This window comes from Lissotriton vulgaris, chromosome 6 (genome assembly GCF_964263255.1).
Source record: "Lissotriton vulgaris chromosome 6, aLisVul1.2, whole genome shotgun sequence".
NCBI lineage: Eukaryota > Metazoa > Chordata > Amphibia > Caudata > Salamandridae > Lissotriton > Lissotriton vulgaris.
In genome coordinates this window covers 1,865,714,401-1,865,837,448 of record NC_141694.1, presented here as the reverse complement: position 1 = coordinate 1,865,837,448, position 123,048 = coordinate 1,865,714,401, and the positions used below count along the sequence as shown (strand labels likewise).

At 45.8% G+C, this 123,048-nt stretch overlaps 1 long non-coding RNA gene across 1 annotated transcript; it reads left to right on the top strand.

The window, feature by feature from the left end:
• The first annotated feature begins 19,151 nt into the window (after positions 1-19,151).
• LOC147709690 (uncharacterized) lies at positions 19,152-102,949 on the top strand. Its single transcript, XR_015296721.1, has 3 exons — positions 19,152-19,274; positions 22,866-22,985; positions 102,613-102,949. It is a non-coding gene; the product is annotated as an uncharacterized LOC147709690 (long non-coding RNA).
• Positions 102,950-123,048: the final 20,099 nt, after the last annotated feature.

Here is a 123,048-nt window from a genome sequence, read left to right as displayed (position 1 = left end):
ATTTCGGTAGGGCTTAAAAAATAATTGAATATACACAAACTGGAATGACAACATAAGATTATGGGTGGAGATTTATGTACTTTTATATTTGTTTCCTATTTACAAACATTCTCAGAAGTACAACTGGAAATCTGCCTCTGACACGGGTTTTTTGGTGTACTGCTGGGAATGCCATGTGCTATGTGCCAAATACTCCTGTCCCCACGCTACATAGTGTACAACTCCGCATCAGGAGGTGAAGCCTCCTGTGCAAAATTCACATTTTCCCTAAGAAGAAATGGCTTCCTGTGTACTTCAACTAAATATGGGTGTGATCCATTCCTTTTCCCATTCCAGAAGGGGAGTGCAAATCTGACCCTTTTCCAAGATGGAAAGCGATCGCAGAGGAGTTTTTTAATGCCCACAAATAGTTTGTTGTGAGTGTTTCCAAACTTCTAAGGCAAAACTCGCTACTTCTCACCCCTTGATATGCATTTACTACTGTGGATATCTCCAATCTTGTGGCATAGAAATCCTCTGTAGTTGATGCATTTATGCTCACCAGGAAATCCTTTGTTGATTCCTAGCAACACCATATCTATATCTATACTACTATTATAAAGAGAGAACTTGCACCTTTGAGCCAGGTAAACTCGAAAACTACACCACCAATCTGAACACCCAAGACATCTTAGAAAACCTCAGGGCAAGCAGAAGGACATAGGCTACATAAAAATTAAAAAAAAACGTTGTTTAAAATATTTACAAATAAAAAAAAAAGTAGTCCCTTGCAAGTAGCACTGGCCGGGACGTATGCGTGAGGGGAGTAGCATGAGCGCCGGGAGGAGCGTCTGCGTGAGGGGAGGAGCGGAGTTCACCAGCAACAGGAAGAGGGGAGAACATTAGCGCCGGGAGGATCTGCGGAGCGGTGAGAAGCGGAGGAGCAGTGGCAGCGCGGGGAGGAGCAGCGTATGAGGTAAGTCAAGTCGGGGGGGGGGTTTACAAAGCCGGGGCGGGAGGCTCAAGGCGCGAGGCACACTCACACTCGACTGCGCAGTGCATCTGGAGGGATTACCTGCAGCTTTGTGAAAAGGGCCTCCGCCGGCGCGCTGAAGTGCATGGGATTACACGCGCTGGTGGGAGGGCGTGAGAGGAATTCCTCCATCAAGGCTGGGGTGTGTAAATATGCCGAACGCTGGGCTCGCCCAGCACGACAGACTGAAGCCGGGACGTGCAGCTTCGGAACGGCGTCTGAAGGATTCGCCTATCTGTTTAGTGCCAAGTACCTCACAGGGCACGGCTTTCACCTTCGACGCGCAGGTGCTGCCCGAGGCTGTAGCGCCACTGACGGGCCTCTCACTGTTCGAGGCGCCATTACCAACTAAGAGTGCAGGAGGGTCGCCGCGCACTTGACCTCACTGATGACTAAAAGCTGCCTTTGTCCAGTGAGGGCCTGACAGGGAAATAGGGGCAGAGTGGACACTGCGCATTCTCCAGTGACGCAGCGGACTGGGCAATGTCGCGCGGGGGGGGGTGCGTGCACAGAGGATTAAAATGCTGCCCCCAGCCCCTTTCTGCCCCAGGCAACGCTCCGGCGGGCTGCTAGTTTACTTATAAGTTTCTAATAAAGTGCAATACATATGCCCAGGGACTGTACATTAAATACAACTAGTGGCCTGCAGCAATGATTGTGCCACCCACTTCAGTAGCCCTTTAAACATATCTCAGACCTGCCATTGCAGAGCCTGCAATCTCAGATTTAAACTGCTGTGTTGACCTGGCAAGTTAACCCTCTTACCAGACCCAAACCTTTATTTTTAAATACATACAAGTCACCTATAAGGTAGACCCTGGACATCCCTATGGGTAAGATGCAATGTATTTAAAAGGTTAGGTACTTTTAAGTTTTACATGTTCCGGTAGTGAAAAACTATTACGTTAATCTTTCACTACTGCAAGGCCTAACTCCCCGTAGGTAAACATAGAAATTGACTTATTACATTTTATAAGTGTCATTTCATATAGGGGAAATATAGATATTTCAAGTCTGGACTCACAATTTAAAATCAAAACTTTTCTTAAAGTTGAAATTTAAGTTGCAAGTCTGAAAAAGCCACTTTTAGAAGGTTGACTTTTTCCTACTTTAACTAATCTGTGCTTCTGCCTGTCCCTGAATACACGTCGGAGGTGGGTGACAGTTGGGCTTTGTGCATTCTCTCTAGACCATGGGTACCCACTAACTTTCTCTCAGGGGCGAAATTTACAGTCTGGTTTGTCGCTGAGGGCTGCACCGGTAGGGGTGGGGCCAGTGGGTGAGGGGGGTGGGGTCAGTGGGTGAGGGATAGAGCAACAAAAATACTATGACCATGAGGTTGAACACAGGTCCCTGCAGCGGACACCTTCGTACACTGAGCCACCAGACCCTGCATACACACATCTCTCTCTCTCTCTCTCTCTCTCTCTCTCTCTCTCTCTCTCTCTCTCTCTCTCTCTCTCTCTCTCTCTCTCTCTCTCTCTCTCTCTCTCTCTCTCTCTCTCTCTCTCTCTCTCCCTCTCTCTCCCTCTCTCTCTGTCTCCCTCTGTCACATTCACTCTGACTGTCTCCCTCCCTCTCTTTCTGTCTCCCTCCCTCTCTCTCTGTCTCCCTCCTTCTCTCTCTCTCTGTCTCCCTCCCTCTCTCTCCCTCTGTCTCTCTCCCTCTGTCTCCTCCCTCTGTCGCCCTCCCTCTGTCTCCCTCCCTCTGTCTCTGTCTGTCTCCTCCCTCTCCTTCCCTCTACCTCCCACTGACTCCCTCCCACTGTCTCTCTCTATCTGTCTCTCTCTATCTCCCTCTCTCTCCCTCCCTCTGTCTCCCTCCCTCACCCTCCCCCTCTCTCTTCCTCTCCCTCTCTGCCTTCCTCTCATCCCTTTGTCTCCCTCCTCCCTCTGTCACTCTCCTCCCTCTGTCTGTCTCCCTCTATCTGTCACCCTCTGTTCCATCCCTCTGTCTCCCTCTCTCTGTCTCCCTCTCAGTGTCACCCTCTCCCTATGTCTCCCTCACTCTGTCTCCCTCCCTCTTTCTCCCTCCCTCTATCTGTCTCCCTCTATCTCCCTCTCTGTGTCTCCCTCTCCCCGTCTCCCCCTGACTCACTCTCTCTCTCTGTCTTCCTCCCTTCCTCTGTCACCCTCTGTCTCCTTCCCTCTGTCTCCCTCTCCCTCCCTCCTTCTCCCCCTTTCTCCCTCCCTTTCTCCCTTTCTCCCTTCCTCTGTCTCCCTCTGTCTGTCACCCTCTGTCTCCCTCTGTCTCCGTCCTTCTGTCTCCCCCTCTGTCTCTGTCTTCATCCCTCTGTCTCACTCCCTCTATCTGTCTCCCTCCGTCTCCCTCTGTCTGTCTCCCTCCCTCTGTCTCTCACAGACAAAGGCGTGCATGATGGGCCATTCATATCCTGACGGGCTATTGGCATCCTGATGGGTCATTTTGGGCAGGGTGGGAGGGAGGAACTGACTTGGGCTATACCTGTCCAGCAGAAAGGGACTGATTTAGATCTTGACGGAACAGGTCCCGCTGTCCCTTCTTCAACAGGTTTCCTACCTGTGCACTTGGCAGTCCGCATGACTGATTTAGATGTTGGCGGGACACAGGCAAATGACCACCACAGTCCTGCCGCCTCCTCCAGGAATCTTCTCCCGTGTCAACAGCACCAAAGCCAGAAGAGGCTGGCAGCAGGCCTACAGCCAAGTGTGCTGCTGAGTTGATTACACTCTGGCAACTGTGGTGGGAATCCCTCCAACTTCAAGTCAGCAGAACCAAAGTGAAACTTACCTTTTTTCCCTGTTTTCTGTGCCCGTTCCCAACTTGTATAGCATTTATCGGTATGGTTGGGCTGCAAGACGTGCTGTTCCAGGTTCCTTGGTTTACTTTGTGGCTTCTTTTGTTTCTGTATGGCATCTTGTGACCCAGACTTCTTGTGGAAATTTCCTTGTGTTGTCTCACGCTTCTCTCCAACATGTTGCCAATTTGTAGATGTCATCTTGAGCTGCTTTCACTGTAGAGCATGAGCAAGTCTCCAACTCGTTGCCAAAATAAATGTAGTAACGTAGCACACGCTGATAGATGTAATTTAAGTAGGTTTATTGAAGTAGATAAACATGTAACTTAGATCCATTTAAAGTCTGTTGAGCAGCCCCACCAGGAGCAGCCTGCTAGCTGCTCAGCCCTTCCACCAACTGTCACCACTCATACCCAGACACTCCAGCATTCCACTCCTGGCCCACACACCAACATTCCACACAGAACATTCACACTGGCTGAGCAGCTAGGAACAAGATAACATAGGACATTGAAATACAGCATGAGAATACTACAAGTTTCTCTCAATGATGTTCTATACCGTCACAGGGCCAACTCTGCCTTTCATTCTTCCGGAGTGGAGGGGAAAAAAAGAGTACAGCTAAAACAGTTAATATGAGCACCGGAAGACACTACAGTTGGTGGATGGGTACTGTACACATGGTTATTTTTTTTATTTGGAGTGTTTAGGCTTGGTATTTAACAGAGTAATGGATGATGTTTAACCAGTTTCTGTGGTGCTGTTTAAGTCTCCAGTTCGGTACTACATTCTCCCTGCAGACAGCTGGATTCGATTCCAACACAGCCTCCACCATCTGTAACGTGTAACGTGTTTGTTGCTGGTGGTCTAGCGTGCAGAATGGTTACCCAAGGTTGTTTAGCTCCCCTTCTTTTTCTTAAACTCTTTCTTTCTCCTGCTATATTCAGGGCCTCTCCTCGCGCCCTCTTTTCCCAGCTTGCCGCCCTGCCCCCCAAGAACCAGAGGAATTTTACAACTCTGCACAGTCGACCAAGACTTTGTTTGAATGCCTAGCGCCTGCTGCTTCTCACCGCCAGTCTTTTAAACAGAACTTTAGCTGGAAGATTATATTTGCAAACTGGATCCGACAGCTGGAGTTTGTCCGAGTAAATTACGCCATTGTCTTGCCACTAGGCACAAGTCTGGGCCTGCTTCAGTAAAGTATTTCAGGTCACGGGGTTAATGTGCTTTAAACAAAACTCTATGTATGAGGAGAGGTTACAAGTTTAAATATGTTTAGTCAGTATGTATTATGCTCGTTTACAGAGGACCCTGGCACTATCATAACTGTACCGCCTCGGCATACACAGCAAGCCTGGTGCGTCCATTGGGGCGTGGGGGCGTAGCCCCCCCGCCCGCCCGCAGCCGCCCGCAGCTCCTGGTCCCGGCGTTAAGTAAACTGAATCAGTTCAGTTTACTTAAGTTCGAAGTAAAGAGGAGAGAACTGACATTCCAATCATGTCAGTCAGTATGACATCACATCGCCCACCCCCTTCAGAGTCTGAAGGGGGTGGGCGGGGTGGCGTCATGTTGACTGACATGATGATGTCATGTCACCAGGGCAAGCAACACAAGTGCGCATGAGTGGAGACAAAGGGTGAATTTTTTACCCGTGCCCGCTCATGCGCCCTTGCTTTTGAACTTTTTTGTGCATGCCCATTAGGAGCCTTTTGGGCTCCTAATGGGCATGCGGGCCCAGTCCCCATTGGTAAAATGAGGCGCCAAGGGGTCGAGGAGCAGAGTGGCGCGGACCTGGACCGGCGGGGTCTGAGGTATGTTTTTTACCCACCCTCCCCCCCCAGCCGCGACTGGATTTGTGCACTATCAGGGCGTAGGAGTGAGGAACAGGCAGCTGGGCTGTGTGGAAAGGTGGAGTCTCTCTGGATGTTAGCAAGTCGCTTGGGGCAGAGGATGAAAAAAGCAGCTTTTCCGAAGCCAGAGATCTGAAGCAGCAGCACTTTTAGAAGGAGTTGGCAGACACGAGCAGGACAATGATGAGATAACAAGGCCTAGGCCATACCGGTGGCAGATTGGGCGATCTACAAAGGCCAGCAACAAATCACAGGCTTAGCTAGCAGCAGGGGAGACTGTCAGAATTCCTGATTTTGTTCCCATTGATGCCTGGTGGTGGTGTGCACGTGCTGTGCAATGTTATTGTCCTGACACTACCTGCACGTTTTTGGAAACTTCAGGAATTTGCGCATTCTTGACATTTTTTTTCCCTACGGAACGACATTCTGCATTACTGGCACGCAACTGATTTGTCAACGGGTCACATGCCACGAGGGTCACTTTTAGCCATAGCAACTTCTTGCGGGATGAGAACCATACTTAGTTATAAAGGAAAAAGTGAAAAAGTGAATGATGGCCTTTTTTGGCTTCGGTGAGGTAGTTATTGATTTTTTAATCCGAATTAAAAAGTGCAGTGTACCTACGCTTCCTTGTTCCTCTCATATGAGCACGGGTACAAATGGGACAAACTAGTGGCCATTGGTTGTTCGAGCTTGCTTGCTCGCCGTACTGCAGTATGACAATTGTACGCCCCACCACTTTTAAAAGTCACCAGCCACCACTGATACACAGGGTGTCTGACGGAAGCTTGGGGTGGTATAGGCGTGATAATCCAGGCAAAGGGCAGCTGCAGTCACTGTCTGATTAACCAAGCCAAAGATCAAAGTCTAAATGCAGAAAGGGCGTCCATAAATGAGGCCGCCTTCCTACTCGTCCTGAGCCACTTCGGATCCTCAGCGGTTGCAGTGGTCGCAGTGAGCAGAGCGACCGAAGATAGAGCTTTTTTCGAGGTTTCCTGCACTTTTGCGCCGAGCGAGCAGCACAACCATGCGGGAGTGAGGGGTTGGGAGAGCCAAGTGGGACTTTGTCACTGCTGATACCGCGAGCCGTGGACACACCGGCACACGCACCCGCGAGCGAAAACGCCCCAAGGACCAGAGCAGACTGGGCGGACGGACGGGAGGTGGAGGCGGCAGCAGGAGGTGGTGGCGTGAAGCGAGAGGTGAGGCCTTTGAAGCTGTGCAGCATCGCGGTAAGCTAGAGCGGTTAGAGATTGAGAGGGCGGCACCCCTTTTTAGAGCTCGGAAAAGCGTGCCCTAAGTCCCTTTCTCTCTATCGCCGCTCACTAGTAGCCGCCAATCTCTTGCAGCCGTTAATCTCCAGTTCCTGCTTGCTGCGGCTTGCCGTGCCCCCCCCCCCTCCTCACTTCTCCTCTCTTCAGGTCCTAACTACGGACACGAGCTCGAGCACGAGACACGGACGGAGCAAAACCTGGTTAAATCTGTTCTCCTCACTCTCACTCTCACTCCCAGCTGCAGACTTGGCAGCACCTAAGAAAACCTCGACAGCTCTGCATCAGCTCTGCACCTTCAATAGCCCAGCCTTGCTGCTAAAAGGTAGCTTAGCAGCAGCAGCAGCAGCAGCAGCAGCACGGAAATCTTGGCGCCCCAGCCTGCATCATTGCTCGCATCACATCACCATAAGACCACCACTAATTCACCAATTCACCAGGGGGGAGTCAAGGGGCAGCCGAAGGAAGCCAAGAGTGGTAGAAATACCCACTAATACCCACTAAGCTACCAATTAAGCATCCACCTGCCCGCCTACCCAACTATCCACCATCTATCCACCTAACCCGCCAACCTTGAAAAATCAACTCTAAAAATCTATTGGATTTGAAATAGCGGGTGGGAGGCAAATCGTGAGCGGCAAAACGTGAGCGCAAGCGCGGAGAGAACAGTGCACCTCCAGCTTTCAGTCTCACAGCCATAGGCAGTCAACGATATCAAGGGAGATAAGGGAGCAGTACATAGGACGCAGGCAGCCCATCATGAGGTCTGGAAGGGTAAGAAAACCTCCAGTGACCCAGCCCAACAAAAGAAAACGGAACAATACAAGTACATCAACAAGCCCAGATCCGCCCGCCATGACCAAGCTGACCAAGCAGACTAAGCTGATTAAGAGGACCGAATCGACCCCCCCGGAAAAAAATGCGTCCGAAAACACGAAAGGGCATGAGACCTCACTGGAAAGCACCGAAGAGCATCGACTCGTCTGAGAGGCAGGCCGAAGGGCCAAGTCTAGGAGCAGAGAGCAGCCTTGCCCCAGCATTTGAAACACCTAGGGCCAACAAAATAAACAGTAGTCCATCTACAAAACAAGGGAGTCGCACGGGTCAGAAACGAAAAAACAATCAAGAACTAATTAAATTAACAGGACAACAAAGCGAAATAAAACACAATTTACAGCCCAAAATCTATACAAAATTCAATTTTTTAAAAAACCCGGGAAACGTAATCTACTCCTCTAATAACTCTATAACTGGTCTTCAATCCCCTTTGCAACCAGCCAGCGAGCCCAATGCCTGCCCCACGAATGCAGGCCTCACCAGGGCAGAGATCCATATGACACCAACACCAGAAGAAACAACTACCCCAACCGGATACGGAGCAGAAAATAAGACCAACCCGGCCCATCAACAAACTAGAACACCTCCAAAGGATGGCCATATCACTCAGCCATCCCCACACGAGGGACACATAGAGGAGATGCAACTAACTACTCCGACACAGGCATCAGTTCCAGTGAGCGAGCAACCGAAAAGTCGTGACGGGAACTTAGGGCCACACAGAAGCAATCAGTGCAGTAAGCCCACTACAACAACCCAACCTATTTCCGCTGAAGAAACAGCCCTAGAGGACGAAAAAACCCATGAAAACGTAGACCATCTACACCAAACTTCTCAAGTAAACTCTGAATCAAAGACTGACACCAACATAAGGACCCCCGATCACCTAGAGCTAAAATCAGATCATGCTGTCTTTGCACCAACTTCATCCCCAACCAAAGATATGACCTTCCTGACCTCGGAAGAATGGATTGACCTGGAGACAGCATACATCGGCAGGAAGCCAATTAACAACATCAGTGAAGAAAGCTCGCATTCGCTTCCCGAGAGGACTACGGATTCAGTCAATACTTTTTGGATCACTCTCCTCAACACAATACAACTATCTTCAACGGCACTACAATACCAATCCGATAAGATGGACTTACAACTATCTATTCTGCAAAACCTAGCAGAAGCGACAATGGGAATAGACAGGAAACTAGCCGACCTGAACGGACTTATAAAAAGAGGACAAGATTCCGTAAAACTACCTGAAATAGATAGAACTAGCTGTACGTGTCCCTTAATAATAGACAAGCTATCATCCTTACCTACGATGTTGAGCAATCTTCTGGAAGAAATAAAACTAAATTCCTCAACACTTCCCCAAGCAGAAACTAAGTTAGAGAGGCCCGACCAAAAAACAAATGTAGCAAAGTCACCTCCTACAAAGAGAGGTCCTCGAGAAAATATTTCAGATAAGGAAAAACTTAATTCTCCAGTGAGCCAAATTAACTATGCCATCTTTACAGAGAAAAAGACCATCCAGAACTCCACTACAACTGGACAATCAAATGAACCAGGGGGTATGACGAACGCAAGGGTGCGCCGTAAACAAAAAAGGAAAGGGCGCAACAGAAAGGTCATCGTGGATGACCACGGAGAAAACTGAAACTCTATAGTACAGGACGGCAAGGGGCAATCAGTTACGACCGATAACTTCGATTCTCAAAGGAATGACAACCCCCCTCAACAGAAACCAGAAAACCCATTGTCAACAAATGAGTTAGAATCCGCTATTACCTGTATAGGCTCAACAGATCAATCAAAGAGAAAACTGGTAGAGAGCATAACCAAGATTGCAGGCCAAAATCAAACTGAGTCGGGATTAGGGCCATCGGATGACCATTCAAAGGAAAAGAAAAAAAATCCGGAGGATGAAAGAGATGACCAGGAATGTCAAAACCCCACCAAAAACGAAACAATCCTAAATAACTGTATACCACGGTGTCCCTGTAATAAGGTAAAGACAACACTGACTAAACCAAACTTCCAAATCTCACGTAACGCAAATATCGGCGATACGCTTCCCAGTGATCAATCCCATCAGGGCATCTCACAGCCCACATCAAACGAACAGAACATCAAACACTCAGAGCGGAAAAACGTAACTCAGGAGCAGCCTCTTGAGATAACGCAGCCCATAAGGGAAACAGACTCAGAAACAATCTTTTTCATACCCGAATACAAATCTAAGGGGAGAGTTGACATCTTAAATAGGGGCAACATATTAAAATTAATTAACACAATAGAAGAACTAAAGTCTATAAACACCTCTGACTTGCTATCAATTGAATTCCATCCAGCAACAAATTCACAATGGAACGAGAAAACAAGGGCAACGTGGAAAACCAAAGAGGTAGCAAAATCGATTATGAAGCACGTACCTAGTTTCTCCCAGTGGGGAATTCAGCTTGAACTGGAAATAAAACCAGCCTACCCCACTCCACTACTCGAAGACCGGAAGGAAAAACGACCTCTATTAGCTACATCAGTACTCAAAGGAGCACAAAGCTACTCCCCAGAACGGGAAAAACATCAGAGGAAACCGCAAACTCCAACGTTCCAACGAACAGCCTCCTTCAAAGAAACAATTACTCGGACAATAAACGGAAGGGCCACAAACTGACAAATCGAGCCAGTTTTAGTGGACAAAACTGCAGGTCCCTACAAAAGAAAAGACAAATTTAAAATTTGTAGTTGGAATATAAACGGCTTAGGCGACAAATTGGAGGATCCTGAAACACTGAACTACCTGCAATCTTTCGATCTGATTCTCCTCCAGGAAACATGGGAGCCCAGTGAAATAGCTCTGCAAGGATTTACAGCTTGGACACACCTGGCCCACAAAGAATCACATTATGGCCGCTGCTCCGGCGGTCTGGCAATCTTCACCTCAATACCAGTAATAGAAGAAATTAAATTACTAACCACAAACCTTACTCCGCCGAATGCAATTCAGGCGATATCAATCACAATAGGAAAAAATCAGGAAAGTCAACAGTTACTCGTAGTCAATACCTACATTCATCCTAAGAACAAGCTGTCTGGGTCAAATGAATTAATCCAAGAATTAACAAGACTCATGGAGGACGCAGAAACGGAAAACATACTAGTGGGAGACGACTTCAACCTCCAGTTATTCGGTGAACCGACAACCGATGAGATGACGCAAGGAATGGACACAGTATGGAAAATTTGTCCTCAAAAAATTCCCCACAGTTACAAACACAGCAACACTGCATCCAGGCTATTAAAATCTCTAGAGAAACTGAACCTGCGCGCCCTTAATGGACGATTCAAAGAGGACATTCCTCCAGTACCAACATTTCACTCGTCATTGGCATCATCCTATTTAGACTTTATTCTAGTTACACTCTGGTTGTATGACAATGTACAAGATTTTAAGATAGGCGACAGAGTCCAGAGCGACCACTTGCCGGTAGAAGCCAACCTAGCACTTACTTGCAAGAACAAAGCAATCAAAATCAGAAGTAAGTGCACCGAACACACTACCAACTATAAACGAATACGATGCAAGATTTCGGTCATAGAAACTCTTACAAACAGTGCAAAAACAATAATACAGGAAACACACAATACAACCGACAACCCCATTACCTTATGGGAAAAATTCACAATGGTACTAGGAGAAAAGCATGCCATAAGGAAAAAAGACCAAAAAGGGAACACTGCTAGGCATACGTTTGGCAAAGTAACAACAGCAGAAATAAAAACTATCAATCTTGAAATAAAGAAGATCCTCAAACAGCTCCGGCAAGATCCAAATAACCCGGAAATTCAACTGCAGTTACGCAGGTCAAAGGCACTGCTACAAAAGAAAACTTGGCAAAGGAAGCGGGAACTGAACGAAGATCTATGGGCAAAAATTTTACACAACTCAAAGCAGAAGAACAGTTCTAGCTTTTGGAAGATGATTCACAGGCTCCAACAGCCAGACCACAGTGGTATTACTTCTGAAATACCGGAATCGGTCTGGGCCAACTACTTAACAACTCACTTTACCACAACTGATCCCGCAAAAAAGAAAGCCGAGGGGACAAACTCGGAAGAGGGAGCTTCCCTCCAACCAGGAAAAAATGATACTCAGGCCAAAAAAGAAAACCAAGCATCAAACATGGAAACAACTGGGCCGCGCATTCTAGCAGCGAACGATGCCATCCGTAAGATAGTCGTTTCTAGTAAAACAGAACCCGGACTATCGCCCCAAGAAACAACAGACATGATCCTCAAACAAATTTCAAAGGGAAAACTCGAGGGGGCGCCAGGACAAAACGGGATCCCTCCAATATTATATAAACAGGATCCGGCCTTTTGGTGCTCCACATTGATCCCAATATTCTATGTAGCAAGGGAAATAGGAAAAATACCAGCATCTTGGAGCGGCTCGATAATAAGCCCAATCTACAAAAAAGGCGCAAGGATCGACCCAAGTAGCTACCGGTTGATTGCCCTGTTAGATGTAGAAGCGAAGTACTACGCAAGCCTCATTTTGAAGGATCTAATAACATGGGCAACAAAAGAGAACATCATCCCAGCTACTCAGACGGGCTTTCGGAAGGGGCAGGGAACCCTAACTAACATCATGGCACTAACCCTACTGTCCGACGCAGCAAAAATAGCAAAAAGCTCTCTGTTTGTATGTTTCATTGACTACAGCGCCGCATTCGACCATGTAGACCGACACAAACTATGGCGGAAGCTGAGCTCATGGGGAATCCCCGGCCCCCTTCTACAGCAGCTGGAAATGCTGCACACCGATACATGGGTCCAAATAAAACTGGGATCTGGCACACATCTATCGAGGAAAATAAAGACCAGCAAAGGCCTAAAGCAGGGCTGCGTCCTAGCACCAACACTGTTCAACCTCTTCCTTGCGGATCTTCCTGAAGAGTTAGAAACAGTCACATCACACGTACCCCGGTTAGGAAATATCACGCTCTCAAATCTGCTTTACGCAGACGACCTGGTCCTTATCAGCCGGTCTCCCATCGGTCTTCAAAACCTTCTAGATAAAACAAACACATTTTCCAAAGCAAACTCCTTAACAATAAATCTGGACAAAACCAAAGTCATGCCAATGAACTACAATAAAAAACAGAAGCCCGCATGGTATCTGGACAAACAAAGACTAGAACTGGTAGCCTCATATAAATATCTAGGAGTCATAATAGAGGGCAACGGCTCCTCCAAGCACCAACTAGATGCCATCCGTAGGAAGGGCATGACCTTTCAAATATCAATAAGACCCTTGCAGAAAGTCCTTCCCGACAGGACACTAGCGCCACTTCTACAAGTAATAAAAGCTCGCCTACTGCCAATGCTCTCCTATGGCAGCGAATCAATGCGGGGTAATGATGCAAGCACTCTGGACAAAACTATCAGTCGTGCATACAGGGCAATTTTCCATCTCCCTAAAAACTCCTCGCCTGCCCAAATTCATCTTGAATTCGGACTATTGAAACAATCGGTGGACAGGAAAGGACAATATGTAAAAAGTTGGCGTAAAATCAAAGAATCGGAGCAGGGATCGTTAAATGCGAACCTATGGACTGAGCTTCATGCCAAAGAAATCTCCCCAGCAAGGGCCTACTTAACAAACTCATTGGAGAGCCTAGGATTAAATACGCTCTGGGAAACAAGTACGGACTTTGGGAATTTTAAGAAAACGGTGACAAAGGTCACAAAACTGGTCTCCTCACTCGAGGATAGAGCCACTTTGACCAGGAGAGCACACGGATGGGTAGTGCTCGAAGGGTATGGAGCCATCAAGCGACAAGAATATCTATCAAGGGGCCTTACACAAAAAAATAAAAAGCAAGTTCTTAAACATGCGCTTAGGCAACATACCCATAGCACATCACCTGGAACCTTGGAAAAGGCCCAATCCGTCTAACACATGTCGCCTTTGCCAATCTGCAACAGAGGACCTTATACACATTATATGCATCTGTAAAGCTTTTGAGGATATAAGGCGGTCAATGCTCCGGCCCCTATGGAACCAGAAGGGTGTAAGATCATGTAGGCAAGCAGTAATGCTCTGCGTCAACCCCAACGAGATCCAGTTAAACTGTAGAACAGTTAAATATTTTGAAATAGTGGCCAAAAAATTAAATGAAACAGAACAAGGATGTGAAAAACCAACCGCACTGGGACAAAGGTAGCCTTCTCAAATGACCCTTAATAAAACTATAAAGACTGCTGAGTGGAAATTAATTAAATTAGGGGAACAGAGATCCTGCAATTGCCTTATAACTACAAGAACTACAACTAACAATAGCAGTGATCAACAGGAAGATCCACTTAACTGATCACAGACTCTTCGAGACTTTATTTATGTGCAACATCCTTTTCGCTAGGAAAAGTTTTACATAGTCAAAAGACTTTTAATCTTTATTTTAATGTTTGTGTAAAATTGTGAGTTTTTATTAACTGTGCAATAAACAAATTCAATTCAAAAATACTCGTCCTGAGCCAATCCGTTTTTAATTCTTTTTTTTTTTTACTCCCTGTGATTTTGTATTGCTTGGCTTCCTGTGTAATTGTTGGACTACAAGTCTCATAATGTGATTTGTGTTTGGTGAAAGTCAGGTCTGGTTGGTATTCTTACACATATTATGGGACACTTTTCATCTTTGTATCTCATCAGTTCCACCTGACACGTTTCTTCATCCCCAAACTCTCTTTGTCCTCCTGTCTGTTTTCCTCTACCTTTCTCCCTTCCTCCTGACTCTTTCTCGCTCACTGGATTTTCTCCTATAGCTCTTCAATCTCTTGTGGTACAGCACCCAGGACAATATGCTGCATGGTGAAACACTTACAAGGTCCCATTGGCCCTTGGCTATGCCAATGCTTGTTATTACATATAAGTCGTCCATACGGTAGACCGTGGACAGCCCATGGGAAGGCTGCAGTGTCTAAAATACAAAGAATGCAATTGTTCTTTGAATAATTTTGAATATAATCCACCCAGTACAGGGAGTTATAGTACCGCTAACCAGTTCTTGGTGTGCCTTCTTGTAATATTCTGTTATAGCGCTGTATGGCGTTACATACACTAGGAGCTAGGATCTTGGCTTAAAAGAACGAAAAAATGTGATGAAAAGCTAACATTTGCCAACTAACATGTCTTTTCATGGCCAATAGAGAAATACAATCTTCACTACCAAACAATATTGTACCCTACTTGAAACATACTGGTTAGTTGACAATATTACAATTGGGAAGCTCAGGAGAAACCCAACCAGAAGATACTAAATCCAACTACGTACTTAATATCAAGCTGCAAACGCCTCCCCCCCCCAGAGTAGATCAAGCGGAGAACCTTGTAGCTGCCCCCAAGCTGCGACTGCTATTTGACTACGTGTCAGGCACTAAAAACTACTACAGAGCAAAGTCACTATAGCAGCAAAAGGGCCTAACGTTCTGACCAGGGCACCCTGTGCGACAGTGCAACAAGCACTCCCAGGGAGCTGTTGCCGGACATAACCAACGTTACTTGCTAATGGATTCCAGCAGCGTGGACCCATAAAACGCGCATGCGCTCTTCGTTCCCTCCTTCCTTGAGGCAGGGCCGGTTCTAACATTTGCGGGGCCCTGGGCCAGAAGAGAATGTGTGAGGCCCCTCTCATTGACATATGTGAAAGAGCTCAGGAAGCTGCTTTGTGCAGACGACTCCAGGGCCTCAGCTTTTCCTCCCAGCCACCTACAAGCACCTCTTTTACAACTCGCATCCGGTTGAAGGTGTGAGAAGTGCTTGAGGGCTGAAAGTTGAAACTTGGGGGGGGGCGTTAATTGCTTGAGAATGTGCTTCCTGCAGTGTTTTTTTGTTGTTTTTGCCAACTTCCCTAAATTGCGGGCCCAATTAACTTGAATACTGTTACCAACCATCTCCTCTTCCTCTCCGGCTAGGGTTGGTTACAATCTAGAAGTTGCAATTTCAACATATGGGCATTGGATGGCTGCTGCCGTTCAAGTGGTCTGTATGAGTTAGTATGTTCTATTTACACAGAGAATATCATGCACTTGTTGTTTTACCATCTAACGTATAGACAGATAATTGAAAAGAGTTTATAAATGTTGGAAATGTATTGTAAGCAACATTTGATTCATTAAAATAAAGCTGTTAACTGTGCAAGTTTGGCCTCCTTTGTCTGCATAGTTTGTGCACGATGCTACATTGAGAAGTGTATGAGCAGTGGCCGGGAGCGAGGGCTGGAGAAGCAGCAGGTAACGCAGTGGTAATTTGTAAGCAGAATTAGGGTAAGGAGCAGATGAAATGGCTGGGGCTGCTTTTTATCGTACATTCAATTGTATTTTGGTCATTAAAATCTCAAACTTTCACCATTTTAATGGTAAGTGCTTCGTCCCATAAAGGACATTAAATCTCAACAAAAAAAAGCGAGAGAGAGTAGTGAGGTTTATCATCCCCTCGCCCTGTGAGGTGTACCATGCCTTGGTCTGTAATTTGCTTGGTTGGATGCATTCTTGAGCATTCTAACGTAGGAATTTCCCATTCAGGTGGGAAAGATCTTAATTCCAGGTACGTACTTGATGCACTAACTAAAATCATTCATTCTGTTGTTAAGCGCTCTCACACCTCTGTGTAAAACACGCTCTATTTATAAGCGTATAAATAAATAAATCCACGTGTCTCTGAATGTTTCCCTTGCAATTGGGACAAGAGGAAGTGTCTCTCTCCCTTAGGCCGCCCTACACCATCCCTAAACGGCCTGGCGGAGAAGGCCCCTTCCATGGACCCTAATTGCAAGGAGACACCTTTCTTTCAGTTTGATCAGCAGGGAAACTGGGGCACTCCTAACAGTATCTCCCCTATATTCGATCACACGGGCAAGCGATTGCTTAGTTAAGGGAGACAGAGAGAGTGTGAGTCCCATATGAAAACAAATAGGGAACTTCCAAGCATCAGCAATGAACGGGCCAATCAGAATGAATTGTAGAGGCCGATGTAGGAGATGAGGTGGAAGGCCGTACCCTGGCTCTTCCTGGCACAGACAGTTGCAAGACAGCCTGCCATTGGCTGGGGCACATGCCGCTGGCCTCATACGCTGCAGAAGTGGTAACCGTGCTATATAGCGTTCAGATGCAAAAGATGACAACTGTTCCAAGGGCCTCCTCCTGGGACCCAAAGCAATAAGCACATGTAGTGCCTGTAGAGCTGGTTCACACACAGTCAGGGATTTTTTATGGTTTTTTTAACGATATTCGTGTACAACAATATTTTCTTCAGATATTTTTCTACTTACCTTTAAAAGTATAGGGAAATTATATTTTTGAAATCGATATTTTTGACACTATATTTCTGTATCATGATATTGTTGTAATCTGTCAGTGATCCTTCCTATCCTAACAAACAAAGTCAATTTCAAATGGTTTCTTCAGACTTGCTGACTATAAAGCCCGAGAAATGTGATGAAAATCAAGCATATAATAGAATACTGAAATTCATTAATTGATCAGAGAAACTCGCATAGAATCGATCGATGTGTTGCAGTTGCAATTTTGAGAACAAATGATGAGCTTGCAATATCTATCTGTAAATGCCCTTGTAATTGAGGAAGAGATGTAAAAAAATCCATTGTAGTTTGATATCAAACAATAATTCCAAAATGTTGAATCTGCGGTAACAGAAGACAGATTGTGGAGCCAGCAGCATATCCTCTGGTGCTTCTCGGGGCTTCAGTGGGGGCTGGGCATTTCTACTAATGCTATAGATAGGGTAATAATCTTTATTGCTTGATTACTTAAAATAATTGAAATCACAACTACTTCACATCTCAATCTTAAAAACTAGATTAATCATAAAAAAATTAATTACAAGCAAAACATCTTTCCAACACATAAAATGAGAAAATGTCCTATACATACAATTTAAAACGTATCAATAAAATAAAATCCAATCACATAACATCATTCTTTACAGAATAATATTGCACATTTTATATTTTAAGGTGACGCTGTGCACAGCATACTATTTCTTTATAGGTAATGGAAAAATATTCTAATGAATAACCACTCATTTCAGCTGAAAAACTTTACACATGTTGTAATTCAAAGCATCAATGCTATGAGGCATAATTACCTGAAACAAAAACGTGTCTAATGTACATTTCATGCACAAATTACATTTCAAGGTACTAATGTGCAATTATTGCAGCAACCATCACATCCAAGCAATAATACTGTGCATCAATTTACTGTAAAGTGCTAATGCGCTATTATTTCAGTGCACGTCATTAAAAAAATTAATAAAGTGCATACATTTTCGGTAGTAGTGGCACGTCTGTATTGACATTTCAAGTTGTCATCCTCGCAACATGAATATTAAGTAGTAAAGATTATAAGCTGGATAATACTATTAGTCAACACAGCCATAGAAATACTGGAAATCTACTTTATTGTATCAAACATTTTTCAACTGCCAATAACTTTTTCACCCCTCTCTTCAAGAAATGTGGTCTCAAAACTGTATGTCGAAGCTTAATTAACTTGAGTCACACACACACTATATGGACTAGTGTTTCCTGTGGCCAACCACAAAGTCTACAGTTAGAGTCCGGCCACTGCTTGATCCACAATTGCGTGCCCTCCTTTGTTGGGTTTAATCCCATAGGTAACCTTAAAAACAAAATTTTTAAACTTTGCTGAGAAAAAAACATTATAATATGGCTGAATATGGAGGGATGGTATGATTTAATCACATACCATGAATAATTTTTCTCTGCTAATTCAATGTTATCCAATTTAAGCAATTCAGTGTTGATAAGCTTTTTTAAAATGAACTTGTAATTGGGCATTTTCAGATCTTGCAGTGCAATTTGCAGTCCAATATCTGTTAGGGAAGTTAAAATATAAGATCTCTATTTAGCCGCATAGGCAGACTTGTCTATTTCTTGACAATAAATGTTCCCTAAGGATGCTGGTGCTGATGTTGACAATGCGACAATTCATTTAAAAAAATCTCCTTTTGATACCAGGCTCTGTCTCTGGAGACCAAACTCCAGCATTATTCCTGCTTGACACACTGATTTGGCAATCCCAAAAGTTGCTTTGAAGACCTTGGCAACCAATAGGTCAAGCATCTTCACATCGTTCCCTCTAATAATGCTATAGATATGTGCCACAGGGACAGGTGTGATGCTGCCATTTAGCACATCCCTTCCAACGTTTCTTTTGAGGCTTCCAAGTAGCATTGTCATCACTCCTAACTCTAGGAGCAAAAGGCATTAACATTGAGAAGACTGTGTTTTGATTTGTGTTTATTGTGCAACATCATCTTTATTTCACTTACTAAACCTGTGACTTTTCGGAAATTCTGAAACCAGACTCCTGCCCAGACGCCTCATCTTGCCCGACGTCTGACCAAAATGAGTGCCTCGAGTGCGTCGACAACCAGAAGTGCTGCCTGGTCAAATGTGAGATGAAGTGTGTGGATCTTGATTCAGGTAACGTCTCCAGGGAGCAAAGGGCTCTATTGTTAGCTTTGTTGATGGCGTTGTCAGGTGGAACCTTTGATACTGGCATTACATAAGTTGGGTACTTAATGAGGTGTATGGTGTTAGCACCGGACTCACAATTAGCACCATGGAGATTGCCAAGATCAATGGTGCTGGCTTCAGCTGGAGATCCTGGTTGAGATTTAGGGGGAGCTGGGCCACACGGTAGGACATGCTGGTGCACAATGAGAAAAGAGAGTGTTGCTTTTACTGAAAATAATCAATACAGTTTCTTTGGTTTAGTAGGTAATACTTCCTGCTGACCCGTTAAGGAACTTATAATTTCACCTGCGTTTGGTTGAGATCCAAGGGAAAATAACTAGAATGGAATTAATGGTGGTGCTTTAACTTTTATCTAAATGAAAATTACATTTTCAAATAATACCAATACCCTCTCTCTCTGTCTCCCTCCCTCTCTCTCTGTCTCCCACCTTCTCTCTCTCTGTCTCCCTCTCTTTGTCTCCCTCCTTCTCTCTCCCTCTGTCTCTCTCCCTCTGTCTCCCTCTGTCTGTCTCCTCCCTTTGTCGCCCTCCTCCCTCTGTTGCCCTCCCTCTGTCTCTTTATCCCTCCCTCTGTCTCTGTCTGTCTCCCCCCTCTCCTTCCCTCTACCTCCCCCTGACTCCCTCCCACTGTCTCTCTCTATCTCCCTCTCTCTGTCTCACTCTCTCTCCCTCCCTCTGTCTCCCTCCCTCTCCCCCCTCTCTCTTCCTCTCCCTCTCTGCCTTCCTCTCCCTCCGTCTGTCTCCCTTCTCCCTCTTCCCTCTGTCACTCTCCTCCCTCTGTCTTTCTCCCTGTGTCTCCCTCTCTCTGTCTCCCTCGGTCTCCCTCTCCCATGTCTCCCTCACTCTGTCTCCTTCCCTCTGTCTCCCTCCCTCTATCTGTTTCCCTCTATCTCGCTCTCTCTGTCTCCCTCTCCCTCCCCCTGTCTCCCCCTGTCTCCCCCTGACTCACTCTCTCTCTCTGTCTCCCTCCCTTCCTCTGTCACCCTCTGTCTCCTTCCCTCTGTCTCCCTCTCCCTACCTCCCTCTCCCCCTTTCTCCCTCCCTTTCTCCCTTCCTCTGTCTCCCTCTGTCTGTCACCCTCTGCCTCCCCCTGTCTCTATCCCTCTGTCTCCCCCCTCTGTCTCTGTCTCCATCCCTCTGTCTCCCTCCCTCTATCTGTCTCCCTCCGTCTCCCTCGGTCTGTCTCCCTCCCGCTGTCTCTCACAGACAAAGGCGTGCATGATGGGCCATTCATATCCTGATGGGCCATTGACATCCTGATGGGTCATTTTGGGCAGGGTGGGAGGGAGGAACTGACCTTTCCTTCCCTCTACCTCCCCCTGACTCCCTTCCACTGTCTCCCTCTATCTCCCTCTCTCTGTCTCCCTCTCTCTCCCTGCCTCTGTCTCCCTCCCTTTCCCTCCCCCTCTCTCTTCCTCTCCCTCTCTGCCTTCCTCTCCCTGCCTCTGTCTCCCTCCTCCCTCTGCCACTCCCCTCCCTCTGTCTGTCTCCCTCTATTTTTGACACAATATTTCTGTATCATGATATTGTTGTAATCTGTCAGAGATCCTTCCTATCCTAACAAACAAAGTCAATTTCAAATGGTTTCTTCAGACTTGCTGACTATAAAGCCCGAGAAATTTGATGAAAATCAAGCATATAATAGGATACTGAAATTCATTAATTGATCTGAGAAACTCATATAGAATCGATCGATGTGTTGCAGTTACAATCTTGAGAACAAATGATGAGCTTGCAATATCTATCTGTAAATGCCCTTGTAATTGAGGAAGAGATGTAAAAAGAATCCATTGTAGTTTGATATCAAACAATAATTCCGAAATGTTGAATCTGCGGTAACAGAAGACAGATTGTCGAGCCAGCAGCATATCCTCTGGTGCTTCTCGGGGCTTCAGTGGGGGCTGGGCATTTCTACTAATGCTATAGATAGGGTAATAATCTGTATTGCTTGATTACTTAAAATAATTGAAATCACAACTACTTCACATCTCAATCTTAAAAACTAGATTAATCATAAAAAAATTAATTACAAGCAAAACATCTTCCCAACACATAAAATGAGAAAATGTCCTATATATACAATTTAAAACTTATCAATCAAATAAAATCCAATCACATAACATCAATATTTACAGAATAATATTGCACATTTTATATTTTAAGGTGACGCCTTGCACAGCATACTATTTCCTTACAGGTAATGGAAAAATATTCTAATGAATAACCATTAATTTCAGCTGAAAAACTTTACACATGTTGTAATTCAAAGCATCAATGCTATGAGGCATAATTACCTGAAACAAAAAAGTGTCTAATGTACATTTCATGCACAAATTACATTTCAAGGTGCTAATGTGCAATTATTGCAGCAACCATCACATCCAAGCAATATTACTGTGCATCAATTTACTGTAAAGTGCTAATGTGCTATTATTTCAGCAAACGTCATTTTAAAAAAATTAATAAAGTGCATACATTTTCGGTAGTAGTGGCACGTCTGTATTGACATTTCAAGTTGTCATCCTCGCAACATGATTATTAAGTAGTAAAGATTATAAGCTGGATAATACTATTAGTCAACCCAGCCATAGAAATACTGGAAATCTATTTTATTATATCAAACATTTTTCAACTGCCAATAACTTTTTCACCCCTCTATTCAAGAAATATGGTCTCAAAACTGTATGTCGAAGCTTAATTAACTTGAGTCACACACACACTATATGGGCTAGTGTTTCCTGTGGCCAACCACAAAGTCCACAGTTAGAGTCCGGCCACTGCTTGATCCACAATTGCATGCCCTCCTTTGTTGGGTTTAATCCCATACATAACCTTAAAAACGAATTTCTAAACTTTGCTGAGAAAAAAACATTATAATATGGCTGAATACGGAGGGATGGTATGATTTAATCACATACCATGAATAATTTTTCTCTGCTAATTCAATGTTATCCAATTTAAGCAATTCAGTTTTGATAAGCTTTTTTAAAATTAACTTGTAATTGGGCATTTTCAGATCTTGCAGTGCAATTTGCAGTCCAATATCTCTTAGGGAAGTTAAAATATAAGATCTCCATTTAGACGCATAGACAGACTTGTCTATTTCTTGACAATAAATGTTCCCTAAGGATGCTGGTGCTGATGTTGACAATGTGACAATGCATTTAAAAAAAGCTCCTTTTGATACCAGGCTCTGTCTCTGGAGACCAAACTCCAGCATTATTCCTGCTTGACACACTCATTTGGCAATCCCAAAAGTTGCTTTGAGGACCTTGGCAACCAATAGGTCAAGCATCTTCACATCGTTCCCTCTAATATTGCTATAAATATGTGCCACAGAGACAGGTGTGATGCTGCTATTTAGCACATCCCTTCCAACGTTTCTTTTGAGGCTTCCAAGCAGCATTGTCATCACTCCTAACTCTAGGAGCAAAAGGCATTAAAATTGAGAAGACTGTCTTTTGATTTGTGTTTATTGCGCAACATCATCTTTATTTCACTTACTAAACCTGTGACTTTTCGGAAATTCTGAAACCAGACTCCTGCCCAGACGCCTCATCTTGCCCAACGTCTGACCAAAATGAGTGCCTCGAGTGCGACGGCAACCAGAAGTGCTGCCTCGTCGGATGTGAGACGAAGTGTGTGGATCTTGATTAAGGTAACTTCTTCAGGGAGCAAAGGGCTCTATTGTTAGCTTTGTTGATGGCGTTGTCAGGTGAAACCTTTGATACTGATACGTAAGTTGGGTACTTAATGAGATGTATTGTATTAGCACCGGACTCACAATTAGCACCATTATTTAAGGGGAGCTGGGCCACACGGTAGGACATGCTGGTGCACAATGAGAAAAGAGAGTGTTGCTTTTACTGAAAATACTCAATACAGTTTCTTTGGTTTAGTAGATAATAATTCCTGCTGACCCATTAAGGAACTTATAATTTCACCTGCGTTTGGTTGAGATCACAATGGAAAATAACTAAAATGGAATTAATGGTGGTGCTTTAACTTTTATCAAAATGAGAATTACTTTTTCAAATAATACCAATGCCCTGGTAAAATAATTATAAGTAGACTATTGGAATTTTGGGATCTCTATAGAAGACAATGCAGTGGTTCAGAACTTATAATGGCTCGTGTAAGCCTTCTGCTCCAACATTCAATGTTTGCTTCTTGTTTCTGACTATTTGATTTAAAACATTCTACCCTCAGTAGGTGGGATGGTCTCATAGCCGTTTAACCCTCCTGCCTCACGCTATACTGTATGTGAAAGGCCCTCTGACTCGTTATAGGCCCTCGTGTGGGGCTTATAACTCTGATTCAGGGTTTTTAAGAGCTTGTACAACTCTTAGCAGCAGTCTACAAGGCTACATAAAAAGATTACGAGTTAATATTTATATTGATAATACCATCCTCACAATGTACACTCTTGTTCAACATTTGGATTGCTGCAAAAAACAGGACTCCTGTTGGGATTATGCAGTTTGCAAAGCTTCATGAAAAAAATCTAATTGACTGTAATGCTTTCCATGGAATTAATTTGCCTGGTGCCTGGTCTTCAGAAAATCATTATGGCCATAACGTTAGCTCATTTTCACAATTGGTTGCTACTTAATTCTCACGGCCCTTCTGCTGCTCAGATGCAATATCCTATGCGGTGAACAACCAAAATATAGAATCCAAAATATAGACAGTACAGAATATCGACTCCAAAATATAAATAGGCCAGAATATCGAATTACCAAAATATAGTTAGTCAGAATATCGAAATTGGGGGAGGAAATATCGATTTCAATGATATTGAATTTAAAATATCGATTTCCATAATATCGAATTTTTTGTGTGTTATGTATAGTAGTATATCTGTTAAAATTATGTACTAATTTTGTAATGTATGTTATGTAATTAAATTTTTGCATTTTTTTATTCCGTAGCGGGTCTTGGGTTTATAGTGGAATAGGGTGGGAAGTAGTTTAATTATAGTAAATTAAATATACATTTTCATTTATATGTATTGATAATGAATTGCTTGATAATTAATTATTAATTGGTAATTACTTTTTATTAAATGGTAATTAACTTTTTTTAATTGATTATTTGATAAATATGTTAGTTGTATTATTTATTTTTTGGAGTGGGTTGTGGGTTTATAGGGGAATAGGTTGGGAAGTAATTTAATTGTAATAAAGTAAATATTTATTTTTATTCATATGTATTGATACTTAATAAACAATTAATTTATAATTGGTATTTCATTTTTATTAATTGGGAATTCCTTTTTAATTGGTAATTAATTTGTATTAATTGGTGAATATTTTTAATTAATTGTTTATTGGCATTGATAATTAATGTAATCTTATTTTAATCATTACTTTCCCTACTGTTGCACTCTCTGGAGTGGGAATAGTAATGTTTACCCTCCCACTATCCAACGCTTCCCCTACTGTTACACTCTCTGGAGTGGGAATAGCAATTTTTACCCTCCCGCTATCCAATGCTTTCCCTACTGTTGCACTCACTGGAGTGGGAATAGTCATTTTTACCCTCCTGCTATCAAACCCTTTCCCTACTGTTTCACTCTCTGGAGTGGGAATAGTAAGTTTTACTCCTACGCTATCGAAGGCTTTCCCTACTCTTGCACTCACTACTGATTAAGTAATGCTCCCTTGATGCAAATTGGCACACAGCAGAGTAGAATAATATTTCTGCTGGAAAAAAGGGCTCCTTCCCAGTGCAACATAGCTTTTGCACTAGTAAGTTAAAGCCCCTGCAAGGGGTTATGCAGCTCTGCATCAATATGCTTGCTCTTCACTTCGCAAAGCATTTAAAAACCTGACTCAACGTTTCTGCTAAGTATGTCCAGCTCTCAAATTAGAAAATGTAACTTAATTTTATGAGCAACGTTATTATGGGAGGAATTTTGACTGTCCCACTCACTTTATCAGGGCGGTCTTAGAAGATGGTCCCTAAGTAATTGCCCACTTTAGACATGCCTTAAAATGTCTCTGCCCCTCATACATATACTTTATGTGGCATGTTAGTACCCATTTTGCCATATCTACAGTGCTCTTTGAAAACCAACAGAATTGGGTAGCTTAGCATAGCTATGTTTTATTATGTTGTATACATTTGATAATCCACGGTCTTATTATTGATGACCTCACTACATTCGTAATAAGCCCCAGCATTGTTTTCAATGCCTATTATGGACACTCCTCTCCTGCTCTTTGGCATGCTGAACAAAACTGACTACAACTGCCCTTTTATTGACTTGCCTCCATTACACGTAGACCTGCTACTATGCTTCCATGCATTACCAGCATGCAGTCCATAAATTAACATTTCTGGTCATTTTTCAATCATGAAGTTGTTATGGTTGCTAACACTACAGTGTAATGGATGGTTTGCTTGGTCATCTGGCTTAGAATGCGTAGCGGTGTGCAAAATATGCATGGGCTGAGGTACAGATGAGGACCCATAAAGATAGGTGTCTGTAAAAGAAGAGCGCAATGCAGGAGCAGGGTAAAAAAGAGGTATTGGAGCCTGGAATAATGGCCCAATCCTCCACGAAAAAGGCAAGAAGGCTGGAAAACCAACTTCTGATGAGACACAAGATCAGGTCCCCTCTCCTCAGGGAGATGCCCTGCCGGCACTTGAGGAAAATGAGCCCCAGGAACTTGGGCCTTACACAGCAGAGCTTCTAGGCTCAGGAGGGCCCTCCAGGAAAGTTATTTACCTGGCACAAAGCACCTGTCCCACTCTTGAGAGACTCAGAAAGAAGCTACCGACCAGGAAAAGTGAGATGTCAGTCACGCCCATTAAACCTAATGGGAGGAGGGACTCCCATAAACTGAGGCCAGAGGCCCCACATCTGGAGCCACTAGGACAGTTGTGGTTCCTCAGCAATACAGTGAGTTCTTATTTACCGTAGCACGTGGCATCCCCCTAACTGGACATCTTGGCCAGACAAAGGGCCTAATTTATATTTTGGGGTGTGGGTTACTCTGTCACAACGGTGACGGATATCCCATCCGCCGAAATATTAATTCCATTATATTCTATGGCATTTATATTTCGGTGAAGGGGATATCCGTCATCACTGCGACGGAGTAACTCGTCTGCCGAAATATAAATCAGGCCCTGGAAAAGGTTAGTTACCCACTTCTACTGGCCAGGTATGTCCCAGAAAGGGAAGGAGTGTTACCTGTCAAGGCAGCGGCAAGACAGGTAGTAAACCAAAGTTCCCCTTAATTACACTACCAGTGGTTGGGGTTTTCTGTGAAAGGGTAGGGACTGACATTGTTGGTCCCTTTGACACTTAACAGCATCACGAAGCAGATGTATACTGGTGGTAGTGTATCATGCCACAAGGTATCCTGAAACAATTCTCCTTAAGACTTTCACTGCTACTGCAGTTGCCAGAGCCTTCTTAACCCCTTCCATGCTGATGACGAACCCCAGCCGTCATGCACTACAGTGCTCGTGTGCTGATGACGGCTGGGGTTCGTCATGGCCCGCCCGTGTTCGGCCTGCGGCCGCACACGGGAAAAATCGCGGCCGCATCGAAGGGGTTGAGTACTTATACTAGAGTGTGTTTCCCTAAGGAGGTGGTTTAAGACAGAGGTAATAACTTCCTGGCTGCGTACCTAAAAGCAGTGTGGAATGAATGTGGTGTGACTTATAAGTTCACTACCCCATATCACCCACAAACCAATGTGGTAGTGAGATTGAACAAGACCATGAAAGGAATGATCATCATGTTAACTTTGGAATATCAATGCACATAATGGTATATATATATATATATATATATATATATATATATATATATATATTACCTACTGGCGATAGCCAGTAGGTATATATAGTTAGGATTTTTTCTCTATGGAACTTTTGAAAATTCTATGCCTAATAACTTTGGCGTTTGTGGACGGAATCGGCTGAAATTTTCAGGAAAATGGCACATTTTGTTTCTGAGCAGCCCCTGAAAATTTGGTGGGGTTTCGTCAAGGGGGGGCTGAGAAAAAAGGGGGGTCCCAAAACGCGTTTTTTGCATTGAGTTTTCCATAGGGCGGTTGGACTCACTTTTAGCTCGAACGGCTGAATGGATTTGCACGAAACTTGGCAAAATTGTAGGGACTGTTAGCCCGATGTGCCTTTGCTAGGTCTCAATATATGTGCTTCAGTGGATTTTGAGAAATTAACGTTTAAAACAAGATATATATCTGTAACAGCGCTCCGGGCAGCGCTCCGGTTCGCGAACTTTTCGCGTATCGGAACTTTGCGAAGCGAAGCTGATTGGCTCTCCGGTGTCTGTCAACATTCTAAACAGTCCGGAGCGGCCGCCATCTTGTCTCTCGGTAGGATCGAGAGACAAGAGGAGGCCAAAACAAAGGGGGAAATGAAGGAAAGGGGGCAAGGTAGACCCCTTCTGACCCCCTAGGATTGATGAGGGGGATATTATAAAGCCACGCCGGGCCCAAAAAAAAAAAAAAAAATCCGATTTTTTCGCCGTAGAGACGCGTCTTAGTTCGCGAACCGGGCAGCTAACCGGGCAGCTAACCGGGAAGCTAACCGTCAGTGTAACCCAAAAAAAAAAAATAATAAATTCCGATTTTTTCGCCGTAGAGACGCGTCTTGGTTCGCTAACCGGGCAGCTAACCGGGAAGCTAACCGGCAGTGTAACCCAAAAAAAAAAAAAAAAAATCCGATTTTTTTGCCGTAGAGACGCGTCTTGGTACGCGAACCGGGCAGCTAACCGGGCAGCTAACCGGGAAGCTAACCGGCAGTGTAACCCAAAAAAAAAAAAAAAATCAGATTTTTTCGCCGTAGAGACGCGTCTTGGTACGCGAACCGGGCAGCTAACCGGGAAGCTAACCGGCAGTGTAACGGGAGTCTGAGGAGTAGCTGATTGGCTGTCAATATTGTAAACAGTCCGGAGCGGCCGCCATCTTGTCTCTCGGTAGGATCGAGAGACAAGAGGAGGCCAAAACAAAGGGGGAAATGAAGGAAAGAGGGCAAGGCAGACCCCTTCTGACCCCCTAGGATTGATGAGGGAGATATTATAAAGCCACGTGGGGCCAAAAAAAAAACAAACAAAAAAATCCGATTTTTTCGCCGTAGAGACGCGTCTTGGTACGCGAACTGGGCAGCTAACCGGGCAGCTACCGGGAAGCTAATCGGCAGTGTAACGGGAGTCTGAGGAGAAGCTGATTGGCTGTTATCATTGTAAACAGTCTGGAGCGGCCGCCATCTTGTCTCTCTGTGGGATCGAGAGACAAGAGATGGAAAAAAAAAAGGTGTAAATGAATGAAAGGGGTAAGGCAGACCCCTCCTGAACCCCTAGGATTGATGAGGGGGCTATTAAAGTTCCCTGGGGGGTGAAAAAAAAAATTTGCGATTTTTCGCGGTAAAGGTGCTTCCTGGTACGTTAACCGGGCAGCTAACCGGCAGCGTAACGGGAGTCCGACATATTGTGTTTTTTGAACGTTTGTGATATGTGCACGTGTGGATTTTGTCTAATTAAGGTTAAAAAAATATATATATATCTTTAAGCGTGTTCTGGCGCGCTTACGTTTTGGGTTTGGTTTGCGCTGCAGAGACGATACGTCACGGTTATGCGATGCATCATGAGGCGTCTCACGGGCTACGTGATACGTCACTTAATAAAGAATATATTTTACAGCTATAGATATTAGCTTTTAAAAAACCAATGAAATTCACAGAAAAAACCATAGGTTATAGACCATATATAGTTAGGAATTTGCATTTACAAAACCTTGAAAATTCACTGAAAAAACCATAGGTTATAGACCATATATAGTTAGGGATTAGCATTTAAAAAACCTTATTTTATTTGCACAAAACCATTGAAATTCCATATATAGTTAGTTGCACTAACTATATATCGCGGACCCGCAATCCACTGCTAATGATGTCACATATTACATCATTCATGACATGGTCAGTGACATCACTGATGACATCACTGATGACATCTCAAATGACATCACTGATGACATCACTGATGACAACACCCAGTGACTGTATGTTTCTGTAAAGTTAAAATATGTCTTACATATTGAAGAATGAGTGGATGTATAAGTGTCTGGATGAAGGATTTAGTAGGTGCATGACTGACTGTATGAGAGAATGATTAAATGTGTCTCACTGAGTGCATGGGTTAGTGATTAAAGTGTCTTAATTTGGCAATCAATATTTATGTTCTTCTGTAAACTGCTGCATGTTTAAATCAGTAGCTATATCAGTAACTATATGGGTTATTGAATGGTTGCCCAAGTATTTGTATGGGAGACTGAGTGTGTGTGTGGGTGGCTGGGAGGTGTATAACTCTGTGCATAGATGTGTGAGCGGTTGATTCCCTAGGTGTATGGGTTCAAAAGTGCATGTAGAAACAGCTGTATGGACAGTTGACTGTGTGCATGAGTATATTGGTGAGTGAATGGATATCTCAGTTCTACATGTCAAAGTAAGTACATATGTAAAACACACTCCATGTGAGAGTTGACATATATAAATAACTGAACATAAGAGTCAGTGAATGTGAGAGTGGCTGTATGAATCATTGTGAACTTGTATCAAGGATTGTATAAGAGAGTAAATATGTGTTAGTATATGTTTGAATAAGTAAGGTGTGTATAACTGTATAGTTAAGGAAATGGAGATGTGATTGATTCTTTGCATGACTGAATAGGTGTGTGAGTAACTCCATGGATGTGTGACAGTCTGTGAGTGCCTGTTTACACTGAGTGTATCAAAGGTTATATTAGAGTCTGAAGATGTATTATCACATAAATGATATCATCAGTGATGTAATCAGTAATGTCAAATGAGATGTCAGTGATGTCATCAGTGATGTCATTTGAGATGTCATCAGTGATGTCATCAGTGATGTCATTTGAGATGTCATCAGTGATGTCATCAGTGATGTCACTGACCATGTCATGAATGATGTAATATGTGACATCATTAGCAGTGGATTGCGGGTCCGCGATATATAGTTAGTGCAACTAACTATATATGGAATTTCAATGGTTTTGTGCAAATAAAATAAGGTTTTTTAAATGCTAATCCCTAACTATATATGGTCTATAACCTATGGTTTTTTCAGTGAATTTTCAAGGTTTTGTAAATGCAAATTCCTAACTATATATGGTCTATAACCTATGGTTTTTTCTGTGAATATATATATATATATATATGTATATATATATGTATATATATATATATATATATATATATATATATATATATATATATATATATATATATATATATATATATATATATATTACCTACTGGCGGTCGCCAGTAGGTATATATAGTTAGGATTTTTTCTCTATGGGATTTTTGAAAATTCTATGTCTAATAACTTTGGCGTTTGTGGACGGAATTGGCTGAAATTTTCAGGAAAATGGAACATTTTGTTTCAGAGCAGCCCCTGACAATTTGGGGGGGTTTCATCAAGGGGGGGCCGAGAAAAAAGGGGGGTCCCAAAACGCGTTTTTCCCATGTTAATTTCCATAGGGCGGTTGGCCTCACTTTTAGCTCGAACGGCTGAATGGATTTGCACGAAACTTGGCAAAATTGTAGGGACTGTTAGCCCGATGTGCCTTTGCTAGGTCTCAATATATGTGCTCCAGTGGATTTTGAGTAATTTAGGTTCAAAAAAAGATATATATCTGGGCGGAGCCTAACCACACATCTGATCTGATTGGCTGTCAGCACTTCATCCAAGAAGTGTTGGCAGCCATCTTGGGACCAATATACATGATAGCACCTCATTAAAAAGCATTGTAGTTAATAGAGGGTTTTAGGACTTTAGTTACATTATAAATCATTTGTTGATGGTACCATACTCGTTTTAGGAATTGTGGTGGGTTCTAAGGTGATTTTACCATGTGAAAAAACCTTCTGCTGTGATATCATGAATATTGTTTGAAAGAAAACTAATATCTCATGATTTTCCCACAGTGGTTTGGAAGGGGATCTATAAGCTAAACTGAAAGCATATTTTCTGTAAATTCACATTATCTTTCTCAGTCATGTGAAAATGAAGTCTGACATTCTCAGTAAAACATGTACATCCAACAAGGACAGAGACTGTCAGTTGATTCCTTTGTGTTCTACTGCAGCCTCCTAGAGTGTTCTAAAGAACAACTAGAGCGCTAACAGTCCTACTTATTACAAAGGTATGGCACACCTGAAGCCATCTTGATTGGAATAAAGTGGTAACTCTTAAAACATTTAATTTAAAAAGAAACAACATGAGGGGGTATATTTTGCCATAGAAAGTATGATTAGTGCTGCAGAATGAAAAATTAGGGCACATTTTGAGTGACTTCTCAAATCCTTTTCTATTTCATTAAAACATTCTGACATGCAGTCTCCCAAAATGGCCACCAGAGACAAAAGAGCCCAAATGTAGCCCAAATATCACCCAGATGTAGCCCAAGTATAGCCCAATGACAGAATGTCCCAGAGTGTTCTAAAGAACAACTAGAGCGCTAACAGTCCTACTTATTACAAAGGTATAGCACACCTGGAGCCATCGTGATGGGAATAAAGTGGTAACTCTTAAAACATTTAATTTAAAAAGGAAAAAAATGAGGGGGTATATTATGCAATAGAAGGTATTATTAGTGCTGCAGAAAGAAAAATTAGGGCACATTTTGAGTGACTTTTCAAATCCTCTTCTATTTCATTAAAAAATTCTGACATGCAGTCTCCCAAAATGGCCACCAGAGACAAAAGAGCCCAAATGTAGCCCAAATATCACCCACATGTAGCCCAAGTATAGCCCAATGACAGATTGTCCCAGAGTGTTCTAAAGAACAACTAGAGCGCTAACAGTCCTACTTATTACAAAGGTATGGCACACCTGAAGCCATCTTGATTGGAATAAAGTGGTAACTCTTAAAACATTTAATTTAAAAAGGAACAACATGAAGGGGTATATTTTGCCATATGAATTATGATTAGTGCTGCAGAAAGAAAAATTAGGGCACATTTTGAGTGACTTCTCAAACCCTCTTCAATTTCATTAAAAAATTCTGACATACAGTCTCCCAAGATGGCCACCAGAGACAAAAGAGCCTAAATGTAGCTCAAATATCACCCAGATGTACCCCAAGTATAGCCCAATGACAGAATGTCCCAGAGTGTTCTAAAGAACAACTAGAGCGCTAACAGTCTTACTTATGACAAAAGTATGGCACACCAGAAGCCATCTTGATTGGAATGAAGTGGTAAGTCTGAAAACACTCAATTTAAAAAGGAACAACATGAGGGGGTTAATTTTGCCATAGAAAGTATGATTAGTGCTTCAGAAAGAAAAATTAGGGATCATTTTGAGTGACTTCTCAAATCCTCTTCTATTTCATTAAAAAAATTCTGACATGCAGACTGAAACATGCACTTTGAATACCAGCAGCAGACGTCCCTGGTGAGCAGTAGCTTTACTACAGTGATCTAATGTGCAACTAGAGTGCTAACATTCAGAATTTATGGCAAATGTGTGACACATCTGAATGCCTTCTTGATGGAACCAAAGTAAACAAGCATTGAAAATGCAATAGATCTCGCCCTCGTTTAAGTTAAAGCCATTCTGTTTGTAATGAGGTGGCTTTTTAGCTTTGCTTTTATTAGTGTTTTTTCAACTTTCATGTAAATAACATGCATCTGTATGCATACAAGTATATGTATGCATGCATTTATGTTTGTATTTATATAGATATACAGATGATATATGTTTATATATGTATGTATATATATATATATTCACTGAAAAAACCATAGGCTATAGACCATATATAGTTAGGAATTAGCATTTACAAAACCTTGAAAATTCACTGAAAAAACCATAGGTTATAGACCATATATAGTTAGGAATTAGCATTTACAAAACCTTGAAAATTCACTGAAAAAACCATAGGTTATAGACCATATATAGTTAGGAATTTGCATTTACAAAACCTTATTTTACTCACACAAAACCATTGAAATTCCATATATAGTTAGTTGCACTAACTATATATCGCGCACCCGCAATCCACTGCTGATGATGTCACATATTACATCATTCATGACATGGTCAGTGACATCACTGATGACATCACTGATGACATCTCAAATGACATCACTGATGACATCACTGATGACAACATCCAGTGACTGTATGTTTCTGTAAAGTTAAAATATGTCTTACATATTGAAGAATGAGTATTCAATTTCTCCAATATGCGGACGACATTGCAATCTTAAGTCAAACACCAATAGGCCTACAAAGATCAATAGTGGAATTAACAGATTATTTTGAGAGAGAAGGCCTGGAACTAAACATCAAAAAAACAAAAGTGGTGAGATTGGCGGGCACCAGTAAAAGTTCTTTCAAGTGGTTCACTAATGGCAGACTCATAGAGGAAGTAACAGCGTGTAAATATCTAGGGGTCACAATAAGCAAAAACATGTCATTTTCAACTCAAAAAAGAATAATCGCGGCAAAAGCACAATCACTGAGCTTTGCGTACAAAGTTCTCCAAAAGAAACTGCGATGCCCTTCATACGATCACCTGCTAAAAGTAATGGCAGCCCAAGTTCTACCCACTCTCTCATACGGTCTGGAAATATGGCACGGAAAAGAATCAGACATTTTAAATACCCTACAGACAAAAATATATAAATCTGTGTTTCTCCTACATAAAGGAACGGCCCCGGCCCAAATCAGGCTGGAATTTGGTTTGCAAAACCAAATATACCAAAGGAAACCAGCACTAGTGAAATGGTGCTGGAAACTGAGAATGGCAGAGACAGGATCCTTAAATAATTTATGTTGGCAAGAAATCAAAAAACAACACGACCAACAGGAACCTAATTCATGGGGCTACGACCTGCGAGCATCATTGGAAACCCTCAAAATGGTGGAGATCTGGAAGAACCCACCAGAAGAAGCCGCCTTTAAAAAGATTTGCAAGCTAAATACAAAAGCCCTCTCCTTGGTTGAAGACAAAAAGACCCTGGCCAAACGACGACACGCATGGACTATCCTAAATTCGTACAAATGTTTAAAACCACAACCGTACCTCACGGCGCACTTTAGGCTATCTTTAAAAAGAAAATACATGGCCCTCAGAATGGGTGACCATTCCTCCAAAGACTTGATTCCATCTTGGAAGGACACATATCAGGGACAAAGATGCAGACTATGTGATTATCACAGTGAGACACTGTGCCATCTCCTGTGTACATGTGCCCCCTTAAAAGAAAAGAGAAAAATTTTATTGAAACCAATTTTTAACATGCTACAGATTCGCACCTGCAGGCAAGCTGTGATTTGCTTGTTGGGAGGAGGTTCAAACATTTTGGCATGCCGTGGGGTAAAATTTATGAATTTTGTAGAGTCTCAGTTTTAAAAAGCAGAAACAGATCATAGATAAGGCCTGAGACAAAGTGGTTAATTTAATGAACAGTAAGATATATTTTATTTAAATGAACTTTTAACTTGCTACTATTTTTATGGAAGTCTTTTTTGTATATGTATGCTTTATGGTTATGATTAACCAAATAAAGTAAATGTTTGACTGACTGACTGACTGAGTGGATGTATAAGTGTCTGGATGAAGGATTTAGTAGGTGCATGACTGACTGTATGAGTGAGTGATTAAATGTGTCTCACTGAGTGCATGGGTTAGTGACTAAACTGTCTTAATTTGTGCATCATTATGTCTGTTGTTCTGTAAACTGTTGCATGTGTTGATAAGTAGCTATATGAGTAACTATATGGGTTATTGATTGGTTGCCCAAGTATTTGTATGGGAGACTGAGTGTGTGTGTGGGTGGCTGGGAGGTGTATGACTCTGTGCATAGATGTGTGAGCAGTTGATTCACTAGATGTATGGTTTCAAAAGTGCATGTGGAAACAGCTGTATGGGCGGTTGACTGTTTGCATGAGTGTATTGGTGAGTGAATGGATATCTCAGTGCTACATGTCAAAGTAAGTACATATGTAAAACACAGTACATGTGAGAGTTGACATATATAAATAACTGTGCATAAGAGCCAGTGAATGTGTGAGTGGCTGTATGGATCATTGTGAACTTGTATCAGGGATTGTATAAGAGAGTAAATATGTGTTAGTATATGTTTGAATAAGTAAAGTTTGTATAACTGTATAGTTGAGGAAATGGAGGTGTGATTGATTCTTTGCATGACTGACTAGGTGTGTGAGTAACTCCATGGATGAGTGACAGTCTGTGAGTGTCTGTTTACACTGATTGTATCTAAGGTTATATTAGAGCCTGAAGAGGTTCATCGTATTATCACATGAATGATATCATCAGTGATGTGATCAGTAATGTCAAATGAGATGTCATCAGTGATGTCATCAGTGATGTCATTTGAGATGTCATCAGTGATGTCATTTGAGATATCATCAGTGATGTCATCAGTGATGTCACTGACCATGTCATGAATGATGTAATATGTGACATCATCAGCAGTGGATTGCGGGTGCGCGATATATAGTTAGTGCAACTAACTATATATGGAATTTCAATGGTTTTGTGTGAGTAAAATAAGGTTTTGTAAATGCGAATTCCTAACTATATATGGTCTATAACCTATGGTTTTTTCAGTGAATATATATATATATATATATATATATATATATATATATTCACTGAAAAAAACATAGGTTTCACACCAGTTATAGTTAGGAATTAGCATTTAAAAAACCTATTAAATTCACTGAAAAAACCATAGGTTTCACACCAGTTATAGTTAGCTGGACATCCAGTGAATGTGTGTCTTTCTGAAAAATAAATATGTTTTGTATATGTATTTGTAAAGTACGATGGAAGAATAAATGGTTAAATAAGTGTGTAAATGGATGTTTGTTTTTAAAAGAATTGATTGGTTAACTGCCTTATTAAGTGTATCTTAGTGAATACATATATTACCAAGTAACTTTTAAATATTGAAATGTATGTATCAGTGTTTCACTTTGTGTATAAGTGGCTGTATGGGTTGGTGACTGACTCACTGTTTGTATGTGTTTTGAAGACAGCATATGTACAGGACTGTATGGATGGATGAGTGTGTATATGTGTATGTTAGTGAGTAAACGACTGTCTCACTATTGTCTTTTTCAGTAACGACATATGTTTTAATCTAGTATATGTGAGTATTGATTTATAAAAGTGAGTATATGTGAGAGTGAGAGATTATAAGAGTTCCTGTTTAAATAAGTATGTGTTTATATAAGTGATTGTTTAAGAGAGTAAGTATGTGTAAGTATTATTAGAAGTAAAGTGGTAGTGTGTGTATTGCTGTATATGCAAATAAATGGATGTTCAATAGTTTATTTGCATGTGTGAATATGTGTGTGAGTAACTTTTGGATGACTGTCGAAGTGTAACAGGATGTATAGGTGTATCACTACATATAATGAGTGAGTATATGTATGAGTGACTATATAGAACTGTTGGTGAATGAGTGGATGTGTATATAGATGGTGGAATTACTGAATTGTTTGTTGTAACTGGTATGGGTATCTCCATTTTTTTTAAAATGTTAAATACTATTTTTGAATATGTGTTTCAAGGCTTAGATTACACTGAAAGGAGGTATCTCACTCTGTCACAAGGATGGTGTCATCAGTGATGTCATGAGTGATGTCACTGACCATGCCATGAGTGATGTAATATGTGACGTCATCAGCAGTGCATTGCAGGCGCGCAAGTTATAGTGAGTCCAACTAACTCTAATGTGGGAATTTCAATGGTTTTATGTCAGTAACATTTCCAGCTAACTATAACTGGTGTGAAACCTGTGTTTTTTTCAGTGAATTTAATAGGTTTCCTAAATGCTAATTCCTAACTATAACTGGTGTGAAACCTATGGTTTTTTCAGTGAATTTCATAGGTTTTTTAAATGCTAATTCCTTTCTATATCGAGTTTCTAACCTATGTTTTTTTTTACAATTTGCTGTTTTGTGTAAGTATTAATTTGTAAGTTTTTTTTTTTTCTTTTATCATTTTTTCCTGGGGCGCTTCGGGTGCGCGCTCCGGTAAGCTCTCCGGTAAGCTCTCCGGTAAGCTCTCCGGAAAGCGCACCCAGAGCGCTACTTTCGTTCGTGGGAAAAAAATATGAATGAAAAGTTAATAAAAACGCAAAACATTTCGTACCATACAAATAAAAGCAGTTTTTTTTATAAGGAAATGAAAATGATTTTGCATTTCCGTAAAACTATGATGACTTCACTTCGGCGCACAACGTAAGCGCCACCGGAAGCGCCTACGTTCGCGCCGCGTATTCGCCCCCGGAAGCACCTACGTTCGCGCCGCATATGCGCCCCGAAAGCGCCTACGTTCGCGCCGCGTGTGCGCACCAGAAGCCCATCAAGTCATGTGACCTTAAAATAACACTTTTCATTGGTTGCTAACAGTTTTCTTTACAAAGAATGAAATCCCCACACGTTTCCTTCACTTCTTCTTTCACTTTTGTGACTGCAAGACATGCCTTTTTGCTCCTGGATCTTTCTTGGTTTACCATGGCTGCCAGAGAATCCAGCAGTGATGAAGAACCTGAATTCATCAATTAAAATACCACCTAACCAAAAAAAGGTGAATGCTCCAAAAGTGGAGTGCAGGATCTGCAAAGAAATACTCATTTGGAAACTTCACGATGATCCGGCATGTGGAGAGGAAGCACCCCCAGAATTTTGCCCGGGAAAGTGTCAGGGCTCTGGCACAAGGGGTTCCCAGTGATGGGGCCTCTACATCCACCGGAGGAGCAACTACTTTTGGGAGAGGGCAATCGCAGGAGCTCGTGCCAAATATTCAGCCTGCTTTTAACCATGGTGCCCTCAGATGCAGATACTGCAATCAACTCCTTACCATTGGAGATTAAAGTATACAGCTCATGGTTTGAGCATTGGAAAACCATCGCTGCCCTTTCCACCCCTAATTTTTTTTTGTTCTTTTTGCTCCTGTTGAGCAGTTTCCATTCCCTGTTTTTGTTCCTGTTTTGAAAAAAGAAGAAAACAAAAAGTTCTTTTCAGAACTACCTCCAATTCTCATCAAAGAGCTATATTCTTTAAAAAATGAAAAAGAGTAAGTGAAATGGAGTGCATTGATAATGGAAAGGAAAATGAGTAAGAAAGAACAGAAAGGTATGAGAGGAGAAAGGAAGTGAAGTAGGGGGACTGAAAGAAGGTGAATGTTGGGAAGAAAAGTAAGGAGAAGAAGAGTGAATATAAGGAATGTTGATATTCAAAGAAAATGTTGAAAAGGAACAGGGGTGTGGAAGGGTAAGAAAAGATACATTGCTGGAGTTGAAGGCTGAAGACCTCATTTATGAAGCCATGCGTCACCTTAACACCACCAGAGCGTCACTTTTTGTGACGCATCAGTCCAGTAAAAAATGTACCTTATTTATTCATATTTACAAAGTGGTAGATGCGTCACTTTGTAAGCCCCTACGCCACATTATTCCTACATCAGGTGTAATGTATGCAAAAGGGACGTATTGACGCAAGAAAGGGTCATAGAGATGACGCAGTGAAATCTATGAGATATCACTGCGTCACTTTTATGACGCTGTTGCGTCCAAATCTTACGCCTGTTTTACAGCAGGCGTGCAGGCCCTTTCACATGGGGCTTGGCCCCATGTGAAAGGATACATTGCTGGAGTTGCTTCATTTTTGTGACACACTCCAGCAATGCTTCACTTTTGCGCTTACAGATACGTCTGAAATACTAACGTATCTAAAAGAACTTCCAACAAAATACGTCATAAATTTAATCTGACGCATGAGTAGAAGACTGAAGGACTCATTTATGAGGCCATGCATCACTTTAACGCCACCGATGCGTTACTTTTTGTGACGCACCAGTGCTGTAAAAAATGCACCTTATTCAGTCATATTTACAAACTGACACATCTAGGTAGTTGCATCACTTTGTAAGCCTCTGCGCCACATTATTCCTACGTCAGGTGTAATGTATGCAAAAGGGACGTATTGACGCAAGAAAGGGTCGTAGAGGTGACACAGTGAATAAACCTGGAGGCCTCATTTCTGAAAAGTGACGCATCGCTGCGTGAAAACAGCGATGCGTCACTTTTCTGTGCGCACTCCTTACCACATTCCAGACGTGTCATATTTAATGTATGACAAATCATGTCGCAAGGAGTTACAGATACGTCAGTATTTCTGACGTATCTGTAAACACAAAAGTGACGCATTGCTGGAGTGCGTCACAAAACTGACGCAACTCCAGTAATGCGTCCTTTCACATGGGGAAAGCACCATGTGAAAGGTCTTGCGTCAGTCTTACACCTGCTGTGAGGCAGGCGCAAGATTTTGACGCAACAGCATCCTAAAAGTGACGCAGTGAAATCTCATAGATTTCACTGCGTCACTATTACGAAGCTTTTTGCGGGGGAACGCCCCCTCTGCATACATTATACCTGACGCAGGTATAATGTGGCGCAGGGTTTTAAAAAGTGACCCATCTACCTAGTTGCGTCACTTTTTCAATATAGCGCAACGAGGCGCATTTTTTTACACCGCTGGTGCGTCACAAAAAGTGACGCACAGGTGGTGCAAAACTGTCGCAAGGCCTTCATAAATAAGGCCCTTGATTTTCCCCGTGCTTCGCTCCCCGATGCGCTTCCCGGTGCGCTTTCCGGTGCGCGTACCGGGCGCTCCCCCGCGCAAATCGAAAAAAAATATTTTTTTTAAATGCCCGCGGGACCCTATTTTAGCCCCCACATCAAACCTAGGGGGTCAGAAGGGGGTCCACCCTGCCCCCTTTTAGTCAATTCTCCCTTTTTTTATGTCACCTCTTGTGTCTCGATCCTACCGAGACACAAGATGGCGGCCGCTCTGGACTGTTTCCAATGTTTACAGACACCCATGAGCCAATCAGCTTTCCACGCGCAAGTCGCGTGTCGCGTCTGGTGCGCTCCCCGGTGCGCGCACCGGAGCGCGCCTATAGATATATATTTTTTTAAACCTAAATTACTCAAAATCCACTGGAGCACATATCTTGAGACATAGCAAAGGCACATCGGGCTACCAGTCCATACAATTTTGCCAAGTTTGGTGGAAATCCATTCAGCCATTCGGGCTAAAAGTGAAATCGACCGCCCTATGGAAATTAACATGGGGAAAACGCGTTTTTGGGACCCCCCTTTTATCTTGGCCCCCGCTTGACGAATCCCCCCCAAGCTTTCAGGGAAGGACCGGAACGCCGCGAGGCCATTTTGAGGAAATTTTCAGTCAGATTCGTCAACCGGCGCCAAAGTTATTCCAAATAGAATTTTGAGATTTAACATTGGAAAAAAATCCTAACTATAACTACTATAACTACCTACTGGCGAGTAGGTAAATCAAGCCCTGAACTGTCAACTAGACAAGTTTGGCTAGCTGGTAGTAGAGGCTTCAGAAAATGTGCTTCGTGCAAGGCCTGCATTCAAGGGGTCAACAAGACAGAGTACTGCATTCCCTTCTCAGATGCCCCATGTAAAATCCAGAAAAAACTCACTTGCAAAAGTGAATTCGCGGTGTATGTGTTGGAATGCCCATGTGGTCTAAGATACGTGGGTAGTTCCAAATTACAGGTGCATAAAAGGGTCCTTCAACACCTACGGACCATAAAGACCAATGACCCAGTATACCCCGTGGCTAGACACTTCAGGGAAAAACGCAACAGCAATAGTATGCTTCTGAAGTACTATGCCATAGACTCTGTTGCACCTATGAGAAGAGGGGGTAATAGAGAAGCGGCATTGAGGAAGTTAGAAACAAGATACATCCTCATGCTAGACAGCAAGTCCCCTAACGGGTTGAATGCATCGGAAGACTTCTATACCTGTCTGTAAATCGCTTTTCTGTTCAGTTGTTTTCTCTAATGTTTGTTCCTTCAGGGCATTACATCTGGGCTATTTTTAGAGATTCCACATTATGGTTATGTTATGTATTTCCAGCTTGGCCAGTGGTTTGTCTAGACTGACGCCTTGCCCGTATGTCTGCAAGAAACACCCAGTGATCCTACTGTTTTGTCCGACAGACTTGATTATAATTAATTTAACATCATGATCATATTTATAATCAATAGGGAGTGTCTGTCCGATGTTTTTAATCATATTCACTTGCACTTTATGTTCACAATTTGGTAATGCAACCATTGTATTTTTTTGTTGTTTGCCTTTCATAAACAGATCCAAATGTATTGTTGATTATGTTCCTCGGGTATAGTAGTGTATCAACTTTCACAATGGTCCCGATGGGTACGTGAGTTGATCTATTTACAATGTCAAACAAGATTAATACGGATTTATCCATACATTGACAGTAGTTTAGATACTCATGCCATCTGGGGACACTCACGGACAGTGGAATATTTCATTGGATTGTTTTCTTTTACTCGGGAGAACTTTATACCAATAACGGATTTATCCGGACATAGTTCAAATTATGTATATATATTGTTTTGTACATACATACAGGCACAGTGTGATTTGTTTTGGGATTCATCCCAATATTAGCAAACTTACAACATCGATATAATGTCAAGTGCTTATTTCACGCTAATAATGTTTTGCGTAGTATTTTTACTATGTTTATTGCACTGCAGCACTTTACGCTATTCTGGTTGGTTACCGCCTTTTGCACTTGCACTTTAAATTCTGCCATTCTTTTGTGTAACACCATGTGATCAAGGCCTGGGAGAGGCCGAAACGTTATGCTGTCGATTGTTGCAGAATAAAAAACAACAACTCACGGAATACCTGGTCCTGCTGTTTTCTTGAGGTAGCGCGGCTGCATGTTGCTTCGAGTGCCTTGCTGAGAACCCGTTTGGATATATATATATATATATATATATATATATATATATATATGTATATATATATATGTGATCAAGCCACTCCGGTGGTGAAACGCGTTATGACCGTCAACAAATAAATGCACACATTTTCGCACACAGCCTGGGTTCGTGTCTGCTTGTTTTTTGCTTGCTGGAGTTCCATGTGGGAAGCGGTTTTCCTGAGCAGTCATCTGGATATGTATATATATATATATATATATATATATATATATATATATATATATATATATATATATATATATCCAAACAAAAGTTCACTCACAAGTGAAGACGCCTCATACAAAGTGCTGTAATCCTTTTATTCAGGGACGGCAAGTGTTGCAGCCATCTGCTTCTCTCCAAAATAAAACAGCCATACGCGTTTCAGGCTATACACAGCCCTTGTTCACTGGCAAACAGCAAGCGGCAAACCGGCATTCCAAAACGTGAACACACCTGCAGTTCTTAAAGTGTCCCGCCCCAACAGGCGTATGCCGTGTGGCATCTCGGTATTTGCAGTTCACGTGAGTATTTCCACAGTGGGCGAATGCAGGGCCCCTTGTATTCTGCAATTTAGAACCCCAGTGGGTGGGTAGAAGTTCTCAGGCTGGAAATCTTGCCATTAGAAAGTCACCAAAATCGGACACTTTGTTCAGTCAGCGTCGTCATTTCATAGGCGCTGTAACTGCATTATGAGCAAAGGGCGTCTTCGCGGTCGAGCAGACCGCTAAAATCCAAACAAAAGTTCACTCACAAGTGAAGACGCCTCATACAAAGTGCTGTAATCCTTTTATTCAGGGACGGCAAGTGTTGCAGCCATCTGCTTCTCTCCAAAATAAAACAGCCATACGCGTTTCAGGCTATACACAGCCCTTGTTCACTGGCAAACAGCAAGCGGCAAACCGGCATTCCAAAACGTGAACACACCTGCAGTTCTTAAAGTGTCCCGCCCCAACAGGCGTATGGCGTGTGGCATCTCGGTATTTGCAGTTCACGTGAGTATTTCCACAGTGGGCGAATGCAGGGCCCCTTGTATTCTGCAATTTAGAACCCCAGTGGGTGGGTAGAAGTTCTCAGGCTGGAAATCTTGCCATTAGAAAGTCACCAAAATCGGACACTTTGTTCAGTCAGCGTCGTCATTTCATAGGCGCTGTAACTGCATTATGAGCAAAGGGCGTCTTCGCGGTCGAGCAGACCGCTAAAATCCAAACAAAAGTTCACTCACAAGTGAAGACGCCTCATACAAATATACCTATCGCCAGTAGGTATATATAGTTAGGATTTTTTCCCTATGGCATTTTTGAAAATTCTATGTCTAATAACTTTGGCGTTTGTGGACGGAATCGGCTGAAATTTTCAGGAAAATGGCACATTTTGTTTCTGAGCAGCCCTTGAAAATTTGGGGGGGTTTTGTCGAGGGGGGGCTGAGAAAAAAGGGGGGTCCCAAAACACGTTTTTCCCATGTTAATTTTCATAGGGCGGTTGGACTCACTTTTAGCTCGAACGGCTGAATGGATTTGCACGAAACTTGGCAAAATTGTAGGGACTGTTAGCCCGATGTGCCTTTGCTAGGTCTCAATATATGTGCTCCAGTAGTTTTTGAGAAATTAACGTTCAAAACAAGATATATATCTGTAACAGCGCTCTGGGCAGCGATCCGGTCCGCTTACTTTTCGCGAAACGGAACTTTGCGCGCAGAAAGCTGATTGGCTCTCCGGTGTCTGTCAACATTCTAAACAGTCCGGAGCGGCCGCCATCTTATCTCTCGGTAGGATCGAGAGAGAAGAAGAGGTGAAAAACGAAGGGGGAATTTATTGAAAGGGGGCAAGGTATACCCCTCTTGACCCCCTAGGAATGTTGTTGGGGTTATTAAAGGGTCCCGTGGGGAAAATAAAAAAAAAATGATTTTTCATGGTAGAAGCGCTTCACGGGCCGCGAACTGGGCCGCAAACTGGTAGCGAAACGGGAATTCGCCATTTTGTGCTTCGTTAATTAAATTACTAGGTATAAGGGGGTGCGGGAGACGTATCCTAATCCCCTATGTTTCCTGAGGGTGGCTGAGGAGGCTCATATATGTTGATACATCTCTTCCAGCGGCTGTGCGTGAGCTTTTTTTTTTTTTGCTGCGTGACAGTCTGGAGCGGCCGCCATCTTATCTCTCGGTAGGATCGAGAGAGAAGAAGAGGTGAAAAACGAAGGGGGAATTTAATGAAAGGGGGCAAGGTATCCCCCTCTTGACCCCCTAGGAATGTTGTTGGGGTTATTAAAGGGTCCCGTGGGGAAAATAAAAAAAAAATGATTTTTCACGGTAGAAGCGCTTCACGGGCCGCGAACTGGGCCGCAAACTGGTAGCAAAACGGGAATTCGCCATTTTGTGCTTCGTTAATTAAATTACTAGGTATAAGGGGGTGCGGGAGACGTATCCTAATCCCCTATGTTTCCTGAGGGTGGCTGAGGAGGCTCATATATGTTGATACATCTCTTCCAGCGGCTGTGCGTGAGCTTTTTTTTTTTTTGCTGCGTGACAGTCCGGAGCGGCCGCCATCTTATCTCTCGGTAGGATCGAGAGAGAAGAAGAGGTGAAAAACGAAGGGGGAATTTAATGAAAGGGGGCAAGGTATCCCCCTCTTGACCCCCTAGGAATGTTGTTGGGGTTATTAAAGGGTCCCGTGGGGAAAAAAAAAAAAAAAGATTTTTCACGGTAGAAGCGCTTCACGGGCCGCGAACTGGGCCGCAAACTGGTAGCGAAACGGGAATTCGCCATTTTGTGCTTCGTTAATTAAATTACTAGGTATAAGGGGGTGCGGGAGACGTATCCTAATCCCCTATGTTTCCTGAGGGTGGCTGAGGAGGCTCATATATGTTGATACATCTCTTCCAGCGGCTGCGCCATCTTGCCTTTTTTCCAATGCCACAATTTTGTCGTGCACGGCAGCCATTTTAGATGCCAGGCTGGTCCCAGGCTATCACCTACCCCTGCGGATGTAGTTTATGGCCCCAGCTGTAGAGAATTCAGACATGCCAACCCTCCCGATTCAGGCGTGAGACTACTGATTTCAGTGCTAGTCTCCCGCCTCCCGATTTCTGCAAGCAAAAACCCGGGGGCATATTACGAACAACTAGCGATAATTTTTGTCTCTAACTTGTTTAGAGACAAAAATTATCGCCGCACATCGGCGATTTTTATCGCAGATAAACTTTGCTATTATCGCAGAAAAGTCAGCGATATTCATGTATTATCGAGCAAATGCTCTTAGCCATGTTATCCACCTCCCATTGGATAACATGGCTAAGAACTGCTCAGGGCAGGTGTTAGATTTTGGAGATATTCGCGCTTAGCGCGAATATCTCCAAAAGTTGGTAATAGGAGATAGCGATGGATAGGGACTGTTTCCAGTCGCTAACATCTTGGCACGCCCACTTTGCATGTCATTAGTGATAAATATCACTGATATGCAAAGCGGGGCCCAAGATGGTCGCTATGACCTTTTAGCTGTCACTAACTGGTGTTAGCGACAGCTTGGTAATAGGGAGATAATTTTATCTCTTTTTTTTTTGGCTTTTAAAGTCCAAAAAGCGGAAATAAACCCCCTTGATAATATGCCCCATGATTTCTCGGGAGTTTCAGCTGACAGGGCTTGGTATTGTGTTACGTGCTAATTCTTCCAGGAAACGTCAGAGGGTCGATGCAGGGGTTCTAGAAGGGGTGATAAACCATTTAAGCCTCATGAACAAGCGCATGGTCTTTTAAAGATTTGTGAAGTACTCGGGGCGGCGGTGTGTGTGTGCCCTCTTTCAGGAGCGGGCGGGGGGGCACTGCCAGCAACTTGCCAGGCCAGGCAGTGTTCAACACGTGCGTCACCCTTTCTCTGCCTGCTATTGCGCTCCATGCTTCGGAAAGGTAAGAAAAAGAACGTGCATTTGAGTTTGAAATGTCCGATCTTGTAGCAGTACACTTGCAAAGCCCACACATGACAATAACCCGATTCAAGGCCCCATTCACCCGATTTTTTAAACATATATAGCACTCCAACAAAGTTAGATTTTAAAACTTTATTAACATTTAACTATAATGAACGGAACAAAAACTGTAAAAACATTTAAACATTTTTCACCCAAAAAAGCAACAATGGTCAGAAGCTGTCTTTTGTGCGAATAGTCCCAAGGCAGCACAACGTGCAGAGTTCTGGACGGCACCCAGGTGATGTCGCCTGGGTGCCGCACTGGTTTTGGGATCCTACAATGCTGCTCCGAAAATTGGCGTGGGGCGTCCCGGGTGGGGCGAGGGGAGGCCTCGTCAGTAGTGGTCTGTTGTGCGAATAGTCCCAAGGCAGCAGAACGCGCTGAGATGTTGATGGCACCCAGGTGATGTCCAGTAAACTGCTGCACTGGTTTTGGTATCCTACAATGCTGCTCCGAAAATTGGCGTGCGGCGGCCCGGGGGGGGGGGGGGGGCCGTGGGGGAGGCGGCGTGAACGGGCCTCCCCAGGTGGCGGCCATCCAGCTGAGTTGCGCCCGCTCTTGCGGCTACAGCGTCTCGCTCACCATGTTGTTGAGTTGCTCCCACTCTTGCAGTGCAGCGATAGGCGCCTGCCACAGGACTCTTAAAATGGCGGACGGCTCTTCGGTTTTGGGCCTGGTGCACTGAAATGGCCCTGGGACACCTTGGAACTCGGACGCTTGCCTGCTAGGGCTTGGGCTCCATTCTCGAAAAGCGTCCCCTCAGCCGTGAAGATTCTACAAAAGTCTTGGGGGCCCCCGACTCCCGCAGGCTTCCGGTGGGGAGCGGCTGCCATGATTGCTCGCGGAATGACCACGACGGAGCCACGAGATGGTGGTGCTCTCATGCTGACGCCAACTTCAGTCTGAATGATCCAGAAACAAGGTGGGGCTTTCATCGTTTGGGAAAAAAAATGTTCTAAACCAATGAAAAGTGTTATTTTTAGGTCATATGACCAAGCCTTCCATCTTTAGGAAACCAAAAGTAAAATGATCCAATGAAAAGTTTTATAAACAAGTCACATGACCTGTTATGCGGCATAGGGCTACAAAAAGCGTAGAAAATCCGTTGGCACGTGAGGCGGCGTCAGTAGCGGACCGATGTGCGAATAGGCCGAAGGCAGCACAACGCGTCGAGATCCGGATGGCACCGAGGTGGTGTCCAGCAAATTGCCGCACTGGTGTGGCCATCCTACAATGCTGCGCCGAAAGACGGCGTGTCCAGCTGAGTTGCGGTCACTCTTGCGGTACAGTGACTCGAACGCGCCGAGATCCGGATGGCACCGGGGTGGTGTCCAGCAAATTGCCGCACTGGTGTGGCCATCCTACAATGCTGCGCCGAAAGACGGCGTGTCCAGCTGAGTTGCGGTCACTCTTGCGGTACAGTGAGTCGAACGCGCCGAGATCCGGATGGCACCGAGGTTGTGTCCAGCAATTTGCCGCACTGGTGTGGCCATCCTACAATGCTGCGCCGAAAGTCGGCGTGGGGTGCCCCGTTGGCTTATGAGGTGATGTCAGTAGTGGACCGATGTGTGAATAGGTCGGAACCAGCACAAGGCGCCAAGATCCGAATGGCAAGTCCTGGATGTTGAGTGCCTCAGTTGAGATTTCTGAGCAGTGCTTGTAAGACTGTCTGAAGCTTATTTGCACCTGCTGCAGCTTCACTATTGCCCTTGTGTGGCCAAAGGTCGCACATGACATAGGCGGCCGGCTCCCGAGGTCCGGCGGAACTTTTTTCCTTTTCCTTTCTGCTTCTTTTCCTACAATCCATTTCATCTGAAGACACGACCAGGTCCCTGAATGTGTGCAGGGGGACGCTATTGATTGAATGAAAATGGCGGCTTGACACAAAGCTGACTCAAGCATTGCTGTTGATGCTATACAGACAAAAATTGGTTTTCAGTTTGTACATTCTTCAGGATTTTTTTTTCTATCCAAGTCTGATTGAGAGTTTGTAGAAAAATGGCTTCAGATTTTCCACATACTACTCTTCAACATTCTTCCTAAATGTAACAATGTGAAACTCACTAGGAGAACGGCTGTTTCTGTTTCCTTTCAAAATGCTGCCAACAATATTTTCTGAATGGAAGACACCATCTTGTAGCATAAAGGGCCGAAAGGGGTTCTGGTCTGGCCGATGGTTGGTGGAGACATTTTGACTATATCTTGGACCTGCCCGGCCTCGCACAAAATGGCGCCGGTATAAATGGGACTCGTAACTCCTTGCCCGCAAATGTATATCTAGAAAATGTTATTGTAAGTGGCCCTGTCGTATTTTAATTACAAAATGTACGTCCACCGATTCCGCAACTGTTAGACACCTTTGTTCTTGCAACCTAATGGCCCGCTCGTTACGTTCCTCTTCAGTGTAAATGTCTCCTCATCATATACGATTTCAGTTTGCTCCGTGGCCGGCCCACGTGGTTATAGGCCCGTATTTGTATACTGACATTTTCACAATAAAGGTTTTTAAAACAAAACACGGTAGTAGTATTTACATTGGTAAAGTTTTTACTTTTAGTCACTGTTTTCGAATCAGTAAAAGGCAAGTGAAATAAAGCAGTCCAATTACATGACGGATAAAAGGTATAATATGTAGGAACGCAGTAAAGATAAATGGTCAAGGGCAGTTGTGTTTTTCATTTCTGCAACATAAAGTGATCGATAAGAATCTGATAATCAGGCGTATCGGCGACTAAGACAGCAGGCCGAGTCTCTTTTACTCAACGGCTCCGTCATGGAATGAAGAAACGACCTTTTTCTCGAAAAAGGAATATATTTTACTTGCAGGACAGTTGTAAATTTTCCGGGAAAGTACATTAGCCTGGAATATTGTAACATATATGTTTTAAAAAAAATAATGTTCGAAAAAATAAAAAGCGTAATTTTTAGGTCATATGACCAAGCTTTTCATCATTAAAATAACAAAAGCAAAAAGAACCAATGAAAAGTTTTATTAACAAGTCACATGACCTGTTATGCTTACGTTACGCGCTGCGCGCCGCGCCTCGGATCACTTCTGGGTGCGCTAACGCGGCGTGTCATATAACGCATTACGCGACAACGTAGGTCAAGAATATAGTCAAAATGTCTCCACCAACCAGCGTTCGGAACACAACCCCTTTCAGCAGTCCAAAAAGTTCTGTTAAATGACAACAGAGGGGACAGGCAAGAAGAACCATCAGTCAAAGAGGGGAGGGCAAGTTCTTCTCTTCCGGGTCATGTTGGGGCGCTACCGGAACTGATCGAATTGGTAGTCTACAGTGTTTCTGGATGTTTCAGACTAAAACTGGCGTCAGCATGAGAGCACTACCATCTCGTAGCTCCGTCGTGGCCATTTCACGAGCAGACATGGCAGCCGCTCCCCACCAGAAGCCTGCGGGAGTCGGAGGCCCCCAAGACTTTTGTAGAATCTTCACGGCTGAGGGGACGCTTTCGAGAATGGGACCCAAGCCCTATCAGGGAAGCGTCCGAGTTCAAAGGTGTCCCAGGGCCATTTTAGTGGACCAGGCCCAAAACCGAAGAGCCGGCCGCCATTTTGAGAGTCCTGTGGCAGCCGCCTATCGCTGCACCGCAAGAGCGGGAGCAACTCAACTACATGATGACCGAGACGCTGTAGTCGCAAGAGCGGGCGGTAAACAGCTGAATGGCGGAAGAGGCACAGTGTAGCAAAAGCGGGCGGAATGGCAACTGAAACGGTAAAGGGGCGCCCCACTACAGCGTGTCTTCAGGTCAAACGGATTGTGGGACAAGGTCCAGAATTGAAGAGTCATCAAAAGGCAAAAAGTTCAGCCGGACCCCGGGAGCCGGCCGCTTATGTCGGGGGCGATCTCAGGCTACACCAGTGCTATAAGACTTGGGGAGGGTGTCGAAGCCAAGCGTCTTCTCCGAGTCCATGGCCATCACACCGCCCCTCAGGGGCCTCCGTCAAGCTGTTTAGGAAGGTAACATATCACATTGTTTTCTAATGCAGTCAGGTCCACAAACGACACTCACTTACTTTGAGAATAGTGAAGCTGCAGTAGGTGGAAATAAGCTTCAGACAGTGTTACAAGCACTGCTCAGAACTCTTAACTATGGCACCCAACATCCAGAACTTATGCCATTTGAGAATGGCAGTGACATTGAAGCAACTCAGGGACCCAAACCATTAACGTACTTTCACGTATGAAAAACTTACTTGGGGAGGGGGCAGGAGCGAAGCGCCCCCTCCCAGTCCGCGCCACCACACCGTATGTTGAAAATCTGAAGCCATCGTTCTACAAAGTCAACCAACCTTGGATTGAAAAATCTAGAAAAATGTACAAACTGAAAACCAGTTTTGGTCTGCATAGCATCAGTAGCAACGCTTGCTATCAGAGTGCATGAGTTTCATGCTCGATCGATTGAGCTAGCCGGATCGGGCAATAAAAAGTATAAAATAGTTATGTAAATAGTTATTTAATAAAATGTTTTACCTTGTTTCTTTGCTGGTGTGTTGTCTATATTTTTAATATTTGCATAGGGTTTGTCGTTATTTTGGGCGGGGTGGGTGACGGAGTCGAGCTGTCTTGCAGCCCTCATGGTGTGGAGCTCAGTTCATCTCACTATTTTCGTATTTCTCATGAAGGGTTGTTCCTAATATTTCTATTTTAGCGAGGTCAAAAAGAGATCCAATTAGTGGCCTACTGATTTTGCTCGATTACTTTTATTTTTTTACACGATTTTTCACTATCTGCAAAAACTAAACAGAGTATTGCGACTTTGTGCTTGTTTGTAAATAGAGAATGATCCAAAGTGAACCAATTCTAAAACAGTAAATGCTTGGATAACAATCAATCAAATGGAGAGACAAGCAGGCACGACGGATTACAACGGGGGCAAAGGCCTGCGATAACTACTGTTCAGTATCTGCAAAGAGAGAGTACTACTAAGAGAAAAGAGGGGAGGGGGGGGGCAGCGTTCAAAGCACATCAGCGTGCATAAATACGAAAATGTTTTTATCTATCACGTACTTGACATTTTAAAGCTTTTCATATTTGCTATTAAAAAACCAATGAAATTCACAGAAAAAACCATAGGTTATAGTGGATATATAGTTAGGAATTTGCACTTACAAAACCTTGAAAATTCAATGAAAAAACCATTGGTTTTAGGCCATATATAGTTAGGGATTTGCATTTACAAAACCTTATTTTACTCGCATAAAACCATTGAAATTCCATATATAGTTATAAGCGCTAACTATATATCGCGCACCCGCAATCCACTGCTGATGATGTCACATATTACATCATTCATGACATGGTTAGTGACATCACTGATGACATCACTGATGACATCTCAAATGACATCACTGATGACATCACTGAAAACATCTCATTTGACATGACTGATAACATCACTGATGATATCATTCATGTGATAATACCATGAACCTCTTCAGACTCTAATATAACCTTAGATACAATCAGTGTAAACAGACAGTCACAGACTGTCACTCATCCATGGAGTTACTCACACACCTAGTCAGTTATGCCAAAAATCAATCACACCTCCATTTTCTCAACTATACAGTTATACACACCTTACTTATTCAAACATATACTAACACATATTTACTTTACTCTCTTATACAATCTCTGATACATGTTCTCAATGATCCATACAGCCACTCACACATTCACTGGCTCTTATGCACAGTTATTTATAGATGTCAACTCTCACATGTACTGTGTTTTACATATGTACTTAATTTGACATGTAGCACTGAGATATCCATTCACTCACTAATACACTCATGCACAGTCAACCGCCCATACAGCTGTTTCCACATACACTTTTGAATCCATACATATAGTGAATCAACTACTCACACATCTATGTACAGTCACACACCTCCCAGCCACCCATACACACACACTCAGTTTCCCATACAAATACTTGGACAACCAATGAATAACCCATACAGTTACTCATATAGCTACTGATCAACACATGCAGCAGTTTACAGAACAACAGACATAATGATGCACAAATTAAAACAGTTTAGTCACTAACCCATGCACTCAGTGAGACACATTTAATCACTCACTCATACAGTCAGTCATGCACCTACTAAATCCTTCATCCAGACACTTATACATCCACTCATTCTTCAATATGTAAGACATATTTTAACTTTACAGAAACATACAGTCACTGGATGTTGTCATCAGTGATGTCATCAGTGATGTCATTTGAGATGTCATCAGTGATGTCATCAGTGATGCCACTAACCATGTCATGAATGATGTAATATGTGACATCATCAGCAGTGGATTGCGGGTGCGCGATACATAGTTAGCGCTTATAACTATATATGGAATTTCAATGGTTTTATGCGAGTAAAATAAGGTTTTGTAAATGCAAATCCCTAACTATATATGGCCTAAAACCAATGGTTTTTTCATTGAATATATATATACTTATGATAAAGAACTTGCATAATCGCTGTTAAATTCCCGCAATATGACCTCCCCCTTCACCCGGAGTCAGAAGTACATGGTCAGGAAGGCACTGCAACCTGGCCTTTTTCAGTTAAAAGTGGCCAGTGACATGCCTTCTTTTTAAACTGAGGACGCTCACCACAAATATTAAAGGATGTGCTGTATGTGAGTGATACCTCATTTTTAATTTGAGAACCGTCGTCTCTTTGCACGGTTGGGGTTAAAAAAACACTGAGAGAGCTACAGAATCTCAGTGCTTCTGTTACACACTTATTTATGTTGTTTGACTTTTTCACCTCTAAAGAACTTTCACACACACCTCTCTTGCTTTTCTTACTTTTTCGTTGTGGCTAGAAAATGACCGACGATGATAACGTGGGCATACCGGCGAGTACCATCCAGCAGCCCTGTGGGTTTGCGCACGTGAGGTGCTTTCTAGCCCTTTCACACATTCTTTCTAAATTTATCTCATCCTTTGAGTTTTGTATACACATTTGACCAGGGTGGGATGTGAATCTGATGTGGTTATTGATGAATGTTTGTTTTAAATTTGAGCAGTAACAACTAATCAGTTCATGGATTGCTAAACAGAACTGTACTGGGAGGTTCTCTTTGAAAAGTAGTTCATAACCCCCAGGAGTCTTGAAAAGAAGTATGATTCACTGCTTTCGGGGTCAGAGCTCATATTGTTTATTATTGACTGAGTGGGGCGGTCTGACTACTTGTCTCCCCCTGTTGCTCCCTTTGTGAATATGGTTGTGAGATTCAACAAGACCATGAAAATTATGATCATCATGTTAATTTTGAAAAATACAATATCAATGCACATCATGATATTTATATACTTATATACTTATAATAAAGAACTTGCATCATCGCTTTTGAATTCCCGCAATAAGACCTCCCCCTTAACCCTGAGTCAGAAGTACGTGCTCAGACAGGCCCTGCGGCCTAGCCCTGAACCAACTGATAGACATATCACATGTGGGATGACATGTAACCCTTAGACAAACGCGAGAACAGAAAAAAACTGATCGATTCCACAGATAGGCAGTGACATTACAATGGTTTAAGGAGATTGGCCCAATAAAATGCACGTTCCCAAAACACCAGTAAGTCAGAGGCCACCCAAGTTAGGAACACTCAGCCAATCTCAACATAGCATGCTTACTACAAGCAGTGATCCTGTCTTCCCCATCCCGGACATCTGCACACATAACCACTGGCCCAGCATTGTGCCTATACAAGATTGAGACCCATTTGCGCTTCTTTTCAAGTGATCAGATTTATTGCCCATGCATAGGCCCAGATTTTTGTTTCCCTAAGAATGTACAAATTACTTTATGATGCTTCATATAAGGTAACAATGACTTTGAAAACAATGTGCTTTGAGACAGGCTTCACACCCCATCTTTGTTGCATCCGCCCCTTGCTGCTGAATTTAATGAAATCAACTGTTCCTCTTTTGCCAAACACCTCTTGTCTTTTAATTTTTAAGGTAAATTCACATTCGTGCAACTATGGGACTCTCTAAAAAACTCAGTGGATGGAATATCCTTTTGCCATGCCTGATTTGTGCTACAGAGAGGCGCCACAGAGAGTAGTGGGCTTTAGTCCTTTTGAGCTTCTGTTTGGTCAACCTGTTAGGTGAACACTGAGTCTAGTGAGGGAAGGCTGGGAGAAGCCTCTCAATGAGCCCTAACTTGACATTGTGGAATATATGCTTAACCTTTGCTTCAGGATGACTAAGTACATAGAAAAAGCAAATAATAACCTTGAGGCCCGCCAGGAGCCCCGGAAGCAGTAGTTTGATCAAAAGACTGAACTGGTTGAGTTTCAGCCGGGGCAGAAAGTATGGGTTTGAAAGACTGTGGCACTTAGAGGCCGCTGGGACAACTGGAGTGGTCCCTACTCTATACTAGAAAGAAAAGGGGAGGCCGCCTACCTTGTAGACCTAGGCACTTGCAGGAGCCCCCACGAGGTAATCAAAGTAAATTGCCTAGAACCTTTTCATGACTGGACTGATGTGACCCTGCTGATGGTCACTGCTGAGATCAGGATGAAGAGAGTGAACCTCTGCTTAACTTCCTCTCCAACAATTCTAAAGATGGGTCTGTGGAGGGAGTTGTCTTTTCAGACACCTTCACTGTCCAACTGCAAACTGGCTTTCTGGCAAGTCCTGGGGCAGTATGCTTTCCTTTGACCCTTAGTCAGACAACCTGGTGTACCCATGATGTGGACACTGGAGACAGTCTACCCGTCAAAAACAAAATGTATAGGAAGTCTGATCAAGTCAAGAAAAGCATCAGAGCTGAAGTCAGCAAGATCCTGGAGTAAGGGTGATTGAACCCTCTGATAGTCACTGGGCCAGCCACATTGCAAGGAAGGAAAACCAGAGCTGAGGTTTCTGTGAAATATATATGGGTCTCAATGCTGTTACTAAGACAGATGCATGCCCTATTCCAGGGGCCGATGAACTGATTGAAGGATTGAGTGAAGCAAAGTTTCTCAGTACTTTTGATTTGAATTCAGGGTACTGGCAAATTGGTCTTGCAGCAGGAGTCAAAGAAAAGTCTGCAATCTCGACCCCACATGGATATGACCAGTTTACTGTGATGCTGCATGCTTTAAAGAATGCCACTGCAAGGGTGGTGAACAAAGTCCTGGCTGGGCTGGATTATTTTAGTGCAGTATGTCTTGATCATATTGCTGTCTATAGATCCACTTGGCAGGATCACCTAATCCACCTGGGAAAGGTCCAGGAGGTTCTGCAGAATGCAGGATTCACTATCAAGGCAAGCAAGTGCCCGATAGGGTAGGGCTCAGTTGTATACTTAGGCCACCATGTAGGTAGAGGCCAAGTTCAACCCTTACTGTCCAAGATCCAGACTGTTCTGGATTGGGAGGCTCCTGCCACCCAGACTCAAGTGAGGACATTCCTTGGCTTGACTGTGTACTACAAGAGGTTTGAGGTCACAAAACGGAGAAACAACCCAAGAAAGTAAATTGGACAGTTAGCTGTTAAAAGGCTTTTAACTCTCCGAAGGAGTAATGTGCTCAGAACCCATTCTAAAAGCTCCAGATTATGCAAAGCAGTTCATTGTGCAAACAGATGCCTCTGAGCAGTCCGATCATAGAACAGCGATGATGGTCACTACCAGCCTGTTGCTTTTATTAGCAGGAGGTTACTCCCCAGAGAACAGCCCTGGAGGGCCATTGAGAAGGAAGCCTTAGCTGTGGTTTGGTCCCTGATAAGCTAATACCATACCTGTTTGGTACTCAATTCCTTGTGCATCCTGGCCACAGGCCTCTCAGATGGCTGATGCAAATGAACGGGGAACATCATAAACTATTGGGGTTATCCACCTCCCTACAGGGAATGGGCTTTACAGTGGAACACAGCACTGGGACTGACCATGCCAATGCAGATGGACTTTACGGGTTCTTCCACTTAGACAATGAAGACTTTTGCTGGGGGGGAGGGGGGAGGTAATGTAGGAAAGTGCCCCTTTTTGACACCGCCACTTTTTGCCCTAGTATTGATGCTATTTTTATGAAATTGCACTGGGGCCCTGCTAGCCAGGCCCCCAGTGCTAGTGCTCTTTTTCCTTAAAACAAGTTAAAATGTCTGAGTGTCACCCAATTTGCTAGGACTTTAGCACCCCTGTAAGTCCCTAATAAATGGTACCCCTGATTCCTAGGGCATGGGTACTAAATAAAGTCTTTAACCCCTTTGATGCTCATGACGAGCTCAGCTCGTCATGCAGTACACTGGTCGTGTGCTTATGACGAGCTGAGCTCGTCATGTAGTATGGGGATCTGAATACTTCAGCACCCAGCGGGAATTGCTCTAGCAGCCAAGGTGTTAAGGGCATTAGCATGTATTATGTCACCCTTAGAGACCCACACCCAAACAGCATGAAGACTTCCATTGCAGGCTGTTTGAATTGGTGCAAACCATTCCGAAAACACAACATGGCATACTCACTGTGTACCATGCCAAGGTACACTGCATATACTATATTTAAGTCCCCCAGCAGGCCTTAGAGCCCTAAGCCAGGGTGCATTATATTATAATTGAGAGCCCGCTTGCATAAGCAGATTGGCCCCTGTGATGTCTAGTTCCATTACTAGATATTTCAAGTGATCAGGCAGTCATTTTAAGGACATGTACTGGGCACTAGCCTTTACAAGTTACCCAGCTACATCATGGCTGCACTGCAACCAATAGTGTCTGGTATCAAACATCTCATCTCGGTGAATCTTTACTGATATCAGTATCAAATTTATAAATAGTAAGTAACAAAAAGAATCCACTAAGGAAGGGTTTCCCTACTCAGGTTGGGAGCACCCTGTGTTGTAAAATACCCCTCACACACCAAAAGGACCCTTGGTGTCATGCTTCATCATTGGGATGTTATTTTTCTAAATTGGTCTTGGATTTCCTTCTTGAGTGTGTGTCTCATTTCATGACTCTGTGTACAACAAATGCTTAACACTACCCTCTGATAAGCCTAAACTGCTCGGCCACACTATCACAAATAGAGCATTTGGGATTATTAATTTAAGGCCTGAAAACCAATAAGGCTTGTCTGTACTTTTTGCATGGTGTGCTCCTACATTGGCATCACCACATAAAAAGCCAGCTTCCTGCAGTTTCTCATTCCCTTTCCCTTTCATAGTCTTACATATTTACTCTTTTTTCCCCTTATACTGTACTGCATTCTTAGTGGTGATCTTCTTTCCTACTTGTGTTCGTTTTCTGTATCTTCTATATCTTATATGTACCTTTTACTACCATGTAGACACTCCCCACACCTTCTATCTAGCATGGGTTTGTAGGGAATGTATACCTCACCCTCATTTCCTACCTTGGCTTCTTGTAATCCTGCATCATCCTGTTACCTGTGTCTCTTCACTGGTAGTTAGTTCAATTGGCTTAACACAGGACAGCATGCTTTTATTTATTTCCCTTAACTCACATGCAATACTATTTAACAATTTAATTTGTGATTTAATCTCTTCAATATTTGAAACTATACTTTCAAACATTCCATGTAGGGTTTTTTGTAGTAAGTGTAGCATGCCAAGCACTGAAGAAGTTATAGTGGACATGGGGTTAAGGAGGAGAATTAATCTTGTTTCCTATCTTCCTTTGTCTTTATCTGTTCATCATGATCAGCTCTATTAACTTTGTTTAGTATGTCTATTTCGGAAATTGTGTCAGCTTTTCCCACACTGGAGTTTGACATCACTATTGGCAATCAATCAATCAATCAATCATAGCATTTATAAAGCGCACTACATACCAGTGGGGGTCTGAAGGCGCTAGGCGGGGTGCTGCTCCTGTTTGAAGAGCCGGGTCTTGAGGAGTCTCCTGACGGTTAGAAGGTCTTCGGTCTGCCGTAGGTGGATGGGGAGGGTGTTCCACGTCTTGGCGGCGAGGTGGGAGAATGATCTGCCACCGGCAGTCATTCTTCGGATGCAGGGGATGGTGGCGAGGGCGTCGTCTGCGGAGCGGAGCTGGCGGGCTGGGGTGTAGAGTCGCCTGTTGAGGTACGCTGGTCCGGTGTTGTGGAGTGCCTTGTGTGTGTGGGTGAGGAACTTGAAGGTTATCCTCTTGTTGATGGGGAGCCAGTGCAGGTCTTTCAGGTGGGTTGTGATGTGGCTGCGGCGGGAGATGTTGAGGATCAGGCGTGCTGAGGCGTTCTGGATGCGTTGGAGTCGTTTCAACAGTTTAGCCGGGGCTCATGCGTAGAGTGCATTGTCGTAGTCCAGTCTGCTGCTGACAAGGGCCTGGGTGACCGTCCTTCTAGTTTCAGTGGGGATCCACTTGAAGATCCTGAGAAGCATGCATAGGGTGTTGAAGCAGGAGGAGGAGACGGCGTTGACCTGCTTTGTCATGGAGAGTGTGGAGTAGAGGATAACCCCTAGGTTTTGTGCATGGTTGGTGGGTGTAGGGGGTGCTCCTAGTGCCCTTGGCCACAAGGAGTCATTCCAGGCCAAGGGGGTAGAGCCGAGGATGAGGGACTCCGTCTTGTCCGAGTTCAGCTTCAGTCGGCTGTTCCTCATCCAGTCGGCGAGGAACTTCATTCCTTCGTGGAGATTGGTTTTGGCGGTGTGGGGGTTCTTGGTGAGCAAGAGGATCAGCTTAGTGTCGTCGGCGTAGGAGATGATGTTTAGGTTGTGCTGTCTGGGATGGGTCCAGGATCTTGTTCTCTTTGAGGAAGCTGGCCAGTTGTATGTTGACAGCCTTTTCGATGACCTTCGCCGGGAACGCGAGCAGGGAGATGGGTCGGAAGTTCTTGAGGTCCTTGGGGTTCGCCTTGGGTTTCTTTAGTAAGGCGTTGATCTCTGCGTGCTTCCAGCTCTCCGGGAAGGTCGCTGTCTCGACGGAGATGATGATGGTTTTCCGGAGGTGGGGTGCGATGGTGCTGCTGGCTTTGCTGTAGATGTGGTGTGGGCAGGGGTCTTCCGGGGATCCGGATTGGACGGTGTTCATGATCTTGATGGTGTCGTTGTCGTTGATGTTTGTCCAGGAGCACAGGGGGCTGGTGCGGGTGGTGGTCGTGGAACGGGGGTGTGGGCTGTTGTGGTGACGGCATCGAAGGTGTTGTGGATGTCTGTTAGCTTGCGATGAAAGAAGGCGGCCAGCGAGTCGCACAGGCCTTGTGACGGTGGGATGTCGTTGGTGTTGGAGCTGGGGTTGGAGAGTTCCTTCACGATGCTGAAGAGCTCTTTGCTGTTGTGTGCCTTGTTGTCTAGGTGGTCTCTGAAAGCGGACCTTTTTGGCAGATCTGATGAGTTGGTGGTGTAGGCGGGTGGCGTTCCTGTGGGCTGTGTAGCTTTCTGGTGTTCTTTCGCGGGTCCAGTTTTTTTCTAGTTTTCGGCAGGTTTGCTTGGAGGCCTGGAGGTCTTCGGTGAACCAGCTGGCTCTCTTGCTGGTGTGGGTGTTCGGGGGTTTCTTGAGCGGAGCGAGGGTGTTGGCGCAGTAGTTGATACATTGTCTGAGGCTGCGGGCTGCGGCTTCTGGGTCGGTTGGGTCTGCGGGTGGGTTCTGGGCGAGGGCGGTGGTTAGCTGGTCCTCGGTGATATTGCCCCAGCTGCGTTGAGGCATCTGCTGGGTGCGGTGGTGTGGGGAAACATCCTTTACCACGCGGATTTTACTATGCAAGGCTTTAACAACGCGTCCATTACAACGCAAGTCGTAACCACGACTTGCGCTGGAGGACGCTAGAGGATTAAGAATAGTATATTTACTATTCCAACACCTTCCCTAGTGTCCACGGGGACTGGTGTTAGAATAGTAAATTATACTATTCTCAATCCGCGCCCCCAACGCAAGTCGTGGTAATGACTTGCGTTGTAAGGGACGCGTTGTTAAAGCACGCGTTGTGACGGTACGTGTCGTACCGTCATACATCCGGTGGTGTGTGGTGGTTTTCCGGAAGGTGAAGTGGATGCAGCGGTGGTCGGTCCAGTGGAGTTCCGTGGTGCGGTCGAAGAAGACGTGGGTGCTCGCTGAGAAGATGGGGTCAAGCGTGTGGCCAGCAGAGTGTGTGGGTGCTGTGACGAGTTGTCTGAGTCCGAGGTTGCCGAGGTTGTCCATCAGGGTGGGGGAGTTGGCATTGTCATTGTTCTCGATTTGGAAGTTCAGGTCCCCGAGGAGGATGTAGTCCGTGGAGGCGAGGGCATGTGTGCTGACGAGGTCGGTGATGGGGGTCACAGAACTGCAGTCAGGGTCCGGGGGGTCTGTAGATGAGGGTGCCTCTGAAGGTAGTGTTGGGGTTGGTGTGGATCTGGAAGTGCAGGTGTTCGGCGGTGCTGAGGGTGTCGTTACACTGGGGTTTGACATCACTATTGGCACTTGGGGTAAGGATGAAAGCTGTGGACCAATAAGATGCAGCTCAAACTTTGGGTCTTGCGAATCTTGAAATTCAATCAATAAACTAGTATAGCGGTTGCAATCAAGATCTGACTCCAAATTCTGGAATAATTTGTTGCCAGCATCTCTCCTTATTTGCACACTCTGGCCCTCATATGTTTCCTGGCTGAGTCAGCTTACTGTTACTTCATCCTCCCCACCTTTCTTGTTCTTAAAGTGCTATTCCATGAAATGTTGTATTGAGGAGGCTAGTGAGACGACGGATGGTGATCCAGCCTTGCTCGTAAGGAGCCTTTGAGTTTATTTGTGACATTTTCAACTTTCTGCTGCAGTTGTAGCTCTGTTCTTTTTTTCAAAGAGTTTAATGTTCTCTTATTTGTTGGTACTCCTAGTTGCTCCTGGCTTCTCAATAGAATTCACTAAATTTGTATCACAGCTCTAATAAGAGATCACAGGACACCCTCTGCCAGATGCTGACAATGGCTCAGCTCACACATGAGGCACGTCTAGCTCTTTTTAACAATGTATCCTGTTTTTATTTACCACCATAGATGTGCTAAAGTGTCCAACCCATCTCACCAATTATAAATACTCTTAAAGCTCCTTATATCCTGTTCTCCCGTTATTACAGCAGACACTGCTTTCTCAGCAACACAAATTGAAGCTTCCCGCACACACCTCTCACTCTGCACTCTACCTGCACACACAACCTAAATCTGCTTCGGAGTAATTTAAAAGAAAATCGCAGTTCTGAGACTCCAGGGGTCCTTTTTACCCCTCTAAAGGGGACTGAGGCCAAGGTCGCTGCTGTTAAAAGCTGGTAAAATCCCTTTTTTTTTAATTTATTTTTTTATTGAAAGTTCATAACAATATAGTGTACATTAGAAACAGCAGAATGTAATAAATAAGTATATACAAATATATGGATACACATGACATAAAAGTGGAGACAGCTGATATCATAAAACAGTATTTACAGGGAAAAGAAGTTAATAGGGCGAGAGAGAATAGAAAAATTGAGGTCATAAACAAATCCGGCCATCAGCATGAGTTATAAGAACCCACTCCTGGACATCCTCCATGTAGCCACGGGTGCCCATATCCTTAGCCCCATTTCCCTAGATTTAATTCCCTTTAGGGCATACAGTTCTGACTCAATGTTATGGATCCCTAACATCCTACAAATCCACATTGAAAAAGTTGGGGGCTCGACATCCTTCCATGCAGCAGCAATTAATATCCTAAAAACAGCTGTCGATATAAAAACCAGCGCCTCAAACTCTGTACTCAAACCCAACTTTGCATCACAACCAAGTATTAAAAGAGTAGGGGATAGGTCTATTCTGACAACTAGCAGCCCCTCTAAAAACTTTTCAATTTCCTTTTTAATGGGGCCCAACTTTTCACAACTACAGAACATGTGCAATACATCTGCTGGCCCGTTACTACACCTAGGACAGTTATAGTCCGTCCTCTTACCCCAGTTGAACAGTTTAGCCGGCGTATAATATAAGTTAAAAAGGGTCTTGAAATGTTGTGCTCTGAGGTTTGATGAGCGCAAAAACTTTTTATCCATTGCTATTGCTCTATCGAGATCGATGTCTGGATCATCCAATTTAGAGGCCCATCTTTCCTCTGTCTTAATCAAATCATCGGGGAGACTCTCCAGAAATAGCCCGTATAATTCCCTGATTCTGCGACCACCACCTTTCATATAATCTAATAATGCACATCCTTTGGATATATTCAAGCGCGGTCTTTTTGATCTAATTATATTAACCAGCTGCATATACTTAAACTCTTGACTGCCTAGTAAAGAATACTGTGTCTTCAACAATTCGAGGGGCCTCCATACATCTTCTATCATTACTTGGCCTAATGTAGTGATCCCCTGTCTTTCCCAGTGTTTCCATGGACCATCATCACTTAGATGCGGGAATGAATCAGAGTTCCATAGTAAAGTATGTTGGTTATATCTTGGGATGCTCTGATTTTTTTGTATAGAAGACCATACCCCCCAGATGTCTTCCAATATCTTGTATCCTAATGCCTTAAAGAAGCGCTTGTCGTATTTCCGCAACAATATCCCATATACTTCCGTCCCAAGTGCCAACTGATAGATAGAGGGGATATCTCCCTGACTGTACCTAATGTCCTCTGGGAAGAAAAGTATAGCCATCTCTGTGAGGAGACAGGCCCAGTTGTACAACCTGAGGTTTGGTATTCCCAGCCCACCCTTTTCCTGGGGAAGAGACATAAGTTTATTAGATCTCCTGACCTTGCCATATTGCCAGACAAAGTTCATGAAGATAGACTCCATTTCCTTAATCAGTGTGTCTTCTATTCTAAAGGGGATAGACCTGAATTCATATAGGATCTTGGGGAAGATGGACATTTTTATGACATTGACCCTTCCTATAATTGATAAGTGGAGCTTGTCTATTCTTTTTAGGTCCTGTTTGATCTTTAACAATAACGGCTTGAAATTATCTTTGATGATATCCCTTGGCTGGGCATTGATTGTAATGCCTAAGTATACTACTGAGTCCACATATCTATTGTCCATTTTAGTTATATTGCTGGTGCATAATACCTGCGTCTTAGCTGCATTTAACCGGTATCCGGATAATCTCCCAAATTCAGAGGTGATTCTAACTATTTCCCTCAGGGCACTATCGGGATCCGTAGTTGTTATAGCTAAGTCGTCCGTATAGGCGAGAACCTTAGTATGGAATCCATTGATAACCACTGTCTTGATTGTACTGTTCATTAAAAGAGTTATTAAAGGATCTATATATAATGCAAAAAGGATGGGCGAGCACGGGCACCCTTGCCGCGTGCCTCTTGATATATGGATCCGCCCAGAATGCTCGCCCATAAGATGTATACTAGCAGTTGGATTGGTGTACATAGCCCGAATTGCCTGCAGGAATCTAGGACCGAAACCTCTATCTCCCATCACTCTCCACAAGAAGCTCCACCTGACGCGGTCGAAAGCTTTTTCCGCGTCAAGGAGGGCCATCGCAACCCCCACCCCCCCAGCAGCGTGTATGTCAAACAATGTGATGGCTCTCCTTATATGGTCAGTCGTACCCCTACCTGGGACAAAACCATGCTGCCAAGGAGAGACCAGGGTCCCGATGATCCTACCCAGCCACGTCGCCATGATTTTAGCATATAGTTTATTGTCGCTATTTATTAGCGATATTGGCCTGTAGGAGCCGGGGCTTACTTTAGGTTTCCCCTTTTTGTGGAAGACCACAATATTTGTTTCGGTCCAAGATTCCGGAATAACCCCGGTGTTCATAACCCCATTAAATAAATCCAATAGCAAAGGCGTTATTTCTTCCTTCAAGCATTTATAGACCTCCAGGGGTATGGCATCGGGGCCTGCTGCCTTACCAGTTGCTAAGTCTTGTAGTGCCTCGGATAGTTCGTCTATAGTGATGCTTTGTTCCAAAATTTCTCTCTCACTAAGAGTAAGTTTAGTACCCATTTCCGGGCAATTTATACCCATCTCGTCCATATCCGATTCTTCCTTATCTAAATCTTGATAGAATCTTCTAAAAACATCAAGAATTTCATCTGATCTGTTATAAGTCTGGTCCCCTTCTTTGATTTCAGTGATAATATTCCTAGATGTGGCCTGCCTTATCCGCAGAGCTAGGGCCCTGCCTGCACTTTCTCCTGTTTCATACATACCTGCTCTATAAGTTTGATATACTGCTGCAGCTTTTTTTGCCAATTGTCTTTGGATTTCAGCCTTGATACTGTTCAATCGTTCTAAACGTGTGGTGCCCTGAATCCCCTGACATACATCTTTGCTGTGTTGTTCCTCTGCCTCAGCCAGCTTACCCAACAGACGTTCTCTCTCTGTCTTGATTCTTTTCCACATTCGGCCTGTATAGCTAATTGTCTCCCCTCTCAAGCCGGCTTTAAAGCTATCCCAAACAGTAGTGCGGGAGGCACTATATCTATTAGCGTCAAAAAATGACTGGGACCAATCCTTTAGGTGCGTTATGTAGTTATTATCCACTAAAAGCTTCCTGTCAAAAGTCCAAGGTCTAGCTTTTTTCCCTTGTTTGTTGATATCCAATATTAGGACAAGGGGGTTGTGGTCCGATATTATCCTAGGTAGCTTTGCTATTTCCACATTAGAGAGATAATTAGCTGTTATCATGAAATAGTCCAGTTTGGTATACTTGTTGAATGGATGTGAGAAATACGTGAACCCAGGGTCGTCCTTCTTTAAACTACCCCAGACATCCATCAACCCATGAGATTGAATGACAGAAGATAATGCTTTGAATACACGTGGCTTGCGGCCTGTATATACGAGCCCATTTGTAAAGTCTGCTGAGATATTTAAATCTCCACAGATTACAATTGGTGCCGGCCAGTTAGTTAATTCCTGCTCTATATGGTCCATCACTGCTGGGTCATCCAGGTTGGAACCATATATTGAACATATAGTGATGCATATGTTCATTTCACATATTGCCCATCTTCCAGATATATCGGCCTTACATCTTTTGGCCCCCACCCCCAACCCTACCCTGCCAATAATTGCTACCCCCTTTATCATTGATGTTTGTGAGGAGCAAGATAGAATTTCATACCCCTTTAAATTTAGCCAATGTCTTTTTTTCCAGGGTAGGTGGCTTTCCTGTAGGCATAGAATGTCGGCCCCTATTATTTTTATATACTCCTCCAGCCTACCCCTCTTTTTCCAGTTATTCAAACCACCTATGTTAAGGCTTACTACATTTAGTTTAGACATACCCCTGTAAAAAGCCTAGCCATTGATCTAAACGTTCATTTATTCTCCTGAACAAATCATGCGAATAGAACACCTTTGTCAGTATTTCGATTATACCAGTATACACTTTAACTGCATGAACTTTCTTTTCTTTTGCTTTTGTCCCCCCCTCTTCCCTCCTTCCACCCCACGACACACCCCCCCCTGAGCCCAACCCTGACCCCGACCCCCACCCTGAAGGAGCGCACAGACTAAGTCTGTGCGTGTGATGGATGCAGCGTAGCAGTGGGCTCATTATATAAGCGAAAAAGTTAATTGAATACCCCCGTCCCCTGAAATAAACGGAAAACAGAAAACAAACAAAAACCATCTGGTTAAGAGCTGTGAAGTCCATGGAAAAACCAGAAACTCAAACCTTTAGAAATTGCCCTCAGCAACCCTTAACAACCACTGTTCTACCTTCCCTGGACTTATCGAATTAGGGGTTACTTCTTTGAACATAAACCAATAATATACTGAATCTAAATACTCCCGAGCTTTGATTTCTGAGGAGAAATATATAGTCTTCCCCTGATGGATTACTTTAAGCTGGGCAGGATTGATAAGGTACACCTGTATTTTTTTGTCCTGAAAAGGTTTGATTAACTGTCTTAGTCTCCAACGCCGTTCCACAGTGGTGTGGCAAAAGTCTGGCCTTACGAAGAAGAGCCCCCCTTCGAAAGCCCTTTTAGAATCTGATCTCGCTTTTTCTGCAATAGATTGACGGAGCAGGAAGTTCCCTATATAAATCAAGATTGCTCAGGGCTTATCATCTCCCCTGGCATTCTGCCTCAGCTTAAATGGTATTCGATGTGCTCTCTGGATTTCGGTAGTCCAGTTCCACCCAGCAACGTCTGGAAAGGCTTTCTCGAATATTTTAACAATGAAGGCTGTCACTAATCGACGATGGGGGGCAAGATGGCGGCCGTGATGCACGGCTGAGTTGCAGCGCTAAGCAGTGAGGGCTCAGATATGGCTAACTTCGGAAAATACCCCTGCGTAACCGCTATGTCCAAAAGCTCACTATGTGGGGGCTCCTCTTGGCACCACAATATGTTAAGATAATTTGATACTTTTTCGAGCGAACGGAGGAAAAAACAAAGAGAGTCAATAAGCTCCGTAACCACTCGGAATCAACGCTGCAGAGCTAGATGCCTCTGATTGCATCTTACCGAAAGGCGCTTTCACCTGGGCTTCTGAGGGCCGCCGCTGCACTGCTCCTGAGGATCGGGTTGGTCGGCAGAGATTCCTGCAGAGCCCGCGGAGCTCACGGAGTCAGGGGGCAGTCCATCACCGGTCAGGCGGATGGTCAGGCGGAGCCGAGCAGGATCAGAGGCAGCAGTAGCGGCAACAGGATAATCAAGAGGTGTGGAGATAGCCGACAGTGTTACTAGCAGAGTGGAGCAAAGCGGCAGCTACCCCCATGGATGGCTCCGAAGATTAATACCGGAGGTAAGCTGATATCTACGAAGATAAATGCTAATGCTAATGTAGCTACGAGCACCACGGATGGAGTCATAAACTGTGCTAAAAACGTAGTAGGATCAATTGAGGACGAGCCAGGGACTCCGATAAAACAACTGGCACCAGTGGTGGGTACCCCTAAAGGGATGAGGCCCCCAGCTGTTAGAACCAGGCAAGCCACGCCCACAGCCGCCGCCACTGCTACTGTAAGCGTAGTAGAATTGATGAATAGAAAAGAAAAGGCAAAAAAATTTAAAAACATTGGGACGGCTCCTGCCACGGGAGCAACACCCCCATTGGTTGCCGATGAGATTGAGGAGTCTGAGCAAGAGCAAGAGCCTCGTCCGGATCTGGCAGCTGAGGATGTTGACAACAGGGCTCAAGAGGAAACGAATCTCTCGGCACAATCTATCCCAATGGCAGGGGGAGCTGACAATGTTGTATGCAATGTGATTAAAACGCCTATGTTAGTTACTGATATGACAGCTATGTCCTCAGCTGATGTGATGGAGCAGCCAGTCGAAATCTTCTCCCAGGTTGTAGATATCAGCTGTGCAAGTGCTTAAGATCGCCAAGTGGGATCTAAAGACTCTGCTCTCTCGGGCACAGGCGAATCAGTGGAGGAGAATGCTGTGGGCTCTTTCCCAGGTGAACAAGGACAAGGACAAATACCAGCAAACAACACGCAGAGCGGCACGACTGAAGGGGATAAGGAGAAGGAGAAAGAGAAGACCCCCAGTGAGTGTTTTTTCTCTGTTACTGAGGAGGTCGACTGGTCAGTGGATGAGGAAGAGGAGCTGCATAGTTCTGACATCGATGGCAGTAATTTGGAATCAGAAAGCGATCCCATCAACGGCCATGAAAACAATGTTTCCTCAAAAAGGTCAAGTCGATCTAACATGGGATCATTCCCCTACTACTTCGCTACAAGAAAATTTAAATCAGGCGGCAGGCTCGATACAGAATCAGGAAGCCTTACAGGCTACACAGGAGACTACACAATTCTCAATGTTGTCAATGATGACAATGATGGAATCAATTCATCAAGGAATTACAGCACACCGTGAAGAAACCAGATCAGACAGTCTTAAGGCCCAAGCCGCAATTAGAAAAATGAAAGGAGTGGTCAGAAAGCTCTCAAAAGCCTGTGAGAATGTAGGAGATAGGGTCTCAAACCTGGAAGAGAGGATAGTCGCTACTGAAGCGGAGGTGGCAACAGCAACTAGTAAAGTGGAATCTCTCGATACACACGCACAGGATGTCCAGTGGAAACTGGAAGACTTAGAAAATAGACTAAGAAGGAACAACCTCAGAGTTCTTGGGATTCCGGAAGGATGTGAAGGGCAAGATGTCAAAAGCTGGTAAAATCCCTGTGGCCTTGCCACGTTCAGCAACAGTGACGCCCTTCAACTGTTGATCTGGCACCTGTGACAAATTCAACTGGTGCGTTCACTATACAGTGCATGCAGCACGGGCAAAGCATCAGCAGCAAGCATAGAGAGTGAGCGGAGCACACAACCACAAGCACGATCTAGAACTATACAGTAGATTGGGAGAGTGGGCAGAGCACACGAGCACGATCCAAATATATACAGTAGATTGGGAGAGTGGGCCGAGCACACGAGCACAATCCAGAAATATACAGTAGGTTGTGAGAGTGGGCGGAGATCAGAGGCACAAGCACAATCCAGAAATATACAGTTTTGGGAGAGTGGGCGGAGCACACAGGCTCGAGCACAATCCAGAATTTACACAGTAGGTTGGGAGAGTGGGCGGAGCACACAGGCACAAACACGATCCAGAAATATAGAGTTGGTTGGGAGAGTGGACAAAGCACACAGGCACAAGCACGATCCAGAAATATACAGTATTTATTTACGTATTTAATGAGTTTTATGTAGCGCTGGCTAGACCCATAGGTATCAGAGCCCTTTACATTCGGTTACACAATGTTACAGAAAATTATAACAATTACACCTTATGTCAAAAATAAACAACACATTGAAATAGGAAAGAAAGGTGAGAGAAGTAGGGAGGAGGGGGGAGGATGAGGGAAAATATGTCAGGAGAGACAAAGGGTAGTCTGCCCAAAGACAGACTGAGTAGGTGACGACCGAGGAGGGAATTCACAGCCCGTCTCCCCTTTAGCTAAACAAGGTAGCTCCATCAGGCATCAGTCAAATAGATAGGTCTCAACTGACGATGGAAAGTTCACATAAGAAAGTCCAGTGGATAAACAGGGTGGGAACTATGAGCAAGGACAGGTGAGAGCAAGGGTAAATAGCTGGAAAGAAGAGGAGAGTAGAGAGGTAGGGTGAAGGGAGAGGAGGGATATAAGGTCAGGAGAGACACAGGAGAGTTTGCCCAAGGACCGGCTGGGTAGGTGATGACCAAGGAGGGAATCCATAGCCCATCTCCCCTTTAGCTCGTGAGGTAGCTTCACACGGCATCAGTCAAAATGGCTGGGTCTCAGCTGTTGATGGAGAGTTCACAGAGTAAATGACTGTGACGACCATCTTGAGGTCAGGCCGGGGGGGATGTGTCCTTGATGTACGAATTCAGAGGATCACCACAATTTTATCTAATCTAGATGAAAGGGGTGCAACCTAAGTAGAGGATCGGCATGATGAACAGTGCCAGGGTCCGCAAATCTTTAGGCGGAGTGCGTGATGTCGAGTGATAACCACCAGTAGGCTGGGAGAGTGGGCGGAGCACACAGGCATGAGCACGATCCAGAAACATACAGTGGGTTGGGAGAGTGGGTGGAGCATACAGGCATGATTACGACCCAGAAACATACAGTGGGTTGTGAGAGTGGATGAAGCACACAGCCACAAGCACGATCCAGAGACATACAGTGGGTTGGGAGTGTGGGCGGAGCACAAAGGCATAAGCACAATTCAGAAACATACAGTAGGTTGTGAGAGTGGACGGAGCACACAGCCATTGCACACAGGCACAAGCACAATCCAGAAATATACAGTAGGTTGTGAGAGTGGATGGACCACACTGCCACAAGCATGATCCAGAAATATACAGTAGGTTGGGCGAGGGGACGGAGCACACAGCCATTGCATACAGTACCAAGTACGATCCAGAAATAGTAGGTTGTGAACGTGAACGGCAACACAGCAACAAGCACGATCCATAAATATACAATAAGTTGGGATAGTAGATAGAGCACACAGCCATTGCACACAGGCACAAACACGATCCAGAAATATACAGTAGGTTGGAAGAGTGGACGGAGCACAAAGGCACGAGCACGATCCAGAAATATTCGGTAGGTTGGGAGAGTGGACGGAGCACACAGCCACAAGTACGATCCAGAAACATACAGTGGGTTGGGAGAGGGGGCGGAGCACACTGCCACAAGCACGACCCAGAATTATACAGTAGGTTGTGAGAGTGGACGGAGCACACAGCCATTGCACACAGGCACAAGCACGATCCAGAAATATACAGTAGGTTAGGAGAGTGGACAGAGCACACAGCCATTGCACGGAGGCACGAACACGATCCAGAAACAAACAGTAGGTTGGGAGAGTGGGCGGAAAACACAGGCACAAGCACCATCCAGAAACATACAGTGGGTTGTGAGAGTGGGCGGAGCACACAAGCACAATCCTGAAACATACTGTAGGTTGTGAGAGTGGACGGAGCACACAGCCACAAGCACTATCCAGAAACATACTGTGGGTTGGGTGAGTGGGCGGAGCACAAAGGCACAAGCACAATCTAGAAATATACAGTAGGTTGGGAGAAGGAGCGTAGCACACAGCGATTGCACACAGGCACAAGCACGGTCCAGAAATATACAGTAGGTTGTGAGAGTGGACGGACCACACAGCCACAAGCACGATCCAGAAATATACAGTAGGTTGGGAGAGTCGACGGAGAACACAGTCATTGCACACAGGCACAAACACGATACAGAAATATACAGTAGGTTGGGAGAGTGGGCGGAGCACACAGGCACAAGCACGATCCTGAAATATACAGTAGGTTGGGAGAGGGGATGAAGCACACAGGAACGAGCACCATCCAGAAACATACAGTAGGTTGCGAAAGGGGCCGGAGCACACAGGCACGAGCACGGTCCACAAACATGCAGTAGTTTGGGAGAGGGAACTGAGCACACCGGCACGAGCATGATCCAGAAACGTACAGTAGGTTGGGAGAGTGGACGGAGCACACAGCCATTGCACACAAGTACAAACACGATCCATAAATATACAGTAGGTTGGGAGTGTGGGCGGAGCACGCAGCCATAAGCACAATCCAGAAATATACAGTAGGTTGAGAGAAAGAGGACGGAGCACACAGCCATTGCAAACAGGCACAAGCACGATTCAGAAATATACAGTAGGTTGGGAGAGTGGGCGGAGCACACAGCCACAAGCACGATTGGGCGGAGCACACAGACACAAGCACGATCCAGAAACATACTGTAGAATGGGAGAGGGTTCGGAGCACACAGGCACAAGCATGATCCAGAAACATACAGTAGGTTGGGAGAGGGGGCGGAGCACAAAGGCACGAGCACAGTCCAGAAACATACCGTAGGTTGCGAGAGAGGACGGAGCACACCGGCACGAGCATGACCCAGAAACATACAGTGGGTTGGGAGAGGGGGCGGAGCACACAGGCACGAGCATGCTCCAAAAACATACAGTAGGGTGGGAGAGTGGGAGGAGTACAAAGGCACAAGCACAATCCAGAAACATACAGTAGGTTGTGAGAGTGGACGTAGCACACAGCCACAAGTACGATCCAGAAACATACAGTGGGTTAGGAGAGTGACCCAATGCGTAGTCTATCACACTCATAATGGTGGGCACATTCTGGACCTGATCTGCACTAATTTTCCCTTGGCCACCTGTGTTCCCCTTCAAACGGTTTGGACGGATCACTCCTTAGTTGCCTTCACCTGGAATTTACCTACAACAAGGTCCACACACTCAGCTTTGTCCGGCAAGCCTTCACACAGAATCTCCTCCTCGAAGCTGATTGAGACCCTGTAAGCGTTGCGACCCCCTTTAGAGGGAAGGCTTTAGCCAGCTTCTCCAACTGGTTCTCAGGAGCCTGTGCAACATTTAGAGCTAGCTCTCCCTCCAAACGGACCAGATGTTCTCTTTCCAGACCATGGTATAGTGCCACGCTCAAAGAACATAAACATGCTTGCAAAGTGCTCGAGCGCATTAGGTGCTCCGATTATTGACCTTTAGCAAAAAAAATACTTAGGCAGGCACAAAAAGAATACTATGCCTCCATTAAGGAAGCCAAAACAAATTTTTTTACTGACAGAATTCTGAGGTCAAAAAACAATGCCCAGAAGATCTATGCAATTGTGAAAAGCTTTTTAAAACCCTGCTCCAAGAGCTCTGATAGCCCTGCTTCTCTGGACTGGTGCGAAGAACCTTCGCACTATTTCATTGATAAAATAAATGTAATTTCTGATAGCTTTAGCAGCTCTCCTCAGGTTTCGGACACTGCAAACATTCACTTGGACGACCAGTCTAAATTTTCCTTCTTCCGACTGATAGGAGATGAGGACACCCTGGCCATTCTTAGCTCGTTGAAATCAGGTTCTCCAGACGATCCATGCTTAGCCCGCACCTTGGCAGAATCAGCCACGGCAGTTGTGTCTGAAGTCACCAATATAATTAATTTGTCTCTGTCATCAGGAACCGTGCTCCCCAACTGGAAACAGGCCATAGTGTTGCCACTTATCAAAAAATCGGCTCTGGACCCTAAGCTTTTGGCTAACTACTGCCCCATTTTGCTTCTCCTAGCACTGTCCAAAGTCTGTGAAAAGGCCGTGCACAGGCAACTTGATACCTTTGTGGAATCCACCGGCGCTCTTCATTCTGCTCAGTCCGGCTTTAGAAAGACAAACAGCACTGAAACAGCGCTGGTGGAAATCTCTGAAGCTATAAGAGAATGTCTTGACGGTGGTGGAAGAGGAGCCCTGATTCTCTTGGATCTCTCGGCTGCTTTTGATACGGTTCCTCACCACCTTCTTCTGGAGCGGCTGATGGAGATCGGCATTTCAGATCAGGTACTATGCTGGTGTAGATCCTATCTCAAGCATAGATCTCAACTGGTCTGGATACCACCGTATTACTCTGACCCTAAAATTGTGGAAACGGGAGTTCCCCAAGGCTCGTCCCTAAGTCCCCTTCTGTTCAATGTTTATATTACTCCACTTATTTATATTGCAGAAGCCTTAGGATCGAAGATAGTGGCCTATGCTGATGACAATCAGCGCCTGTTCACATGGAGAAAAGAACATCTCTTCCCAGTCACTGCGAGGCTCTGCCTCTCTACTGTCTTTGCTTGGTTAGCTGCAGCCCAACTTAAATGCAACAAGGCTAAATCTGAAGTCCTCCTTTATGGGTCATTTCCCGACAACTTCAGGCAAGATCTCTGGCCCCCTAATATTCCCTACCCAGACGCCGCTAGCTATTCTGCAAAAAATCTGGGTGTCTGGATTAATGAGGCTCTTTGTTTCCCTACTCAGATAACCAAGCTTGTAGGTTCCTGTTTGGGAATCTTGAAATGGCTCAGGACCTTCCTGCCGCTCCTTCCAAAAAACGCAAGAGAGATGGTGACGAGAGCACTTATACTTTCACGCCTGGATTACGCTAACGCCCTTTATGTGGGCCTTTATGCCTATCAAATCCAAAAGCTGCAGGTTATCCGAAAACTCAGCTGCAAGACTGCTGTTAGGCACTCATAGATCCTGCAGCGCTTCCTCTCTTCTGAAAGAGCTTCACTGGCTCCCCGTTGACCAACGCATTAAATTCAAAGCTCTCGCAATCGCTCACAGAGCACTGTTCGATGAGGGTCCATCTTATTTGAGAACACGTTTTAATTTTAATGCCCCCAGCAGACATATGAGATCTTCCAACCAGTGTTTGGTAATCGCTCCTCGGTTCCGGCTCTCTAGGATGGGAGGCTGCTCCTTATCAGTTAATGCTGCATCTACTTGGAAAACTCTACCTCTTTATCTGAGGCAAAACCAATACCACAGGCTCTTCAAGAAGAAACTTAAAACTCGGCTTTTATCTTAACTCACTGGTTCCCATTTCAGCACCTCCTGCTATTTTGTTTTCGCGCCGGGACACTCCTGAGTAGCGGTGGGCGCTACAAATCTTTTTAACATAACATAACATAACATAACATAACATAACGTAACATAACATAACACAGCCATTGCACACAGGCACACGCACTATCCAGAAATATACAGTAGGTGGTGAGAGTAGACGGAGCACACAGCCATAAGTACGATCCAGAAACATACAGTGGGATGGGAGAGTGGGCGGAGCACAACGGCACAAGCACAATCCAGAAACATACAGTACGTTGTGAGAGTGGACGGAGCACACAGCCATTGCACACAGGCACAAGCACAGTCCAGAAATGTACAGTAGGTTGGGAGAGTGGACGGAGCACACAGCCACAAGCACACTTCAGAAATATACAGTAGGTTGGGAGAGTGGATGTAGCACACAGCCATTGCAGACAGTCACAAACATGATCCAGAAATATACAGTAGGTTGGGAGACTGGGCGGAGCACACAGGCACAAGCACGATCCATAAATATACAGTTGGTTGGGAGAGTGGACGGATCACACAGGCACGAGCACGATCCAGAAATATACAATAGGTTGGGACAGGGGGTGGAGCACACAGCCACAAGCATGATCCAGAAATATACAGTAGGTTGGGAGAGGGGGCGGAGCACACAGCCCCAAGCACGATCCAGAAATATACAGTAGGTTGGGAGAGTGGACGTAGCACACAGCCATTGCAGACAGTCACAAACATGATACAGAAATATACAGTAGGTTGGGAGACTGGGCGGAGCACACAGGCACGAGCACGATCCAGAAAAATACAGTGGGTTGGGAGAGTGGACGGATCACACAGGCACGAGCAAGATCCAGAAATATACAATAGGTTGGGACAGGGGGTGGAGCACACAGCCACAAGCATGATCCAGAAATATACAGTAGGTTGGGAGAGGGGGCGGAGCACACAGCCCCAAGCACGATCCAGAAATATACAGTAGGTTGGGAGAGTGGACGTAGCACACAGCCATTGCAGACAGTCACAAACATGATACAGAAATGTACAGTAGGTTGGGAGACTGGGCGGAGCACACAGGAACGAGCACGATCCAGAAAAATACAGTGGGTTGGGAGAGTGGGCGGAGCACACAGGCACGAACACGATCCAGAAACATACAGTAGGTTGGGAGAGGGGGTGGAGCACACAAACACAAGCACGATCCAGAAATATACAGTAGGTGAGGAGAGGGGGCGGAGCACACAGCCACAAGCACGATCCAGAAATATACAGTAGGTTGGGAGAGTGGGCGGAGCACACTGGCACGAACACGATCCAGAAACATACAGTAGGTTGGGAGAGGGGGTGGAGCACAAAGGCACAAGCACGATCCAGAAAAATACAGTGGGTTGGTAGAGTGGGCGGAGCACACAAGCACAATCCAGAAACATACAGTAGGTTGTGAGAGTGGACGGAGCATACAGCCACAAGCATGAACCAGAAACATACAGTGGGTTGGGAGAGTGGGCAGAGCACAAAAGCACAAGCACGATCCAGAAATATGCAGTAGGTTGGGAGAGGGAGTGGAGCACACAGCCATTGCACCCAGGCACAAGCACTGTCCAGAAATATACAGTAGGTTGGGAGAGTGGGCGGAGCACACAGCCACAAGCACGATTTGGCGGAGCACACAGGCACAAGTCTGATCCAGAAACATACAGTACAATGGGAGAGGGGACATAGCACACAGGCACGAGCACGATTCAGAAACATACAGTAGGTTGGGAGAGGGGGCGGAGCACACAGGCACGAGCACGGTCCAGAAAATACCGTAGGTTGGGAGAGGGGACGGAGCACACTGGCACGAGCACGATCCAGAAACATACAGTGAGTTGGGAGAGGGGGCGGAGCACACAGGCACAAGCACGATCCAAAAACATACCGTAGGGTGGGAGAGTGGGCGGAGTACAAAGGCACAAGCACAAGCCAGAAACATACAGTAAGTTGTGAGAGTGGACAGAGCACACAGCAGTTGCACACAGGCTCAATCACGATCCAGAAATATACAGTAGGTTGTGAGAGTGGACGGAGCACACACCCACAAGTCTGATCCAGAAATATACAGTAGGTTGGGAGAGTGGAACGGAGCACACAGCCACAAGCACGCTTCGGGAATATACAGTAGGTTGGGAGACTGGACGTAGCACATAGCCATTGTAGATAGTCACAAACATGATACAGAAATATACAGTAGGTTGGGAGAGGGGGCAGGGCACACAGCCCCAAGCACGATCCAGAAAAATACACTAGGTTGGAAGAGTGGACGGACCACACAGGCACGAACACGATCCAAAAACAAACAGTAGGTTGGGAGAGTCGGCGGAGCAAACAGGCACGAACACGATCCAGAAACATACAGTAGGTTGGGAGAGTGGTGGAGCACACAGGCACCAGCACGATCCAGAAACATACAGTGGGTTGGGAGAGTGGGCGGAGCACACAAATACAATCCAGAAACATACTGTAGGTTGTGAGAGTGAACGGAGAACACAGCCATAGGCACGATCCAGAAACATACAGTGGGTTGGGGGAGTGGGCGGAGCACAAAAGCACAAGCACAATCCAGAAATATACAGTAGGTTGGGATAGGGAGCGGAGCACACAGCCATTGCACACCGGCACAAGCACGGTCCAGAAATATACAGTAGATTGTGAGAGTGGACTGATCATACAGCCACAAGAACAATCCAGAAATGTACAGTAGGTTGGGAGAGTGGACGGAGCACACAGCCATTGCACACAAGCACGATCCAGAAATATACAGTAAGTTGGGAGAGTGGGCGGAGCACACAGCCACAAGCACGATCCAGAAATATACAGTAGTTTGGGAGAGTGGACGGAGCACACAGCCATAGCACACAGGCACAAGCACGATCCAGAAATATACAGTAGGTTGGGAGAGTGGGCGGAGCACACATTCACAAGCACAATTGGGCAGAGCACACAGGCATGAGCACTATCCAGAAACATAAAGTAGGTTGGGAGAGGGGACGAAGCACACAGGCACGTGCATGATCCAGAAACATTCAGTAGGTTGGAAGAGGGGGCGGAACACACAGGCACGAGCACGGTCCAGAAACATACAGTAGGTAGGGAGAGGGGGCGGAGCACACAGGCACGAGCACGATCCAGAAAAATACAGTAGGTTGGGAGAGTGGGCAGAGCTCACAGGCACGAACACGATCCAGAAACATACAGTAGGTTGGGAAAGGGGGCGGAGCACACAGGCACAAACACGATCCAGAAATATACAGTAGGTTGGGGAGTGGAGGTAGCACACAGGCATTGCACACGGGCACAAGCATGATCCAGAAACATACAGTAGGTTGGGCATCATCAGAGTTCCAGTTTCTTCCTTCTCTGGAGGTCTTTTAGTGGGTATCTAGTCATCAATGGCCCCAATAATCAGCAAACGTTGTACCACCTTTCCGCATAGGGATCAGAATAAGCTGTGTAAAGTTTCCTGCACTCAGTAATTAACGAGTGCAATAACATACATATCAGAGGCATAACCTTTCTGATGAACGCCAGGACAAAATCTTCTGTAAGTAGGAGAACATGCAAATATGATGATAAATTAGAGTGGTATACAGGGGTGTAGCTTCAGTGGGGTGTTAGACCTGCCTAATAAATGTATTATTTAATAAATCGTTGGGTACAGGATCTTTCAGTCGGATATAGTAAGATTTCACCTGGGATTTTTAAACACTCACTCATACAAAAACACATACACACATATTCTTCTATCTTTTTTGAAGTTCTGAAAACATGGTTATTTTACAAAATACAATGTTTTAATTTCCCCTCAAAATCCGCTCTTCATTCCCCTGATATGCCAGCATGATTGTCTGAAAATCTGAGGCTCACACCCCCCGAATCTTACTGACCAAGCTTCGCCCCTGATGATATACTCCATTCTGAAGGGCACCGCTTGTAATCGGAGGTAATAATCCAGTTCAAGCAATTCAGTGCACCACCTTGTTGAATTTCACTGAGTACAACCATAACTTCATCTCTTTCTAGGATACTATCAGTCGGGGACATCATGTGATGTCATAGTCACTCATTTGCTCGTACATATATATATTTTTTTTATATTTCTTTTTATTAAACACTTTGACCAAAACACATCAAATGATTACAAGCAGGTGTCTCCATCGTTTCCCAATACTATGTTACACTTTACACAATGATACACAATTATTGTGATAGGTGGATCACGGGGACTCAAGCGTATCTGCCTTGCTCGGACGATCTGGTGGGGTACAGATATCCCCTCTATGTTGGTTCCAAGCCTCACTTACCTTATTCCATTTCCCCGGGCACCCCCTGGCAACGTAGACTGACTTCTCCTTGAACATGCAACAATCCAGGTCTTCCATCCATTTCCCAATCTGAGGTGTTTGGCTAGCTCCCCACAGTTGAGCAATGTCACGCTTCGCTACCATAAATGCCAATGTTGCCCACTGTGTTGTGTAGGTGTTGAGATCCCTGGGTTCCCAGACATTTTATATGCATCTATGAGCCACTAGCTGCAATTCAATCCCTATAACCACCCGCATTGTGTGGTGGACCTCCCTCCAATATGATTGTATATGTTGTATATGTTGGCAGGGCCACAAGATATGAATAAACGTCCCCAGTTCCCCACAGCCCCTTCTACACTCACCATCTTCTGAATAACCCATTTGAACAAGGCGGGGATCCATGACATGCGTATTTTAAGCTGCACTAATCTCAGCCTGGCCTGAATTGCTACTACTCGTGGGGAAGAAACTGCCTCCTGCCATTCTTCGTTGTCTAGTTCCAGGCCATCTTCGTTTCACATTCTTTTGAGTTTCAGTAATGGATCTTCCATAGTATTTATCAATTTCCGATATATCAGAGAGATGGTCTTTTCTGGAAGGTGCCGTCAAGCACCCTATCTTCTAGGGGAGAGGCGTCCGGAAGAGCCGTGTACCTGGGGATTTGGGAAAGCAGTGCATGTCGAACTTAGGGTAACAGAAGTACTCACTGTCATGCAAACTGAACTGTTGCTTAAGTGTTTCGACCGTGTGAACTGTTCCCCCTGCCCAGATGTCTTGTATTAGCGAGATCCCGATAAGGTCCCACTTGTCGAAACCTTTGGATTTCCAGAGGCTCCCTAGTTTCTCCGAGTTTGTGTTCCCACTTTAGGTGCCTATTAACTGCATGCCATATCTGAGCGGCGTGTGCCGTAGGTCCAGTCAGCGCCAACCTACGTGGCCCAGCATATAATGCTCTGGTATATTCTCCCCCGGGAAGCTGCCATGTACCCATGGCAAATCATTTGGCCGACCGTAGACCCAGTGATTAATAGCCACAAGCTGGGACGCCCAGTAATATTTTTTAAGGTCAGGCAACCCAATACCTCCATCATACCAGTTGAGAGTTAACTTTGTAGACCCTATACGGGGTTTACCATCCCAAAGGAGCTGTCTCTGGAGACCCACAATCTCTATGAAATGGGACGCTGGGACTGGATTCATTGTGTTATGAAGTGCATACAAGAACCGAGGTAGAGCCATCATTTTAAAAAGCACCGCTCTACCCAGCATGGAGAGCGGAAGGGATTTCCAGTGAGCGACGTCACTCCTAAGTCTCAATAAGGGAAGGTTCAGATAGTTAGCATACCGAAGTTTCGAATCTAATGTTATGTAGATACCGAGGTATTTAAAACCTTCACAAGAAATTGGAATCTGGCAGGCATTTGGAATAACCGGTGGGTTCTCTCCGGAGAACGTATAGCATCGATTTTGACCAATTTTTCACAAAGCCAGAGTATCTGCCAAAGATAGCCAGCTCATCCAGAAGGCAGCTCAACGACCCTCTCGGATTGAGGAGATAGAGCAGAATGTTATCTGCGTACAGGGAGATCTTACCTTCCCACTCCAATGACCACCTCATTCCACATATTGACCGGTCCTGCCTGATCCAGACTGCAAGCTGCTCCAAGGCCAGTGCAAAAAGAAGCCGAGATAGGGGACAACCCTGCCGGGTGCCCCTACTCAGGTGGAAATCAGGGGACTTGCGATTATTTACCACCACCCAAGCCATCGGATCAGAATATAGGAGGCGTATCCAGCCCGTAAACTCCGGACCAAAGCCCAGTTTGTCTAATACTGCAAACAGATACAGCCACTCAACCATGTCAAATGCCATGGTGGCGTCTAAGGATACCAGGGCTGCCAGCTCCATTATCGTGGGAGTCCTGCCCAGCACCCCATGCAAGCGACGCAAATTGAGGGCCGTATTACAGTGGGGCATAAAGCCTGATTGATCTGGGTGTATCAGGGTGGTGATGACTTTTGCCAGCCGTGCCGCTAACAATTTCGCAAGGTCTTTGGGCTCCATATTAAGCAACGATATAGGCCTATAGGGCGCACAACTGGTTTGCCTTATATATGACCACGATGTTGGCTACTCGTTGGTCATACGGGAGATGCCCCTTCTCCTTGATTTCTCTGAACATGGAACGTAGGTGCAGGGCAAGCATATTTGACCTCAATTTATAAAGTTCGATAGGGATTTTGTTGGGTCCTGAGGCTTTCCCCGAATGTATACCTCTGATGGCCTGGGCCACGTCATCGTCTGTCAGTGGGGATTTCAAATAGTCACAGTTTTCGCCTGATAATGTGGGTAGCTTAATATCCCTAATCATCTCCCCATTTTCTATTTCAGTGAACCTGCCCAACGTATTATATACCTCACAATAATGATCTGTAAGCGTATCTGCTATGGCCTGAAGGTCTGTAATAGCTCTGGAATCTTCCCCTTGCACCTCACGCACCAGTCTCGACGCCCATTCCCTTTTATCCAACCAAGCTATCAGCTTCCCCGCTTTATCTCCATGCTCATATATTCTACTCCGAACTTCTCTACTCTGCGCCTTAGCCCTGTCTCTGGCAATACCATTGAATTCATCCTGTCGTAGCCTCAACAGGTGGAGGCCTTTAGGGGTTACCGCTCAGGACAAATCCCCCTTCAATTTTAACACGTCTTCTTCCGCTCTCTCAAGCTCAGCTTTTCGTTCCCTCTTTTTCCCTGCAATCAAGCAGAGGGCCTCTCCCTGAATAACAGTTTTGTATGCCTCCGACGCGCTAACTGAACCGTACCCCGGTTTTCCTGGAAGTATCTATCTGTGGCTGTGGTGATTTTCTTCCTTGTACTGGGGTCTCTCAGATACCATGGGTTAATGGGGGCGACCCTACCGGTGTTCACATGATCAAATTCCATCTAGAGCCACACAGGGGAGTGATCCGAGACGCCCCAACCCAGGTGAGTACCTCCCGAAGAGCATGGGCCTGGGCAGCAGGGAGTAGTATCTATCCTTGATAAGCTTTGATGCGCGCATGATATGTGTGTGTATTGTTGTCTGCCTGGGTTGTGTACTCGTCAGCCATCTACCAGCCCCATTGTGTCCACAAATTCAGGGAGCCACCTTTGTGCAGGCCTAAGTGTATGAGGTGGATGTCGGTCCATGTCCCCATCTATTATTGCATTGAAATCACCACCCAACGCTAAAAGTCTATCTGCAGGCCAGGAGGGACATACACCGAGACAAACGTAACTGTTTTCCCTTCTCATTGGCCTGAAATCCCTACATATCTACCTCGATTGTCAGTTCACATGGCCTGTATAGTGAGGGGGAATGAGTTTTTAATCAGAATGCCCACCCCTCATCGCCCAGAGATAAATCCTGCATGTGCCACCAGCTTATACCCTCCTCTACGTAAGGCCATGCAGTTGTTCCCAATTAAGTGTGTTTCCTGCAAAAGGACCACATTCGGGGTGTGTCGTCTACTAAACTTAATTGACCATACTCCTCATGATTTTGTCCCCCAGACCATTCACATTCCAACTCAACACGCTGATCCCCACTACCCGCCTGTCACTCGCCATTGTATCTGTGCAAAAGTATCACCTGCTCTGCAATGTCATTTGATGATGTCAAAACAAAAAAAAATGGGAATAATACAAATTCAAAATCAAAAAACAATATACACCCCCCCAAATCCCCCCTCCTGCACCCCTGCTTGTGGTGTCCGCCCATTACAAAACTGGCAGAGTGCCTGTTGCCCTACACACCAACACTAACTAATAACTAAAGGTAGGAAAGAGGAGGAAGGCCGGCACTCTGCCCCCCACCCCCAAGTCTGAGTCACAAGAATAAATTGGTCCCTGAAGGTTGCAAGGCTAATGTCCACTTGCAGGGCTCCCAACTCCTGTTCCTGACAATCATCTGTCCCTCTACTCGGCTGGTTTTCAATCTTGTTCCTGCATTGCACATTCTTCTCCATTGTCTCCTGCCCCAGCGCCGCCCGCGGGACGACTGTCCAGCCAGTGAGACGCCACCTCCGAATTGTCAAAGAACCATGCTCTACCCTTCACCTCCACTCGGAGTCTCGCCGGGAACATCATGGTGTATTTCAGTCCTTTGTCTCTAAGTTTCTTCTTGACGGTGAGGAAGTTTCTGCGTTGTCTCTGTACCAGCTGCGTAAAGTTGGGAAAGAATGAGAGGGTGGCATTTTCATAGCACAGTGGGGGCACCGCCCGGGCTGCCTGCAGGATTGCATCTCTGTCTCTGAAGTTTAGAACCCGTGCTATCATCTGCCACAGTGGCTCTCCAGGTCTTGGCCGTCCTCCCGGGACCCTATGCGCCCATTCGATAGTGAAGAATTTGCCAAGTCCCTTGGGCTTGAGATGTTGCTGAATGAGCTCCTCTACGAACAGATCGGGGGCTGGGCATTCTGATTTTTCAGGCATTCCTAAGATGCGGATGTTGTTGCTTCTGGATGTCCCCTCATAGTCATCCAGTTTACGTTCTGCCGTTTTGCAGAAAGATTTCAAGTCACTAACTTCCTGTTGGAGCTGCGTCACATCCTCCATCAAACTAGCTGTCTTTATATCCAGTGACTTTACTTTTTCGTTGACTTTAGTGAGATCAGCACGAATAAGGGTCACCTCCATTGAAACTGTGTCTAATTTATGATCCAACGACTCCATTTTGTTCCCCAGGGATGTTTTGACCTCATCGATGGCCGCCCGGCTCCAATATCCGGGCACCAGCAGACGATGGTGTCGGCGCGACCGGTGAGTTCTGGTTCTGGCCGCCGAGTTTTGGACGTCTTCGGGCGGCTTGTTCACCACTTTGTTCCCCAGATTCCAGACGGTGCCCTTACTTCGGCTCACAAACTCGTCTGGATACCGCGGTAAGACACGGGGGCATCGCAGGCTTCCCTATTCTAAAGCCCATTCTCCAGGGTCAGGAAAATGTGCAGGATGTCGGACTCCGGGGAAGGCGACGTGGAGCTGAGAGGTTACACGGCCATCTTGGTACGGCGTTAGGCTCCTCCTCCTTGGTCGTACATATTAAAGGTGTGCGGTCAGCTATGTACAGGTCACTGTTAGTTAATAATGCTACTTGTTATTTAATAATGGTAATACATGTTTTAATACGATGAACATTATTGTATTCTGCACATTTGTGGGGTCTATTTCAGTCAATGTTGAAGATGTGGAATATCAAGCAATGGTCAACCTATAAGAAAAAAACAATAAAAAATAAAAAATAAAAATGAAAGCAAATGTAAAGTGAAAGAAAAAAGAAAGAAGGTCACAATAGGGTTTAGGTGGGATAAGACAATATGGAACAGGGTGAAAAAGAAGGACAAGGTAGGGTGGAAATAATAGAGAAAAAGAAGAGGCAGGAGAAAGGAAGTTTTAAACATAAACATAGGAAGAGAAGGCAAAAGTGGTAGATTAACTTACCTCCACGGTCCGCATTTGGCCTACATAAACTGCAGATGCACAGATTGTAAGGGCAAAAACTGGGTTCAGGTACCCAGCTATTCTGGACAGGAAGAATCTAGCGAAGTAAAATGAATGGAATGAAAAGTGGCTGGGATAGCCTTTCAAAACAAAATTAGTAACCGCCTCATACTTCAAGTGTCACAGAGGGTAAATTCCTTAGGTATATATCATTAGTGTTGCTAAGTGTAAAATAGTACTGGCAGGAATGGCTGGACAATTACAATATATGTTATTGCTTTTTTAAATTAGTTTGAATTACAGGTTGCAATAAATCAACGCAGATCTGAAACATATGAAATCTCATAATGAAGAAGCTTGAGTTCATAAGTTAATTAAGTTACATATTTATAATGTGCGCCAATATTTTGGTATACTTCAGAATAGGAGTTTGTTTGTATTAGGCATTTGCTAGAGATTCAATGGCCTGATACACCAAGAGCTTTACAGTTATGTAACATCCTGATTTAAGCTGGTTGCTGGTTGAAAGCTTTATTTCGACATTAGATACATTTAAAATTGCAGATCAAAATAGTACAAATGTGTCAGTATTTAAAAAAGGGAAAGGATACCTTTTATACAATAATAAATTAGTTGAAAAATAGATTAAATTGAGATGGACAATCTATTGCAGCGAATCAACCATGTCCACTTTAAAAATTTGGAGATACCACAAACTATAAGAGGGGAAGTGTCAGTTAACAGGATGCGTAGCGCCACCAAATGCTGGCGCGTCCCCAAACGTCTGAATAAGGGTTTAAGCCAATGTCTCCTTGGACGAATGTAGTCCGGGCACTCGAAAAGGATATGAGCCACCGTCTCACGCCTTGTTGCGCAAAGGGCACAAAAAGGCGATAGCTGAACTGGCGATTTCCATCTGGAAAGAAGGTCCCCAATCGGGAGAGTGCCTATTCTGAACTTAAAGTAAAGAGCCCTATCCACTGGCATGGTGATCAAATCCAGGTAGGGTTCGTAGGCTACCACGTCTTTAATTCTTAAAAATACCGCGGTCGAATTGCAGTGGCGTGGATTGCCAATGAGTTGGCAGGAGACCCAGTCCCAGTACAGTTTTTTTAGGACAGCTTTTGGTGGAGCGGATTTTGTAGCCCAACAGTCCCCCAAACCCAGCTCCCCCAGGAGGTTTTTAGTGTCCCTCAGCCACTTGATCTTATGCCAGCCCACTATTCCCATCACCTCGGACAGCCCATCAGCATAAGATTTTAACTCTGGAACCCTCCACAGGCGAGCCCATAAAAGCAAAGGCCCGAGACGGGCCTGGTCCTTAATCGACTTGCAGCCCACATCCAAGAGCACAGGAACTGTAGGGGTGCTCAAGGGGAGAGCTAATAAGTCTTTCAAAAATTTGCTCTCAGACTTGGATAGGGAGTCCAAATTGCAGTGGCCCCACAGCTCTGCCCCGTAGAGTGCTGACGTGACTCCTCTTGCTTTATAGATGTCAATTGCAGGTGCCACAAAGTGTTTGGGTGAGGCTCGATATTCCCTTAATAATGCACCCCCTATCCTTTTGTGATTGAGAACCATCTTGTTGATGTGTGGCGTCCAAGTCATAGTGTTACTCAGGCGTATTCCCAGATAATCGAATTCGGAGACTTTCTCCAGAGCAACTGAATTTAAAACAGGAGGTCGGCCTAGTTTCCGTGGTGGATGCATTATCAAATATTTGGTTTTGTCCACATTGATAACCAGTCCCTTTGTCAAGCAGAAATCCTGAAAACGGGTCAAAAGCTTCTGGAGACCCTGGGGGTCTTGGCAATAAGGAGGGTGTCGTCTGCAAACAACAGTGTGGGGATCCAAACACCCCCCAGGGAGGGTGCATCTGCTGGTTCTTGAAGCAAGTGCTCTACCACACCATTTACATACAGGGAAAATAGGGTGGGAGCTAACACACAACCCTGTCTGACACCCCTGCAGACCGGGATCCTATCAGTCGTTTCCCCATTCTGGCCCCAGCGCACCTGAGCATAATTGTCTGTGTGTAATTTGATCAGGAGCGACAGAATGTAGGGGGGGAGTCCAAGATCCTGCAGAACCCTCCAGAGTTCCTCCCTAGGAACCAGGTCAAAGGCAGTCTTCAGGTCAATGTAGGCCAAATAAAGACTACCTTTGCCCAGCTCCACCACCTTCCAGTACAGAAGCATTAATCTAAAAACCTGCTCAATGGTGCCCGTTCCTGAGCCGAATCCTGCCTGGAAGTCGGATAGGACCTGGTTCTCATCCACCCATTGGAGGATCCTCCCTAGAATATCCTTCCCGGCCACCTTTTGCGTCGAGTCAATCAGGCTTATCGGCCTGTAGTTCCCTGGATTGTCCCGACACCCCTTTTTAAAAATGGGGACCACCTCTGCCCCCTTCCAAGATTCTGGGACAGGTCCCCCCTCTAGGATGGCATTCAGGAGGGCGGAAACCAAATTAGCCCATTCAGTCGGATAGGCTCGGAGTAAGTCCCCTGGAAGTCCATCAGGGCCGGCTGCTTTCAAGGGTGCCACAGACTTTATTACATTCGCAACCTCCTGCACAGTGAATGAATCGAGGATACTATCCCTTACCAAGGTGGGAAGTGAGATTGGCTCATTCAGAGGCCCTTCTACTAACGAGTATAGGGCCCCAAAATGATTGAACCAAGTCTGGGACGGAATAGTACAGGTCCTCAATGTGTCGTCAGGTCTGGTCCTGGATCCCACCAGGTTCCAGAATCCCCTGGCATCTTTCCCTTGACTGGCAACCAAAAGGTCCGCCCAAAACTTTTCCTCCCATTCTTTTCTAGCTATTTGTAGACTCTGGGAATAGAGCTTCCTAGCCTCCCTGATCCTGGCTTGGGATTTTGACTTGACTGACTCCACCAACATTTTCTTTCTTACCCTGCATGTATGTGTGTACCACCCCTGTCTTCTCAATGTCCTATTATTGACCCCCTTTTGCCCAGTTGGAACAGGAAACAATTTGGTTAAGGCCATAGTCAGGTCGCCGAACTTCCCGGCTACCTCCACAGGCCCGCCCTCAGAAATGGCCAAATTGGTTTGGGCTGAGGCCAAAAGTTGCGTTATAGCTGCAACCTTTTTTGCAGAGAGGGTAAGCTTTGCCCACTTCAGCCTCCTGCCACAATGCGAAATAGATGTTCCCCTATGGCTGGCGGCGGTACGGGGCAAAGAACCCCCTGTGCTCTCAACCCACCAAGGAATCAGAGTAAGAGAGAGCAAGTTGTGATCGCTCTCAACAGACGGAATAATCACCATGTCCCTCACTGAGCTCCACAGGCCCACGTCTAACAAGATGTAGTCAATTCTTGACGTGTGGCCGGGCCTGTTGTATGTATGGGCACCCACCTTGTCCGAGCATGACCTCCCATTAAGGGCCCTCAGGTCAAATTCCATGTTAAGGGAGTTAATCTGAAGTATAACTTCAGTCCACCTCTTAATAGGGGTTAGTTCTAGGGCAGGGATCCCCCTCTGTGAGAAGTTGGCCTGGTATATAATGCTCACTAGTTCTGTTTTATATGTACCTAGCAGGTACCTGTGTGATCTTTCAGATGATAATCTCAAAGATTGTAATGGTAAAACAACAGCAAGCTCAGATCCCACCGCTGCCACCAATGTGAGAAGTTGGCCTGGTATATAATGCTCACTAGTTCTAGTGATCACTTTGTACCATGCCAAGCAACCCTTATGATGATGGTTGTAATTCAACCTTGTAGACCAGTTATCCTAGTGGTAACGTGGACAAAGCAGTCTTAGGCTAAACTCTGAAAGGCATGTGAAGCCAGCTGTTATACCATACACAACCCCCTTGAATACCAAATGAAAGGGACACCACACAGATATATATTGAAAATATATATTGATTTATTAACTATAAAATCCCCTGGACTCTTTATGAGCACAGAAGCACAAGCGTTAAATCACAAGACAGTTTAAAATACACAAAAGTTGCACAATATGGATGAGCCCTAGGGGCCACCTAAACCATATACTAAATAAGTGGTATAAGAGATACCAGGAGGAAAGTGAAGAGGCCTAGGGCCTTGGGAATCGCTGGAGCTATTCGAGACTGGAAATAACTAAGTCGGGAAAGGCCCACGGGACTCGGATGCAGTGTTCAAAGTGCACGCACTTCTCAATACAAAGTCTATGGTGCGTAAAAAGCACAAAGTTAGAAAGTTAGGAACCTTCCGAGTGACCTACGGAGCTGAAACTTAAAACACAGGCCCTTGGGATGTGTACCAGTGCAGGAGCACCGGCGGAGCTGAGTTACCTCACCCACAGGAAGCGGGTGCACAGGGTCGAAGATGTGTCGGGTTTCGTCACGCTGGTCGATGGTGCTTGGAGCTGAAGATGCTGCAGGCGGCTCGATGAGAAGAGTTCCGGTGGATCCAAGGGTGGATCTGAAGAGTTGAAGACCTGAAAGCAGAGGGGACAGTGTTCAAAGTCACTAGCCAGTGACTACCGTGGAACCAGATTGGAACCAGGCGATGTCGGGTGCAAACAGGCGTTGTCGGGTAGCTTCTTTCTGCAGCCACGTGGATACCCGGGGTCGAGGACGTCCAGGAGTCGGTCACGAGCTGTCCCACGTAGGCTTCTCGCTGTTGGCGGTGTCGGCGACCTGATCGGAGCAAACAGGCCTTGGCAAATGCAAGCCACGCAGAAGTTGAAAGATGCTGTTCACTCGGACCAGCAAGGTCAGAGCGGGTGCTCCTTTTCACAGGAGCTTGGGTAGGTCTGGAGCAACCAGACCTGCTGTTTAAATCTTCGGGTTCGTCGCCAAGATGGCCGCTGGCCGCGTGGCTAGTGGCCGGGATGGCGCGTCGAGTGGCACAGTGCAAAAGGGCCCCACGCAGATCGTGGAGATGCTGGGGGGCTGATCTTCGGTGCAAGGGCTGCTCGGTGGTGGGGGTTCTCAGTCCCCAAAGCACAACGTCGAGGATGCCTCAGAAGCTGCGCAGTCAGCTTTACGAGTGTCTTCCAAGAGGTCCGGTCCCACGTCACTCGGTGCCTCCACGGGTCCCTTCTTTGCAGGGACTGTGGATCGGGCTCTGAGAGGTCTGGGAATCTGGTTCTTGTCGGGCTCTGGGCTCGTGCTCCGGCGGGAGGCGGCGGCAAAGCAGACGTCGAGTTGCTGGTTGGTGCCTGTGTTCACAGGGTGGTCACTCCTTGGCCACAAGGGAGATTCTTCTTCAGTCTTCTGTGCAGCAGAATGTCGAAGTCCAGTCTTCTTCTTAGTTTTAAGTTGATTTCGGGATGATCTGCTGTGCAATGGCACTGCTCCCCCTCTTATTCCAATCTAGGGGGTGGATCACCTACTAGGTCCCTCCTCTGGGAGGAACCAGGAAGGGGGGCGGTTACACCCCCTTTCCTTTGTCCAGCTCCGCGCCAGGACTGGGGCTGGAAGGCCCCAGAACCGGTTTGGGCTGGCCTATGCACGGGGACACCTTGTGTGCCCCGGGCATGTCTGATTCTATTCAGCCCTGTCCTACCCAATACACAAAATCCTGTCTGGGGTGGTGCTCGCACCTCCCAAGGCAGGAAACCCTTTGTCCAGGCCACCATCTGCCGAGTTTCGGTCAGCAACAGGAGGCCAGACTTGTGTCTGTGGTGGCAGCGTCCATTTTGTGAAGCTGAGGCTCTGTTTAACTTTAACCGGGGTTAAGGCTACACACATGTCGTGTCCCTCTAGAAGGGTGGAATGCTATCCCCGTCGCCAGAATTGGCGAGGGGATAGTATTCCAATTCGTATGACACCTTACTCGACATGTTTTGATAAAGCCAAACCAAAGATAGCATTTAACCGCGAGGATTATAATGCACTTAAGAGTATATGGTATGGCAATATCCCGGAACAGCTTAGGGAGTGGTTCCCGACAGCTGCAGACAGGCTCAGCTCATGCCAGAGCACCATCTCACATATTTCCAAGCACTCTGCCTCCAGGATTGATGAGGCCTTCCATAGGAGTGGCTGATAGGAACATATGTGTCCAGTTTAGGGTTAGGCACAGACATACTGTACCTAAGTAAGAGGTGGTTACACCGACTTACCCCAGCTGAGTGATCAGCCAGTTGTGTCAAATATGGAGGCCAGGCCAGGGGTGGCATAATACATGCTGCAGCCCCTGGTAGGCCTTGGATACACCTATGCCCTGGGCACCTAGGGTGCACTTATACAGGGGCTCATAAGGTGAACCAGTTCCAATTCGTAATGCACCTAGAGTGCATTGGCAGTAATTTAGAGAGAGAACAGCAGGCTGTGGGTCTGATTAGCAGGCCCACAGCCACATTAAGTCAGAAACCAGTGAAGTATACTTAAGTTCTACTGAACTTAGTTGTTGTAGAGCAAAGGGAGTAGCACACCCTAGCTACAACTACTAGATAGGTTTAGTAGGTAAACACCAGTGTAGGTAGATTGCAACACATCCACCCACACTAGAGCAATGTCTGGAGCAGAGGGTCCCACTGGGAATGTCTCTGTTGAGAGTGACCCTCCAAGGGCACCATCCAAATTTGCTATTTTTCCCTTTAAGGAATTAAGACAGCTTTGTGTCTTAAGGGGTCTGAAGACAGGGCCTTCCCCTACTGCAGACCACCTAAGAGAGCTTTTGGATCAGTCTGAAGCTCTAAAGACCTCTAAAGCAAACCCCACAGGGAATGCTGAAGGAGGCCATCCTTCAGAGGATGACACTGTAGACCCCCCTGCCCCTATCATCCTAGTAGATGAGGATGCCTCCATCACTGGAGCTCCTCAAGTAGATGTAGAGGAAGAGGAAGAAGAAGAGGGGGAGGAGGTGGAAAGCAGTGAGTCAGATGATGACAGAGATAGTCAGGTGCTGGTCAGTAGACTGAACCAGGCTAACTTAAGTCAACTTGGGAATGAATCAGGTAACAACCCATTCAGACCCTCAGGTGGACTTAACCAGGAGCCTAGGAGGAGAAGGATTCACTCAGGTGACTCTGACAACTCCTATGCTTCTAGAGGTTCTCATGGTCACTCCAGAAGGAGGATGACTAGCCCTCAGAGAAGGGAACATGAGACCAAATTGAGAGAATCTCAAATTAGAGAGGCTGAATTGAGAGTCCAGAGACAAGAGTTAGAGATTGCCCTGGCCCAAGAGAAACTTGCTAGAGCAAGACAGCCTAGAGAGAGTGGGGTAATAGAACCCACTGGTGGCAGCAATATCCACAAGGATAAAGACAGGTCTTTTGATAATAGAAACCTGAGTAAGATTGTGCCCCCCTACAAAGCTGGGGATGACATCCATAAATGGATTACTGCAATGGAGAGAGCCTGCAGAGTACAGCAGATCCCTCAGGAGCAGTGGGCAGCAATCTTGTGGCTCTCCTTTGAAGGTAGAGGCCGAGACAGACTCCTCACAGTTAGTGATGGGGATTCTAGAAACTACCTGGTCCTGAAGAGTGCTCTGATTGATGGGTTAGGCTTAACCACTGAACAGTACAGGTTAATGTTCAGAGATACCCAGAAGACACAGACTCAGGACTGGTCTGAATTTGTTGAGTGTGCCACTAAGGCTCTGGAGGGATGGTTGCTGGGAAGCAAGGTTACAGACTATGAAGGATTGTATAATTTGCTGATGAGAGAACAAATTTTAAATAATTGTCAGAACCAGCAGTTGCATCAACATTTGGTTGACTCAGATTTGACCTCTCCCCAAGAATTGGGAAAGAGGGCAGATAAATGGGTAAGAACCAGAGTTAAGCAAAAGAACCAGAACCAGAACCAGGGTGGTGACCAGAAGAAAACAGACCAGAAGGGTGGGGAGCAGAAAACTAAAGACCAGAAGTCTTCAACAGGGCCCCAAACTGAGACAGAGGGTGGGTCCCAAACTTCCAAGAAGAAGAAGAAAGAAGGTCAGAAGAAACCCTGGTGTAAAACTTGTAAGAACACCTCTCACTGGACAAGTGAGTGTAAAAAGGGTGGAGCCCCCAGCACTGCAGCCCCTAAGGCACCTGCACCCACTAGTACAGTTAGCAGTGTTGGTCCTCAAGGCAAGGGTTTAGTGGGAATCACTTTGGGAACTGAAGGAGATTCTGGCCTAGTCAGAACTCTTACACAGGCTGTTCTGGTTTGTGAAGGGGACATAGATTTGACCCCTGACATAAGTCCCAGTAACCTGGGCAAATACAGACAGACACCTTTGATTAACAACAAAGTGGCTCAAGCTTACAGGGACACATGTGCCAGTGTCACTATGGTGACACCTAACTTTGTGGACCCTGGACAATACATGCCAGGCGATGATTACCTGGTGACCAATGCCAGCAATGTCACTACTACACATAGTGTGGCACTTGTTAACTTTTCCTGGGGAGGGGTAACTGGCCTAAAGAAAGTTGTGGTTAGTGCTGATCTCCCAGTAGAATGTTTGTTGGGCAATGACCTGGAGAACTCTCTATGGTCAGAAGTTGAGTACAGGACTCATGCAGAGATGTTAGGGATATCATCACATGTCCTTGCTGTGACCAGGTCACAGGCCAAAAAGTGCCTCTCTGAACCTCAGGTCTTGGATCCTGGAACAATGGACCAAGTACCTCCCAAGAAGAAGAACAGGAGGGTTAAGGCTGTGCCTTCCCAACTGCCTACAAGTGAGGATCAGGCTTCACAGGAAACTGATCTTGAGACCCCTGAAGGAACTGTCCCTGAAGAACTTGAACCTGATCAGGTTGAGTTTCTGGGGACAGGGGGACCTTCTAGGGCAGACTTGGGGCAGGCTCAGTTAACCTGTCCTTCTCTTGAACCCCTCAGACAGCAGGCTGCTGCTGAGGCTGCTGGGAATGCTCAAGGTGCCCATAAAGTATATTGGGACGATGGACTCCTTTATTCAGAGGCTAGAGACCCCAAGCCTGGTGCTACCAGGAGGTTGGTTATACCTCTGCAATTTAGGGGCTTCCTACTCACCTTGGCCCATGATATTCCTTTAGCAGGACACCTAGGCCAGAACAAGACTTGGGACAGGCTTGTCCCTCACTTTCACTGGCCTCACATGTCTGAAGACACCAAGGAGTTTTGTCGCTCCTGTGAAACCTGCCAAGCCAGTGGTAAAGCAGGTGGAACAACAAAGGCCCCCCTGATACCACTACCTGTGGTGGGGGTTCCCTTTGAGAGAGTGGGGATTGATATTGTTGGTCCAATGGATCCCCCTACAGCATCTGGGCACAGATTCATACTGGTGGTAGTGGATCATGCCACCAGGTACCCAGAGGCAATTCCCCTTAGGACCACAACAGCTCCTGTTGTGGCCAGGGCCTTACTTGGAGTTTTCTCCAGAGTGGGGTTTCCTAAGGAGGTAATATCAGATAGAGGTACCAACTTCATGTCTGGATATTTGACAGCTATGTGGAAGGAATGTGGTGTCAACTACAAGTTCACCACCCCTTATCACCCACAATGCAATGGGCTTGTTGAGAGATTTAACAAGACCCTAAAGGGCATGATTAAAGGATTACCTGAAAAGCTCAGGCGAAGATGGGACATCCTTCTGCCCTGCCTTTTGTTCGCTTACAGAGAGGTCCCTCAAAAGGGGGTTGGCTTCAGCCCCTTTGAATTGTTGTTTGGGCACCCTGTAAGAGGACCCCTGTGTCTTGTGAAGGAAGGATGGGAGTTACCTCTCAAAAAGCCTAAACAGGACATAGTGGACTATGTACTTGGTCTCCGCTCCAGGATGGCAGAGTACATGGAAAAGGCATCCAAAAACCTTGAGGCTAGCCAAGAATTACAAAAAGCTTGGCATGACCAAAAGGCTGTCCTTGTTGAATTTCAGCCTGGACAGAAGGTATGGGTGTTGGAGCCAGTGGCCCCAGCAGCACTCCAAGACAAGTGGTCTGGACCCCATACAATTCTGGAAAAGAAGGGAGAGGTTACCTACTTGGTGGACCTAGGAACTCCCAGGAGCCCCCACAGGGTGCTCCATGTGAACAGATTGAAGGCATATGTCAGCAGGGCAGACATGGGCTTGCTCATGGCTACAGATGAGGGACAGGAGGAAGAGAGTGACCCTCTCCCAGACCTGCTCACTCAGAACCCTGAGGATGGCTCAGTTGATGGTGTGGCCTTAGGTGGCAGCCTCACTGAACATCAGCAACATGACTGCAGACAAGTTCTACAGGCATACAGGCATATGTTCTCATTGACACCCAGTCAGACTAACTGGTGTGCACATGTGGTGGACACTGGTGACAGTCTTCCTGTAAAAAGCAAAATTTACAGGCAACCTGACCACGTCAGGGACTGTATAAAGACTGAGGTGCAAAAGATGCTGGAATTAGGTGTCATTGAGCCTTCAGAGAGCCCCTGGGCTAGCCCAGTGGTTCTGGTCCCCAAACCTCACACCAAAGATGGCAAGAGAGAGATGAGGTTCTGTGTGGATTACAGAGGACTCAATGCTGTCACCAGGACAGATGCACACCCTATTCCAAGGGCAGATGAGCTCATTGACAAGTTGGCTTCTGCCAAATATTTGAGCACATTTGACTTAACAGCTGGCTACTGGCAAATCAGGTTAGCTGAGGAGTCTAAAGCCAAGACAGCATTTTCTACCCCTAGTGGGCATTATCAGTTTGTGGTGATGCCCTTTGGTTTGAAAAATGCACCTGCCACCTTCCAAAGGTTGGTGAACCAAGTCCTCACTGGGTTGGATGACTTTTGTGCAGCTTATCTGGACGATATTGCTGTCTTTAGCTCCACCTGGGAGGATCACCTGATCCACCTGAAGGAAGTGCTTGAGGCTCTGCAGAAGGCAGGCCTCACTATCAAGGCAACAAAGTGCCAGATAGGGCAGAGCAAGGTTGTATACCTGGGCCACCTTGTAGGTGGAGGCCAAGTTCAACCACTGGAGAGTAAGATCCAGACCATCAAGGACTGGTCCCCTCCAACTACCCAGACTCAGGTCAGAGCTTTCTTGGGCCTGACTGGGTACTACAGGAAGTTTGTTAAGAACTATGGGTCCATTGTGACTCCTCTTAATGATCTGACATCCAAGAAGATGCCCAAAAAGGTTCAGTGGACAGAAATCTGTCAAAAGGCATTTGATGACCTGAAGAAGGCCATGTGCTCTGCACCTATCCTGAAGAGTCCTGACTACTCAAGAGAGTTCATTGTCCAAACAGATGCTTCTGAGTTGGGAGTGGGAGCAGTGCTTTCACAGCTTAATGTAGATGGCCAGGACCAGCCCATTGCTTTCATTAGCAGAAGGCTGACCCCCAGAGAGAAACGTTGGTCAGCTATAGAGAGGGAGGCCTTTGCTGTGGTGTGGGCCCTGAAGAAGTTGAGACCATACTTATTTGGCACTCACTTCAAGATTCAGACCGACCATAAGCCCCTCCTATGGCTTAATCAGATGAAGGGTGAAAACCCCAAACTACTCAGGTGGTCCATTTCCCTACAGGGGATGGACTTTACAGTGGAGCACCGCCCAGGGACTGACCATGGCAACGCAGATGGTCTCTCCAGGTACTTCCACTTAGAACATGAAGACACAACTGGTCAAGGTTAGTCTAATGTCCCTGCGTTTGGGGGGGGGTTATGTAGGAGAGTAGGGTCTGCTATCCTATGGTCACCCCAAATTTTTGCCCACAGCCTGCTGTTCTCTCTCTAAATTACTGCCAATGCACTCTAGGTGCATTACGAATTGGAACTGGTTCACCTTATGAGCCCCTGTATAAGTGCACCCTAGGTGCCCAGGGCATAGGTGTATCCAAGGCCTACCAGGGGCTGCAGCATGTATTATGCCACCCCTGGCCTGGCCTCCATATTTGACACAACTGGCTGATCACTCAGCTGGGGTAAGTCGGTGTAACCACCTCTTACTTAGGTACAGTATGTCTGTGCCTAACCCTAAACTGGACACATATGTTCCTATCAGCCACTCCTATGGAAGGCCTCATCAATCCTGGAGGCAGAGTGCTTGGAAATATGTGAGATGGTGCTCTGGCATGAGCTGAGCCTGTCTGCAGCTGTCGGGAACCACTCCCTAAGCTGTTCCGGGATATTGCCATACCATATACTCTTAAGTGCATTATAATCCTCGCGGTTAAATGCTATCTTTGGTTTGGCTTTATCAAAACATGTCGAGTAAGGTGTCATACGAATTGGAATACTATCCCCTCGCCAATTCTGGCGACGGGGATAGCATTCCACCCTTCTAGAGGGACACGACATGTGTGTAGCCTTAACCCCGGTTAAAGTTAAACAGAGCCTCAGCTTCACAAAATGGACGCTGCCACCACAGACACAAGTCTGGCCTCCTGTTGCTGACCGAAACTCGGCAGATGGTGGCCTGGACAAAGGGTTTCCTGCCTTGGGAGGTGCGAGCACCACCCCAGACAGGATTTTGTGTATTGGGTAGGACAGGGCTGAATAGAATCAGACATGCCCGGGGCACACAAGGTGTCCCCGTGCATAGGCCAGCCCAAACCGGTTCTGGGGCCTTCCAGCCCCAGTCCTGGCGCGGAGCTGGACAAAGGAAAGGGGGTGTAACCGCCCCCCTTCCTGGTTCCTCCCAGAGGAGGGACCTAGTAGGTGATCCACCCCCTAGATTGGAATAAGAGGGGGAGCAGTGCCATTGCACAGCAGATCATCCCGAAATCAACTTAAAACTAAGAAGAAGACTGGACTTCGACATTCTGCTGCACAGAAGACTGAAGAAGAATCTCCCTTGTGGCCAAGGAGTGACCACCCTGTGAACACAGGCACCAACCAGCAACTCGACGTCTGCTTTGCCGCCGCCTCCCGCCGGAGCCCGAGCCCAGAGCCCGACAAGAACCAGATTCCCAGACCTCTCAGAGCCCGATCCACAGTCCCTGCAAAGAAGGGACCCGTGGAGGCACCGAGTGACGTGGGACCGGACCTCTTGGAAGACACTCGTAAAGCTGACTGCGCAGCTTCTGAGGCATCCTCGACGTTGTGCTTTGGGGACTGAGAACCCCCACCACCGAGCAGCCCTTGCACCGAAGATCAGCCCCCCAGCATCTCCACGATCTGCGTGGGGCCCTTTTGCACTGTGCCACTCGACGCGCCATCCCGGCCACTAGCCACGCGGCCAGCGGCCATCTTGGCGACGAACCCGAAGATTTAAACAGCAGGTCTGGTTGCTCCAGACCTACCCAAGCTCCTGTGAAAAGGAGCACCCGCTCTGACCTTGCTGGTCCGAGTGAACAGCATCTTTCAACTTCTGCGTGGCTTGCATTTGCCAAGGCCTGTTTGCTCCGATCAGGTCGCCGACACCGCCAACAGCGAGAAGCCTACGTGGGACAGCTCGTGACCGACTCCTGGACGTCCTCGACCCCGGGTATCCACGTGGCTGCAGAAAGAAGCTACCCGACAACGCCTGTTTGCACCCGACATCGCCTGGTTCCAATCTGGTTCCACGGTAGTCACTGGCTAGTGACTTTGAACACTGTCCCCTCTGCTTTCAGGTCTTCAACTCTTCAGATCCACCCTTGGATCCACCGGAACTCTTCTCATCGAGCCGCCTGCAGCATCTTCAGCTCCAAGCACCATCGACCAGCGTGACGAAACCCGACACATCTTCGACCCTGTGCACCCGCTTCCTGTGGGTGAGGTAACTCAGCTCCGCCGGTGCTCCTGCACTGGTACACATCCCAAGGGCCTGTGTTTTAAGTTTCAGCTCCGTAGGTCACTCGGAAGGTTCCTAACTTTCTAACTTTGTGCTTTTTACGCACCATAGACTTTGTATTGAGAAGTGCGTGCACTTTGAACACTGCATCCGAGTCCCGTGGGCCTTTCCCGACTTAGTTATTTCCAGTCTCGAATAGCTCCAGCGATTCCCAAGGCCCTAGGCCTCTTCACTTTCCTCCTGGTATCTCTTATACCACTTATTTAGTATATGGTTTAGGTGGCCCCTAGGGCTCATCCATATTGTGCAACTTTTGTGTATTTTAAACTGTCTTGTGATTTAACGCTTGTGCTTCTGTGCTCATAAAGAGTCCAGGGGATTTTATAGTTAATAAATCAATATATATTTTCAATATATATCTGTGTGGTGTCCCTTTCATTTGGTATTCAAGGGGGTTGTGTATGGTATAACAGCTGGCTTCACATGCCTTTCAGAGTTTAGCCTAAGACTGCTTTGTCCACGTTACCACTAGGATAACTGGTCTACAAGGTTGAATTACAACCATCATCATAAGGGTTGCTTGGCATGGTACAAAGTGATCACTAGAACTAGTGAGCATTATATACCAGGCCAACTTCTCACACCCTCCTATTGTCCTCCTCCTCCTGATCCAAAGTGTCATCCAAGCCTAAGGGCTCGAAGGTACAGATCAAATCACCAGCGACCAGGGTGCAAGATTTATATGGGGATAACCGTAACAAGCCCTCCAAGAGGGCAATTGTGGGCGACTGACTACCACCCTTGGTGCCACGAGCATAGATGTTATAGATATTCAGGATGGGACGGCCCCGGACATCTTTTAGTGTGATATTGAGGAGATCAGGAGAATTGGTCTGCTGCTCCTCTACCCTGCAATTCAAAGAAGTAGCCACCCAGATGAGGAGACCACCCGACGGGCGACCCCTCCCTGATTCTGGATAGACAGCCGGAATAGAGTAGGAAGAATACCCCACCTTGTGGGTGGGCTCCCTACTCCATGTCTCCTGGAAGATGCAGATGGAGTACTCTTCCACTACAGCGTTCCAGTCAGGCAGGGCCAGCTTTCTGACGATTCCAGCCACGTTCCAGCTGAAAACCCTAAGAACTGGATCCGTCACAGCTGGAACGTGACCGGAAACGGCATCATGATCGACAACAACCCCGACCTGGATGACTGGTCTGCTGCCTTCTCCAGTGTAGGCCTGCCCCCCGTTGGGTTCCCGACTGGCCATTGGTGCTGTATAGTTTTCTATTGGGGATGGCAAACTAGTCAACATTTCGATAGGGTGGGGAGGCCCTCCACTATTATGTTCCCCCGACACCAACCCACAGAGATCATTAAGTCAATATCCCAAAAGAGCCCCAGCTCGAACCTGGCCAAACTGCCTGAGGGTAGAACTGAGGCACCACCGGATATAGTGGGCATCCACTAGTGCTATGGCGTGTTTCCCCAAATACTGGCCCTACATGGTTCGTAACGGGACGCGGGTAAAAATAGGTCAGGTCCACCACACTAATGCCAGGCCCACCCACCACCTGATGTTGGTTACAGATTGTGTGGGCTACACTGTTGTCTTTCAAATTGACAACCACACAATCACCTTCCAATCGTTCTTGCTATGTCCAACCCAGCCTACCCTGCGGACTCCGAGAACCAACCCGTCCAAGCCCCTAGGTAGCGGTTTGTTGGTTTTTAACCAGTGCAAGGTTTTGTTTTTTAGGGTCTGGTGGGTTTCGAACTGATTATCCTTCAACTGAGGGACATTGAGAAGAACAGCAACGTATGGGCGACACTCAGGGGGGAGATTTACGGAGGGGCTCCAGGGAGTTACCTTGGAGGATGTAGCTCCAGAGAGTCCATCTCCCGGATAGTTCTTTATGGGCTTAGCCAGGGGGTCCGGCCCAACTCCTTTGCCACTGGCTATTCCCGGAACAGTTTTTTTTGACTTAGCCAGGTCACCGACAACTGGTAACTTGGCTTTGTCTGGTTTCTTTTGCTGCGCTTTAGAAGCCTTGGGGGAACTAGCATGGACCTGAACTGCATGGGTGATAGATCCCAGTTTAGCCGTGGCAGAAGCTGGAGCAGTAGGGCTTAACACCTTACAAGCCACGGCATTAGGTGCATGCGTTGGCAAGGGTGGGGCCTGAACTAAATCTCCCTGTATTCGTTTTCCCATATTCCCACCCAAATTGTCCTCACTAGCTCTAGACTGGAGTTTAATGAGAGTTTTAAGTGAGAAAAAATTATCAAGGGTAGACTGTTCAAATGTATCTAACCGTTCCCCCAGGCCGCTAACTTGATCAATAAGTGGGACTAGTAGGGTTTTAAACAGGTCCTCGAGTTGTTTAAGAGAAGCGGGGTCCAGCGGAGCTGGTGGCTTGTCAGGGGAATTGGAGTGTACCTGCACAGCCTCAGATGCCATACTCAAAGAAGAATTCCCTCCTACCATGTCGGGATTCACTGGCGCCAAACCATTGTCTAATTTAGAGCCTGTGCCCCTTAACACTTGCTTCCTAGGGCGCTTATGCAATCTGGAGTAACTGCCTTTCCACGTACTCACAGCCCTTTTCCTCTTGAGGTGATTTGAAGAGACTTGAACCAAGCACGGCAAAGGCAGAACCTGAGGAGAGTCTTTGTGTGGTGGATGCAAGTCCTGGCCACTATCAGGGCAGGAGGGATCAGAGGTACAAGAGCCCAAAACCACAGGACTGGCACCAGAGGATGGCAATTGAACTGCCAAGCTCTCCAGTCTGTCGATGCTTGCTTCTATGGCAGACAGCCGTGGCTGCTCGGCCATGTCAAGACAGGGGGGGGGGGAATCCGGCACAGTAGGAGGTGACAAAACCTGTGCCATAGAGCCAAGAGACGAGCGCCTAGCCGGTAAATAGTCCTGAGAAAGGCGACGTTCCGTCATCACGATCTCCTTTTCTATCACCGCGGCTACTCTGGTTATAAACTTATCCATTGTTCCTATAATGGCGCTCCCAGCGACTCCATCACCCCCACCCCTGAGGATTTTCCCCGAACGGGTAGACATGATAAAAACTACTCACTCGCCCAAAGTTCGAAAACCCTCAGGGCCCGAGGTCGCAGATTACAGAGGGGTGGCCCAGCCCAGCCACTGAAACCCCCTGACTGCCACAGACTGGCCGCCCTTTGCCCGGGCTTCGCTCGGCGTCCCGCACGCGTCCCGCACGCGTCCCGCTATGCGGCTACTATTCCTTGATAAAGGGCGTTGCGGGCAGGGGGCGTGGTGTTCAGGGGGCGCGGCGGCAATTGCTGTTAAAGCGCTGAGCCTCCTGGTCAGTGTAGTTGACTGATGCTGCTCCTCCTCCAGCGAGCTCCTTGGTGATCCTAGATGGCTGCAGCTCCTCAGGGAACAGGTGAACCGATTTGCCCCTCACTGACTGCGCGAAGCGGCAAGGCAAGGCAGTCAGCGGTATCCCCTTAGAAGGGGTGAGAGCAAACGTCGGGTAAGAGTCTCAAATCCCACACGCCCCCCGCTTGATGGTCGTGAACACCGGCATTTTGCACCTGGCCGGGCGGGGGGCGTGGTGTCCAGGGGGCGCGGCGGCAATTGCTGTTGAAGCGCTGAGCCTAATGGTCAGTGTAGTTGACTGACGCTGCTCCTCCTCCAGCGAGCTCCTTGGTGATCCTAGATGGCCGCAGCTCCTCAGGGAACAGGTGAACCGATTTGCCTCTCGCTGACTGCGCGAAGCGGCACCCACGAAGCGGGTGCGGCGAGCGGCAAGGCAAGGCAGTCAGCGAAATCCCCTTAGAAGGGGTGAGAGCAAACCTCGGGTAAGAGTCTCAAGTCCCACACGCCGTCTCCCACAGGAATGCTATCCCCTGATTTAAGAACATTTTATAGTGGGAAAAACATTTGCTACTCAATATTGGAAGCCTAAAGCCCCTCTTAGGCCAGGGAAATCTTTTTACAAAAACATTTACACTTGTATACATTTTTTGATTGTCTTAATGCTATCTCGGCCTGGAATATCTTATCTTCAATGATGCTGATGATGTATGTTCAATAACGGTCAGTGCACAGTATTTGTGCACGTGGCACACACAGCTATATGCATGTCAAGAAAAATGTGCAGCTTAACCTTCCAAATACAACTGTTTACTTAACATGCTTTGGGGAACTCAACTACTGGCAGAAACGAAAATGAAATAAGGTCTGCCCCGATCACACAATGAAATAGAGCGACTTGACTTGATCTCTTCCTTAGTCTAAAGTCTGGTCAAATGTGACTCTGAATAGATTGACTTAGGGGTTTATTTACCAAATAATCACGCGTGCAGCATGTGATAAGGAAAGGGCAGAAATGCACCTTATTTAACAATATACCGCACATTTCTGTCATTTCTCACAGCTGGCGCACATATGCTGCCTAGCGCCAACTCAGCCACCCTCGCACCATGGTGCAAGGGTGGTGGTGTTTTGGAGGATTGTTATTGTGCACAAAGGGACACCTTCCTGCACAAAAACAATTCCCTGAGACATTTTCTTCATTCTATGTGTGCTGCACAATGCAGCACACATAGAAAGAGGAAGTAACCCAGAGAACTAAATATGTTTCTCCACGTTATGTCTTACCTGGGGAGTCTTAGCATTTTGATGCATTCCTAGGCCTAGCAAACACATAAAGATGGACGGAGTGCTGGAACTTTTCAATCACTCACCCCCAGTCAAGAGATCTGGGTTGAATCCATTGTTCTTTTGCTCACTATGCGACCTCAGTTTAGACCCAGCCATATGTTAATCAGTCTTGACCCTGCTCCTCATAGGAATAGTCCAGCTCCAACTTCCAGGTCAGGTCATCCCTGGACTGGAAACATTCCCAGGCCTACCACTGATGTTAAATCTGTGATTGTGCCAGAGTCCATGGGTTGATACGTGGTAACACCCACATTCTATCCATGGAATGCCTCGCTGGGGCTGAGTAACGCAACGCAGTGATTTGTTCTGCCTTGCATTACTCTGAATTTATCAAGCCACGCAAGGCCACACATCAAACCTAAGAGTTGTGTCGCCCTCACACCCCCTTGCGCCGCTCAAGGGCGACTCTCTTTCATTATTATGCCCCTTATTTTGTATTTACATCACATTGCAAGGATTTCTGATGTACTTAGGATTGCTTCTGTGTATACATTTATATTCACTATTATTTTCTTTACAGATTCAGACGAATCAGACGAATCAGACGAATCAGACGAATCAGACGAATCAGACGAATCAGCCGAATCAGACGAATCAGAGGATTGAAGTCTGTCTTGGATCACCCGTCAAAGCCCTGCTGAGATCATCCTATCACACGTGGCAGGAGAACCTTGGGCCTATGATGGGGTCTTCTATCTCTATAACTGTGATTTTGCTGGCCCACCTTTGGGTTGAGTGTTGTAGATTAGGCCAGTGGGGGAGGCATGATGTGTTAGCTTTAAAGTGCAAATATCATACAATCTACATTGTGGACATGCAGTCATGCAATCAAAATAAAGTCCTTATGAAATATTGAACAGGGTTTTATTATTGATGATTTAAGACATGACAGTAGCAGACAGACATACGATGGGTGTGGCCGTTGAGGTGATTGGTTTCATTTAAGGCAGCAGTGGGTACCAGGGTCCGAGACATCCATAGAGTTACCGGGCCCGATTCACAAACGTAAACTTACACTTTTGTGTAACTTCATTACTTTTTGGTATTCACAAAGGTAAACTTAGACCAAAAGTCTAACTTTATTACTTTTCGGTATTCACAAAAGTAAATTACTACTATTAAAGTTTGACTTTTGGTCTAATTTTACCTTTGTGAATACTGAAAAGTATTAAAGTTAGACTTTTGTTCTAAGAAGTTTACCTTTCCGAATATCAAAAAGTAGTAAAGTTAGACTTTTGGTTTAACTTTACCTTCGTGAATGGGGCCCATTGACCATGAAAGATACTGTGAGCACAGACCTGTATATCTGATGAGCAAGCAGCACCTTTACCCAGCGGCGGTTCCTCCTATAAGGCGGAGGAGCATCGCCCCGCCTGCTGCAAGTGCAGCAGCTGCAGCAATCTGAAATTTGATTTACCAAAGAGCACTTACTGTGTCTCGTCTCGGGCGGAGCCATTCCTGCTGCTGATTGGCAGCAGGAATTACATGCCTAAACCCTAAAGTGTGTATGTCGAATTGGCCAGCTGTCTTGCGACAGCCAGCCCAACATGCGTACTTCAGCCCGCACCAATACCAGCTGTGTAACAGTCAGACAGACTGCAGGCACCGGCTCCTACTTGGAAAAGGAGCGCTGTGTGAGCCTGCTCCAACCAATCATGGCACTGCTCTCATGCAGAGCAGCTCCAGGATTAGTTAGGTTTGTTGACTGGTTACTTCAGGCTCCGTGGTTTTTTTGCCGGGAAGAGAAGTGGATAAACAGACGTGGTCGGTAATTGCTTTTCTTTTACACTTATTTAATTTACATGATTTCCCGTTCACAGGGAGATGTTCACAGCCTGGTGCAGCATGGGGTCACTGGTCTGCACTTCATGACGAGACACAGTGGAATCTTTATATGTTTCTTTAGGTTGTTCGTTCACTTCCTTGACTTATGTCCATCTTCATTCGATCATTCCCCTTTCCTACGCCTCCTCCCTCCCTCTCGTGCCTATCTTTGTTCTTTTCATTTCTCTGTCCCTTCCTAACTCCTGCCCTCCCCTTCTCCCTTCCTCTCTTCTCTTCCAGATCCCAGTAGATACATTTAACAAGCATTTGTAATGAAATAGGTCTTGCGTTGCGTGAGTTTAAGCTATTGGCATTGTAAATGACAATGCCTTTTATTTATCTGTTGTGATAATTAACACATAAAAAAGGCATTGTTATTTACAATGCCAATAGCTCAAACTCTTGTAAATGCAAGACCTATTTCATTTCAAAGAAGTGGCTGCCATTGTCCCGGGCTGCTTGGAAAGTGAAAGTGCTCATGGCGAGCTAAATGTTGCAGGAAAGCATGCAGTGCCTGCAGTAGGAGAAACTCATTAAAGAAAATAGTGCTTACAGACTAAATAAGACATACCGTGTAACAACAGAAGTAAAAGGGCCAGACCTCCTGGGAGGTTACAAATGAAGACAAGGCGGTACTAAGGAGGGAGTAACAAGCCTATTAACAAATCGGAAGCCAGCATTTATGAAGAACAATGACACAAACCAATGACAAATATGGGCAGAGGGGGTGGGGCTTCTAGTCCATACTCAAATACAGTATGCCTCGCAGAGAAGCGCATAGGCTGCCCAGGCTCGACCTAAAAATTTATAATAAACATGGACTGTGCCCAATGACAAATGATTTATTTACCAGCGGTAAAGACAGGCATCGAAAGTGCTTGTTCTCTTTTTCAGCTGATTTGTAAGTGGATGGCATGTCCACATGACAATCAAGCACCCTGGAGTCCGGAGATGGGCGTCGTCTATTTATAAAATTCCGTTATGTAACATTACTGTGTTCTGTTACGCTGATTTGTGTAGTGTACTAATAACCCAAGAGTATATTCAGGCGCTTCTTTAAGGTGTGTGGACCCAAGGTGCTTATACGAAGACCCAGATCTTCAGCTTTTTGTGGAACTCAAGAAGTGAGAAGAAGGTTCTGATTTATTGAGGGAGTTTGTTCCATGTCTTGGGACGATGTAGGAGAATGAGAGAATTAGCGACCTCCAGTTTTGCTTTTGTGGATGTGGGGAGTTTGTTCAAGTGTGAATGCGCAGAGCGTAGGAGTCTGGTGGGTCGGTGATAGTGTATATGGCTGATCAGGTATTCTGTTCCTGTGTTGTGTAGGGCTTTTTATGTGTGTGTGAGTGAGAAGTTTGAATTTGCTGCGCTTGTGAATGGTGAGCCAGTAAGGCTTACTGAGGTGCAGTGTGATGTGGATGCTGCATAGGAGGTCGAATATGAGCCTTGCGGCTGCATTCTATATAGTCTAGAGTCTGTGTATGAGTAGTTTGGAGATTCCAACATAGAGTGTTGCTATAGTCCAGTATTTCCTTTAATTGATAGAATGGCTTTAATATTCCTGGTGACACAGATTTATTTTTTTTGAGTGGTATTGCAAGGCAGTTACCAGCTGAGCTGTGTGGCATGGGCTTTTTAAGGACAGTTATAACAAAGACTGCACTATGTACAGTCTGGGTACTACTAAAATCTATATTTTGGAAGCACTTTTTTATCTTAAACGTTAGCGCTTTTTGTAACAGCTTATCTTATACTGTGTGCATTGACAGTTTAAAATAATTGAATACATATTCACTGTGCTTTCTGTCACGGACTGGTACCTTGTAGCACTAAACATACGCAAGTCACTATTCTCCACTCCACCAACCAGGATTCATTCCTGTAGCTCTCTGGTTACAGACACAGACCCCTGCAGTGCATCAACAAATAGAGGTTTCATAATGTACGATAGTGATTCTCCCACGGATTAACTTAACATGTATTTATTTTCCATTGAAGCTGCGCCATATTTTATATGTAGTTACCTGAAGGTGAAAGACCGAAAAAAGTTACAGAATATTTTGCCATGTCTTTGAGGGAGCCCCCGTCCTCACTCAGCCCGACCCCATTGCACACAGCATTACAGTTCCCATACATTTTTGAATGCACTTCGACCAGTGAGCACAGTGAAGCCACCACACCATCCTCGAAAGCAGGTGCCTAGGTGATCCAATCAGCAGAAGCGAGGCCGGCAGACGTTCTCGTGGACAAAATGGCCCCCGAGGCGATGACGCGTGTGGACAGAGCATTGTGTACATCAGAGAGAGTCAACGAGTGGAGAACAGCAGGCAGCCAACCATCGTCAAATCATAAAATATTCCCTGGCACTTTACACACGTGGAACAACTGAGCATGACAATTCGCACTCTTTTTTTTAATAAGGGGTGAAAAAGTTTTAACCCCAAGAGTATTTAATAATGCTTATACTTCACCCCAAAATAGTAAATTCTCAATGTGGGTCATGTGCTTTAAAGAAATATCGAAATGCTGCTGCCCTGTTTGCTCTAAGCCCTATTTTGTGACTGTACGAGAGTTTGGTTCAAAATGAGAATGTATTTCAATGTCGGTGCTTCTCTGTGAAATAACAATTTCCATAGTCATGAAGAGGTCACACTGTTGAAATATGTTTAGTGACCAATGTTTTTGCAGGTATAATAGCACAGACTTCTTAGTCCATATATTAAGTATTTAACCGACATATATGGTTCTCCGGGAGAGTTGTTTGCAAACAGTGCCACTAAGATTAGTGTGTTTTATGTGGTGCTGCAAAGCCTGTGTTTTTTTAACCCTGCAAAAAAAAAAATTCAGAAATATGAGTCGGTGTTAACAGTTTCATTAAAACGTAAATATTTGTAAAATTTACGATATGCACGAGAGAGTACAGTTTACTAATGAATGGACTATATTCAAAGAAAACAATATTAAGCAACCAGATATTATATTTTTGGTAAACTCGAGGTAAAAAACAAAAATTTGTAAGTTACATTTAGGCTCCTGGTGGAATTTTGCGGATCTAGCACTTTATTTATGCTACATAAATAGAAATGCAGGTCGACATATTCCTCAGAAGTAACTGCCTGCGGTGCCCTTCACCGGAGCAAACAAAAGACACATATACGTTTTCTAAAAAAAAAACATATTTGAACATGTTTTTTTTAATTTATAAAGAACAATATAGTGAACCCCACTGCGAAATAAGGCACTTTTTATCGTGTTTTGGTTCGTTTTCATAGTTACAAAAACAGAAAAGTGTAAAGAATATGAACTGATAGGCACACTGCCATAATTCAGGCAGTTAAGGCCATACTCATGTTTCGCCTAGGAATTGATTTGGCTTCAAGTTGATTATTTTAATATCATGTTAATTGGGAATAGCGGCGTGCATAGAAAAAGGCTGGAAGACAGAGCGATAGATTACATGGAACATAATTATGTGTTAGGACGAGTGGGTTCTTCCTATGTACTCAACAAGCTTTTGAAAATAAATAACAATAAAACTGTCTTATAGTTTCCAGAATCTGGCAGTTAGTGGCAGTTCAAATAGCTGATACATGGTTTATTGAACACATTAAGTTTATAGCGCCTCACATTAATATCTGATAGGTACAATAAAATCTTAAAAGGCATGACATTTTACTTAGACACGACTTTCCAAGTTTTAATCCCCTCCAAACGTAGGGGCAGATTTACAAGCCCCTTGCGCCACTTTTGCGTCATTCTTAACATGGGAAAAGTGACTCAAAAGTGGCACAGGGGGCTTGTAAATCTGCCCTGTAGTATTTAATTTACATTAAACGTTTGTAGTGTAAACGTGTCTACTTAAGCGATAAGACTGCGCTCAGCACAGAAGTATTCTTAAAAAATTTGTTTAATGTTTTTATTTTTTTTAAAGTTTTAATCCCCTCCAAACTTAGGGGCAGACTTACAAGCCCCTTGCGCCACTTTTGCGTCATTCTTAACATGGTAAATGTGACTCAAAAGTGGCGCAGGGGGCTTGTAAATCTGCCCTGTAGTATTTAATTTACATTAAACGTTTGTACTGTAAACGTGTCTACTTAAGCGATAAGACTGCGCTCAGCACAGAAGTATTCTTAAAAAATGTGTTTAATGTTTTCATTTTTTTTAAAGTTTTAATCCCCTCCAAACGTAGGGGCAGATTTACAAGCCCCTTGCGCCACTTTTGCGTCATTCTTAACATGGGAAAAGTGACTCAAAAGTGGCGCAGGGGGCTTGTAAATCTGCCCTGTAGTATTTAATTTACATTAAACGTTTGTAGTGTAAATGTGTCTACTTAAGCGATAAGACTGCGCTCAGCACAGAAGTATTCTGAAAAAAGTGTTTAATGTTTTTATTTTTTTTAAAGCTTTCTCGAACACTAGACGCTGTGCTTAAAACATAGTGGGGTTACGCTGTGACTGATATTTATTAATAAGAAACTGTGGGGCATATTACAGAGGTGTACGTTGCAAAATGAACAACGCACATCTCCGTATCGCCGGCTATCGCCGGATTTCATCGCCGGATTTCATCGCCTAATTAGCACGCAATTATCAATGCGCATCAGGCAGGCGATTAGAAATCCGGCGATAGTTGGCGATATGGCACATTAGTGCATGAAAACAAACGTGGTTTTCATGCGCTAATGTGGGCCTTGATAATATGGGGGGGTGGATTCAGCTTTATGATCCACACCTCCATGTTAACAATGCCTAACGCCTGGTCGGAGTAGGCGTTGGGAGACCTACGATAAATGAGTTTATCTCAGGTTTTTGTCTCCCAATGCCTGCCTTGGTAATAGGGTGTTCCCACCTCCAACCACATTTTACATGTGGTTGGACGTGGGATCGCCCACTTTGCATGTAATTAGCGATGTTTATCGCCGACATGCAAAGTGGGCTCGGACCAGGCTTTAAAGTGCCCTTGGTAATAGGGCTCTAGCTGTATCGCCGCTTTCTCGGCACAATTCGCCGAGAAAGCGGCGATACTAGCCCTTGGTAATATCCCCCTGTGTCTTATCTTAAAATAGACACTATTCGCGCTGTAATTAAAACACAATCCTTGTCTGAGTATATTTACACTGTTCCTCACAGTCTGCTGCGCGGGTTAGTGGAGAGCGGACTTCATTTGTGGTTTCCAATTAGACTTCCGGTGTCCGTCAGTAGCAGCGGTTTTAGTTACTCTGCCAGTGGCAGGCGATAGAAACTCCACCTATCCTGCACGGCCAGGCTGTGCCCCCTCGAACACTGGGGAAAGTAACAACTAGGACTAATCAGCAGCTGGGGCATGAGGGAAAAATCACCACAGCTTTGCAGTTCTTGGTGGCTTCCAGTGCATGCAAGTAAAGTGAAAGTGTTTACATCCAAAGCACGCAAGAGTTTGTTAAAAAATATGTGCAATGGCATCGGTCTGGCATTTAAGTGAAAGACCTATGGCATTGCAAACAAGCAGCCGCCATTGCGCCGGCTGCTTCTAAAGTGAACGCACCCAGGGCGCGTTAACTTAAGCAAAGCACATTGTGCCTGCAGTAAGAAAACCACAATAAGGAAAATACTGCTCACAAAACTAAATAACAGTAGCATGTAACAACCGAAGTAAAGGGGGCCAGTGGCCATGGGAGGTTACAAATGAAGACAAAGGAGGGACTAACAAGCCTATTAAGGAATCAGAAGCCAGCATTTACAAGAGACAACAGCACAAGTCAATGAAAAATATGGGCGGGTAGGTGGGAAGGGCTTCTCCTCTATAATCAACTACATCAGATCGCCAGAGCAGCGCATGCGTGCTGGACCAGGCTCAACCTAAAAAGGCTGCTTCCCTTTGTTGTCTAACCCAAACGTTTGAGATGGAGACCCGCGGGCATGGTTGGAAGACCAGTGCGCGTTTCTTTGTTTTCAGATTCATATTTGCATTGGTGTGCCGAAGGAGTCCACTCATCAATGGCACAATCAAGTCTTTCAATCTTTTGCATTAGTCGAAAAACACTTTTAAGACGGAAAACAAGGGAGCGGGATAGAAAAATAGGGTGCGGGTGAAGTGGCAGGGTGCATTTCGCAATATACATTTGTTTTGACACGCACTAATATGTTGAGCACCTTTATGGACTATTGCACTCTAACAGGTCTAACATTTTGGCAATTCAACTGAATTCAATGTCATTAAATACACCTTGCAGCTAATTGCCTTTCGTATCAATAAATTCAATATTTTATTCAATAATCACAGTTCCTAGACACATCTTTGAGAGCTCCCAGGTCAAAAATGAAGATCATCATGGAGTCATTCTGCAGCCATCCGATGAATTGCAATTATCTGGGGAAGTCATCTGAAGACATCCTAAAGTATGCCTGTAGGGATAAATATTTAAATGAGATGAGTCTAGAAGTCATCAGAGAAACGACTCCAGGATTAGGGGCTGATGACTTTGAATAAAATTGTCTGATGATGTCCTACTACTCCAGGAATACTAAATGACGACTCTAGGATGGGAGTGGATTACGCCTGGATAAATCCAGGACAACTTTATGATGAGCACCGAATTCTCTAGGATGATTTCATGATAACTTTAGGATGAGTGCAGATTTGTTATGGATGATTTCAATACAACTTCAAGATGAGTGTGGATTACTTTAGGATGCTTTCATGACAACTTCAGGACAAGCTTGAATATATTAGATGATTTCATGTCAACTGTGCAATAAGATTACTACAGGAATTGCCGGGGATTATTCCTGAAAGATTTAATATCAGAAATGGTTTGATTTACGTGTGTGAGGTTTGTGTTATACAAGAACATACTCTCCGAATGCCACTTCCAATTCTCGGTTCCTCAAGGAAAATTTTGAAATTCACATTTGCTGGTAAGTAAATATTAGGAAGATTACTTCTTCCATGACAAAAAGGGCATTGTGGTGGGATGCAACATTTCTATTAACTGTATACTATGAATTATAAATAATTAGCCATCAGGCCATTTGGTATTAATTCTTTAGTCGACTATTTCATGAAGCACAATGGCAAAATGTTAGAAAGTGGTATAAAATGAATCTGCAATAAAATTAGGTGCAGGCAAGTCAGTCAAAGATTCAGCATTGTAAAGACGCCATGCAGCTTGTCATATACCATACTTGTTGATCTTTCCTTCACTGGAGGTGGTAGCCATTTGTTATTGGTTTTCTTTTCAAATATGGAGACTTCCTATGGTAAAGGACTGGAAAAAAAATATTAAAACGAAAAATCTGAATTGTGAGAACATGCGATTTATTAAGTAAAGTAGGTACTTGGCCTTTTAGGGACCCATGATACTGCACAATACAATAACATTAACAAGTATACAAAGAGTAATAATTAAGAATAAAAACAACTGCAAAGTGAATTTCCACAATCTGAGATTTCTTTAGGCCTCTTTTAGCATTGCAGATCTTTAAAGCACACGTTCTCCTCATGTTCTCTAGGGATGACCAGAGCTGTTGGCCTTGCACAAATATTTCACAAATCGGAAAAAATAAAAAATTACATTAGTAGCTTGTTTCAAGCACTTAATTTTACTTTTTAATGTAACCAGCCCACCTTCAAAAACAGCAAAGGAAACCCCTATACTGTATAGTATGGGGAAAGAGATGATTATCGCACATGAGCAGTTAACTCTGGGTGCACTTTCTTATGAGTGGAGGGTTAAAGTTACAGAAGAACAGTCCCAGTGTGTAAGGAAGCAGCCATCCATCTCCAGAAGTGCTCCTTTTTATATTTCAAACTATTTTTCATGATTTAGAAAAAGCAACAGTTTCCCAGAGTTACACAATATGGATCACCAGGGACATACTAAGTAGAGTGCCACAGACCCACTTCACACTTTTCTGCAGGCAGTTTAATATGACAAAAAGGTGCTATAGACTCTTGTGCAGCTCCTCTATAAAATAGACAATTCGAGCCCTATCGTAAGGTGCATTTTCCTCAATTGCTTTGGGGTGTATCCTCATGCAATGAGGAAAAAAACTTCACCTGTGCACCCAAACCATATTATGCACACTGATGCAGATGCAAAGAGGCCGTCAGGAGGTGCACTGACTGTCCCCCCTCCAAATGCGCATTCCAATTCCAATGGATGCGCCTGACATACCCCTGCAAGCGGGTATAGACATTCACTGCACCTGCCTGCAAGAGGATCCCTGGACCCCATTCGAGGTGCAGACCTGATGCCGCCTTCAACCCTTCACTGTAAAAAGACGGCTTCACCTTTCACTAATGAGCTGCCCTGGAGCCAGTGCATTATATAAAATATGGCAACTGTCCCTGTATACCTCATTAACAGTGCCTCAGGAGGCCCCGGATATGGCCCTTTGGTCAAAATATTCTGGCTTTCATGTGGGTATCCGATGGAAATCTGGTATCAATCAATCAGGGTTGGTAAAGCGCAGCGACTCACTCGTGGGTGTCTCAAGGCGCTGGGGCAGCTCATTTGAGTTCTGGGGTCAGCCAAAGAGGCAGGTCTTGAGGTCCTTCCTGAACTAGAGCAGTGTAGGGACTTGCCATAGATGGAAGGGGAGGTCGTTCCAGGCCATTGCTGCGAGGTAGAAGGACTATTGAACTGTGCTTGTTAAAAAAAAATGTCCAGTTGAACAGTAATCATTTTATTATAGGGGCCTACATTCAAGTGCTAGGAAGAGGGTTATTGGTTTACAGAATACAAGGACCTGGTAAAGTTAGAGGCGGAGGTGTGTGCTATCAACTAGTTTTTCTGTTGCCCAGATATCTGGTTGAGATTTTAGTGCGAGACCAGAGAAGCTCTGCTCATTTGTGGAAGTATTGTGTTTCACCAACAATATACATGTTTGGCCTGAAGCTTTGAGACTAGAAGGATTGCACATGTTTTAGCCATTAAAGTACCAATCCAGTGTACATCAAGGGCAGCCATTCCGAGGCTGAACCTCAGTTACTCTTTTACGGATGTAAGCTCTCTTGGTGAAAAGGGAGTGATGCTGAAAAAATGCATAAAAGTGGTTGTTTGTGATTGGCCATTAACTGACAGCTATACACAACTTAAGTAAAGATTATTAAGAACTGGTGAGTTTTTACCAAATCTATACTGGCCATGGTTACATTCAGGATTCTAACAGAAACAATACAGTAAAAAATGAAAAATAAAAACAAGTCACCTTTTCTGATCCACGGTATAGTTGAGGGTGTTTCACACGTTACTGTTCTTGAATTTGTTATGGTAGACAGAGCTGCTTGAAAATGCTATATGACCAACTAATTGACATTTCCTTAAGTGCAAAATAAGAGTTTTGTTTAAAGTGACCCTTTTGGTGAAAACACAAGAGGAATAAGGGGAAAAAGTGTCACAGAATTAAGTTCTGTGGATTATATGGCAAAGAAAACAACACAGCTGTTATTTACCTGGATTTAATATATCAATCACTTACCTCACTCAACTTCTATACCTCTCATTTCTGCCTGTAACAATGCACTTTCATTCGGGGAATCAGCAGTGCAATTAATTTAATAGCTGTAATTTCTACTAATAAAGGACAGTGATTTCCTAGACGGTCCAAGAAAATAATTAAGTTCATTGCAGACATTTTATAGAGTTGACTGTTTGAACACGGAACTCTGAACATTAACCCTTTGCGTGCGTCGGAAGGCCCCCGGCCGTCCGACGTCACGGTGGGTGTGTGCGGAGGACAGCCGGGGGCCGTCCTAACCACGACCAGTCATAAATAACCCGGTCATCGGGTTAAACCTCTGTGTGTAGATACATTAACCACAGGGCATTGCCCTTGTGAACCGGTTCAGCGTGAATAGTCAGTTCTCGAGTATGATACCATTTTTTGACACCAATGAATAACATGGGTGAGGTGAAATCGCAGTTACGATCCACATCCTCAACTGGAAAATGTGTAGGAAGTTGTTTGGATTCTGTCATTTGACATGTGTGAGAGCGTTCCATTGCCTGAGTTGAAGATGGTGAAGGAGCAGAATCTCGACAGTGCTAAGAACTATTTCAGTGTGGGTAGGAAATTCTAAAAAGCTGAACTATAGTTGTGTGTGCTTGTGTATCTGGATAAATACCTGGGATATCCCATGAGCAGCACTGAAGGCATGGATTAGAAATGTGTAAGGAATCTTATTAGTGGAAATCTAGTAGCGATAGTAAGAAGTGGGAGTATTCCTTGGCAGATCGTATAGTGCTCTAGTATTAAAGTTTAAGTATTTGTCAAGGGGGTAGAAGGCATAATGAGAAAGGTCAAGCTTTGTAAAGAGATGGCAATAGATAGGACCAAATTACAAAGCTACGAGTTATTTATTTTTACATTGCATGTTTATTCTGGGGTAGTCTAGACCCCCCAGGATTTTGCAATTTGCAACCAAAAAAACCCAGCGAAATAGGCACTTTTGTAAAAATGCAGTGATTTTTCCAAAAGTGCCTGGAAATATGTTTAAAAAAGAAACCCTGCAATTCACCCTCTCTTTACTGGCTCTCTGCTGCCACTGAGCCAGTAAAGAGAGGGTGAGCAACAGGCCAGCAGTTAGCAGAGGTGTCAAATGCCTTCGCTGCCTGCCTTTAAAATGCAGCTAGCCCCCCCTCCTGAGCAATTTTTTACATTTGTGTGCCACCTGCAGACTAACCCCTAACCTCCCACGTCTCCTATTGTTTTTTTTTACCTACCGTCAACCTTCTCTGCTGCCACCCCCATCCCTTCACCCCAGTGCATAAGTTGTCTGATGCCAAAAAGAGCAGGTTTTATATGGTAATCTGCTCTCTTTGGTATCAGACACCCTCCGGTTCCAGGCTCTGCGCTGCTGGAAACTCTGAAAAGTTTTTTTTTTCTTGAAAAAGACCTTTATTGCGAATGTTGTCAACTGTCAGAATACAAATGTCATTGCAGTTCGACTGTACAGTGCATCAAAGTTTACACAAGTTCCAAGAGCGGATTCGCTGCACCCATTACACAGCCTGTGTGCCGACATCCCGGAGGCCCAGCAGCGTAACTCGATGACATAACTTAATCAAGAACAATGTGATCGTGCACTGTTGGCCCCCAGCGTAGCATCAAGACAGTCGACAGTCAATAAATGGAGGCATAATAGTACGGTCTTTCATGAACCAGGAAAGGGCAGGAAAACAAAAGTGGAAAAGGGAAAAACTAACCCAAACTTCCCCCAAACACCCCCCAGGCCCACCCCGTTTGCTATTGAGTACCGTGAAGGAGTCCTAGTGACGCTTCCTGTGTGCGTGATGTCGTGTACGTGCCCTGTATGTTCTGCACCCGTCCCCCGCTAGCCCTGTCCCCTAAGCCATGATACACCAATCCCCCCGTCTCCGTCACTCGCCTACACTATCCCTGTACCCACCTCCCCCCAGAGGAACACTAAAGCCTCCCCTGCGGTAATTGCCTCCGTTCTATAGCAGTATCTAACCCCTCATCCTGAGGGTCCACGTCCTCCGACATGCCACTGTCGTCCACCTCCCCCTTTTGCTGATACTCCTTGTAGAGCTCCCAAAAGGACTTCGGTCTACTCTTGGGTGGCAGCAGCTCGCTGTACAATTCCGTCTGCGTGCAAGAGTATTGGAGATCCCTGAGCCATCTCGTCTTGGTGGGGAGAGGACCGCGCATCCAGCACGCAGCCACCACCCTTCTGGCCAGTAGCAACGCTACGTCTACTAATCTGCGCAGCGCAGGAGCCAACGGCTTGGAGAAGCCCAGTAGCGCAAGCGATGGGGATCTCAACAGTGGTTCCCCTATAATCTGTCCCAACTCCGCGAAGACCTCCTCCCAGAACGCACTCACTCCCGGACACAGCCATGCTAAGTGAAGGAAATCAGCGGTCCCAGTCCCGCAGCGCTCACACTCCGGGGAGCCACGTAGGCCGTAGCGGTGTAGCCGCTCCGGTGTATAGTAGACTCTCTGTAGGAATTTGAAGTGCACCAAGCGGTGTCTACCATTAAGCGAGACCCTGCGAGTGTTGGCGCAGCAGTAGCGCCACATAGCATCGTCTATGGGGGTCTGGAGATCCGCTTCTCACGCCGCCCTAGGGGCCGAAGTAGTTAATGCCTGAAATGAAGGCCCAAGCCTGTTAACCGCAGAGATCAATTTGGCCGGAGCTTTCGTTCTGATGATGTGCGTCAGTTCTGGGACCTCTTCAGGCTCCTGTAGCGCGGGGCCCAGTATTACTCTGCAGGCCGACCGTATCCTGTGATACTGAAACTTCTGCAGCAGCGACGGAGCCGGGGCGACAGGGGGGAGTTGTTCCCAGGTTTTCATGCGCTCCGTCCAAGAACAAGTCCTCCATTGTGTGCACGCCCAGGGCCTTCAAGGCCTCTGTCACCCCCCTCTCATTGAGCGGATCCAACCACAGGGCCCAGGCTACCGGCATCTGCGGGGAGTACAGTAAGGGACATCCCCTTTCTCTCAGCAGTGCTTGCCACGCATGGTTCGTCGCCTTAAGCGAGTCCATTCGCCCAACTGCTCGGTCTGTTGGGAGACAAATCGTGGCGGGTAAGGGAAGTGGGTCGGCGAATAGCTTCTCCAGTATGAGATGCGGAGTGCGGGCATCTCCATGGATCCAGGAGTGTAAGTGGGTCGCCTGTGCCACCCGGTAGTAGCGCTCCAGGTCCGGCGCCCCCAGGCCCCCCATTTCACATGGGAGCGTGAGTGTCGTCCACTTAACACGAGGTTGCTTTCCGCCCCAGGCGAGCTTAATCAGGACTTGGTTCAAGCGCTTAAAGAACGATTTCGACAAGACCACCGGAATATTAACAAAGAGGAAGAGAAACCGGGGGAGTACCACCATCTTCATAAGGGCAATCCTGCCCAACAAGGAGAGGGGGAGCTTAATCCAGGCGTCCACATCATCCTCAAGCTTGGCAAACGCAACCCCATAGTTATCGCGGATCAGGATCTCTGTGTCCGTGTGGAGACGGATGCCCAGGTATCTCACTGAGTCGTCCGTCCACTGTAAGGGATACTCCATCTCAAACGGCCGCGTGACTGGGGTCAGGGGGAAAGCAATGGATTTATCCCAGTTCACTTTGAGTCCCGACAGCGCCCCAAATCGGACCACCTCCCTGAGTATCGGTGCTAGATTAGTGACCGGATCTCGGACGTACAGTAAGGTGTCATCTGCATAAGTGGAGATGCCAATCTTGTATGTGGGGAAGCTGACACCCTCCAGGCTATGATATTCTCACATGGCACACGCTAGTGGCTCAGCCACCAATGCATATAACAGGGGGGACAAGGGGCATCCCTGTCGGGTGCCTCTACCGATGTGTATCGGTGCCGAGACCCCGTCGCCAAGACGCAGGCGGGCTGAAGGGTGATGATAAAGCGCCCCTATTCTCTGAAGAAACGGCTCTCCCAGCCCCAGTTTGCGCAGGACCCTGATCATGAACGGCCATTCGACAGAGTCGAACGCCTTCTCCATATCTAAGAATATCGCCAAGGCGGGGTTCTCCTGCTTCACATGCTGTATCGTCCCCAGCACCGTGCGGATATTATAGGTTAGGTTCCTGCTAGGTACTAAGCCCGATTGTTCCGGCGCCACTATGTCCGGGACCAGCAGCGCGAGTCTGTTAGCTAGGACCTTCGCGTAGAGTTTCGCGTCCACGTTCAGCAAGCTGAGCGGGCGGTACGCCCCACATTGGTCCGGGGGCTTCCCTGGTTTTGGGATCGTGACTAGCAGCGCTTCCCGCATTGAGGCCGGCATTTCGCCCTCTTCGCAGACTGTGTCAAAGAGGGCAAGCAAATGTGGGAGTAAGAGGTCCTTGAAGGCTTTGTAAAAGCCGGCCGTGAGACCGTCAGAGCCCGGAGCGCTCCCCGAACGCATGCCACTCAGTGCATCCAGAATCTCATCCTCATGAAAGGGGGCCATCAGGAATTCCCTGTCTGAATTCTTAAGGAACGGCATCGAGATGTAATCTAAATAATCATCTATCTCGGTTTCCACACCCCCCGCCCTAGAACGGTACAGGTCCGAGTAGTATCGGCGGAACGTCTCCAATATTTGGTCCTCCTCAATCACACGGTCGCCCTCCGGAGTCTGCAATTCATCTACCACCAACGGTTTACGGGACCCCCTGGCCATACGCGCCAGCAGGGCCCCCGGCCTCTCCCCCTCTCCGTAAGCCCGAGCCGTGGCATACTTTCCCATATAGAGAACTTCCCTATCCGCCAGCGCGTGATATTCCGCTAACATGGGCGCTAGGTCTCGTCCCGCCTCTCCCTTCGGGTCCGTCAGTTGTTCCCTCTCCAGGGTCGCAATCTTGTTCTCGAGTGTAGAGAGATCCCTTCTAATGGAGCGTAGGACACTGGAGTGTTTGGACATGGCCATCCCCCTGATATAGACCTTGAAGGCCTCCCACACGGTGAAGAAGCTATCTACGGAGTTAGTATTGGTGGCGAAAAACCTTTCTATGTCTTCCGCTAGTTCCCCGCGGAAGGCGTCATCAAGGAGCGCATAGGGCGGGAAACGCCAAGTATATGGCGGGATCCCCTTCCTAGCAGTGGAGAGACTGAGCAAGACCGGGGAGTGATTCGATAACGTGCGTGGGAGAACCGTACACGAGCTGATGCCACCCAGCACCGAGGAGGAGGCGAGCCAGTAGTCTATCCTAGTATGTATGTTGTGGTATGCGGAGTAGTGCGTGTAACCGCCCTGCGTAGGGTGCTTTTCCCGCCAAACATCCACCAGGTCCAGCTTCGTCATTTCCGCTCTCATGTAGACAGCAGACGCAACTGGTCTCCTAACAGGGCCCGCCGAGCGGTCCTTATCGGGGTCAAACACAAAGTTGAAGTCCCCCCCCCATAACATTTTGGTGTATGTGTGTGATCTACAGGTAGCTGACAATGCTGTGTAGAACTCCGGGCTGTCATGGTTAGGGCCATAAACATTCACCAGAAGCAGGTCCAACCCCCTCCCCGTGCACTTAGCCACCACATATCTACCTTCAGTGTCCACAGATAGAGGGGTAAGTTTCAACCTCGATGCAGGGTTAACCCAGGTGATTACCCCGCGGGCGTGTGAGGTGAAACCCGCTACCGCTATATTCCCTGCCAACCCTCTGACTTGTAACATCCTACTGTGGACAGGCAGGTGTGTCTCTTGTAGCAGGGCTACATCCACCTGGTGCCTCTTTAGGAAGCTCAGCACCTTCCGTAGCTTTCGGTGGTCATTCAGCCCTCGCACGTTCCAGGTTAGCAGGGACAGCGCGCGTATCGACTGCGGGTGCTCAGACACTACAGCCGCAGACATCTTGAATCATAGCACGCCATATTAACTCCATCGGGAGGGATCGGACCCCCGAACAGTACATCAACACACAAGGCAGGCAGACAGTCACCCCGCTCACTCGCACACACCATTCGCCAGATATTCATAGCAAACCACAGGCCCTTCAATTCCCGAACAACAAACCCCTCAACTTTCTTCCATCCACCCTCCCCCCTGACCCCGCCCCACCCACAGCTGACCACCCCCAACCCGGCCAGACAGTACCCCCCACAATTCCCCATCAACTCAAATGCCCCAAAGTAGCGGGTGATACTAGTCCCAACTCCCTGGGGAGTGCCTCAGCCAAAAGCTCAGGGGCAAAGCGTGCCGAAACTTCGTAAGAACCACCAGTGGTGTAAAAGTTCTCTTATCTCCAGTTCCGTCCCCCCGCACAGCCCCCCCGTGTTGCAATGCCTCAAATTGAATTCACTTGGGTTCCCCCCCGCCCCCCAACCTGTCTCTGGGCATAACATTGTGATCTCCTCACCAGCATTCGTGGATCGGACCAGTAACAACAAGGCGGTATAAGTCGTTGTGACGCGCCTCCACTCGACTCTCAGCAATTGTCTCTAGTTGAGTCCAGGCCACATCCCCTAACAGGGAGACTCAGAGTGCATCCACAGTATCTTATCCAACAAGCACACAACTACAGAAAAATAAAGCAGGTGCGATGCCTCAGTCCTGTTCCTCCAACGCTGACGCCTCCTCCAAGTCCTCTCCGTGTCGCTGTCGGTGTTCCTTGCGTTCTTTGGCCCAAGTTTTCAGTGATTTCTGCAGTTCCTTCGGGTCCGTGAAGAAGTACGATTTTCCGCCTGTGTTAATCCTCAATTTGGCCGGGTACAGCATCGCATAGTCTAGGCCCAGCTCGCGCAGCTGCTTCTTGTGCGGTATGAACTGGCGGCGTTCCTCCTGTACTTTGGCCGTGAAGTCGGGGTACAATGATATCTTCATACCTTCCAACTGTAGTTGTCCTTTCTCCCGAGCTAGTCGCAGGGCCGTGTCTCTGTCCCTGTAGTTTAGGAGTTTGGCAATGATGGGTCGAGGAGGCAGACCAGGTTGGGGTTGAGGGCCCAAAGTGCGATGCGCTCTCTCCACTATGAACATTGGGGAGAAGGCCTCCTCCCCAAGTAGCGTTTTCAGCAGGCGTTCCACGTAGAGCTCCATCTTGCCCGTCTGAGTTGATTCCGCCACTCCCGTTATGCGAATGTTCGATCTGCGGGAGCGCGCTTCCAAGTCCTCGGCCTTATCACGGATCACTTGGAGCAGCCTGCCGAATTGTCGGCGGTCTTTGTCCCACTCTGTCTGTGCCTCCTCCGCTTCCGTGAGGCGCCGTTCTGCCATGTCGAGGCGCTCAGCATGTTTGTCCACACGTTCCGCCATGCGGTCCATGCGGTACGATAAATCGTCGATCTTGGAGCCCACCGCTTCTATACTGTTCTGGATTCCTTTCTCCATCGCCGCCAGCAGTTCTCTTAGGTCCGCCGGGGTCGAGGACGCTGCGGCACCTTTTGGGGAGGCCTCTACCGCCTGTGACTCCGGCCCCCTCGTTTTCCGGCGGTCAAACGAGAGTTTCGCTTGCGTTGCATCGTTTTTCCCCATGGTGAGGATCCAACACCAGTGCGGATCTCACCCTGCAGACGTCCAGACAGTGCCGCAATCGTAGAGTACCGCACACTCCTTCGTCCCAGCTACGGCGGCACTGGCGAGCCTAAAATGGCGGCTGCGTCGCAGAAGTAACCTCCGGGGTGCTCCTCGTGTCGGGGTTCGCCAACCACCCAGCTCAGTATCTGGCCTCGACTAGCGTACTAATGGTAGTGTCCCTGCAAGCGTGTCTTCCCTGCGCCTGGTATTCCAAGTGAACCTTGGCGGGCATGCGAATCGTGCCCCGCCCCAGTATCTGCGTGCTGCACTCTCCGGCTCCTCCGGGTGACAAGGCCGCACGTCAGGTGACGTCGTGCGGCCAGCTCCGCAGGGCAGGTCGCGGCTTCAGGCCTGGTCCGCGCCTCTCTCCGTCGCCGATCTTGTGCGGGTCGTCACCCACAGCCACCGGCGCTCCGGGCCACTCAACCGGGTCAGGGGGCTACCGGGGGTCACCAGGCACCGAACCCAGTCAATTCGGCATTAAGCAGGATAGTTTTGCAGGATTATTAAGGGGCTTAAGCGAGGAGCCGAGAGCTCACACGTCCGCCATCGACGCCGGCTAGCTCCGCCCCCCGGAAACTCTGAAAAGTTACAGACTGTGACAAAGCACAGTCTCCAGCAGTGACAGAGCACAAGATTTCTGTATTTTTGTAGCTAGCACATTCTCTGCCCACTGCAAAAATACCACAAACTTTGAGGTTTTGGGCAGCAAAATTTGCCACTCAAAAGCCACAAATCCTGTGGGGTCTGGTACTTACTTGAAATAACAGTTTGCTTCACAGTGCACCTAAAAGTGAGAACTGGTAGGGATTAGAATATTTAGGTTTCATCTTTAATTAACAATTTGTTGATTACAAAAATAGAAATGGCGAGGGTCAGTGGATTTATGCTAGTTTGTGCCTGCAGCGCTTATAGCATGCTGGCTATCTTCCTGGATTTTGCCTCGCCTCTTCATTGACTTTGGGGACCCCAGTGAACTTCTGCCAGGTATGGGGGCGTGGGAGCCAAGACCGGCTGATGGTCTTTGGCGATGATTCAGTGGACCCGGGCCCACACGCCTCCTCTTCCTTCCTGAATTTGATTTTCTTTAACTATGTACCCCCCCGGACTTCTCCTGGCACTTTGGGTCATACTCACTGGGCTACTCTCATGGACTTATTTACTTTTTTTTTGTCCTGCCCGCCATTTTGCTCTCGGCCGCTTTTTTCTACTGACCCAGGCCCGCCATCTTGTCCGTTCCCTCGGCCTTTACCCTTCTCCCTCGTTTCCCCCTTGACGATCCTCAAATGTTTCTAATTTGCCTTTATTCCAAACCCTTGTTTCCCTCCCACCCTCCCTACTCCCACCCAAATCTTCTATTTGTATATATATGTATATAGAGATAACTCTAATCACTAGTATATGCAGTAGACCATTGTACTCTCTACCATTCCTATGTTACGCTTAGAGTTTATCCATTTGTATCGCTTCCTTGTGTGACTTTACTACTGGTACATTTGCAATTTGTTTTTTCTTCTGTTCGTATCTCTTCCTTGTGTGACTTTACAACTTGTACATTTGAATTTTTTTCGGTTTGTATCTTTTATGTAACGCTTGTAATCCTAAGTCCTTATGTATTGCAACTGGTTCTTATGTAAAGCGCTCCGACACCTTCGGGTCAAGTCAAGTCAAGTCAAAACCACTTTATTCGATTAATTAAAATCATAAAAGTATGCTATACATGTATATAATATTAAAAATCTTAAAAATAACTATTATACAGATAAAAACTATTCATTAACAATAAAAATTCATAATCGACCGCAGCCACCTAGTGCAGTTAATACAAATTCATTGTCTGTTAATTGAGGGGATCAGTTTTTTGTCTGACCCTCTTCTCTCTAACAGACGCTGCAAGATAGCTGGCAACGCAGAACATAATTAATGGAGATTCTACCAATTGTAAAAACATTAAGGCTGGCTTGCACTGAGTAAAGTTCATACTTTTTAGGTCTCGCCTGTCGATGCGCATGCGCATCGAGCGTGCAAGACTATGGGGGCTTATCCACTCTTGAACCAACTTGCAAGGAATCGTGGTGATTCCTTGCAGTGCCCGTGACTTTTAAGCTCAATGCGCATGCGCATTGAGCTTAAAAGCGCGTGCACATCAGTTCACTCCCTCCCCTTATCTCTCTTCACTCCG